At 32.4% G+C, this 144179-nt stretch overlaps 2 protein-coding genes across 3 annotated transcripts in view; one reads left to right on the top strand and one right to left on the bottom strand.

Annotated features, from left to right (window-relative positions):
* Positions 1-42995, top strand: part of LOC129219378 (vacuolar protein sorting-associated protein 51 homolog) — a 231071-nt gene extending 188076 nt beyond the window's left edge. For both annotated transcript variants that reach the window (XM_054853753.1, XM_054853754.1), the window contains exons 9-21: positions 253-365; positions 3184-3289; positions 7841-7941; positions 11278-11497; positions 14119-14241; positions 16424-16525; positions 18495-18587; positions 19795-19842; positions 21637-21863; positions 22278-22401; positions 36368-36480; positions 36657-36735; positions 42042-42995. In XM_054853753.1, the coding sequence (XP_054709728.1) occupies positions 253-365; positions 3184-3289; positions 7841-7941; positions 11278-11497; positions 14119-14241; positions 16424-16525; positions 18495-18587; positions 19795-19842; positions 21637-21863; positions 22278-22401; positions 36368-36480; positions 36657-36735; positions 42042-42071 (1479 nt within the window). In that variant the 3' untranslated portion in view covers positions 42072-42995. The remainder of the gene's footprint in view (positions 1-252; positions 366-3183; positions 3290-7840; positions 7942-11277; positions 11498-14118; positions 14242-16423; positions 16526-18494; positions 18588-19794; positions 19843-21636; positions 21864-22277; positions 22402-36367; positions 36481-36656; positions 36736-42041) is intronic.
* A 14966-nt stretch (positions 42996-57961) lies between these two features.
* LOC129219127 (1-phosphatidylinositol 4,5-bisphosphate phosphodiesterase epsilon-1-like) lies at positions 57962-137937 on the bottom strand. The gene is given in 27 exon segments (XM_054853447.1): positions 57962-58077; positions 72856-72916; positions 74922-75128; positions 79977-80168; positions 81868-81990; positions 85606-85787; positions 86927-87029; positions 88368-88526; positions 96440-96603; positions 100333-100457; positions 104575-104698; positions 104781-104890; positions 108500-108749; positions 112117-112251; positions 112324-112480; positions 116154-116270; positions 116361-116468; positions 123843-123947; positions 125731-125853; positions 127252-127463; positions 128415-128656; positions 130238-130410; positions 130518-130667; positions 132607-133312; positions 134632-134816; positions 137579-137831; positions 137900-137937. Coding segments are annotated over 27 exon segments (4605 nt in total). The 5' UTR covers positions 137923-137937.
* Positions 137938-144179: the final 6242 nt, after the last annotated feature.

The raw sequence follows: 144179 nt of genomic DNA, 5'->3' as shown, positions 1-144179 counted from the left end.
TATTAGTTTTGACCTTTAACAATAAATATATTTTTGATACTTTACATTTGAAATAGTGCAGTTATGATTGAAAGTTTTACTAATATTTGCTTAAACAATTTAGGGTATATGATTTATTTCAAAATACTTTTTTAGTTCTTTTATTTTCACTTTATTAACATTTTCTGAATCTTTGTATTGAGAAAAAATTTTAATTGCTCAATTAGCCACTACTTTGAAATTAAAAATGTATTCTTTTCCTTCTCTTTTTAGGATATTCTTGAATTTGTTGATTTTAGTTATAACACATTTCTCAATAATATTTCTTTAGTTATTGCATCCTACTGGGAACTATTTTTAAGGCAGCTTTCCGTTGAAGATGAAAGGTATTGAAGTACTAAATGTTTTGTTTGATTATCAACAATTTTTTTTTACTGGTTTCATGTTTTTCATAGCTTTTAAGTAATTAAAATAAATATTGACATTAGTGTGGCACAGAGATTTAAGCTGTGTCCAAACATTAACATGGAGCATTGCATTGAAAATGCAATTTATAACATTTATGATGTCTTAAAACTCAATATTTTCTTAATAATGCCTTCAAAAGCAGAGATCACAAAATTATATTCCAATGGCAAGAAATGGCACCAATGTTGATCTGAAATCTACTTTCATATCCTTGGCTTAATTTACACCATTCAGAAAACTCTAAGACTCCTCCACTTCTTTTGTGTGGAATTAAGCCCTGCTCATATCCCGCATGTCTGCCCACATTTTTTCAATTTTTTACTGTGGATATGAAAAATGGACTGAGCTGTTTCAAAATAAAATAAAAAAAGGATCGTTAGTGCTCTTATATTCTCTTCAAGGTAAGAAGCAAAGAATTCAGAATATTTTTAAAAATGCAGAAGGATGTTCTAAAATATGAAAAAAAGTGTAAGTGAACCTTGCTTTTACTATTGATCAGATACTCCTTTAATTAAAAGGAAAAAAATGTTAAACATGTTTAAATAACTACTGAAGAAGTTTTAAGCAAATGAATAAAATTAATCAAGTATAATTTATTCTTGAAGAAAGATTCTATAATATAAATACTATTGATTTCATATTGCTCTAATTGGCTGTCAGCTCCTCTACTTTTCTCCTCCACATTCAAAATTAGAGTGGTCTAATATTGAATATGATTTCTGGAATTGGTTAAAATGCACTACATGTGGTCTACTGGTTGTGGACAGTCTCTTGCATTGCTTGAGTATGGCAGAAAGTAATTTCTAGACTGTGGTACCAGCTAGCAAAATACAGTAGTTGTTTTCCTGGATATTCCAGTGTCAAATATATTCCTATTTTAATACCAGTGTTACTTGATGTCATATCCAAACACATACAGGTTCAAGTTCAGTAGGTGCCCATTTATCTAACTGTTCAGCAATGTCATTTGCCATAGCATTTCCTCTCCCTGACTAATTTAAAAGCAACCAAGAGCTGTTCATCAATATTCAGTCTTAATATGCGATTCTCCTTTGTTTTTCTTGATATATTTTGCATTAGTTTGCCATACCAGTGCACTATGAAAAGGACTACAGTAAAAGAATGAAAACAAAAAAATTAAAAAAAAGTATTTTTAGCACCTTAGTGTATATGATATATGTATGTAAAGCAATTTCATCCAATCACTCTTAATCTAAAAAATAAATAAATAAATAAAAAACCTTTTTTACGTTTTATTTTTCCCTTTTTCTTTCTTTGAAACGAACTGATAAGTATTTGAACTGTAAACACTTAAATAAGATCGACATACTTTTTCAAAACATAAGTTCATTTTTATGAAATTATTTCCTTTTCAAATTGAAATAAGGGTTAGTTAAAAACACTAACACATTTAAAAAAAGTATTTAAAAAAAAATGATAATTTGAAAATTCATTAATTTTGCAAGGATTGAAGAAATATTTTTTTAAGGTCCAAGAGAGATTGAAGGAGGAAACTCCTAAACTTTATATTGTTTCTTTTTAACTTGTGATTCTTTTCTTGAACTGTTAACAATCGGTTTCATTTGCATTTTCAATTTTAATAGTGTCTGGCTTTTTATTATTATTATCTTGTCTTTTAAATCTTTTAAATACTCATCATCCTCGTATTACCTCACAAATTTATCACCCTCTTGAGGTTCCAAATCGTCTCCAGGTTGGGATCCACTGCATTAAAGGATATTGTACTTTTCCAATTGAACTACCCCCCCCCCCCCGAAAAAAGTAAACAAACCAATTTCAATGATCTCAATCAAAGAATTTCTATAAAAATTGCACAAAAATAGAATTTTGATAATTACTTTTTGCTAAAATATAGTGCCAATATAAAGTTTTCACAAAAATAAACATTATTGTAAAAATCCTGAATTAGTCCTTTAAAATTTTTTTTCATGTTTTCAAAAATTGTAATGTTGTTAGAACTTGAACTTCTGTTTTTTTGTGATTTTACCCCTAAAAAAGTTGGTTTAACAGCACAAAACTGTAGTCCTGTAAGCCGATTCCTTTTGCTTCCCTCTTCATCCTAAAAGTCTTAAATGGAAGAACAACCTCATAAAAGGATTAATGAAATTATGGTCATTTGATTTTAATTACCGTAAACCGGGGTTACTTTGATACAGGTTTCGCATATTTTGTGTTGTAGCACCCTCATTTTTGAAGATATTTCAACAATTCTTGAACCAAACGATAGCTTAACATCTCAGCTTTAAATTGCCGTTTGAAATTCTTTGATATATTGAACAGAGAGGGGGGGGGGGGTCATTTTTTTTATTAATGTTACCCCATCATCCGGGGTTACTTGGTAACAACGTGTTTTCTCCATCTAAAACGACTGTTTCGGTGGTTTGTAATAAAGTTACCCCATCCCCACATAAATCAGTGTCGCCAAAACCATTTTAGTGTTTCAATCAATTGGCGGTGTCAGCGCACTCTGAAAAGTGATTCTTGAAACCCTGAGACCACCAGGGGTCGCCAATTGTAAAATTAAGCCCGCCAGAACGGTTCAAAAATAAAAAACAGGTTTTTATAAAGTTACCCCGTTAGTCTAAAGTAACCGCGGTTTACGGTATTGTTTCATTTATATATTGCTGTAAACAACTGATTGTTTCGTAAACAGCTTTTCACTTTATTATGAAATAGATTTCTTCAAACAATTATTTTCTTTTTTTTTTTTTCAAGGTATAAAAACATCACCTCTAATGTCCCATTAAAAAAGCTGGAAGATTTTGTAGATGAATCCATGAAGTTCTATTTTAAAATTATTGAAGCAAGAATTGCACTGGAAGTAAGTTTCTGTTAGTTTACATAATTTTTTGATGTTCACTAAAATTTAAGAGTTCAAAAGTTTCATGTACTGATGTTTAAGAACCATGCAAGTTATATTTCTAAACATTCTTTACCGTTTTTACAAGTTGTAAACGAGATTATAAAAAAAGCTTTTGCTTTGTAACATTCATTAATGCACCTATGATACAAATATTCAACCATTAATTTAAAGAGATCAACTCTTCAGCAGGAGATAAATCTAGTAATTGAAAAGAACCCTATGCATATGCTTAGAGTTTTCAATATCTGCTAATGATTGTTACTTGCTGTTTCCCTTTTAATAATTTTTTCTTAGCTGCATATTAAATTCGAAAAATTATGCTAAAAAAATGAACAAAGCATTCAAAATTGTCAACCGTATTAAAAGTAGATCCACAACTGGAGGTAGTGAGAAACAAAGGGATGCATACAAGGGACAAAATAAAAGTTTTGAGTAAAATGCAAGCCAAGTTCAACCTTTAAGTTTACTTTTATTGAAAAGTTTTTCTAAACCATTCTTTACTGCAGCATATACTCAGGCTGCTACAACCATCTCATGCACAAAACAAAAAAAAAGTTGCTCCTGCCATTATTTGTGTTAGCTATCTCCCAGTTTTTATTTTTAGTGCATGCACTTCTTTGCTTCTTATTGCTTCATCTGTTATTCTAAAATCACCAAATAAGATGTTAACCACATGTATTCAAATTTTTTTAAATGGATGTTTGAGAAAAAAAAAATGTTTCATTGAAAAGTATCAACTAAATTATTGCGATTTTGCAAAATCTTCACTGAAGGGGGAAGTATTTATCCATAATAACGAGAACATTATTATTCAAAAGCAGGAGAGTACAAATTTCAGTAGTGAAAGTAATTCTAATGCTATAAATTCTTTATTACTTCTGGTAGCCTAAGAGTCGATTATGCCAGCTAAAACTTTCTTTACTGAGGCAAGAACCCCAGTTTTGCAAGTGCTTAGTCAAAAATTCAGTCCATGTCCTTTATTAAAAGAATATAATTCAAAATAGTGGTGCAATTCAGACCAGTTAGAGGTTTAACATGTAGAAAATTAACACAAAGAATGTACAAGACTACAATGGTTGTGTGTCTATAATTAATTCTTGTACATTTTTGAGCATTATATCGAAAATGATCCTCGGTTTTTTTATCACATGAGGAATATGCTGAAATCCCAATTATCAGAATTTGTAGATAATTGAAAAGTTGTGACTGCAAAAGTTTGAAAATGCTTTTTTGTGTAATCAGTGACTGTATCACTTTATTCTCAGGACCAAGTCCTGCCGTGTGAAAATATCCTACACAATTAATGAGCTAACACTAACTTGAAAAGTATCTTGGTAATAGTTTTTGCCCATGACTTCATGGTTTCTACTGCCATAACAAAGCCCTATCATCAGCTTTTATTGACTAGAATTGTAACTCATCAGACAAAGCAATGCATTTTCAATCATCCTAACTGATATGTTTAGAAGTCTACCAGACAGTGAGACATTACAGGCAGTGAGACAGGCTGTGACTATTACAGGCAGTGAGATATATTAGTCAAAGCATTGCTGCCATACCCATTATTAACGTAAGATTTACTACATCATAGTCATACACACATATGTTGTATTTTCCACATTGGTTATTCTTATCTGATGTAGTATTGGCTTATCTTTTTTTCTGGTTATACGCTATGCGAATTATCTCTGGTCTTGAACATGAAGTGGACTTGGTTGTCCACTGCTTCATCCACGGAAGAAAGTAATACAAAAAAATATTCTGTGTATGCACTTGATACTTGATTGAAAAATGTTGAATTCTTTGACAATTTCAGAAAACTTCATGTGAAGAGCTCTGTCTAGAATTGACAGGTATTTTCTATTGTTCAGCAATAATCAACTCAGAATATTTTCTCTGGAATTACTGGAGTACAACAAAGTTTGATTTGTCCCTTTATGCATGCCTTATGTGATGCTTCTGCCATCAGCATATTTGCATAGCCCATACTTTTTACGCTGTTGTGTATTGTTTGCTTAAATTTAAAATGAAATCTTGTTCTATATTATACTTTACATAATTAAATAAACCAGCTTTTAATCAAGCTTACTTGATTAAAAGCTGGTAAAGAATGAAGATACTAGAGTATCACATTGATTGAATATTTACTGTATTGTATGAAATAGAGCATAAAATATACAAGTTGTGATTCAGAAGTTTTAAGACTGATTTTTTTTTCGAGAAGGGGATTGCTAGTGGACTGGTGCGGTGGGCTGGGGAAGCAGTGAGGAGTGTGTGGGAATGAACAGAAGCTGCGGCAGTTGGTTTCCGAACACTGGAGAGTGCTCATCGCTTGTTGCGTGAGTGCGTGTCATTGACCTTGGTCGAAAAGTGGGAGATGTGCAAAAAGATTTTCACGCTGGAGTGCTTCGCCGCTTGAGGGATTGACTCAGCCACGTCCACCTGGCGATCAAGGGCGATTGGATTCTCCTCCACAAGAACGCGCCTGCTCACGTGTCGCTCGCCAATGATGCAGTTTTGGCCAAGTTTAACGTGAGAACACTGGCGCCCTAAAGCAGAATACTTTACGATGTTCTGCAACGTAAAATCATTTGACCAAAATTGTTCTGCAAGTATTTCAAGCATTGTACGCGAAAAAACGTGACATTTTCCACAAATTGGGTGGCAAAAATCAAAATCGTTTCATATAAAAGTTGTTTATTTTTTTTTTTAACTGGACTGTTGTTATTTATTTCTGAGGAAATGAAATATTTTCGGAAACATCACAGCTTTCAACCAAATGACTAATTAAAGAGCACAGAATTTGGAAAATTTGTTGATCACGAAAAACTATAAAATCAAAAAAACTTTAACAAGGTGTCAAACCTAAACCGATTGAGATTTTCCAAAAATAGTTTATATGCTTTCCAAAATGCATAGAAAGAGCAAAGATACAAAATTTTATAAAAATCCGAACCTAGGTGCCAAACCAGATTTTTTTTTTGGTTAATTTTACATGGCATGAAGGAGCAATTAAAATAATGTTACTAAATAAAGAAATTACTGAAATAATAAATAGAATGAGTCGAGGTTGGGTTGCATATAATAAAACACTTCAAAACAATTGAAATATTTTTGGATGCAAAAGGATTGAAATCTCAAACAAGACATGCAATTTCCGGCGGCGGACGTGTTTCAATGTTGGCATGTTTCCAAAACATACGTGTATGGCGGAAATTCTAATGATGAAGATCGATTGGGAAAGTCCTCAAAGGATTAATCAAATTCAACATAGCGAGCTTTCCGCCAAATTATCGTAATTTGAGATAGTTTTAGATTTTCTTTTAATTTTAAGAAGTTCAGTTTCTACAGATTCTCTGCACCACAATTTTTGCAGATTTTCGGCACTGCTGTTTCCGTAGATTTTCGGCACTGCGGTTTCTACAGATTTTTGGCACCGCGGTTTCTGCAGATTTTCAATGAAATTTGCAGAATTTCTGCAGAAAATTTGTCAATTTTCCTCTCACATTTGAACAGAATTGTTCTGCTTCTCAGGCATATGTTCTGCGACGTACGTCGCAAATTTAGCAGTATTCTGCTTTGGGGCACTGGCGCATCTACCCTACAGCCAGGCATGATTCTAAGTGACTTTTTCATCTTCTCCTAATCAAGACAGATCTAAAAAGGAAGCGATTAGACTCCATCAACAGAAAACATACAGTCCAGCAGGCTTCGATGAAGCCCTTGACAGCGTGCTGCCAGAGGATTTCCAGAAGGGCTACAAACCATGGAAGTCCCGCTGGCAGCGCTGTGTTCATGCTGAAGGATCATGTTGTGAAGAATTTTAGTGCACTGTACTTAAATATCTGATAAATATCTAGTTCTGAGATCAGTCTTGAAACTTCTGAATCATACTTTGTATGCATAACACTTTCATCTTTCTTTTTGTCCACATATTTGATTTAAGTAATGACGGGAAATTGCTGTTTACTGCATAGAGTTTTGTGTATTTCTAAACATAAGCAAATCTATGCATAAGCTGAAAGCAGGTTTTTTTCTTCAGAAAGCCTTCAATTTGTTAATTTGTGCTAGTTTTATTTTTAAATATTTTGTTTGAATTATGAGCAGGGTAAAATCTTACCTGGAAAATTTTAAGTTGAAAGTGAATATGTTTTCAAAAATCTCTAACAACAACATGGCTGCTCCCCATTTGTTTTGGCTGTGATCCGACAAACAAGCAAAATTATATATAAAAAATCAAAACTAAATCATTTTTCTTCATTTCAAGTCAATTTCTTTTTAAAATAAGTATAAGCTACGTAAATAAGAAGTGCTGCATTTTGCAGTATTTACACACACACACATCAGCAGATCCATATTATAAGATGACACTTTCTAAATAAACCGCTAAAAGCATTCAAAAAATTTTCAGCTCATACACAAAAACATATGTTAGTTTCAGTTTCAGTTCAGTCTTGAAAGCCGGAATAAAAATTTTTTATGCGTTTAAATATATGTTTTGTTTTTCAGACTATGAGCAATGATGCAGCAATTCTTGTAAGAGCCTTAGATAGATTTTACAGACGTATTCAAGCCATCAATCGTCTCCTTCCACGTATTGATTTTAGTTTGTAAGTACAAGTTTATGCATAGTTGAAACATTATCTATATATTAATATTAGAGAACGAAAATCCAACTACATTTGGTTAAATGTTCTTAAAACCTAATAGTTTGTTATTGCGATGAATTTAACATGATTTGTAAATTATATCATACTGTAATGAAACTTTTGCAGAATTTTAAAACTTGTGTTTGAAATGGGTAAAAAGCGATTGTCATTTTAATTTTCATCAGAACTCAGTTTCATTTTTTCAAAAAAAAAAAAAAAAAAGAAAAAAGAGGACTTTTTCATTTCAGTTTTAAATAATGAATAAGCTAATAATACCTGCTAGAAAAATAGAAAAGTGTTAATACTCTATATATGTTTAGAAGAATAAATGTATCGAAATACTATACCTTACTTTTTTTTGAGGAGCTTAAAAATAACTCTTTTTTGAAAATTTCATCCTCCAATAAAAATATGGAATTTTATGAAACATAATTTTCATTTTAAGATTTTAATTTTTTACCTGTTAAAAAAATTACAGGATTGACAGGATTAAAATAAAATATTCAAACAAGAAATTCTTCTATAAAACCAGGTTTTTCAGATTCTTTCTCATTTTCCTCTAATTTCTGTTATCTTTCCAATTTCCAACTGATTTCTGTTTTTTTTTTTTGAACTTATTGATTTAATTGTGCTGTTACTTGACCCTATTGCCTTTGTGATTGCTGATTAGCAAGTCATGTGATCTGTTGCTTTAAGTCAGAGTTCCCATTAGAGGAAAAAAATGGGTCGGAACATTTCAACCTCTGTTGAAATTAGAGTGAGATTTTTAAAAATTTAGATGAATTTTTATACACTTATTCCACAGAGAATTTTGATGTTTTATACTAAAGTATTACTACCTCCTGTTTTTGCATTGATGAAGTTTGCTACCAGATTCATACTCAAAAGATGACAGAAAATTTTCTGAGTTTCCACACCTACTTCATGTTATTCACACATTTTCACTACATTAAAAGTTTTTTGCTTATTCAGCTAAGAAATACTTTTTAATGAAAGTTGAATCAAAGTTAATCAGCTCTTAAAATACAAACACTGTTTTTGTTCTTGTTAAATGTCATATAAATCAATTATACTGCATTGCAAGTTTTAATCTACTTGTTTACTGCTAATTTTTCTTTGTTTGAACGTTTTTGTCTAAGGTTTTAAATTCAGAATATTCTTCATTGTATAAAACACAGCGATTTGGAAAGAGATTTAGCGTGATTTTGAAATGACACTTTTTTTATGCATGAGATTTCCCCTAAAAATGCACAATTCTTGCAATCTGTCACTCTATCCAAAAACCCTGTATGTGATGAGTGAAAGTTCAGCTGCTGCTGTGTGGTCATTGGTAGATAGAGAGTCAAGTGGATCTATTTTACAGATGAACAATGTTATTCTTTTTAATAATCCGTTCATCAGAGAATCGTTCATTCTTTTAACCCTTACACTGAACTTGTTCATTTAAAAATGTTGCAGATGATCTTTCTGTAAGACATACTCACGTACATTCAAAATGTTTCATTAGATCAGTAATATTCCCTAAGGGAAAAACAACTAAAATTACATAAAAGTAAGTAAATATGCCTATTAAAATTAATTGAAAAATATTTTATTTAAGTTCAGATGAATATGTCATATGCAGATATATATAACAAAAAATAAAAAAAATTTTAGTAACTCAGCTGGAGTACTGCATAATTTAATTTCAAAAGCAGGACTCACCTGAATATTAGTCAGCTTCAAAATTATCTTAAATGGGATTACAAACAAACTTTAAAAAAAAAGCAGCAAAGAAAAGTAAGGAAAAAATTAGACAGTAATAATGCCTATCAAAATTCTCATGAATACTGAATGTAAAATTGAAACTGAGGAGTCGCCATGGTAGTTAAAAAGAAAACCAAAGATGACAGTTAATAGGGATGTTATAGATAGTAGACAAAAGGATCGCCAGAAAATAGATAAAAGTAATTTTGAAAAATTGTTTACGGAAAGCTGTTAAGAAGGATTTCAACAGGTGCTTGGGATAGGAAGCGAAAAGTCCAAACATTTTGTTAGTAACCTAAACAAGTTACACAAAATATTACTAATGGATTTATTGAAAAAATGCAAATGAACTGCTACAGTAAATAAAAATAATGAAAAAAGCAGAAATAAAAAATGTTATGAAGTAAATATATATTATATTGTATTGGAAAAAAGGAAATTTGTGATTGATTGAGAGTTAAAAAATTGAAGATGATTCTTATTGTAATTAAAATTCCCCCCCCCCCCCCCAATTAACAAGTACAAACAATACACACATCAATACTTTGTTCCAAATTGTTTACTGTTCAAAAGAATGGTCGATCATTTTTTAGGAAATTTTTCTGACCCATTCATTTTAAGGATTTGCTATTTTAGACCCATTCGTTCATGAGCGATGCATCCCTAATCTGTTGCTTTATGTATTTGTTTACATATTTATTAATTTTTGCTGAAATTTGTCTGACTATGATGTGAAATGTATTAAATTTTGGAACATTTCTAGGTTTTTTTTTGGATTAAAAAATTATGCAGACATATGAAGTATATTCAGTAAACACGTAGTTTTTCATGTATATGAAGTATGTTGTGTAATGCTCTAAATGCCTTCTTCAGTTGGATATAAAAGTAGAAAATCCTTTTCTTCCACAAAACTAGGTCAAAAATGCTTTCAGCAATTAAATTTTCTCAAACAATCCAAATTTCTACATGCTTTACTGTCTCAAATGAATTTGGTAAATATGTTTGAAGAATGGCTTAAAAGTAGGAGAGGATTGATAATTACAGAAAACTATCCCTTTTTTTTCATCAGAGAAAGCAGTATCTTGTTATTGCCCTTAAGCATAATATTTTTTTTGAAAATATTCAGAAATCTAGGGATGATTTATTCCATTATGACATTATCAAGTTGATTTCAAATTGAGTTTTTTTACTTTTCTTCAATTTATTTTGTTTATTATGAAAAAAAATCATTACTTTTTCTTAAATAATTACATTTTAAGAGAAGAAGCACTGTACTAAATTGCTAACTCCAAGTTTCAAACTGAATTCTTGAAACTGTTTATAGATGTGTGCTGATTTGACTAAATGAATGATTTATGAGTGTATTTAGTTTTGACCTATTCTGGAAGGCTTCAAAACCTAACTGAAGAAGGATTGACTGGAAATATGTAAAAAATTGCCTATCTAAAATTATTTCTGTCACAATTAATCCTTTTTCCGTGCCTAACTAAAATGAAAAGAAAGACTATGAAAGTCATTTTGTGTAACATTAGTTTCTCTTTTTCCATTTAGGAGAGGTATTGAAATTGTTTCAAAAGCTGCTCAGGACAAGTGTAATCATAGTTTAAGAAGACTCAAGGATTGTTTTTCTGCGTCTATGATTAATATTCGACAGAGTATTGCTGCACCAAAAACTGTTAGTCAAGAGGGATCAAATAGATTGGCAGATTTATTGTCTGAGTTCGAGAAACAGATTTCAAATAATGTAAAATCTGTACAATCTGAATTACAGGTTAGGAAACTATCTTTTTGAGTTATTCAAAATTGTTTATTTTAGTGGGTCTTTTAAAGTTTGGAAATGGTTCTAACAATGGAAATATAATTAAAACTCATTAACTTTTTATTGTTGTGTACATTGATGGTACTAGCACAATATAATGCAAATATTCAGTGAAAAATGTATACGCTTGTTTCAGAATTGCATGGAAGGACTTAATTTTTTGCAAGAAAATAGAGTTAAGAGCTGTCCATAAATAATGGCACACTTCTTTTTCTACATATTTGAACTCCTTTCCTCCTTTGTGCCAAAGTGTCACACTTCACCTTACTGCCTCCTCTCCTCGCTTGTATTTCAAACATATGTACCTTGCTGTGTTACACAAACATGTACTTACAGTTCAGAAACAAAGCATTAAATTATAGATAGTATTTTGAATTTTATTTTAAAACTTATCTTTTAGTGATACACATCGCATACAAATTTATGTGCATTGCTATAATGATTAAATTTGTATTTATTTTGTATGAAATAAGAATAAGGTTTGCAAAAAACGTATGCAATAGTAATTATACATTAATATAAAATAGCAACTACAGCTGTAATATTCTAAAATTTGAGATAGAATTAGCTAATTTTGTTACTTAATGAATACAAAAAAAGACACACATAAAAAGATTTATTATAAGCCTTTTAAATTTGAACTTTTAATTAGGATTTCATCTAAACCTTTATCTGCACCTAAGGTTTTTTTTTTTTTTTTGAAAATAAAAATTTATGAGAGTACAAAATAAAATCTTCAGAAGAAAATTGCATTTTTGTCTTTTAAAAATAAACTTTAAGTAGGGAAAAGATCTGCTTTTAAATAATTTTCTTTTAAGCAAACTGTATAACGTTTCACTTCTTCTTACCCATCTCTTTCCCTTTCACACAAACACACAACTTCAGGAGTCCCCCTTTCTCGGAGTTTGACACCATTTCTGGACAACCTCTTATCTAAGAAAAATGCAGCTTTTGAGATGTATTTCTTGCACTGAAGGAGCTGTCCTTTTAACAATTAGTAGATGTATGTTAGTTTCATTGCAAAGCTTTATATTCTCATGCCGAAAATTGTACACCTGCTGTTTTTTTTTTTACATTTCATTTGCTAAGCAGAATGGGAATGAAAGGTTTCTGTGAAGGACTCTTGCACGTTTGCACACAAGTGAAAAATATGTATGTGTTTTCATTATTTTGCCCTTGGGTGGCAACATTTTTCTTGTAATCGCACTGCATTTTTACACAAGAAAAATTACATTACTAGTATGTGGAAGGAAAAATAAAGTTATTTCATTATATCAATGAAATTGATTGAGCTACATCTATTTGTTAGTATCAGATCTCTAGTATTTTTAGCTTGCTAACATAGACAAAAGCATGTTTTTTCAAAGCAAAATTGGGGTACACTGTCATGATAGAAGTGCTATTAAAAGGGTGAATTATTCGTGAATTGTAATTTTATTTATTTGGTTTTTGGCCATGACATAAAAGACGAACATTAAAAGCAACATCATATTATGGCATAGTTAAATATAAATTCACAAATGCAGAATTTTGTGCGGTAATCCTAGTTTCAATGTACGGAATCTGCTGGCGCCTGATATCCCCCAAAATAATAGCTAAATCTACATCTAAAAAAACATTTTGAAACACAACCAAATTGAAGGAAGATGCAAAGGTTTAAAGGAAAGAGGTTTATTTCCTACAAGACATGTACAGAGCAAATCATGAGTTATAAGAGTTTCAGAATTCAAGCATCAAACATTAAAATACATATGATGGGGTAAACATTGTCACAAGTACATCACCTTTAAGTTTAACACCAGGAAAAAAGTTATTAATGGATAGGATTTAGGATAGCAAAGAAAAGTTGGAAAAATGAAAGGGGAACGGGTACTCACGAATTACTGGTCCGTTGTTGGACCAGGACGCCGAAAGGCGTCCTACAAGTTCGAAAAAAACTCCAAGAGAAGACACAAACACAACTTTTTCCTGTTCAACGAGACAGGTCACCATAATTAGACATCTCGCCAAGCGTGAGTCAAAACAGGAATTGGAATGGAAGAAAAACCACTAACACCATAAGCATATCGCCAAGTTAGCCTTTTTAGAGCAAAACACAAAACTCGCAATTTAGGTGATACCGAAAATACATGTAGTGTGGGAAAGATGGGTTCCTTACTTGTGAAATTGCTAGAAGGGCCAGCTCCCCACAGATTCTTAGAAAACAGACAATAACCTTGTAAAGACGAAAAAGATAGAAAACGCATGTGCATTTTCGACTAACCGAAGTACATCTCAATGGCAGAGTGAAAAATTGGAAAAGAATGAGAAGGAAAAAAAGACGACGATCTACACATAATTATGAAAAGAAATCATTTAATTCCAAAAACCCAAATCTAATTGCAGTGCATATATAAATTTAACAATGTCATTTGTGAAATAGAATATTCACATGACATACACACTATAGAAAATAGCAATCAATAGTTGAGAAAACTTTTTTTCTAGTAATTTGTTTCTAGTTTTAGTATTATGTGCTTGTTTATCTTCCGTTAACTGTATTTTTGTAATGTAATAGATTTTCCTTTTTACAGTTGTTTATTCAGCCTGATATTACATTTGCTGTGAAAGTACAGTTCAGAGAAAAATTCTGCAGTAAGTTTGTTCGTGAAGAAGTTGTGATAGCATTTTTGAAACACATAAACAAATGCTGTGAGGTAATTGTTTAATTCTTTACTATATTTAATAACTTCTCCTTTTGATTGTTAGTGAGAAAGATTGTAAATGTAACTCTGCTTCTCAATTTTATCTTGCTAATAGCTTTACAGTTCATCTTAACAAGAACAAATGCGTGCAATAAGAAACTTAGAATGCATATTATATTCTATTGAATACTCTCTGTGTTATCGTTTCTTTTCTACAGGGTGATCTAAGAGTCGGTAGTCTTTTCAAAACCTTATAAATATTGAACTTCTTAAAATAAAACGATGCAGTTTGCTTAAAAATTCTCAGGAATATGAAGGAATCTTTTGGCAAAAAAAAAAGCTATTTTTGAGCAATAGGTAGCATTATAGTTGAATGAATGGCCCTTTTTTCTCTGAGGAGCTGCATGATGCATGCATTTCAAGTCTTTTCTATGATAAGCGAATGATATGAAACAATATTACAAAATAAAATCATCACTATTTTTAAGAGAGGCAACCATTTCATTCAGTGTGCATGATGCAGTGCCTCGACAAGTAGATTCTCCTTTTATGACACTTCTGAAGTCAACATTTGGAAACAGCCATGTCCTTTGTTAATGTTTTCTGGATGAATGGCCTTCATGGTCTCTGGATCTTACACTTGTGACTTGTGGTTGCGATGCTATTTAAATTCTCATGTGCATAGAGAATTGCAACTTATCCGACTCAGTTAAAAGAAATGAAATGCTATCATGTGTCAGGTATACCCTCTGAAATGCTTTTTAACACAGTGCTGTGTGTGTCCATTGTCTGACTACAGTAACTCTCAATAATGGGAAGTACATTGATCAGTTGTTATATTGAAACACTTATATTGATCAAAATGAGCTGAGCTAAAATATTATTCCATTAGTTAATCTTTAGTGTCACAGTTTAGTCAAAAATGTAACTAATGCAAAATTTGTATATTTTTTTCATTCTAAACAAAAATATCTTTTGTTTCTGAGAGTTTATGAGCGAACTGTATCGATTTATTGTAAAAAGTTCAATAATTATTAAGTTTTAAAAAGTCTACTTACTTTTGGATCATCCTGTATGTTCTAAATTGTAACAATTAATATATTTTCATGTTTTTAAAACATGAGCATGTTCTTAAAATAATTCTTGTCGTGATCTTTTTTTTTTAGAGCTTTTGAAAGTATCTTAGACATAAAACAGTGAAACACCTAACTGAAAATAATTAGTTTGAAGCAGTAGTCCCCAAAATGTGCACATGTGTACATCTATATATCATGTGTCCATGTGTCAAACACTTTTTAACACCAGTGCTGAATCCCTGCATACAGTGTTGCCATCTGTGTTATTTAGGATACATGCATGATAATTTAACTATCAGCTGATATGCTACTAAAACCTCAGTGTATTTTTTTCTCTACAATGATAAACTGAATGCTCCTTATGAGAGTATTTTTTTTTCCATCTTGATGGTCTTATGACAAAACATAGAGCTGGTGAGTATTATTTAAATTTTTTGAAGCCCAGCATTAGTTTGAAGTTCGCTTCTGCTTCATTTAGCCTGCTTACCCTGTTTTTTTGCTGATAGGAATTGATCACTTTAGAGTTCAAAGGCCTCTACTTTGCTCAACACCTGATCCTCCATCCGTAAAACCTCCTTACTGTGTTTTGGAGTAGAAATTCAGAGCAGTGTTCTCTTATGTTCAAATATTTTCTCTTTTGTAACAGCTCAATCTTTCATAGCATTCTGAACATATTCAGAGTTCAAAAGTTTTTCTGTTTTTTTTTTTACGATGTGCTTCAAGACTTACCACTAGATGCCTCTTTTCTTACATTGGTCAACACATGCACCAAAGCAAAGTCATAGGAGTAGGTACTTGCATCTGTTTCAAAGCTTTGCTTTGCTACCTCTCTTCCTTGCTCTTTTAGAACATTTCATCTAGAATATGAAGATGAAAACAGTTGATGTTTATTGCATAAGCACCCAGTCACGAAAGGTACAATGATTCTTTGCAAAAATTTCTACCTATTAGATAATCTACCCTATTCATCTTGTAAGTTTCTGTTTGTTTCCAAAACTTTGATGAGATTAATTATTTAATTTTATGTGTTCACTTAGTCTTTAAAATTATTTGACATTGTGAGTACATATGTTTGTGTTGAGAAAAAGAGTTTGATGTTTTTGTAAATGTTTCTTTAGGAATTTTGTTCTAGCAATGAAAAGAGCTCCACCCCTCCTCAGTTAATTCTACTACTGTCAAGATTTTGTCTAAATTTAGAGCAATCATCTATTTGTGTTTTGGTAAGTAAAACATGTATAGTCAGATCTCGATAACTAGAAGTTTATAACTCGAATATTCCTTTATCTCGAAGTTTTTATTGGGTCCCAAACTCTTTAGACTGTTGTGGAAACTGCCCATAACTCGAACTACCAATAATGCGAATATTTTATCCAGTCCCTTGGGACTTCAAGTTAGCAAGAGTTAACTGTACTTCCTTTACTTGAAAAAAATCAATACTTTACCAACTCTTTTAAAGCAGGATTTTTCAAATTGTATGTATTTTTTATTAAAAGTAAAAAAAAAAAGAAGAAAGAAAGGGCTGCCATATCGGAAAATTAATTCTTTTGTTGATAGGTTTATCTTAAGTTTTACAGGTCTTCAAAGTTCTTGTTATTTTATTTAAAGCATGAATTAATGCTTTCAAGTTAAGATTAATGGTTTTTAAATTATTTTTTTAAATTGCAAAAACACTTGATTTTACATCATGGGCTTTCATATATCGCATATACATGAGATTGGAACAAAAAATTGAATTAAAGAAACTTTGATAACAAATTTTAAAATGTATAAAACAGTAAAATTATCAACAACAAAACAATAAGGAAATGTACAATGATTCAAAATAGAAAATATAAGTATAAATACATGAAATACAAAATAATTTAGTCACTAAATGTCAACATCATCATCTCCCTGGCATGCCAATATCGGTCACAAAGGTTTTCTTCATTCAAAGAAGAGCAATTGACTAGATGTTCTTTATCTTCATTGCATAAAGTGCAGTTGGGACTCTTATATATGCCAATGGAATGCAGGGTGTTTAGCAAGGCAATTGTGACCAGTTTCCAAATGAAATGTTGCAACTGCAACAGATCTGGGAGAATCTGGAATATCGAAAATAGCCTCCCTCCATTTCTTTCTTTTAATTTCTTCATGAAGTTTGGTGTTGTAATTTTTCTTTGCAGTATTTTTAATTCTACTTGTCATTGATGTGAAGGATACTTCATGGTTATTTGATTGTAAAATTTTTGTTCCCTTTTTTGCTAATTTATTAGTACATTCTTTTCCAAAGATTCCAACATGGGATGGAATCCATTGTAAGATGACATTCATTCCCTTTAAACTTAAGAGTTGAGCATTTTGTCTGATTTCTCAATACTTTTTGATCTGCTATATTATGGGCTGCAATTTCTTGAATGGCCAAAAGGGAGTCAGAAAAAATAATATCTTCAATTTTAATCTATCAACTAAGTATTTGTTCAGTCATAATTCTGATTGCCTCTCCATCAAAATTGGTTTGGAATTTACCAAGGGAGGTATAGAATGAAAATAATTTTGAATGCATACCAACACACACCAACTCCATCGGTCTTCTGCAATCCATCTGTGTATTAATGGAGCCATTTGTTTTCGGAATATTTACAGTATATTGTCTCTAATACAGCTGCTTTCATTTTATCATCCACAGATAATGACTTTGTAATCTTATGCATCAAATTCTGTTCAATTCTGATTGATTCAAGTTGCATGGGGTTGGAAAGTTAAGATTAATGTAAGATAAAGCTAGTGATTTTTTTAAATTGAAATATTTCCTTATATAAAAATTCATTGCATTTTCTTGTATGTTGCTCTTGTAAGCTCTACTTTTTCGCTCCAGCCCCTTTCTTTTTTCTTTGTTTATATTAAGAGATATATTGGTTCAAATTTTCATTTTATCTTGTTTTGTGGCAGTAGTATCATTTGAACTAAATATTTTGTTTTCATCAACAATAAAAATTATGTGAATGACAAGTCTATTATTGTGTGTTAGCTGTTAAACTATGTTATTTCATTTAACATTCATGGTAATTTGGTATGCTTCATAATACTATGCTAATTAATAAATCAATATCCACCTGCACTTTTATTTAGATGAAAACTAAGTTATATTATGACACTGGTTCTATAGTTTAACTTAATAACTGAAAATTCAACTTTTTAAATGTTTAGGTGTCTCTTGTGGATGAAAACTTTGCTGTTGATGGTAAAGAACCATTAACATCAGTTTCTGAATTATGTTTGAGGACAAAAAAGTCTGCACAGGTTAGTATTTCTGCTTAAAATTCTCATAAATTTAATTTAGATGCAGATATTTTTCCCTTCCTTGCATGCATTATTTTTTGAAAAGATTAAAAAAATGTGCACTTGAATAAATCACTCTTATGATTAAAGTGAAAAACCCATGCAGATAAAGTACAGAATCTCAAAAAAAAAAAAAAAAAAAGTTCGTTTCTTTAGAATTTGTGCTTTATCACTGTTAGATTTTCACTTTAATTACAGTTTAGTACAAAGCTTATGTGATCATTTTTCATTGAAATCGCTCTTAGTAAGTTCTTCCTTATTGTTGTATCATTTCAGTTGTTTTGGTTCCAAATACTTGTTCTATGTTGGTTAAATCATATGATAAATTCAATTTCCATGTTGCATTTATAATTCATGTATTTCAATATCTTTGAAGCATTTAAATTTTTTTCAGTTAATGGTGTGGAAAAATGAATATTTCTTGATTGCATGAAATATATCCATAGAATAAATCTTATATTTTAACCCCAAAATGCATTAGAAACGTGCATGCCATATGTCTCACATTTCCAACTCATTTATAGGAGATATTTAAATAGTTTGGAGTCAAAGTATGTTGATTTGCACTCAGGTACTGAGTGATATAAAATTATTTAGAAGGTTGAACATGATTTTAAAGAAGAAAGATGTATTTTAAAAGCTAAGGAGTCGAAAACTTCATATTAAAATACTAACTATGTGATGTTCAGCACTTACTTCTCTGATGTTGAATTACTGATTTCACTTTAAGTCTTATAGTAGCATCTTATATACTTATCTTATAAGATTATATACATCTTATACACTTATCTTCTGATTGACTGTTAGGATAAAAAAAATCCAACTGTAGTTTTTATTCCTTTTGTTTTTTGTGTTCTGTATAGCATTTTCTTGCTTAATTCCAATTTCTAGAGTATTTTTAGAAGACGCATCTGCAAAATTTCGTTTGAAAAAGAAGTGGAACCTCTAAAAATCTTCATTAATATCATGTTATTGTATTTATTAGTCACTCAAATCAATAATTATCAATAATTAGAATATTTTCTAAAAATTTGCTAAAAATCATAATAGTGTGTCTTAGTTCTTGTGCCTAATTAATTTGCTGCTGGCCAAAAGAGCCTTTTGCAGTTTTTCTTGTAATAATTAAAACTGTTAATACAATTAAATAGTTTTGTTTTCTGCATTTTAGAAACTATTGGACCATTTTGTTCGAGTTCAAGGACTGAATATATCACAAGTAAGATTTTTAACGAAATTTTAAAAATGTTAGAAAAATTTAAAAAAAATATTTATTTAGTTTAAACCAGGTGACTGGCATCCACAACTTTTTTGGTTGTGGATCAAAGTCAGCCAAAGTATCTGCCTTAAGATGTTTCAGGTGAGAAAAAAAAGTGTTTAGAATGTTTATCTGTTGGTTTGTCTGCTCTCCTATGCAGTAAATGTTACTAAATGTGATCATATGATGTGATGGTATAAGTTTAAAGATAAGTTTTTTTTATATTCCTTTGTGCTTTGAAACAATATTACTTGCACATATTTTCTACTCATTTTAATCTCCATCAGTAATTCCACTCATTGCTGGTCATTTAAAACTTTGATCCAGCACTTTAAATTTGTTTTTAATTAATTCATTTTATTTTAAGACCTCACAACAAATGGAAATTCCAACAATTTACTCATGTACAGGCGCCCCTTATATAACACCGTTGTTGTACAACATGGTTTTGATACTACACAATACCAAATTTGCGATTACTATAACACGGTTTCAATATTACACATTACAAAACTTGAATTTATTACTTCGTGGTTTGTTATAACACAAAAGTTATGTTTAAAAAAGATAGAATTTCATTTTTGTTTATCACTTTGAGGTCTATGACCGAGTGTCACTCGGGTTGCTGTTTTTGGCGAACTTAACTAAGCCTGAGATTCTCTCTGGATCCAATATTTACTCTCTTAGCTATAAAGGTGCAAGTTATACACGTTTCTAGACTTTTTAGATATTATCTATGAACCTTATTCTTTCAGAAAAGAATATAGATGGCATCACCAGGTAGAGATAACTACATGAAACGTGATAAAATTGGGGTTTAAATTCGAGTTTGTGCTTTGAAATGTAGCATACAAATGCAAATTTTATCAAATAATGTTTGTTTATAATTTAAACCTATTTTCAGATATTTGTTTAAGATTTAGGTTAGTTTTTAATTCAGTCTGTGTAAACTTTCATAGTTAAAAATGATGTTTTCATTTGCAATACTTTTTTTTTTAGTTTCAAACATGCTTTTTTTGATAATTTCTTACTAAAAATTGATTTTTATTTCAGTCAAATAGTTCCTTCTTTAAGAAAGAAAGACATCTTGAAGTATGTTATACAAAAAAATTATCAAAATACACATCATCCAAGTATTTTAAAAAACATCATGCAAAGTGCTAAAAGTCCCCAGTCTAGAGGGAGATATGCGGTGGAAATAGCTTAGACCTGAAAGTGTTAATACATTTTGTTAATGTTTGATAATAACAACTCTAATAAGTTTTTACTTTGTTTTTATGAAACTTTGTTTCGATATAACACGGTACAAATCCCATGATTTACATTATTTCTAAGTCTCGTATAACGAGGTTTCGATGTAATACGAAACACGGTTTCGATACAACAGGTTACATAGTGACATGATTTTTACTATGTACATCATTAGTTAGTGTAAAAAATAAGTTAAAAAGTTATTTTTAAAAAAGTCTTGTCTAACACATTTTGAATGCTACATGGAACGAATTAACTGTGTTATACGAGGGACGCCCCTCTATACTTTACTACTTTAAAGAATACAATATTCTAGGCATGTAAGAAGTTATACCTAATAAATGTGAAAATATTTTAATATTTTCTGCAAGTATTTATTTGCCATTTATTTCATTCACAAAGAAAAAGATTCTGTGATTTTCCTTGCATTACTTAGTCAAATTTGTTATCATAAAACAGATTTTAACAATACATTTATGTTTCTGTGTTTCCAATTTTTTTCAGATGCTTCGAAAAAGCGTTGAAACTCGTGACTGGTTGAATGCTATAGAGCCTCGAAATGTTAGAGCTGTAATGAAACGGGTGGTTGAAGATGTGACTTCTGTAGATTCAGAGGTAGGGCAATTGTATGAAGAAGGTGTTAGGAAAGAAAGAAGTAGTGACTCCAGTCGTCGAACATATCCTAGTACTGGAAGAACTCAAAGAGCAAAATATAATGCCTATGCACCCAGGTTAGCATCCAGTTTTATTTGGATAGGAACTGAATTCATTAGTAATGAGACTAGAAATATTTCATTTTCTCAGTCATTCCAACATATATTTGTGCAAGATTGCCTAAGACTTCTTTTCTCCTTTTCACATTGCTAACTAAGACAGTGTTGATTTTTTTTTTTAATTTTTGCCAAAATCTTCTTTAACTTTATATATTATTTAAAACAGTTTCTAAAGTATAGAGCTGTATGTTTTATAAAGATACTTTTTTGTCCTTTTTCAGATAAAAAATATTTTCCAATTTCTTTGCTTGAAATTTCAAGGATTTAAAAAAAAAATATGTATAAGAAATGATTTAAAATTATTTGCTTGCTCTTATTAATTTTTCTAAGGAATTTAAATTTCATTTCGGTTATATATTCTCTTCTTTTTAGCACAATTGATAACAGCTTGATGAGCAACATTCAGAAGTTATTCTCTGAGAAGATTGAAATTTTTAGCACTGTTGAATTTTCCAAAGTTTCAGTCATGACTGGAATAATTAAAATTAGTTTAAAAGTAAGTAGCTCATAATAATGGTTTCAAATGTCAGCTGTTTAATATTATGACACTTAATATGCTAATACTAACTTTTCAATGCTTTTTATTGATTGCAATTTTTATGTATAATAATCAAGTTTTCCACAAATGACTGGAACTGAAATGCCTGTTATACGCATGCAAAAATTATATACAGTAGAACCCCACTCTAATGTTTTTTGCGGGACTGGTGAGAAAAAAAGCCGGACAAAATTTAACTAAATGGTATTAAATAATTAAAATGAAAATACATTCAAACAGTAAAAAATATTTACACCATATTTGTTATTCAGAAGTTAATTTCATGTACAGTAAAATTTGACTATAACAATACTGTCAAGACCTTAGGAAACGATTGTTATGGACAGACTATTGTTATATGCAGTGTGATGCCGACATTCCCCTCCTCCCTACATATTGTGTGCACATAAAAAATCAAGTTTTCTTGAAGAAAAATATTAACTTGATCCAAGTAATTAAAAATTCACAATATATAAAAGTAAACAGTTGTTTTTTAACCTGTTCAGGACAAACAACGCCAATATGCCTCAGTGCAAGATGCTCTTTAAATCCGAACGACGCTTACTTGCGTTAGGTCGAATGCTACTCAGCGGGCCGACTGACGCTCATTTGAGTTGTCCTTTTGGAATGAAATATTGACTATCAGATGGCGATACTTATACATGTTCCATTCAAAACATTACTCTTGCATATTAGTATTTCTTTCTCAGACCTCAGAATGGGATCTGTCAAGTATCTGTGATTTATTGGATTTTTGTGAATGTAAATATAAACAGTTCTAGCAGTTGAAAAGGGAAAATATGTACTTATTTTGAAGTGGTTATTTATTGTTTTGATTTTGTTTTAGGGTGGGATTTTATGAGATAGTCTAGCATGGGTTTTACTCTTAGATCCATTTGTGTAGCTATGATTAAAGATCACATTATCTTTCTGAGGAGGAAATATTTAAAGTTATGAACGGTCCATCTATGGATCTTTTGACAATGACAGTGAAGCTACTATAAATTATTGGAGTTACTTTCTATAACTGTGCACTGAAAAAGGTGGTAAAAAACTTTGAAATAGATGTGTAGTTTGCTCAAAGCACTATAAAAGGCATTTCACTGCCTATGGATGCAAAATGTACAATGTCAGTCTCTGCATTGATCAGTGCTTTAAAATTTTTTATACGCCTTTGAAATATTAATTATTAGAACATTCTTCAAGTATTTAATACTGTTAAATGGAAATATTTTATATATTTTTTCCAATTTTGTATCAATATTTAGTTTTTAATTTAAGTATGCTTTTAGCAAAAGTAAAATACAATACATTTATATTTTTATTGATAAATATCAATTATTTAATTTTTTTTGGTTATGATTGAAATTATGATATCTTTAATCACATAATTAGAAATGGTTTCATTTCTGCGTAAAGTGTACATTTTATCCATTATTATGTAATCTATACTTTCCGAAATTGTGTATTAGGCTTAGCGGGAGAAATTGCCCCAGCCTGTATGCACAGTCCACGTGTAACTTCTGCCCTCTATAGGGAGCATTACCTTCCACAGGCTGCCCTCTCGAACGGGTTAATAGGTATTAATTTGGTAGTTTTTAGTTTTTCTAATTAGCATAAAAATTAAAAACATACATCATGCTTCCATCTTCTAATTTTTCATATTCAGGGCATAGTTTTTAAGATAGAAAATGTTGCATACTGAAACCAGTGTTTGTTTTTTGGGGGAAAAATATCGTTATAGACAGGTGCATCTGAATTGAATCGATTATTTCATAAAGGGCATAAGTCCCACTAATGCAACTTTTCAGGAATCAATAAAAAATGATTATTTCATTCAAAACAGAACTAAATTCTACAAAACTTTTAATGACTAATCTAGTCACAATTAGGATAATTACCTCAACTTAAATTAGGTTTCATTCCGCCACTGAAATTAATTAAAATTTTTAAAAAAAAATTTGGACTAATGTCCTTTTTGCAACAAATATCCTAAAAGTCTAGTTTAGAGTGATGAAAATGTAAATCAAGTGAAACAGATTTTTTTTGAAACTGATTTATGATGCTAAAAAATAATGTAACAAAGTGACAAAAATAATTAGTTAAGTTCGTATGCACAAATTCATTATCTTAAGAAAATACATCTTGTATTTTCCTCTTTCTGTCATCTTGTTTTTGTGAAATAATCAAGTCGGTTGTAAAAAAATTTTAAAAAGTAAAAACTAACAAACTGAGAAAAAAAAGCAATAGTCTTACATGTGTATAAAACTATATTCACATTCATCAAATACCTGGCCCAACGAGCGGCCATGTCAGCCTAGTCAGAAACTAGGGGCCTGGGCTCTGGGGGGCCTGGCGACACTGACACAAGAAAAGAAAAGAAGGAAATAAAAAAGGAAAAAAAGGGGGGGGGGGGAGGGGGAGGTCTGAATAAGAGAAAACGTAAAGATTAAATAAAATCTACTATTTTGGTATTTCTTGTTGTGGCTCTCAAACTACAGTTAACTGTTTTCTAGTTAGCCCTTTTAATTTTTTTCTCCCCCCCCCTGTTTTTTTTTCTTTTTTCCCTTTTCCTTTCTTGCCCCACTTTTTTTCCTCTATTCCTCCTTTTCTTTTCTGTTATCCCATTTTTTCTTCTTTACCCCCTTTTCTTTTTCTTTTTTTAGGGGGGGGGGCCTGGTGACATAACTGATAAGGGGGCCTGCCTTGGCTCTCTGTCGCCCTGTCAAATGCATCCTCCATGGAAATCTTTTTTATCCTTCTCTTGTCTAGTTTTGTGTACCAAGTTTGATGTTCATATTAGTGTGATTATGTTCAAAATTGCCCTGAATAATCATCTTTATATCTGTTATTTCTTCCTATAATATGAAAATTTTCTCTCTGTACTCAATATTGGCAAAATTAGTTCAGCTGACAAGAGTTACTTTGTAATATGCTCTTGAAAACCATTCATGAAATAGCTAGTCTAAAACCGTTCCTTTGATGTTCTATCGAATATATAAACATAATAAATGTTGATAATTGGAAGCATTTGTCGCCCAGTAGAATCTTTTTCCAAAATCTCAATTCGAGAGATAAGTCCTCTTAAAAAATGAACTGCACCTGTTTTAGCAGTTACAGATTTCATTGTTTTCATCAGATTTGACGGTGAAACTTGATGTAATTTCAGAATTTCACTTATAAGAGATTGGATTTGGAATAGTAATAATCTGTCATATCTGTTTGACATTCGTTTTACTGTCCCAAAATCCTGGTCGCAAAGCACAAACAAATGTCATCTCAGTGGAAAGTCATCAGCAGTCTTGTGAAATTTCTTCAGTGTTATTTCTAGAAAAAGTCTCCTGTAGTGTTGTTCTTATTCTGAACAGTGTATATCTCACTGAAAGCGAACAGTTTTTTTGCAGTTCCTACTGAGATGTTAATAAAATCCCTGAGAAATTAGCAAATTTCATTTCAAAACTTTTCTGCCTTGTCTCTACCCAGGTCATGATTTTGAATCCCCCCTAACTGACGAACCTACCATTACCGTAATAATGCTAGATCAAAAGAATTATTTATTTTTTTCACTATGCCAAAAAATCTAGTTCTATGATATTGCGATTGATTCGCATTGCGTCTTACTATTCCTCCATTTGTGTTTAGTGCAGAAAGGGCATAAGTCTCTTTCTGCACTAAACAAAAAATGTGACCCCTAAATAAAGTGCTTTGTTGTACAAGGATCGACTTCCCTGCTACAATAATCAATTTCTCTACATACAAATACAAATGTGACGACCAGCAACAGGCTCTTGGCCCAGCTAGGCTGGTCATAGTCAATTTATTAGTCCTCATTGAAGATCAATGGCCCTCTTAAAGCTATCCACCCCCTTGCTCATTACCACCTCTTCGGGTAAGCTGTTCCAAGTGCCCACAACCCTACTAAAGTAGTAGTGTTTTCTTATTTCCAGGTTAGCCTGATATTTGAATAGCTTAAAACAATGACCCCTCGTCCTGCTTTTGGTGTAAAAATTTAATCTATTAACATCATTCATTTTGATGAATTTAAACAACATAATCATGTCCCCTCTGATCCTCCTTTGCTCCAGGCTATACATTAACCGTTTAACCGCCGAACTATTGACGGATGATCAAATTTGAGTAATTTTTTGAAATTATGTCTATTTATGTCTAGTAAATACAGAAATAAAATAAAATTTCCAGAAAAAATTTTTTTACTATGATTTTCAGTGTGTTCCATTTTTGGAACATTGGCGCTTTGCATGAAGTTTTTTTTTTTTTCAGAGAATTTTTTTAAACTAAGAGGTTTTGAATGCGGTTTTTATCTTAGCATACTTTATTGTGGTAAAAATAATATTTTAAATTGCATTTGTGTACATATCAGAATTCAGAAAATCCAATACAGAAATATCTAATGCCCATGATAAGAAAGGAAGCATTGCTGGTGAAGTCGTTTGTCGCAATGGAAACATTTCTTAGTCGTATTTTTTTGCACACCGCGCAACGTCCTTGAGATGCAGATACAATATAATGTCCGTCAGACATTCTTGATCATTTATGTAAATGACAACGAGGCCCTGGATGACTTTCTACCCGTACTTTTCTTCTTAGGAGGTCAGTTGTTATTTCTCTTCGGAACTCTAAATGCTTCATCTTGACTTCGTGTAACTCACAATGAAGTAACCAACTAGCTACAACTGAAATATTCAGAGCATTACTAAAAAGATTCCACCACCATTTTTTACTCCTCAAATGAGGTCTGTAGCTCCCTAAAAGTTTATCCAAGACGTCCACACCCCCCATTCCTTCATTGTATGTCTTGATAAGATGAGGTTGTGGCACATCTATCATGCATTTCTGGGCATTTGAGTAACATTTTACAGATGCAAGTGGCTCATGTGTATAACAATTAGATACTACTGTAACCACTGCATTATCCTTCCAGCTGCACATTTACACTGATCCTTCAGATCGATAGTTAAAATTTCCGCGATCTTCTTTAGAAAGGGCTTTTTTGGATTTCCGTGGACAATGGCCAGTTCGGTTTTCACGAATTGTTCCTGTTGCTCGTACACTTTTTTTTGATAGCTGAGAAATTAAGTCATATGATGTAAAAAAGTTATCAAAGTATACTTCATGCTTAGACGTGTCAGTCAAAACTGATAATAGATCATTTACAACTCTGGATCCTAATTGCACATGAGGGGATCCTTCTTTTTTGCCTGAATAAATCTCCATGGAATATGGGTATCCACTTGAAGAGCACAGCATCCAAATTTTGAAGCCGAATCTTATTGGTTTTCATCTAATAAACATTTTACATGAATGCCGACCGTAGTAGGGAACCATAGATTCGTCTATGCTCAATTTTTCATGAAATACACCAAATTGTTGAGGGTTTTTACACAATTCTTCGTAAATAGGGAAAACTTTTCTTAGTTTGTCATTTTGTTTTGATTCATGGTTGTCCATCAAATGAAAGTTGTTTTATATTTTTCGAAAACGATTTTGAGGCATAACTGTTGGTACAATTGGCACAGATGTATCTTCTGCACTGCTCCAATACATATCTTCAGAAGGAACAGAATGGTACCCACTCAATAGCAACAAACCAAAAAATTGTAGGATTTCATCTCTGTCAACATCTATTCTTCCTCAGTGATATTGCCTAGTTTATCAGGGGGTAATTGGCATATACCTACATCTGACAAATCCGAATCTGACAATGTCTCTAAATAAGCCACAGCTTGTTCTACAGTAAGAAATCTTGTAGACATTTTTTAACATTTATGAACAGTTGGTATACGTCAAACAAAATTTCGTTTCGCCCGAAAACAAAGCTAGCGAATTAATGAACTGCATTTAAAATATGAAGAATAAAACGCTCACTAATATTATTTTTTATTATCGCGTGACAATGCAGCTGTCCGAGCAGGTGTGGATTCGGAGCCATATAGTCCGTCAAACAAAAGACTTATTATTTTCTTTGCTAACGAAACGTCATATCCTTTCAAAATATAAACTTGGTTTTGCCAACATCTACATCAGAGTACATTCAAAATGAAAAAAAAAGAAACATATATTACGAAAAATGAAATTTCCCCTTGGAAGTCGAATGATTTACTTCTTGGAAATTTGACTCCCTAAAAGCGCCAATGTTCCAAAATTGGAACATGCTATTTTGAAGGGGCACACCTTTCGGAAATATCAATGTACATTTCTACAAGCATTTTAAAATCGTACATTGAAGTATTTTTCTCAACTATAATAAATATCATCACATTTTCTGAAAAAGTCAATTTTTGGTAAATTTTATAAGAAAAAGTTGCAAAAAGCTAAAAAAACACTCATCTTTGAAAAATCGCAATAAATAATTGAAAACATATAAACAATCAAGCAGGAAATCAAAAAATACTTTGAAATAAGACTAAACTGTGTTAAAAAAAACTTGTTTATTTTAACGTTATTTCTTGGGAAAATTTTCACTTTAATATGATGTTCCAAACTACAGCTAATTCAATTTTGAAAAAAAAAAAGGTGACTTATGTCCTTTTTGAAATAATCGATTGAAATGTGATTATTGCTATAAGCAGGTTTAAAATACATTGTGTAAGTGAAAATTTTGTGGGGACCAAAAAAAAAAATCATTTTAGGTAGGTTTATTTTTATAGAATCATTCCATGTCAAGTGACCAAGTGGTTCTTACCAAACCATCTCCAATTTGGATAAAGTTTTATAAAGTTGAGGACATGTTTTTCAACCTAACATATGCAAAATTCTCAACTTCCAAGATCCAAATCCTGCAGAACTAGGATCCTTCAAATAAAGAGCTCCAATATGGTGGATCAGCGTTATGAAACAAATTGCCATGTTTAGGTCAAGCTTGCAGAACATTTAATAATTCTGGAGGCCTCAAATTTCGGGAGTTTAAAGTACTTCTGGTTGTTAATATATTTTTATTATTTTTGTGAGTTTAATCTCATTAGCTTTTGTGTAGTGCTCATGTAAACTCTTGACAAAACATGGCGAGGAAATGTTTTCCTGGATTTTAGGTTGTCATAAATTGTGAGCCAAAATAACTGAAGTACTTATCTTGAATAAAGACTCGGATAATTTCATCCCACTGACCATGAAATGTACTTATAGGTCTGAACAAATTGTGTCTTAAACATAGAAGCTTTGTCTCTATTAGCCCTTTTTAAAAACAATCTGAGAGTCTAGCTATGGGCAACCCCTAGAGCTCATCCCTCAGCTAGATTTACATGAACTATTTTAAACAAAAACTCTTTAAATCAATCAGATTTCCACTTTGAATCATATATGATGATGCCTTTATGCTCTTCAACCGTATCTTAGACTTTGTCCCTAATGTCATTGATATGAATAATTCCATTGATTCTAATATCCAGTCCACAGCTGAAATTGAAAACAATAATTCTTTGCTGTTTTTGGCTCTAAAAACAATGTTTTTCCACTTGTGTTTATCGAAAATCATTTGCATTCCTCCCTCCCCACTCGCACTAGTGCCATCCCATAAAACAAAAAGTTGCAACCTTTATATATTTGTCAACCGTGTGATCATTATTAGTTTAACTCCTGCTCTTCTTGAGGATAAACTCAATTTTTCATGAAATGTGACTATTGACGGACCAAAAGGATGAAATCATTTAGATTTAGCCATTCAGTGATTTTACCATGACTCGATTTTCATGTTAAATATTTTGCTTCTACAAGTAAATAACTTCACAAGCTGTGTAACTGTATGGCAGTGAGATATCTTGTTTTGTCTAAAATACTTGTTTCATTATCAGAGAAAAATACTGTGAAATATTTCGTCTAAGGTGTAAGGAAATAAACTGAATGCATAAAAAGTTCCAAATCTGTGTAAAGCAGTATGTTTGTTCTATGAGTGCAAGTGCTTGAAGAATGAGCATTTAGCATTTCTATAATACTTAATAAGAGAGTCTTCCCCCTTGTTAATAATAAGTGTAATGTATATACAGGGTGCGTCAGGGAAACTTGCTGATTTAAAAAGTCAATAATCTTTTTATAAGATATTGTATACATTCTGAATTTTTATTTTAACTAGATTTAAAGGTTATATCAGGCAAATGGTGGCCCCCATTAATGATGCACTGATCTACACTAGATTTGAAGTTTTGTTCCACTCTTTCGAGCATATCAACAGGAATGTTGGCGATGGCTGGCCGGATGTGATCCTTCAGGTTTTGCAGGGTCCGGGGAAGTGATGTAGCTAGGGAGGGGAGGAGGGTAAAGTTGGCCCCGGGTGGCACTTTTTTGGGGGCGGCATTTTTACACTTTTGATCCAAAAAAATTAATGTATTTTCCCAATGAGGAAATCATGCTTTTGATATTACTGGAGGCGAAAAGAAGTTTTTTGAATTGTAAGGTTTTGGTAAGACTATGATAATAAAATTACACTAATACAAAGCATGTGTTTTTCTAGTAGACATCTCAGCACTATTGTTTGTGTTTTCTCTTCGTTCGTCTGAAGCTACAAGCTGAGGGAGAGGGTAGTGTAAAGTTCAGGGACCTAGTTTTTTTTATTGTTAAGGTTAACTATTGCGGTGGAAACAATACATTTCACATCTATTCGAGATCATGAAGCTACCACTTCATTTTAAGAAAGTTCCTTGGAAACCACCTTATTATAAAAGGAAAAATAAAACGTTATTTTTTTAATGGAAAGTGAGAACAAGAATAAGAGGAGAGAGGTCTGAAATGGTGGGCGATTTCTTGTACATTTTCAGGATGGCATTATCTGTATCAACAGTTTGTTTTGTTTGGTCATTGATTACAAAAGTTTTCATTAAGATAGAATCAATTTTATGCTCATTTTATTAAGGCACTTATTCACAACTCAAATAATAATTGCTTGTATTACTGTTTTATATCAACAAATTCCTTTAAACAATGAGTTTCACATTTAGTCATTTATTTTAATGAAAGGTTTTTAATCAGTAAAATGATGTCTAGGCAAAGCCTTTCACATTTACATCCAAAGTAATGATTTTTGATGCACAACTTTTTCTTCTCGTGAATCACAGTATGGTTAATAGAATGTAAAGGGCCTCTTGATCTTACTGTCCTCTATCAGTGAAACAGAGAATCATCCAAATTTGGTAATATAGCAGTACTGGATCAAGGGAAGGGAAGAGGGGTAAGTCTTGCTCATACCCTGGGTGGCATCAACTTCTGAGTTTGCCAACATTAAGCTCAAGCACATATCCAAAAGGGAGTTATAACTTCCTTTGAGAAATCAAAGAGACCCTAAAGTTGCATTTCTAAAACTTCAAACTAGTTAAACTTCCTCGATCTTTACTCTCCTTCCTAATGTCACAAAGCTTAAAATGCATTTTCAGGGCTTTAATTTTGAAAAAATTTCAGAGCAGGGTCACTTACCATCCCTTCCTCCCTAAACTTGTCCAAACATATCCTAAAACAGTGTTTTGGAGGCTCCATTTTCAACCCTCCCTTTCCCCCTTTGCTGTCTAAAGTTGCCAAAAAAAGCTTTAAAATGTGTTTTTAGGCCTGAGAATTCTGACCTAATGAAGTTAAACCCTCAACAAATGTCACATTTTTCAGGAAGAATAACCGAACCTTCCGATCCCTTAACGTCAGCAAACAGCCCAAAAGTACAGTTTTAGGTCTTCAGTCTCAAAACATTTCCAAGGGATAACGCTCACACCATCCCTTCACATCTTGTCTTTTAGCCTAATATTGAGTATTTAAAACTTCAATGCCAACAAATTCCTGAGGGCAGTCAAACCCTGACCCTTCCTGTAACGTGATAAAGATAGTCTAAAATGTGTATTTTGGACATCAACTTCTTACTTTAAAATACCCATCTATCATCTAATGTCTCCAAAAATAGTTTAAAGTTGAGTTTTTTAAACTTCAATTTCAAGAAAATTTCTAAGGAAGCGATCCAAAATGTCCACGCAATCACCTAACGTCATCACAGCTGGCTCCAAATTTCGTTTTTAGAAATTTGTGAGGGAAGCCCGCAAAACCGTTTTTTCTCAATGATGATGAGCTTAAAATGAGCAACAGTTTCAAAAAAGATTTCGGGTGAGAAAACCCTCCAATCTCTTTCTCATAACGTTGTCCGTCAAACAAAGGCTATAGTCGCATTTTTAGGACTTCATTTTCAAAAACTTTAAAGGGGAGGCAGGAGAGCCATCTGACTTCCCAACATTTTTGGAAATATTTGGCTACCCCTTTGTGCCACCAAAGATAGCTTACAATTGCGTTTCTGAAACTTCAACATCGAAAAATTTCCATAGAGCTCCGGAACATTCCCTATTCTCTTTAATGTCATCAAAGATAGCCGAAAACTGATTTCAAGTTTAAAGGTATTTGATGAAAATCCAGTCTTTGTTGGGGTTAGGGGAAGGCATTACACCACTAGATACAGCCTACATATGCATGTTTTCAGTTTAATTGAAAAACTTTCCTCACAGCACCCCCTAACCTTCCCCAATCTCCTCACGTATCCAAAGATAGCCTAAAATTGCTTTTTTAACACTTCAATTTCCGAAAATTGCTTTGAGAAGTCCATACTCCCTAACGTCACCAAAGAAAGGATAAAACCAACTTAAAGAAAAGGAAAAAAAAAATCTGCCACTGTCGAAAAAATCCTGAAATTTTATGTTATAAGTTACTGCATCCATGTTGCCAGTAACTTTTACCATAAAATCTTATTTTACTGTAAAATTTTATGGTAGTATAAACAAGCATTAAAAAACGCAAAATGCAAACAGCAGGTTCAATCTTGAGACCTTCATATTGGTAGGCGACTTCACCATCCACCATACCAGTTGGAACACAATGAGGAAGAGTAAATGTGATATTATCTGCTTTGCATTGTAAGTCATGTGGTGTATCAATTGGCGCTGCAATCGTTTATTTTTTTCAGTACAATTTACTATAAATTTTCTCTGTACTGTAAACACTCCACTTTACAGTAGGGTGGTGCAAAATTATGAAGGTGAAAATTTTCTGAGGCTGACCTTCCCATTTGGTTCCAATGCATAAGTAAATAAGTGGGACAAAATCTTATAACATTTGAATAATATTTAAAGGTAGTTTAAAGCAGATGAAGTTTGCATCATTGCCGAATAAAAGTGTATTGACTAACTAATAACAAATATGATTGCAATTTCCACTAATAGAAATTAATTACATTGTAAAATTGCTATTTTATGTACACTGTTTCATCATTAGCCATGAAATATATTCTGCAAATATACAAATGTTTTTTTGTAAAAAATTGCAGTTTATGCAATTCTGTACAATATTTTGTAAGTTGACAAGTGTTGTGCTTAGACCGAAGAAGCATCAATAGTGGCAAAAGCAAAGCATCTGTTTTACTGGTAAAAAAGAATTAAGAAATAATTAATTATAGAATGTTAACACCACATAATGGAAATGATTATTGGGGCCTATTTAAATGAATGCACAGGGTTCTCTTCTACACCAAAAGTACTTTTCTGTAACCAATTCCAGACCTGCTGAAAGTGCATTGATAACAATAAATGCATTACAAAACTCAATAATAAGGAAAAGAGGCTGATGTAAAGGACCATAGAACACAATCTGTTCAAAAATTGCTGTCTTGACTCCTACTCAAGAGATGAGTATCGAGAATTTCTTGAACCAATATTTTAGTAGTTCAGCATAAAACCCCTTCTCCTCAAATCAGATTTATTGTACCTAGAGCTATGCACCATATTCAACGAACGTTAAAAATCTTGCACTGGTTTAAAATATAAATGTTCAACCACTAGTTCACCATCACTTTAGTAGAAGATATTGGATTGCAAAGATAAGGTAGATTTGCAGAACGTGTTTATTTAAAACCTTGAATGGACAACTTCTATACTTTAGAATGCACTTTGTAATAATTTCAATTTAATGAAATCTAAATTTCATGATTGCAATATAAAAATAATGATGAAGAAGTAAGTAAAATTGCATGGCTCTTTTGACAATCAAGTGACACACTTGAATAGAAGACAATTGGTAAAACCTTTCAAGAAATGAATGAAAAAATAATGCTGCAAAGTAAGTACCGGAGATTATGCCGAAAAATATCATGAAATTTGAAGACTTTCTAACTTATGATCAGCTTGATTAACTCAAAAAATGAATTTGCCGGACACATTTAACCATGCAAAACTTGGGAGATCAAACAAATCTGCGGGTCTTAGGAGAATTATCACAAAGCACTAAAATTTATTGAAGGAAGTCGGTCATTATATGATCTTGCTGAAAGGAATTAATATAAATTATAAAACAGTTGAATGAAAAAATAATAACCATCAAGATTAATTTCACATCTTGTTGCAGGTTGTCGAAAACATTTCTGCGTTTATATCGATAGCAAAAAATAGTTTGGTAGGTATTAGCACAATCACATCCATAGTGAGTTAAATATAATTGTGGTATTATAATTTTAAACTTATAAAATGCTAAAGATTTAAATGAAATTAAATTGTATTGCTTTCCAAACCTTTTTTTTTTTCATTTTGTGTTTATTGCTTAAAATTAATATTACCAAACTTTGGGGCTGTTGAGCCATCTCTAAAAGTTAAAATTATGAGTTCAAACTTCACAATAATTATTTTTTACATAAAGGAACTAAATAGGAGGGTAAGACCAGTGAAAATCAGAATTTTAAAAAAAAGGTCCTTTTTTGCACCACCCTATTTTACAGTCATATTTTCCAAAAAGGTTTCCTGAATTTTTAACAGTACGGAGAGATCTCCAAGCCTCTTTCCGATTTAAGTTACTAAAAGTTGCCTAAAATTCAGAATTTTGACTTAACTTGTGGAAGTTTTTGCTGGGGCTTTGAATTCCTTTTTTTTTTTTCTGAAAGAAAAATATGCAGAAAAAAAAAGGTTCTTTTCTTCTTAATTAAAGCCTTGTTATTATTTTAAATACTTTTGAATATTTAATGTATTAACTGTTTCCCATCAAAAGGGCGGTAAATTGGGGAACCGCCCTGGGCAGCAGAAATTGTAGGTACGCCACTGGTCCAGGGCTTGTCGTTGTAGACGATCAATTTGAGATTGATTGTTTACAACGACAAGATATATGAAGTACTTTTTCTTTTATTGACTTTTCAAATCAGCAAATTTCCTTGCTGCACTCTGTAGTTGTTAAAATAGAAAATAATGTAGATGACATATACTTTCTGAATTAGGACTGTGAAACAATTTTCTGTGAAATATATAACTTTCGAATGTTTTAACTGTTAAAAGGTTTTCATTAATTGTCTGTAATATTTGATGCAAGTTTAATTGAAACTTTTTAGTGCACAAACATATGCTTTCTAATTCTCTTCATTTTAGAAGCTGAAAACACCTCACAATTTCATAATTTATTGAGATTTTGCACTTTAAAGACTCATATAGTATTCTGCCGTGGGCAGGTAAAGGGCAGTAACTGCAAAATCTTCATTTTTCAATTTTTTTTTTTGCATTTTTGTTATCTGTTGTACGTTAGCTTTATTGTACTAGCTTGCTTAGTTAGTTTCTGCTGAAAAATAAGCAGGGAGAAAAAAATGTCTAATTCCAGCATTTTTCTATTGTTAGTATTTTTGAGTTCAAAACACTTTTCTTCAAATATTTTTAAATCTTATTTCTGCATATACTGCCGTTTACCTGCCCACACAGTATTATTTCACATATTTGGAGATATTGTACTTTTAAATTTTTTCTACTCTCTTCAGGACTACACAGCTTGGTGTGATTTTCATTCAATTACTTTCAATCTCCAGAAAATTACTTATGCTTTAGATTTGCTTTCTTAATAGCATATTTGTTGCAAACATGATTGTCTTGAAGTAACCTTTATGACTTATCAAGTAATAGTAAATATTTTTTTTCTATCAATTGTATAGACATTTCTTGAATGTGTTCGACTGCGAACATTCAGCAAGTTTGGTTTGCAGCAAGCTCAAGTAGATATACATTATTTACAACTATACTTATGGCATTTTGTTGCAGATGAAAAGTAAGAAACATTGAAAATAGTTTGGAAATATTTTATTGGCTTATAATATGTTAATTTATCTGCTTTTCTGTTTTCTTAAAGCTTGATTTTTTCTATATCTTTGGTTTTAGCATAGTTTTCTTATCATTTTTGTAAAAATTGCCATTATAAGTAAACTTTAATTTTTGCTTTTTCAGTTTGGTGCATGTATTACTTGATGAAATTATGAGTAGTACAATAAATAGATGTTTGGACCCAGTATTGATGGAGCCTAGTGTAAGTGCCACTCATTTTATTTAAATTTAATTTTTTACTGATGAATTTTTTTGATGTGATTATTTTATGTTACTTTTAAAAACTTAACAACAAAGCACTCACCATTAATATGTGTCTCATTCATGCATCATTCACATTTATATGCCATTCCGTCACAGTCTCAATTCATTGGTAGCAATTGTAATGGTAATATGTGTTGTTTATGCAACAAAGTTTTGGTCATACATTATTTTCTCTCATAAGATTCCTACAACCATTTTTCTGCCGCAGCGATCGCTTCTGAGTACCTTTCTTCCCTATTATGACAGAGCTAAAAGCCGATTAAAAAAATCATCAGATTATTTTTATGAATAAGTACTCATACTCACAATGCATGTCCTCCTTCATTAATGTTTTTCTATGCTGCTGTTTTATCTGTTTTTTAGAGACCGAAAATTTCTCGGGAAGGTACATAAGTGAAAAATGAAATTGTAGTTATGAATCATTTGAATTAAGTACAGAGTAAAACTGGCAAGACGTTTGAACATTTTTGTTTCCACTTTAAAAAATCATTGTCATTGACAATGAAGAAGAAACGTCTAGGGTTAGTCAGCATGCAGAAATATTGCTGAAACTTTTACTCTTGTTTTATTAAAAATTAGCCACATTAGGCTGCTAGATGGTTGGCTTTTTTGCACAATTTACTTTTTATGCCATTTAAATCTTTAAAATTATGGGTCACTTTCAATGGCTGCTTTGATAAATTTAGCAGTGGTATTATCTTAATCTACACCAGTGATATTCAACCTTTTATGGTTTGGGGAACCCTGTGAGTTTACTTTTTTTTTTACAGAAACCTCTCATGATCAAAGAGCAAAGAAAAATAGGATATAGGCTTTATCCTACTCAAATTTACATATATATTATTACTTTGTTCTATCACAATGTAAACATCTTAATGAGATAAATAATGGTGAGGCAGGCTTTTCTTCGAAAACATATTTTATAAATAAGAAAAAAAAATATTTTTTAAATGTATGACAAATTAATAAAAAAAAAGCTTGCCTGCTTCCTTGTTGCTATGCATAGCAAAAAGTATTTTGATTTAATAAATACTTGGTTTTATTTTTCTAGATTTTTTTTAATTTAAATAATAAGTTGTTTATAAATAAAACTATTTTTTTTTCAAGAAAATACTTCAAAACTTTTTTTAAAAAAAATTAACAAACCTTATGCAACCAAATATTTTTCATTTGGGTATAACCAATGAAAACTGAGCAAGGGACTAACATACAAAAGGTAAAATAAGCATATACAGTCGGACCTCCATATGTCGAAGTAGCAAATTGCCGGAAAAAAATTCGATATATAGAAATTTCGATATATGGAAACGATCTTATTTTATCATAAAAGTATCCTAAAACATTAAAATAAAAGCTAATTTTTGTGTATGAAATCCAATTTATAATTTATACGAGAATCGGATTAAATGAAGGTTGATGATTAAAAATTTAACAGAAATTACATTTTTACGCCAACCATACATCTTCATATTCTTCGGCAATTCAACTTGATCGCAACATTAGGGGATTTTTGTTTTAACATTGTGATCGAGAGAAAAGTAAAAAAATAATCTACTTAACTTGAATAATTTTTACTGAAGCTAAGAAGAATAGAAATGACAATCAACAAAAAAAAAGGGATAATTTGAAACTGATTTTACAGTGTTACAGCTAAGATTTGAAATAAAGTTGAGGGAATTTAAGAACTTCAGAATGGAACAACGACTTAACTACACACCCTTCAACCCTTCAACCCCAGATTTCTTATGAGTTCCGTAGCAACATTTAGTGAACGTAATTTTCTCCTCTAACCTTCATTTTTCATGAGACAAACAGTCTAAAGTGGAAAAAAAATATACGAATGTCTCGAAAAAAAAATCGATATATAGAGATTTTTTCGATATATAGAAACAATTTTTCTATGTAATGAACATAGAAATGTGCTGGGATTTCGATGTATAGAAAATTTCGATATGTGGAAGTTCGATCTATGGAGGTTCGACTGTAAATTGATACTTCTTCTATTTTTAAAATTCAATATTGTACCATTAAAAAAAAGAAAAAAAAACTTATGAGCAAGCAATAGAGTGAAAACTTTTGTATTTATAAATTATTTTAGAGTTTGTGGTTTGTTTCAACTTCTGATGTAAAGGATCTTAAACAGTTTCAAAGCAGCTGCATTCATAATAACTTATGATGCCAGTCTGCATAATGTGCATTGTTTTCCCTCCATTTTATTATTATTGTTTTTTATCAATGACCTTTGAGCCTCACATTGCTTCCAGAACTTTTTAAAAATTAAAAAAAAAAAATGCCAAGCACCATGGTCTGTAACTTAGTGTGGCAAGAGCATAATCAGCCCAACATGAATGGGGAGGGGGGGGGGTCAATTGCCCCCTCTCAGATTTTGTAAATAATCTAATTTTGCATTCGTGGTGTATTTTCTTGTTTTACCCTATGAAATGCATTTAGTGTTTTTGCTTTCGCCCCCCCCCTCTCTTACCCTTGAAAATTCTTATATAAGGGCCTGAAGGGAGACACTTTTCTAAATTTATACTTATTTACAATTTTTGGGAAGGGGAGGAGGGCGATCGCATGTAGTAACACACTTTTGCAAAGATAGAATACTTTTATGCGGAGAGTTTGTAGAAAAGTGCTTTTGGTGCTTAAAGCCTTGTGTTAATTTCACAGCGCATGCCTGCCAACTCTACAGGTTTTTCCGGATTCTCCTGGATTTTGGTCATTTCTCTTGATAGTGTATTTGATGTAAGAAACATTTGGTTGTACTGAGAAGGATAATAAAAAAATCCCTATTCTTCCCTAAATAACAATGAAAAATCTGTCGGAATCATCTATTGGATTTTTTCCCAGTAGATGTTGGCAGGTATGATAATGGTATTAACCAAGCTAAACACAATAGCTTTCCCTTTTCAATTAGCTATGAAAGAAGAAATATTCACTTTCAAAATTAGCCAAAGTTACTGGAACCGAACTCACCGATAAGTTAAGAGAATTGTAGCAACTGCATATCAGTTTTTTTTAATTTTTTAATTTCTCGTTTATTGGCTTTATATTAATTACAGTCAAATCTCAAAAACTTGAAGCTTATAACTCAAATATTCCTTTAGCTCTAAGTTTTCATCTGGTTCCAAACTCTTGAGGCTGTTACAGAATCTTTCCATAGCTCGAACTACAGATAACACGGACATTTTAGCCAATCCCTTGGGACTTCAAGTTATTGAGAGTCGACTATATTTCCGAATTGGAAGGCGGGGGGGGGGGGGGGGCAGCTGCCCACCCTTGCCCCCTCCAGATACGCCCATGTAGTGTGGTTTTATTTGATTCAGGTGCCTTAACTCTTTTACTGCTCTAGCTGCCCATAGAGAGTCAGTGGTTGTTGTTTGTCTTGCTATGGCCACTCTGGGACAGCAAAATCCAAGTGCAATATATTTTTCTCAGTGGGAATAAGATAGGGGGATTCTGCTTCCTTTATCTTGTCACATAATAGATTCTGGTCCCTTTATCTTGTCTCATAATAATATTTTGCATTTATTAAATTTGATTCTTAAAGCCTCGAAATAATAACAACAGTATTCAATAACAGTATCTTAGCAGTGAAAAGGTTAATATTACAATTTTTAGTTCAACCATTTTGACATATATTTTATCAATTTATAAAATGTATGTAAAAATAAAAGTGAAGTGCCCAGTTGAAAAAAAAAATGTACTAAAATTGCAAAAGTTTCTGGTTGCTTCAGGTAAGTAAAGATTAGTTGGAAATTTAAATATTTACTCCCTAAATATTAATGATATGTAAACAAAATTTTTCTAAGCAACGAAAGCTATAATCTGAATGAGTGTGTCAAGTTTAAAGAAAATGCTACCAGTGTTTGATCTTTATTTAATCTAAAACCATATAGCATTTCATTCACATTAGCAACAAATATTAAGTTGGCAGCAGCACTTACTCCTTTAACATTTTCTTGATAGCACTTCAGCTCGTTAATCTCAGCTTATAATGTATAGAAGTATAAAATTTTAAACCTGTACTATGTTAGCATTTATGTGTAGTTCCTTTTTGCTTGTGTTTATACTTGCCTGTGTTAAAAAATTCCTTATTTTTTTATATGCACAGCAATTCATCCAAGGAATTTTATCAATATATCACATTACAAAACTTTAAATTCTTGGAAACAAATTCATTACAATTATCTTAATTCCCCAACTACATTTAAAAGAGGTTTAGTTCTGAAACCAGCAGAAGATTTAATTGTAAATATGTTTGATATGTATTTAGCATTTTTTTGGCTGGGCCCCTGCTTATTGTTTCAAATAAGTGGTCATTAGTTGTATTTTGAACCCAAACGTTTAGTTTGGCGAGTATGATTTGATACCCCGTTGTCAGTTTTGATGCAAAACTTTGCATGAGAAAATTAACTTGCAAATCTTTATTTCACACCCAGTCAATATGCTGCTGACTTTATACATTATGCAGAAATTTTTTTCAAGTTACATGAATTAAATGGCTCCTACACAGAACATTTTGGAAACTAAAAAAAAAAAAAACCTAGGTGCCAATGAAGGCTAACTTTTATATCATAATTTCAAACCATGACACTGCTGCTATATTAGTACGTGCTGCTCCCTTTTTAACTCTATAGAAGTTGACCATTTTTGGATTCAAACATCTTGCCTTGTGTTTTATCTCTAGGAGAGAGATTTTTTTAAAAAAAATTTCCCCTTTCCTCATTTAAGCAATTTTTTAAAAATATTTTCATATAATTAACATGAAATCAATACCTTCAATAAAGCTTCTTGTAAATTAAAAGAAAGAAATAGAGTATTTTCTAACCTTTTTCGTGCATTTAAGCAGGGGTCGTAGTGGTTAATAAAATTGAATGCAAGGAGTGCACTCCTTGAAATGATTTCTTCATCAACTCTTCCATTTCCTAGATTTTTGAGGTTTTATTTAAATACTCTAGTTATCCCCCCTCCCCAGTAATATGTTTCAAGTTATTTTTCTTGGATAGCATTCTATATACAAACAGCCTTGTTGGAATGATTATGTTTACATAGATATTACCTTTTTTTTTTGCCACCGAAAATGGGTTCCTGCTTTCTTTTGTTTGTGGACAGCAAAAGAATGTATCACAACTCTTATATTTGTCTTTGTTAAACTATGATATGTATTCCTTTTTGCATGAAACATAACTTTTAAAGTTCCTAGTATTATTTTTCTAATTTTTATTATTTTCTCTAATTTAGGTTGTTGAAGTTATTTGTGAAAGAGGATGAAAAAATGAATGAAATAGGTTTCAACATTGAACATATTAATTTATTTATATATTTGTTTTTTCATTGTTAACCTCTTGGTTGGATTCTCCCCCCCCCCAAATTTCCATGCTATAACAGCAGTGTTTTTTCATTGCTGATCCTAAATTTGAAAATATAAAATATTTTTGGCTGTTAGCAGTTTTTACCTGGATCTAAAAATGGTCAAACATGTGATATTGCATCCACTGATCTTCAGTTTTCCCTGCAATGCACACAAGTTTTATAGTTAAATTTATACAACCTGATACTATATTTATTAACTGTATTGCTTTGAAGTGTTTAAGACAAACATCTACATTAATTAATTATTAAAATTATTCAGAAAATGTTTTGATAAACAATTTTTCAACTTTTGAAAGCATAAAAACTACATTTATCAAAAATCTAAAGTAATTTATTGAAATTATATTTTTTGTTTGCTTTGTCAAAAAAGGCAATAAATATCATATTAATACAATGTATTACATAAAAAATATAATCCATTATAAAAGTTATTTTTGCCTTAAAAATAGCACTAATGAAAGAGAAAGAAAAAACAGAAAACACAAAATGATTTTGATTTTTAGTTCTAGCATCTCTTAGAAATATATCCAAAGATACTCAAGGAATTTCTTTCCAAAAATACTCGAGGAAGAGTCCTGTATGTAGCAAAAAGTTCAAAGAGAAAATTTTCTTTTTTTAGCATTGCTTGCATCATTGATCATATGGATTCAAAAATGCGGAATGTGTGCATGTGAATCCAACCAGGATGGCGTAAATGATGAATAATTTATTCCAATACTCATTAAATTGTTTCAGTTAATTTCATGTCAAAAACTTCAGGTATATGTTTTTAAAAATGTTTCTGTGTATAGTAAGTTGTCAATTAAAGTATTTTTATGTCTGTTTTTGAGAATTGAATTCTTTATTCTTCGTAACAGAAGTGCATGTTCTATGAAAGTGCGATATTGTGCCAACATTTACAGTTAATATGCTTGCTACGTAATGAATGAGGACTCTGGAAAAAGAAAAGCAAAAATTGAATATATAGTTATTAGTTAGATATTTTTTTCATTTTGTGTATGTAATACTTGAAATGAGCCGAATTGGAATTTCATCTTCTCGAAACTTCAAATAAGTTGAAAAGTTTCTTTTTGGGCCTAAGCTATATAATACAACCTAAATTCAAAATAATAAAAACCTTTTATCTTTTCTTGAAAAAGTTTAACCCAAGAGAAAAGTAAACAAAAGATAGGCATCAAAATAAACATGTGATCTTTCATCGGCTTTCAGGTGCACAAATAGCATTTCATGCATACTTAATTCAAATACATCTTAAATAAAATAATATGAAAGTTTATAGTGATGGCAGTTTATATAAAGTCAAAAAATTAGAATAGTTTAGTTATAAACGCAACAAAGTTTTTTTTTGCTTGAAGAAAAAAAACTTTGTTGGGTCACTTTTTACTAGAATCACAGCTCTTATTCTTTTATGCATGGGTTCCACCAGCTGATTACATTCATCGCTAGTGATGCTGTTCTATTTACTCCTCAATGCAGCAATGAGTTCTATTTTGTTGATAAGAGCTAGGTACTGAACCTTTCCTTTTGGACCCAGTCACTAACTCTCGATCGGATTGACATCAGGAGAGTTACTTATTCAGTCTAACACCAAATACGCTCTTTCTCTTAGCCATGCAAGAGTCGATTTTGAAGTTTAACATGAAGCGGTTGCTTGCTGAATGATAAACTTATCTCTGCATAAATCTTCCAAGGAGGATATTATGCATTATTCTAGTGTAACTGTAAAGAAAAACTGGAATTGTATGTGGTACGGCAAAATTTACCCATTGATTTAAGATAAGCTGTCCTGAATTTTTTTGAAACTCAAAGCTGAAATTTGACAAACTTCAGACAAGTGTCACTCTTTTCAATCTGCAATCTGTTTTAGAATAATGTTTAGGTTCTTATGACAATCATGGCATCTCTATATAGTTTCTTAGAAAATTGAAGTTAGCTTAAGTAATTCCCAATTCAGTTGTACCGTTTTTAAACCTAATTATTTTAGAATTCCGAAAATATGCCAAAATGTATTATAATTCATATGTAATGACATTTCATTGCATGTTCATTGGCACTTGTCTCAATTGCTTTTTAAAAAGACTAGTTGCTATAAAATTTTTCAAAAACAGTTCATTGTGTGCTGCCTTTTAAAATACTTGTATTGCAGTTTAATGTATTATATACTAACAGTTTATTATTTCAGAATGTAATTTACCCTTATACATATTTTAATACATGATTAAATCAAAAATAAAAAAGCATCATTGTGTCAAACTTTTAGATCTTAAACATTTCAGTTTTACATCCTTTTGAAGAAATAAAAATGCCCCAAATTTTTTAAATAAGTATTTCTTTGAAATTTAGTTCTAAGAAGCATTCCATTATGTTTTGCAATATTTGGAGTAATAAGTATGAAGCCATTGGTTATTGACTGTTATAAGATGAAAGGTCAACTCATAAGATTAGCTTAAGAGGTATACATGTGTATCTCTCTAAAAATCTTCAGATTGACCAGGGTATATGAGTCATTCTCCAGAAAACGTAACTTTTGAACACAGATATTTTTCAATTTCGAAACTTTTTGTTTTCTTTTTTTTCCATTCTTACACGAAAGTGTTACCAATTAGAAGTAACCATAAACAATGGCCCAGCTAAATTCCAATTATTCTACTCAAAAATTAAAATATGCTTTGTAAATGGAAATTTAAAAAAAAAAGAAAAAAATCTTTTAATATTTAAAATCGAGGCCAATTTAATACCAAAGTAGTGTGCAAACAATCAGCTATGTTAATGATTAGTGGGAATATAATATTAAGCTCTCTTAATTAGTAGTTTCAAATATATGTTAAAAAGTAGTATTTAGTAAATTTGAGGATATACTGGCAATTTATAATTTTGGTAGAATGCCTTTTAATGATGTATTTCTCCTTCATCATTTATTTTCACCTGAGAAATAATAACACTGATAATGTCTGTCAGGGAGGTGAGATTCATGGAGGTAAAGAATTTTCCATTAATATAGGATCTTAGTATATACATTTTCAGGGATTTTATTTTCTTCGTTGCTACAAACTGCGCATGTTAAGCAAATGAAAAAATGTTCGCTTCTTTTTTTACATTAATTTACATCCTTGAAACTCAAGTTCACGAAGGTGAGAACTAAGAATAACCACACTAAGTTTTTAAAGCAAACTCTATCTTCTTGTTCTTCCACAAAAATCTCACATATTCAACTATGGCTGAAAATAAACAAGGGGACTCCCTTGTATCACGGAAAATAAAATTTGATGTCATTACTGCCACGTGTTAATGAGGAATGGCATTTTGTGTTTAGGTAATGGATGTTAGAATTTGTTGTGTGACATGACTCCGTGTCCTATTAAAACGAACTAAAACACAATATTAAAAACAGGGTGTCCCCGCATATGGAAAGTCATGGATTTCGAACATGATCGAAATTGGTCATGGAAAGTCATGGATTTCAGTGTAAAATATCCAAAAGTCATGGAAACTGACTGTTGGTCATGGATTTCGCGCTCAGGACTATGGTATGTTTTCAATATCGTATGTTTTCCCATTCCGGAGACTGGGGATTTTTTTTTCGTATCATAACTTTTCTACAATGTTTGAAAAAACACATAAACAGTAGAAATAGCAGTTTGAAGTATCTATATTTAATGGTAAGCTTGCTTTTGTACATTACAATTGAATAATTATACCGATCGTATTCAGATTTGTTACTAACTTATCTTTTGCCATTATGACTCTGGAATTGAGTATTTTGAAGTTTTTTTTCTGTTTAATGTATGAATGCATTTACTAAATTTGTATTTTTCAATTTCACACTGCGCTTTGGGGAGATAATATGTTATTTTAGATTTTAAATGTTCTTAAATTCTCGTACTTATTTTTTGTCTCAATAAATTGTTCCATCATTTATTTTTCATATACATATTTAGTTGAATATTTTTTGCTGCATTTGTTTAAATTTATTTACATAGCTGAGATAAAAAGGATATTTTCCTAAAGCAAAGTTATACTGCTTTACAGTCTCTATTTATATTTATAGGCAATTTTGATGTCATTGTCAAATGAAGTAACTTTCGTAAGTCATGGAAAGTCATGGATTTGAAGAACGTGAGTCATGGAAAGCTACGGGCAGAAGTCATGGAAATTTAGGGAAAGTCATGGATTTCAAAACTCAAAAAGTAGCTGATACCCTGTAAAAAATTATATACTTACTTTTAAATAAACAAGTTATTAAACTACATAAACAGTCACACAAGGTGGTGTGATATGCCATGGAGGTGAGAATTCACATGTTGTGAACCAAAAATATACTAAAATAAAAATTATTATTAAAAAATTGTTGGCAAATTTAAATAGATATATTTTTGATAAAATTAAAAATCATTGTTAAATGAATTGTTCCTTAACGTTTTTACAGTAAAAGGCATGTGACAGAGAAGTTACACTTTCTGAAGAATGACCCATATATTACTGGAAACATCATAACATTGACCCGAGAAAACTAAGAATCATTGGAGTTGACAACATCTTTTAATTCATTTCCTACGAATTTTTCCACATAAGCCCGTCAAAAATAGGCAATCACAAGCACAAGTTATCTGTGTAAACTCGGTCCAGATAGGGTTTACGGGGATTATGAGCCCCCTTTAAGCAACTAAATATATCCCATAGTTGCTTTATGGGGATTTCAAAAAAATTGCCCCAAATTCGTATTTATTCCCCAATATCATACTTATGACGCCTTTTCTCTCAACAAAACACTCCAAAACCAGTAACTGAATCTGCCCTTTGTACTTTATTCTGTTTAGAAATAAAATGTACATTATAATTCAAGACAGCTGAAGAATTTCAATTTCATTTTTGCTGGACAGCATACCAATGGTGAAGATTCTAGGACAGTGGTTCCCAACCTTTTTCACGTCGTGACCCCCTTTTCACCAACTAAAACACCCTTGACCCCCTGTGTGTCCCTGTATATATATATATATATATATATATATATATATATATATATATATATATATATATATATTCAAGGTGCTTGAAATATTTCATTTAAGCTTCATGGGTAATTTTTTTTTTATTATTTCTGTAATAAGTGCAGAAATTAAAAAAAAAAAAAAGATAGTAGAAAGGACGTGTAATGCTTATCCTTTAAATATATATTTATTGTTGTAAAAGAAACTACATGAACATTAAAACGAGCAAAAGGCTACTAAAAGATTAAAACTTTAAAAGGTAAAAAGGAACATTGGAAAAAGATTGCTGTCGAGCGAACCAAGCTGCACGCAAGCTCTCAAGGAACTACCTCACTTCGACGGAGCACATGTGTGTTCTCTCTCCCGAGCTGAGTTGAGTAGCGCGTGTTTGCTGCTGATTGCCGATGACTATCTGGAGCTGTAAACGGTTGAAGAGGAGTTCCGGAGTCCACTGACCTGGAGTCCCCACAGTAGCGATAATGCTAAACATACATTCCGCCGCTTTCAAAATTCTTGCGTCTTAGCAATGGCGAATGCAGGATTTAGTTTTCTCCAACTTTCAATGAAGTGAAAGAAGGCATTTTCTTTTAACAAGGCCGTCGCGAGGTCAAAAAATTGGGAGGGGGGCTTTTGGAAGATCTTCAATTTTTTTCAAATGTATATATAGCGAGATAGAGAGAAAGAGTCCTGATTTATGTTTGGAATTTTTTTTGATATTTAAGCCCTAAAAGCGAAAATTTATTGGATCTTTGATTATGTGAAGGGGTGAGCAGGCACTTCCCTGGATTTTTTTTCGAAATTAAGATCTTAAAACCCCATTTTTTGGCTATTTTTGATGAAGTTCGAGGAGAAAAAGAAGTTTGGGGCTCTTTCCCCCGAATATTTCCAAAATTAAATCTTAGAAACGCAACTGCAGGACTCCTTTCAGGATAAGAGTTGGGGGTTTAGAGAATCTCACAGAAAGTATTCGAAATTGAAGTTCCAAAAACTAAATTTTAGACGATTTTGGATAATGATAGAGAGAGTGAATTCGGGAATGTTTCGCGGAAATTTGTAGAGATTGAAGTCCCTAAACCAAAGCTTTAGATAATCTTAGAGGATGTTCTGAGATCCGATACTCTGGCATGAGAGGGGGGAGAATTTGCTGTAGCCCCATAGCCCTTCTTCTGGATTCACCAAGTATTGATGCTACTCTAAAATTATGCTATCTCCCCCCCCCCAAGTATTTTAACTTTTCAACTATACAATGATACATTTTTAAGTGTAGATATTATGTCGCGACCCCAATAGGGTTTTATAGAAAATTTGCTAAACTGAAGTGGACATTTCTTGTTTAAATTTTAAAAACTTTTTTTGCATATATTCTAGGTACCAATTGAGTTTCTCTTCAAAGGCATTTCACTCTTGAAAAATGTTTAATAAAAGTATTTAGTGTAGTTAAGGGGAATTTTGTTTCACAACGATGAATTAAGAAATCTTTGTTGCAAACTTTTGAAATTGAAATACTTTTTTCCCCAACATTTAAGCTTGAAAATATAGAAGTAACGAGTCACCTGGGGTAATTCTTGGTCACAGTCTTTGTTATGTTTTAAGAACATTTACTAAAATGAAAAAAAAAAAAAAAAAACATAATGGTACTCTGAACAATCCTCATTGGAATTTATTACTTTTCAGTTTATTGTTTATTTATTGAAAAAATCTTTTTGAAAAGGCTTGTTAGTTTCTTTTGTAATACAACGTATGCTTTAATTATGATACATTTTTACAAACATTTGGGTCACATCAAAAGTTTGAAATTTTCTTTTTTTGTTTGAATTGTGAACTACTTCAGTTATTGAAAAATGGTTTGTGGTTTACCATTACTATTTTAAATAATTTACAGGAGTGCACCAAACACTACCCGTATTCCTGGGGTAATTCCTGGCAAATACTGTACTTATAATTTATGCATTATTATTTTATCTATTATTGCCATGTATTTCATTGATTTTAATTATCTGAAACTCTTTAAGCTTTAACTGCAAAGAACAAAGGGATACAAAATAGGAAAAAAAAAAAACATAGATCAGGATCTTGACAAACCACCAGATATGTCAACCATGATTGAGCAGTTAAATAAAAATACAGCATTATTGCAAAAATTGCAATTGAACACGAAAAGAATTACATAGAAGAGCATAGATACTATGCTGAATATTATGATAAAGATCTGTTCTATGTTTGAAAAGTCAGAAAAGTGAAGGCCAATGAAGTGTATGCAAAGTTCCTGGAAAAGAGGGTCAGGAAACTTATGCTGACCGAAGCGAGATTAGAATAGAAAAAACTGACACTTGCTATAGTATTAACGAACCAATTGATTTGAAAGGTGTAAAACCGGTCACAGCAGATCTAGAGGCTATTAATATGGGGTAGTTAAAATTAAACTGACAGTGCTTAAAGCCTTATAACTCCGGTTCTACTCTATGAATCCAAATAAAACTTTAAATGCATGTGTTGTAGATCATGCGGATGAGATTTTTACAAAAAAATGTAATTTGAAATTTCGTCACCATGTATCATTTTAATAACGTAAAAAGTCAATATAAAACTAAACAAATAAAAAAAATTAAATATTTTATTTATTTACGAACTTATGCACCCTATGAGCACACCTTTCTGATCAACACAGTGCCGAAAACGTACCACTGCATTGCCGAAAGCCTTATGTACCGTTTCAGTAGGGAGGAAAAAAAGCATGGTATATCATGAGTAGCTAATGTTATTGCTTTATGAAGGGGATACCTATAGCTGAAAAAAATCGATTCAAGGTACGCACATTAATCTTAAAACTTACTTCCTGGAATATGGTGCAATGCTTTGGGAGCACTCTGTTATAAATTAACTGTTTAACCACCACCATGAGACTGAGCACCTGATCATACTGCTAAACAAGTAAAAGCTGTGAATCAAGTCAACATTCCTAACTAACGCTTCATCTCGTGTACTTTCCCAACTGCCTGTCCAGCGAAGTGACCAGCTATAATGCTTGTGACTTTTGCTTTGTTTTGGGTTTTCTCAAACCTCAGCTTTACCAAAGAGATGTGACAGTGAAGTAGACTTGTGAAAGCTAAGCATCGTACACCAGGTTTGTTCTCAGCAGTCTACAGCGTGACATTGTTGACAATGTGGTAATATGCTTTCAGCATATCGTTCAGCGGCAAGGTGTGCAGATAGAGATCATAAGTGTGTAAAGAAATAGCAGTTAAAAATCAAAGAATTTCGATTCCGAATCACAACTGACTACAACTGTATTTATGTCGAGGACTGCATACTAAGTGCCTTGCCTCCATTATTTTTTCTACCGATAGATGACAGCACCATCACCGGATCGAACAGTTAATGAGAATTTAGAACTAGACCAGGAGCTAATAGCTACCTGGTGCTAGCACCCCCAGATGTATCATTTCACTTGGAGGACATTGAGACCACGAGCATATTTAACGTCGCCCAGTCCCCTTTAATGACGACGGTGGATCTTCGACCATCGAGGTTCGAACTCAGGACCCACCGGCCCCGAATCAGACACTATACCAATCGGGCTACCACGGCCCCAATCAAAATATAATGAAAGATTTTATATTTTCTTTTTATGTCGCCAAGCACAACCTTGCGGCTAAATTTCAAATTAAATTTTGGTGGAAAAAATCTCGTCCACATGATTTTTATAACATACATAGAAGTTTCTTTGAGATCGATCCAGTAGAACCAGAGTTATAAGTCTCTGAGAACTGTCAGTTTAATTTTAACCACCCTGTATTTCATACAAATCGTTATATATATATATATATATATATATATATAGGCTAAAGATGTGTCCAATGTATGTATTTTTCATGTTGAATAAATTTGTATTGAATCCTGAAATAACTAAGTACAGTGTTTAATTAGCTATAGATAATAAATTAACAGTCTAATTAGTTTAATAAATTGTATTCATAGCATGCATAAAAAATGTATGTACTTGTACCAAACATTTGAATGACCAATAATTTACCCTATAAGTGGCAAGGAATTACCTCATCTTTGGGTCAAATCCTGTTCACTAATTAACTATAATCATTAAAAATTACTTGTTCATTGTTGTTACAATACATATTTTATTAGATGGGTATCGCAATGTGCTTACTTCATGCAAAAAGATTTTGTCATAATTGAATGTTGATGCTTTTGAGCAGGAACTACCCCAGGTGACTAACTTAATTACTATCAATTGGATAAACATGGAAACTGACTCAAAGAGCTGGGAAACAGGTCTTAGAATTTCAGTTAATGTGCTATCTAGGTTTTTGAGTACCAGAAAAGTGGCTGATTGAATAATGGGAAATAGAAATGAAGGGTCTATAGAAAAATCCTAGAAGTGAAATGACACTGGAAAATTGTTGGTTATTTCTAGCCAACAGCCTTCAATTATATCATTTGAATTGTCTAACCAACACACATACTTGAGACTACTACTGCTTCTTGAAGAAGTTTGTATAACTAACTTTCTAATGCTTAGTCCCCTGCTTCAAGTCCAAAGTGAAGCATCTCTCTAAACTTTTGGGTACATTTCTAGATTTTAGGATGGGGAGGTTCATCCAGTCCCCCCCCCCCCCCACGTGGATCTGTGCGTGCTGGATAGGCCACTTTTCTGGTTAGTCAAGCTTATGAAAATTAAAGCTTGTTTTAAAATATTAAGTGTGATAACGCTACAAAAAATTTAGAAGAAAAATTTCATGTCTTGGTTCATAATCACAATCTTAAAAATGAATCGTTCTCATACAGGAGTGCAAAACTCATACAATTTGAATATAAATTCATTCTTAACATTTTATTTTACTTCAATTAAGCTACGTATTCATCAGTCAACCTTTTTTTTTTGTTGAATGCATGGCAAATGAAATAGTTGGCAGAAATTCTGTTTACTCCATCATTCTGATCACTTGACTTCCTTATAGATGAGCTTTTATTGTAGTAAAAAAAACTCTGTAATAAACATTCTATTTGAAGGAAAGTAAATTTACTCCTGCTAAATTTTTGTGGCAGAAATCCAATGTGTTTTCCTTGAAAAGTGTAGTGTAGAATGTTTCTCAATGATATGTATATTATATACATTGATATATAGATTTCTCAATGATGCAATATTTTTTCTGGTATAGAATCAAAAAAATTGTCAACAAGTATTCTTCACTGTAAGATTTAATACAAAATGCATTTAGAATCCATGTAAACATTGATTCACAATGAAGCATTTCAAAACATTGAATTAAAAATTTGGTATTAACAATCACAACAAAATAAGCAGTATAATCACACTTGCTTTTCATGTTTAGACATCATGTAACTCACTCTGAAATTCAATGCAAAAATATTACATCCACAAATACACAATGCTTCACAGTTAAAAAGCAACTTTATCATAGAAATATTCCAGTGTGAACAATAATAATATAAAGTATTAAATACTCAATATTTCAATATATACTTACCAGTTCACCAACATTTATAATTTACCAAAATGTTACTGATGATAATGCATTTTCATTCAATTTCTTGCACACGTGAATAAACTGACTCCAGGATTTTTTTTTACAAAATATTGTTTGGAGAGTAAAAAAAAATCTAATGTACTAAATGACTATGTTATTGTCTATTTATTATTTTAATTCTAATTCACAAAAACTTTATGGAGACAGATGAAAATGTATACTCATTAATATAAAACACTTGTGGATTTTGGGCTTTAAAAACAATTTTACAGCTAAAACCAACTCCTTAAATAGTCAAAATAAAAATAAACAAAAACATTGGTTTGTTTTTTCTGTATCAAAATGTTCATCCAATTCGAATGTAAAAGTGACTCATGATAGTTTGGCAATTTATATACTTTGTCATGAATATTTATTTGTAGAAAAATTAAGGTTTTATGATATGGTATGAGAATTTACATTCTCTTATTCTTTCAATGTTCTGTTATTTAAGATCAGTATAAATACTTCATGTAGAATAATCAATAATGGTTAGTGCTTTCTTCATGTTAGAAAAATTGTGCTTTCACATCATATAATATATAGATATATAAACATTACTGTACAATACTTTATACAAGTAAATATTCTTCTTTGGATACATATACATTATAAATACCCAGTGCTTTGTGCTACAAACGTTTATTTATGCATGACATAAAAATAAAACGGTGCATTGCTCAAATTTATTTCTTTTACAAAGTGCATCAGCAAGAGGTTCTCTCATTATTTTAATGCTAAGCACTGTTTCTATAGAGGGAAAGGTGACTAAATTCACAACTTGCAATGCAGATACTGGGTTTTTCATCAAAGCTTAAAAAGATTTATGCCAAACAAGTGAATAACTTTCACTTGCAACATGACTGAAGTATCAAATGAAAGTTAGTTAAAACGTTAACCTAAATACATCACTTTATCTCAAAGTACTTGTGGCTTCCAGTAAACAGTGGTCTTATTCAGAATTATGTATCACAACTTTCACATTTAATTTTTTCTCTCCAGTATAGTTAAGGCAAGTTTGTGATTATATTTTTAAATATAACTAATGTATTTATATTAGCGTTTTTTTTTTGTAGATATTGTATATGCTATCGGGCAATGCTGTGGAGTAAAAATTTTCTTTTGAAATGTTCCTCAATTTTTTTCTGATGTTAATGATATTTGAGACAGAGCAAAAGGGGTTTGAATCAATGAAACAAGATTTTGAGTAATTGAATGGATCAATAAGCCCTTTTGCACAAAATACTACTGCTGTTCCATTTTATGATCACTGTTCATCAGTAAATCGATGAACCTAGACTTACACCACTTTCACATGAAGTAGAATGAGATTAAAACTAATTTATATTTCTGAAGTGTAAGCACAATATTTTAAAAAAGAAGTGCTTACATCACTTATGCTCACAGCAGTTAATATAAATCAATTGAATAATTAAAACTGCAGAGTTTTCAACTCAAAGGAAAGAAAAAGGTTGAATCATGAATTCTGAGTGATCTCTGAATAAATTCAAGGAATGTAATCCTGTCAATATCTGGAAATAATTGGCTAATTTAGGTTTGATATCTTGCAGCTTGTGCAAAGATGGTACAGACTAATGCGATATTTTTCACTTTTGAGTGTCCTTATTTACTGTCGCCATACTTTATGCAGGATAAATACTCTTTAGATTAATTTTATGAAGTAGCTTATGCTATCTTAATCAAAATACACAAAATCAAAAAGCTCTTACAACAAACTGAAATGTAGGATTCTGAAGATGCTACACTCAAATGAAATTGCATGATCCTGAACTGCACGATTTTAACATTTTTTAAGGAAGAAAAAACTAGTTGAATATTTCTGGTTGGCTGATAAAAATTCTGTGATTTCTTCAAGTATTTAGGGTATAGTTCAACATCTATTTGGAATTCAGTCCACGATGAAGTTGGTTTAAGCTAATAAATAAGTTAACTTAAATGTCTGTTCAAAGGTTTCAAGGTCACTAAAGGATTCCAGATCACTAAGAACTAAAATTAACGAACAATAAAATGCAACGAGTAATTACATATTTCTCATGATCTTGTGTGAAAAATCACTAAGTAATCATTTTGTGAATATTAAAAAATGGTGTGATTTTGTATGCTTATAATATCCCAATTTAAATTTTAAAAGTTTTCAAGTACACAGTATATTTTAAGTTTTTTTTCTTTGTCTAAAATGTTGCAAAAAGCTGAACATTTTAGGCAGAAAAACAATCGAGGAAGTCGAAACATGTAGTTAGACAAAGTGTGATACATATTTGAATTAGAAATTACTGTTTAACTTACTCAGAGATAAATTCTTAGTTACAGAAATCCCTTTTTTCGTTATTGAAAGACATATTTACATAAATGCAAATAAATAAATAAATTGCACCATTCACAGAAAACTTTCATTCGAGTCCTAGACGAAAGTAACTGTTATTTATCATTAGTTCATGAAGTTCACGTGTTTAAAAGTAAATAAAACTAATGTTGAAAGTCACATGCACCACTCCACAAAGTTCATCATCACTTTAACACACTTCAACATCACACTGATGAAAATGAAACTGCATCTTCTTACACAATTGCTGTGAAGATTTTCTTAAATGAGAACATTCAACAGAGAATACGCAAATTATTTTTTTTTCTGATAAAGTCATGAAAATAGTTCATCCTTCTTTCCTGTGACATCAGATACTTTGTTTCAACCTTTAGTAACGTTTTATTAGTAGGAATATCAATTAGATATTACTAGAGGACTATATTATCTGAAAATATTCTTTAATCTTGGGATATATATTAAATATCAGAAAGATGGGTCACTACATAGGTAGTAGAAAAATACACCATCAAAATTAGATGAACGTATTTTCAAGCGTTTAGATTTCAATCACATTCTTTTCTAATCATTTAAAAATATAGCTTTTCTCAATGTACATCAGAACGGTTTGGGCAAGTAACATATTGTATAGAAATAATATTTGACCTGCTTAATTTGACGACAAAACCCTTGTGTAAGGCGTTTTAAGGTTAGTAGTGTTTCCTTGAATTAGAGAGATTTTAAGGATTGTTCTTTCTTTGTTAATCCTTGGACTTAAAATTTATCATTATGTTAAGTGAAAAAATTATGTGGGATTTTCTACAAATTTAAATCTGAATTTATAGGCACGAAGCTTAGTGTGAAAGTACCCATAAAGGATTTATGAGGGTTCTCAGTAGATAGGAAGAAAAACTTAAGTGAACTGAAGAAAAGAAGCATAATCGCAATAGTGAACAAAAATGATTTTTTCCTTCCTCAAAAAAAGTCTGCAAATTAAGAAATAACAACGTCAAAAAGCACAAATTGCAGCTTATTGCAAACGCGTGTTTCGTGTTACAAGGATCACATTTTGCAATGCAAATGAAATGAGCTTATGGATGAAAAGACATCCTTAAGCTCATTTCTTTTGCATTGAGAAAGGCGTTCCTTGTAACGCCAAAACACGTGTCTGCAGTAATTTGCAATTTGTGCTTTTTGAAGTTGTTATTTCTTATTTTATTTTTTTAGCACAAAAGTATTTATTTATCTTAATATTGTCTGCATTCTTTATTTATGATACTTTCTATTTCTGAGGGTCGTGTTTAATTTATTATGTATTAGGGTAAGGCTATGTTTATATCTTGGTAGAAAAATACACAATCAAACTAGGCATTTGTTCTCATGCATTAGTATGTTTCTGGATTCTTAGAGCAACCACCAACGAAGTGTCTTTTTTATGGATGCTAACGTTTTGTAGCTAATGAAGAGTAATTCAAAATATCAGTTTGTGTGACATCAGTATCAATAAGCACGCATATCTTGGATGTACGAGCGCTCCAGAAACAGGCTCCATATAGTTATTTTTGTAGTAAGATGTTCACATAGTTCCACAGAATACTAGTTGTAACATACAGCTTTGTGTTTAATATTACATGATGCGTGCAGTTTGAAATTTAAAAAAGGATTCACAACAGTATACTTCATTAGCAGTCATTAACCACACTTGGATATTTATGTCAACATTAAAGAAAAATATTTTTAATTATTTAAAATTAAACATATAATTTAAGGAAAGATTGATGCAGTAAAGAACTGTTTTAAGCCCACCATCTTTTATAAGCATAGGGCTTAGTTTCTAACAAAAGAAGTGTGGGAGCCCCATAGTCTTCGGAATTTATTTTAATAGGCCCGAATTTCACCTAGTATGTCAAAATTCTCATGAGCTTCAAAAGCAGAGTAGGAGCTCATCTCCCGTAACTTCCCATGCAAAGAATCCCTTACAAAAGCAAACTATGGGTCTACAGTGACAAGGGGAGAGGGGGAGTACAAAACGGAGGATAAATTGAAAAATCTAAATGCAAGAAAAGCAGGGGGACAGGAGCAATTACTCCTTCGCGATCTCAATGCTTCACGCTTATGTCAAATTGAATAGCCTTCATACAAAAAGTTGCAGTTTGAAATAAAAAATATTTGTTTAAATTTTCAATTAATGAAGCAGTTTTACACCCTAACGGCCACTGATTTATTTCAGTCCCAGCGGTCATCATAAGGGTTGGCTATAGTGATACTTATAATCCAGCTAGAGTGAGCATGACATGTTTCTTCCATTAGTATTTCTGGACGGAACACAGAATCAAATCTTTTACAGGATCTCTCCTTTGGATTAAAGGATTTTCCACATTATTTGTTGGAAAGCAATACTTCGAAAAGAAACGAACCGTCATTTTTCACAGCACAACTAATTTACGGAAGTATACAGTCTGAGAATTGGGGGGGGGGAGGGGGAGCGAAAATAAGTACGTTTTTCTTAGATCTCTGAAAGCATGACTACTTAATGAAAAGAAAAGGAGTCCCCTTATTTTATACGTAAATTTCTTCGCGCTTAAGTGCCGGAAATTTCTTAGAATTCCTACCCCCCCCCTTTTTTTTGTTTTTCTTAACCATGTTGTTTATTCTCACTCTAACTTTATACGCTTGATTGTAGCACTAATATAACTGATCAATATTGTCTCACAAATCCTCAATATAGTTTTCACTCGGCGTAAAAATTTGTAATCCTGTGAGAACCTTTTATATTTTAATCCATGAATTAAGTTTACTAGTCACCAATGTATGTCATGGCTTTTATGACAAAAAGTATAAATAAATTATTAGCAACCTCAGAGTTAATGGAAAGTAAAAATAAGTTAAAGTTCCCAGGGATCATGTTCATGTCCCTGGTTTCGGTAACTGTCATCTCCAGGTCTTTAGTTTCTTTAGGGATAGTCTCTTGAATCTCAATACAGCATTTTCTCTTGTTTCATCTTCACCTTCACTATGAGCTTGCCTCAATTGTCCATCTTCTTCTCCTGCAAAGAGAAAATAACATGGTTAAAAAATATTTTTTTTTGAGCTAGATTTTTTATGGAAGCAAAACATTTCTCGCGCATCTCAACATTTTATATCATTCAAAAGAGCTTGTTTTCAAACAAGATGAATTTTGTGCCAAATTTATAAGCTAATCAGAACGAGTGTTATAAGCGTTTCTAATTTACAGAAAATTCTTTACTTTACTCTGGATTGGAAGAATTTTATGTCATTTCGCATGCTTTTTTCAAGTTTTAAAATTACCTATTTTTAATTAAATAAAATTATTTATAATATTTTGAGGGACAATCATTGTTTTTCTAATAGGATTTTTTTTTATTACTACGCGGAATACGCTTGATGCTCAAATTATGTTACATATTTGTGCACATTTTATCAGAAGATTTTTTTTTTCGGGACTGGGGCGCATGAGTATTTTTAGGAACTGGTAATTTTTTTTTAGTGTAACTGGGATTTTTTCTCTTTTGTGCGTATTTAATTTAATTCTTTGTTCTTCAGGTATGTGAATTTCGGTTTTTTGTAATGCATACTTTAGATTAATTCTTTTTTTCTTTATTTTTAAATCTTCTGTGCTGTGATTATTGGTTATTTCTTCGGGAAGAGGAATTTCAATTTCGTTCGAATTTTAATGCGCATTTTAATTAATATTTTTTCTTTGGGAAGGGGGAGTGGAGATGATTTTTACTTTGTTCTAATTTTAACAAGTATTTTAATTAGATTATTTTTTCTTCGAGGGGTGGGGAGGGGGATTTCCATTTTGATCTAATATGAATGTGTAGTTTAATTAAACAATTTTTTTTTGCGGGCGAAGGGATTTTCATTTTTTTCTCTCGCTGTAATACCTATTTTAATTAAATTATTTTCTTTTCTGGGGGAAAGGCATGATTTGTATTTCGCTCTATTTATAATGCGTATTTTAATTCATCTCCTTCTATTTTTTGGGGTAGGGAGAGGTTAAGCTATATTCTAATTGAAATGTGTATTTTATTCAAGTTCCCTTTTTATCTCAGACGGAGAAGGAGTTATCACTTTGTCATAATGGTGATGCGTATTTTAATCAAATCCTCTTCTTTGACGGGGGAAGGTTTTTTTTTTTTCATTTTATTCTAGTTGTAATGTCTATTTTGATAAGAATATTTTCTTTTCTGGAGGGGGGGGGGAAGGATCTGTATTTTTTTTCTAATTGCAATGCAGAATTAAATTAATTTCTTTTTTTTCGGCGGAAGGTGGATTTTCATTTTGTTCTAGCCGTAAAGTTATTTTAATAATTTTTTTTTTTCTTGAGGGGAGGGGGTGGGATTTTTAAAAAGTTTGCTAGCTGTAAAGTGTATTATAAGTATTCTTTTTTTCGGGTGAGGAGATTAGTTTTTTATTTTGTTCTGCATATTTAATGTCTTCATCAATGGCGCCGCAGATGACACTCTTAGTAAGGGGACCACCGTGAGCGTATCGCTAGTGCGTTATAAATACATACAGATCACTTGCAGCTCGTTTCAATTACTTAACTGTGCAGTCAAGTTGTATCGGTTATAATAATTCAGCTAGTTAAGACGTTACCCTCTTGATTTGCTCAGTTTTTTTTGAGAAAAGAAAGCACTAAATTGTACTGTGTGGCTCCGAATTTAAACTTTTTGTCTGTTTCTTAAAGCATCTGAAATGTTTTTATATACTTATGACGCGCTAAATCCGAATTTTCAATCCGTTAACTTTTATTACGTCAGGTTTTCTTGCAAAATCATTTTACACGTATTGAATAATTACAAGATTTTTCTTCACAAAGTATTCAGAATCCATTTTTAAATAAGTTTCTTAAAAGAAAAACGATATTTAAAGTACACAACTTGCTGAATTTAGGTATATAATTATTCTTTGGACATATGGAACTTAAGCTGTGAGCAAAATAAAGTAAATTTAAGGCGGAGTAAAGTTAGTTTGATACAGAAGACTAAATTAATTTGATACAGAATATTATTAAAATGCTTATAGAAATAAATATACATTAACTTTCACGTCAAAAAAATCAAAAATATACGTTTTTGTATCGAATTAACCTCACTCCTCCCTTTTAAAAAATAAATGGTACGCAGTGGGAACTTTCTGGCTTCAAATTGGCTCCAAAAAACCTTCACACTTCGGAGACAACAATTTCATCGCGGGCCATTGTTATTTGTGTTCATTGATTACTCATGGCTAGAAAAAGACTGTCATCTGGAGTTCTGATCTAACTTCGAAAATCCGTTGAGATTTAGTGGACTTCGGACTGCTAAAGGAATTTTTCCAGAAAGAAAGAAGTCTATACACTGTTTAAAAATATCCTGAAATTCTACGGTAAAAGTTACTGGCATCCATGTTGCCAGTAACTTTTACCGGAAAATCATATTTTACTGTAAAATTTTACCGTAGAATAAACGAGAGTTAAAAAACGCAACATGCGAGCAGCAGGTTCGATCTCGGGACCTTCGTATTGGCAGGCGGCTTTGCGGACTAACATACCAGTTTGACACATCGAGTGAGGAGAAGTACAGTGTTATCTGCTTGTCACTGTAAGTCACGTAGAGTATGAATTGGTGCTGCAATCGTTTACTTTTTTCGGCACAGTTTACGGTAAATTTTTTCTGCACTGTAAACACTCCATTTTACAGTAATATTTACTGTAAAAGTTTCCTGAATTTTTAAGTGTAGAAGTTTTATGACTTACAAAAATATCGCTCTTTATATCCGGAGTTTGCTCGTTAAAAGCGATTTATACTCCAATAGACCGAACATTGTACAGCATTTATGTACCACCGAACATTGTACAGCTAAGCATTTTTGATTTCCTCGTTAAATCGGAGCTCGTTATAACTGAAATAAAAACATAATAAGTTTACTATGATAATGAGTACTTCTTTCGCTATCAAGTCCCAGATCCAGATTTCCAGCACACGCCGTTTCGATTAACTATTCTTTTTCTTATTTCTTCCCAATTTTGAAATCTTTACAAAATCTTTTCTGTGTACCATTAGTGCATTTCTCTATGACAAACAACCATTTACTTTTATAATCTTAACATTCTAGTTTATCTTCTTTTATAAGTACTGGGAGTAAATTAAGAGTTGTCGATTTTTTTTAAGGACCAAAATGGTGGATGCATTGACTCCCTAGTTATTCGGGTTCAAATTCAGTCGAATCCAGAAAATTCGGCCATAGCATGGAGAAACTGAAGAAAAAAGAAAACGACATCACGCAGTGTTATAACTGTCAAGGATTCGCCCACTCGGCACATGGATGTAGGAAAACACCTGTCTGCAGATTCTGCGCTGCTGCACACGATTCAAGAGAGTGCACCCAAAAAGAAAACCTCAGATGCATAAACTGCGATGGGGAACACTCAGCCTCTGACTGGAACTGCCCCCGAAGACCAAAGATCCGGACTCCTGCGCCCCACCCCTCAAGGTTCCCGATTACCAACAGCAGACAAAGGACCTCCGCTCCCGAAACCTACAAGAAGGACTACCATACTAGGATGAAGGACCTTATTGAGGGATTCATCTCCAGCCTCCCGCCACCTTAGCTTCACCGCCTGGTGCTGCTTTTCCGGCTTTTTCACCTCCTGTTCCCTTCCTCTTTTTCCCAGCTTTCCTCCTTGCCCCTTTTTTTCTTTTTTTTTTTCATTTCAGATCACCACTTCATGTCGTTTCAACGTTATCATCCCTCACACGGAGTAAAAGGGCTCTGCTCTGACTCATAAAATCTACGATCTGTATCTGTAAATTCGGCCATACGCCGGCAGAACAAAAACACCCGATGTGAAAAACCTGCACACATTCCGATAACCTAGCATTTTCACAATTTTTTCGAGACTCTAGTGTAATAACTGCTCTCTTACCAAAATAGTACTGAATTAACTAAGAGCTTGCTAATTTTAAGAAGCAGTAAACCATGGATGTGTGTATGAATCGCTTAAAAAGTCATTTTACTGTTCAAAACAAAGTTGTTGCTATAAAACACGAGTTTCCAACCTATGCATCGTGCCCCTAAATGGAATAGCAATAACATTATTCCTACTTTTCCAATATACAATATTACAAAGTTTTAAAACTATTACGGAGAAAAAGAAATAGCATCATTTTAATTTTACTTTGTATACATTGCAATTGCAGTTAATTTTATCTGTAAGAGTCTTATTTCACTTTTGTTTGAAAATTTGTCAAATTTGTTGTTTCTACATATTTCACTAATAGTTAAATCTGTTACTTTTTGTAAATTGATAAAATTTGATTTTTTATACGATTTGTATTCACCAGAAGTGCATGGTGAATCGAAAAATCAATAATAGAGTGCATTAGTTTTAGTGTATAAATGTATGTTTAAAATTACAGTATCTCTATTTTTCCATTTTCTACAACTATTGTGTGTTACAAGCATTATTATACATAAGTAAAAGGTTTCAAGCACCTTCAGCCATCACATAAAACTTGCGCAAATGTATGTAGAGGAATGTGGAGCAAAGTGAAATAGTTCAGGTAACTTACCTTTTTCAAAGTGATATTTGGATATTTGTTTCGAAAATTGCAGTACATAGAGGTGAAATAATGTACTTTTATAAAACTTTCATTACAACTGTTTTTTAGGCAGTAAATTTATACATTCATAAAAAGAGGATAATTTTTCACCTTCTTTTTCGATGAGGCAAAGTTAAAAATAAAACATTTTTCTAATGAAATATTTTCTATCTGTTTATTAAAAATATTTTTCAACAAATAAATGATTAACTAAAATAATGAATGAGTGAATAGATTGTGACACAATAAACGAATAAATAAGTACAATAATTGATTAATACATGAGAATTACCTATTACTATAAAGTATGCTTATTGATTAAGGCAACTGAATTTTCAAACGGCACAGTGGGAACTAATGAATGCTGTATTTCCAATTTTAAAATAAAACTACCGATTCAAATTTTAGTAAAACTTCATGGAAATTAAAAAAGTCATTTGAATATTCTAGGTGAAAAATATATAATCTACCGTTATGAATAATAAGCATGGCTAAAAGGGATTTTTTTTAAACGTAAAAATACAATTAGCTCATTATGCTAAAATATATTTATTAAAAAATAATTAGAAGATGAATTACGAGTGTAAATCATCGTCTTACCGCAATTTTTAAAAACAATTCTTTGTGTCAAACAAAACAAAATATTCATAAGCCATCCTTTTTCAGCATAATGTCCTTCCTCTGATACACATTTACTTTATCAGATTGTTAAGTTTTCGATGCCGTCGTGATAGAAAGAAAGGGACATGTGCAACGGCAATTGCCCATGAACTCCTCTGTACTTGCATTATCATCATATTGATGTCCTCCCAGATCTTTTTAGAGTGGTCCAAACAAATGGTAGCCACTGAGCGATAAATCTGGACTGTTCGGAGAGATCTCTAGATATGTTCAATGAAAGTTCTCTAAGTTTGCCCTCTTTAAAGTGTCAGTATGTGGCCTTGCAGTTTCGCAGAGAATGACGTTACGCATCGCTTGCCGGCTCTGCTTTTGTGATATGCAACTTGCGCTTAATCCAAAAGGTGACGGTAATAGTTTGCATTATTCTTCTTCATTAACGTCGCAAATGGCAGCAATGTTGTCTACATGGATGATTGTACGCGGTCTCCTTTCACCAGGTTCATTTCCTACAGCTTCTTTCTCTGCCATAATTTTTTTAGTCCACTAGTACATTAGAGGGTGTAAAGTGTTTCTTCCACAAACTGTGCGGGAAGTTGCCTCGCAGTTTCAGAAGGTTCGGTCCCGTCTTTTTCAAGAAATTCAATAATGATACGTTGCGCAACAGACGTGTGCACCTCTTGCTCATTCATGGCGTAATGAAGCAGCCCAAATCTCCAATGTGTGTGCGAACATAAAAGCCCTTCTTCAAATACCCCCATCAACACATTGATCACCTCAGATTAATTACTAGCAGCCGTGTAATGTGATGCGAGACACCAAGAAACAAAGAGGTGCACGTGGGAAAAATGGAAGTTTGAGATAATTAGCTGAAATGGTAGAAAAAACACAATCTTGCCTGTTTTGTGGCAAGAAAAGAATAGAAAAGGACTCGAGAACGTACACTAACGTCTTTCATATGAGCCATTTATTGAGACTATTTTGTATATCTTCTTCGTTTTGTTTGATCTAATTTGTGTTTTTAATTTAAGACAGGTCGTTAATTCAATACAGATTGAATAACGTCACAGTATTTTTCTTAACAATAGTTGTATAAATCATTAATAATAATTCATGTGCTGCATGTAATGAACGACCTAACATGGTTGAGTGAGAGAAATCACCCGACTTCTTGCTCAAAAATCACATATCAACATATTTATGTACTCGTAATTGAGACAATTTATGCTAACTATAAATTACTTAAAAAACTCAAGGTTCTCAATTTATAGCTTTAACTTAAGATTTCAAGATACCAAAAAGATTGAGAGGGAGGGAATGCAACGAGATCTGAGTTGCGAATTAGCGTTTGCATTTTCTGAAATCACACGACCAAGAAAACAAAGGCTATTTTCTACTGCTGTAAGGCATGCAGCACCACGATGCTGAAACCATATTTCTTTAAGGCCCACATTGCCCAGGTATGAAAAATTAGGGTTGTGAACATAAGAAAAGAAAAAATGATGCAGAAAAAATTAATTTCGTCGCATTCGATAAGTAATATTTTACATTTAAAATTGGATATCATAATTTATTTCTCTCTCTCTCTTTCTTTCTTTTTTTCACATGAAACTTTACTCATTTAATGGTCTCATATTTTGATTTATTTTTGTATCTCTGATTTATGCTTGCTTTATAAAAATGAATGTTATTTTTCAATATAAGTCTGTACCTCGGAGAGATACAACACTATGCCCATTTTTTCCCCAAATGAACATAGTGTTGCATCCCTCCGAGGTACAGAAGTATTATTTAAAAGAAAATATGATTAAGAAATTCAGAGTTACCGTAAAAAAGAAAAAAAAATCATTCAAACAAAACACGGCAAACCATTTTATTGAAAAGATCGTGTTATACAAATTTCACGAAAATTCTAAACATATGTTTCCAGGTAGCAACCAAACATTTTCTTAGTACGGGATTCTACACTTTAGCACTATCTTTAAAGTATAAAGAAGCATGTTATAAAAAAAAACCCTTTTACTAAGGCCTTCTGTATTCAATGAGTCAAAAGCGTATTGCATAGTTCTTATCGTATCAGATTTAATAAGGGTCGTGACCATAAAACCATTCTGTATATTAGTTTCTTATCCGTTTTTATTACAAATGTTCTTACTTTGTCTCACTTTTTATAGAAGTTTTATGTAGCAAAGGAGGAATTATAAATGTCAGGTGGACTTTCTGAGAGAGAAGTTCTAGCAAATTTTTTCTCTAACTTTACTTTATTATATGAAGCGTGGAAATTAGTTTCTATTCTACAAAGTCAGAAAAGTTTAGTTTGGATCTTAGCAATAATTGATTATGGTGAAAACAGAAAATTATTTGAAATTGTATTTTTTACTTAATTTTTGCCTTAAAATTAATTACGTAGTTCACGCTTAAAAGGTAAACTCGCTGAATCAAAAGTAATTAACTAAAAGTCATATTAAATTTTTAAGATACCCGCTTTATGAAGCCGTTGAGCTCTTTTTCTTTGCATGATGATGGTTACTGAAGGAAAAATGATGATAAATGTCCAAGTTAATCACTTTAAAAGAATCAATTGAAATTTTTTTTCTCAATTCCTCAGAATTAAATTACGTATTTTTTTCTCTACTATACGCATATTTTACAGGAGTGCCCATTCTCCAAAGGATGATGGAGTACTTCCCTAATGCTACGAAACATCGCACGAAATTGAGAGCCTACCCAGATCGAAAATCCTCTCAAACTATGTATATATTTAAAAATATAATTTTAACAACAAATAGCTTTTAATTTTTATTAAACATATTTTCAAAAACACAATTTTTCACAAAAAAAACATGTTTTTTCTGTGCACCCATGTCAAACCGTCGCTGTTTCAAGACATTTACCAAGACCTCGAAGACCGAAATATTGACTTCCAAGTTTTATGTTTTTACTGTAAGTTTTCAGTTGAAATACTTCCCCAAAGTCAACATGCATTACTATATGCATAGCAATATACTGCCATATACTGCCATGTACAGGTAAACGGCAGTATCTTTCTTCAGAAATGAGTTTTCGAGATATTTGATGTGTATCGGTTTCAATATTAACTATTGGAAAATCTTGGAATTAGACTTTCTTTTCGAGCCTATTTTTTTCAGCGGATACCAAATAAGCAAGCTTGTACAATAAAGCTAACGTACAATAGATGACAAAAAAAATGCAAAAAAATGAAAAATTTGCAGTTACTGCCCTTTACCTGCACACGGCAGCATAATCTTGCACCTTTAGTTGTAATACATTCTGATGTTGAAGAAAATTTTCTTTATTAACACCATGAGTTTTTCCCCACACATTGCTGAACATGCATTAAGAGCACCGAGGCTGACGGTTCAAAATTGTGCAAGTTTTGCAAAGGTGATACAAAATATTTTATGCCGACACTTTTTTTTCCTCAGCTGCTTTTTTTCTTTTTTTCCAATACTTTGACTTCAACAAAATGAAAAAACATTTCTCAAATATTTTTTGAGCGATACCTAAGTTTATCCAGTGGAGTCATGTGATTTTTTACAATTCTTTGAGGGCAAACCTTTTTCAAAATTCTAGAAACGTCTCATCAATCTGTCGTTTCCAATAGAATGTGATGAAAAAATGCCACTGAACTTGCATTTCGAAAACTCGCTCTTGGTGACACTCATTTATGAAAAGGTTTTGGTGCTTATATTGGGCAGCTGACCCATAGGAAAAAGAATTGTGTTTTCACATTCACATTTGAATGAAAAGATAACAAAAACTCAAAAATTTTATACTAAAATAAAAGCCTGCAATAATAGAGCTCCAACAAAACTAAGGTAAACAGACCAGTAGTGACCAGTGCTTCAGTAGCGGCCCCTTCAAGGTTTATATTTGAAAAAATAGGATTCCAGTCTCCCAATGGATTCAAAAGTGCCTCAAACGTGCAGGAGGAATTACCAAATGCAAGTTTGAATCCATTGGGAAACTTGGAATCCTATTTTATTATCTAAAAAATCTTACTTGCATTTTCAATTTTCAAAGGCTTATATCTTTTCTACGCCTCGGAATAACAAGACAGTTTTTGTTTTGTTTCAAAGGGCAACGTAACATTTAATACCCTAATAATTTTAAAACTAGAAAATCACCCGTAAAGGTATGCCGAGGGAAAATTGCTTCTTCATTCGAGTAAAGCAACAACCTGTTTGGGGATAGATCGTTGAAATTTCAGAACGCATAACTTTGGGCAATTGTTCCTTTCTGGCAAAATAAGCGAGGTTGAAGTTCATTAACTCTTTTTGGTGCCAAAAAAGTCAGCAGTTAAAAAAAAAAAAAATCAAGAATCTCTCAGCTATTTTCTCGTAAAAATATATATACCAACTTCAATAAACATTCTCAATTGTAAAGTAATTCATTTTAAAAATAACTTCATTGCTGGTGACGTCAGAACGCTACTCGATCAGTGATTTTGGATATTAAATATATGAAGATACATATCATCTAACCCACAGGCCGCTTTTGGAAAGTGAAAAGGTCGATTTTCCATCTTTTCTGAAACTATCAGTATCAGCTGATATTTTTCTGTGCTTCAAGTATCTAAGTGCGACAAGGAAAAAAAAATCGCCTTTTACTTTAAGCTCCTCATCGACGTTTTTATGCTTGAAATGACGAAAACGGCATTTTTTGAACCACGATTTGAATCGTTGAAATTTCTAGTTAGGCTTAAATCATTTCTTTTTATGATCTGTAGAAATAGAGAAAGAGTGGAGGTAAGACCCAAGATGGCGGATGATTGAGCGTGTCGCTTAAGCTCCGTATGCAGGGCTTTAGATACAGCAGCTGCTCTACCTTATTTCTCAAATTTTTCAAAGAATTTCTGCATCAAATCGGTATTTTTGGAACTAGTATGAACACAATTTTAACAAAGGAAGATCATGGGAAAATTCACAAGCAAAAGTTAGTGCAGATCCAAACATTCTAACTACAGAAATGTTCTGTTGCAAGCAAAAATGTGTTTCTTGAATAGTTTCTCTTTTTGATGTTCACTCTGTCATTATCATTGGGTCTCTTTATATTTTTCAAAGATATTAGTGTCAAAGCTTTTTTTTTGATCATATCCAGTCATAAAAATAGTAAATAATCCGAAGAACTCGGATCAAGATAGTAGGTAGGATAAGCAATATGCATGGGTGCTGTTTTTAGACGTAATAGAAAAATCCAGTGAAATATGGAAAGAACTCGACGCTATGGTAATTTGTAGTCGCCCGGGAAATCAGGAGCCGATATTTTTCGGACACTGATTATGCGGAAAAAAAAAAATTTTGCACAGCAACGAAAATTATAGTGCATTTTCAAGAGCAAAATAAAATATACAATTTTAAAGTAATCAAAAGGTTCAGGTCTCTGACTTCAAAACTGTAATAGCCGAGGCATAGAAATAATCAAAGAAAACTGAAGTCAGCTGAAATTTAAAAAAAAAAAAAATGAAGGGCATTTTTAGGTTATAAAGCAAGAAAAACTCAAACATATCTTTCTTTTTCAAAGAAAAAATAACAACTTGGAATAAATTTCTAATAATATTTGAAATTTTAATTAAAAATTCTGATTTCTTGAACAAGTACGAGTTTTTTTTAGCAGTTGCATAAGCTTCAAAGAACAAAAAATTAAAAATATACTGAGTTTTTCCTTACTGCATATAATTAGAATAAATCAAAAATTTTCCTGTTTGAACTTGATTCAAATGTTAAATACTAAAAAAAATAGTTACTAAAATAATGACAATCTTATTTCGCAGTCAAGAGCTTTGTTAAATCACTGGTTTTATTAAGTTATAGCAGAGTAGCTAAATGAAATTTAGAAATTATCCGGAAACAATACACTCGTTTCCAAAAGTTAAGCCATTTCTCTTGTTTATGTGAACTTTTTAGACATGCACGTTTCATTAGATACGATTATTTCATTTTAAGGAAACGTACAATGCGGGTATAAAGAGAAAACAACACAACAAAGAAAATAATGACTTTTTTTCCCCATGAGAAGTGTCACAGTATGATTTTCAACCGGAGTAAAACAGAATGAGTGAAACAACTAGTACCTGAAAAGACAACAAAGCTTGGGAACTTCGGCCAGCCATGCACAACAAATTTACCATATTTACGAGGAGAAGCTCAACAGCGAGCAGTTTTCAATTTCGGAAGGAAGCTTGATGGGTGGCAGTGGCTGTAAGGTGCTTCTACATCACTTACGTCCACACTTATTCAGCTTATGAAAATTCCAGGAAACGAAAGTCAGAACCGAGAATGACATTTTGGAACGAAAGTATCCAAAACAGTTGAATGATAAACTTGTGGCCTCTGCCCTGGATTCTTAGCAGAGTATCCGAACACGTGTCAAGGATGTGTGAGTTCTTCCTTGAGATGCTTTCCGAAACAACTTTTCCGGGGACGAAAAGCAAAAAAAAAAAAAAAAATACCATTAAGTTTTCCCTAGTAAAAACGAGTTGAAATTGTTTCTTTCGATCGTGGTACAATGATAACAAATTGTAAAACTAAGTCTGAGTGAGCTCATTTCTGACATGACAGTGACCCAACTAATTCCATTTACTTTTCCCCAACTATCTAGACTCCTCTAACAACAGATGTCAGCAGGACAGAAACTAATATAGGCGCCAACAAAGCATTGATATATTGCCTTCCAGTATTCAGACATGAAACTTGTAGACAGTTTTTTTTTTTTCAGAACTTCTCATCTGATATCACTCGGTTTTTAATAAAAATGAATATTTCTAGGTAGTTGTTACTCACAAAAGCAGCCAACCGAAAAACTGGCTTTAACAGCTGTAATTGGTTTTCGGATGATATCTCCAGAGGTAGGATTTCAGCCGTGGTCTGGAGGTTGTACGCTGAGGCAGATTTAGAAATTTGACATAATTTAGCATAGGGTCAATCAAATATCCCTTACATCTAAGACAATTCGTTACTTAAAAGCATTCTATTGCCACAGTGACATCTTCCAATAGTTGTTCGCCTTTCTTGGTATAAAAGCAATTATGAACCACTGCTTTAATTAAATCGAAGATGTTTTATTCAAGTTTTGGTTTCCACCGGTGTCTTCGAATACGAAATGTTAACTAAACATGCACAGCCATTTTCCTTTATCCTAATGATTCTCAGAGAATTATTGTTTCTAAATTAAGTCGAAAATTTTCAACTTTTGCGAATAATGTTTAACTTTTGGACACGAGTGCATACTTTTTTACATACTTATTATCTTACGTGGGTTTTGTTACATCCTATTAATTTATATAATTATGCAGTTATTATGTTTGGCACTAGCTTTAGAAAAGTGCACTAACCGATTAAAAGATGGCAAGCATTAGCAGCAGCAACAGCAAGATATCTTGTTAGTATTGCTGATTCTTGGGCTTTCTCTTACACTATCACCTGTAATAGTAATGATTGATGCAACCAAAAATATTACAGTGTTAGAACCATTAAAATCAGCAATATGAGATGTTAAACAGAAAAGAATTGAAATAAATAAGTTTTACTGCTCAAAATGTTTTAGTTTCAAGTTAAAGTTGTTTTGTTAGATATAAAGTAGAGTGAGACAGGAAGAGGGAGAGAGAGAGAGAGAGAGTAAACTATATTTTCAATTTGCTAAAACTGTTTGTTTTGCATAATATCGTTAAAGATATTAAGAATTTTGACTTAGGGTAAGCAGATTAGCAAGTTATGAGTTCAGTTGAAATTATCAATAAGCATACGTTGCTTTTTTAGACGAATCAGTTTCGTTTGCCTTTACGTACAAAAAGTTTAATAACTTTGAGCTGACCTAGAATACAAACGCGATGGATTGCATTGCTCAGTGCGGTACTGTTACAGCCCTTGTTAAACCAAATCATACAACACAACTGATAATCGTTTAGCAAATAAACTTGATAAATAATATTTTTGAAGAAATGAAAATTTTTGTGGGGATGAACATGTCATTAGTTCTTTCAAACATAACGTTTTCATCTTTTTCTTAAACTCCTCAAACAAATTTATTTTCGGTGCTTAAGCGTTTAAAGATTTCAAAATGTTTGTTATCGCAACATTGACAACAACTTCACAACATCGCACATTTATAACATCTTACAAGAAAAACTCTGATTGTAGGATGATCAGAAAAAAAAAGGGCTAAAAACCTTAACGCTGATTGCCTTGAACTTACTTTAGAAAACCAATTTTATTCACAAAGGTCCTCATTTGCAAACTTATGAAGCTGGTCATAATTCTTGCTGAAAATATCCCCAAGTTGATAATTAATTTCAATCATTCAACTATGTATTTGCAGTAACATGTGCTACATTATAATCAAAAAATTATATTTATTATTTTTGTTGGGTCACATCAATGTTGTTGACTACGTGAAGAAGCAGTGTTTTCTCACTATAGGGAGTGATAAATCTATTTTGCATTAAAACAAGTCATTTGAAAATCAGTAACAAAGAGCATATTCATCTTCAAGTTAATGTAGAATTCCGTACAGCTTGTTGTACTATTTATTACCAAAAAATAACTTATTGGAATCTACTTCATCAATCCATCTACCAATCTATCTATCGTACATTATGCAGAGGATCATATTTTAGTTCTTGATTAATCCGGGACATATCATCACTTTCACCGTAGCACTGACACAGCTGAAGGCTGTTCCAGATTGGAACGCGCACGTTGGGAGAGATATTAGAATCATGAGCGAGGCACAGTCTGAGCGTGCGTTATACGAGCAAGGCACAGTCTAGACATGCATTATACGAACAAGACACTATCCGGACATGCATTATACGAGCTAGGCACAGTCTGGACATGCATTATACGTGCAAGGCACAATCCGGACATTCATTATACGAGCTAGGCACAGTCTGGACATTCGTTAAAATGACGTCCAGACTGTTTCTCGCTCGTAATTCCGATCTCCCTCCATGAGTTTGCACTCAGATTTGGAAGGGCCTTAATGAGTTAGTAAAATACGCAGTTTATATATACGGAGGCGATTTCAAAAGCTGTAAACAGCGAGTATCATCACCGCTGAGGTTTAATTACTTGTTACTCAATAACATCTCATTAATATGAGTTGCATTTTTAAGGTCAGCCGTTAAATTATTCGTTGTTTTTAACTGCGACAATATATTTAACATAAAAACTGAGCATGTGAAACTTACATGCTCAGTGCTTACATCATTACATTTTTTTCATTTACAAAAAATTGAACGTATTACGTTACATTTAAACAGATACTTACTTCGTGGAGAAAATAGAGAAAAAGCCAATTTTAAGATTTAAAAAATAAATAAATAAAATTGTAAAGAGATTTATTTATTCCAAGATAATTAGAATGATGATTCCAAAAATTTAAGTGCAGTGCAGAAAACTCAGTGCTATTGAAATATGCAAAGAAAACCACCCAAAATAAAGCAATAATTAGTAAGTAATACAACACGTGTTAAACTATTAATTTTTTATGCAACTTTTAATAAAAAAAGGAAGCAAAAATATACCAACACACAATAAAACAAGTATTCACAAATATATAGAAAAATAAGTCAATTACCTTTTGACGACTGTCGGAATTTTCTTAAGGCAGATGCTTTAGATTTCCTATCTGGTTTTTCCTGAAACATAGTTAAATATAATGTTACAAATATTATTAAAACACATAAACATTATATGGATATTTGCAATAAATTCTTCTATAGCAGATAAGATGTAGCCGCATGTGTTGCAATACCAGGTTCGGGAAGTTTAAAATAAAAAAAAACCTCTCAAACATTTAACATCAGTCTTTCTCTTCCCATATTATTTGCTGTTATCTGTGTAATTTTACGTTTCGTAACATAAAACTAAATATACTGTTAATCAAAACCATGCAAATGTATTTCGCATGAGAACTAACAAAATGTGACGCATAGCAAATACAGTACTAGGAAAAACAACAAAACACTCCTAATTTAAATGAGAGAAAGAGGGCTCGATAAGCACTGCCACTGGTGGTCTATTGCACTAAATCCCAAACAAAAGTTTCTAAAAGAAACCAGTAGATGAAGAATCGACCAGCAAGTACCAAATAAGAATGTCATGAATCTCTCAAGGTGCAATGAGGTCGTTTCAAGAATTTTAAATGCGTTTTTTCTGAAAGAGCATGCTTAAAAACATAGGATATGATCATTTTTTTTAAAATAATTTGACTAAGTTTAATATTAAAAAACATTATTTTAATCGGTGCGATTTCATTGTTTACGCTTCTGCCGACGACATCAGAATTGATGAAATGCCATTCAGTGATGCCATTCGCAGGCAATAATATTTAATTCGCTTCCTTACAAACATGTGTTGGCAACGATATGGTTGATAGCAAGCGTAGAGCGCAATATTTAATTAGCTTCTTGATTATCATAACGTGGAAATGCGGTAGACAGATGCGCCAAAGTACATCATTTATGACGTCATATAGGCCGCTCCTTATTTTGAAAATTGGACATTTTAAAAAAGAAATTTACAACTAAGCGTTGGGAAAATGAAAGTTTTTTCTCGCTCCATGTTATTATTATTATTATTATTATTATTATTATTTTGCTTATTCTATCAATATCAGTGATTAAAAGTAGTACTTTTGACTAAAGGAAACAACCCCATTTAATGCCGACCACGGTGTTCCAACCAACAGGGAGAAAATACTTCGGATTAACATAAGATGTCAGTAACAGTCTCCTCATTAATTCGTTTAGGACACTCATAAAGAGCAAGATACCATTTTGAGGTACATTGACCAGTTTAAACACCCATAGGTTATTTTATTTTAAGTTCGTTTTAAATTTTAAACTCTTTCTACCCTCGATTAACCTGCTTAAAACACTCTCAACTGCTCAATCATCATGCGTATAACGAAAAGAAGGCAGATGTCAATCGACATTCGATTAAGGCTTTGTTTAGAATCATTAAAATAATTTTTTTGCAAAATTCACAGAAAACTTATCTCAAATTTCAAAGTTCTCATAATTATGCTTTTGCTTTAACGATATAAAATACTTAAGGTAGCAAAATTCAGTATACACAGCCTGCAATACTGCAAAGTATGTAACTTGATTTGACTTTCTGACTTGAATGAAAGGAACAAAATAATCTTTAAAACATCGAAGAGTGGAAAGTACCACTGAAAGCGATTAAGCTAACTGCGCTTTGGCGCTTTTTTCGCCCTTTTTTCGGGATTGCCAATCTGGAGTAGACACGACAGAACTGAAGGAAAATTTTTTCATAAAGAAGATAAGTATATCTTCACACTGATAGCTGTAGATATTTTAGCAATCCAATCAGAAGTCCCGTAATCATGATAGGGTACCACCACAACGAATGAAGATAGGGTAGTAAGAGCAATGAATTCACGTATCGTAATTTGTTTTCAAAATCAAGGTTTTAAAAAGTTTTTTCCTTGGATGAAACAAAAATAATATTCCAGGAAGAATAAATTAATAAAACCTAAGGTCAATAACGCGCAGAAGCGGCAAATTACTGCATACACGTGTTTCGGGTTAACAAGTAAAACCTTTTCAATGCAGAAGATGTGGGCATATAGATAAATGAAGATCTGACAAGGGCTTTTTTCTTCAGGAAGAGTATTACCTCTTTCTCCTTCGTTTCAAGCCAGCCTTTCCTTTTCCATTTTTGTTGCGCATTATACAGCGTTTCATCATCATCTAAGCATCTCCTCTGTCTTTGTAAGCCCGTCTTGCTTCTTGCACCAGTAGATGCACCTGAGGCCGCCATGGGGGCCTGTTCCCCTATGTTAAATTTACTCTGCTCTTGTGCTCGTTTAGGGTTTAGCACAGCCTAAAACAAATTAATTTCAAATTAAATTTTTAAGCTTAAAAAGCATAGTATCTTGAAACAAGAAAAACGATCTTCTCTGAAAACGTTTTCTTCTCAAACTTATTGAACTTGTTTCTGAGAAAAAGAAGACTTGGAAAATGCATTAAGTGCAACAAAAAAAAAAAAAAAAAAAAAAAAAAAAAAAATTGTTTTTGTTTTTTTTCGTCAAAACAAAGTCCCAGTGTGCTAAACGATTTATGTGCCTATGTCCCCTAAAAGTAGTTAAGATAACATTGTTAGGGTACGCCAGTGGAGCAAGTGTTAGCGCCTGTGCGGTGGAGAACGCAGTAAATGCCGTTGAAGGTTTTTGAAGGTATTCCTGGTTGGTCCAAGTCCTAATGCAAAAAAAAAAAAAAAAAAAAAAGGAATACGCAGTAAGGGCCACAATCCGCCTGGAATCTTATTTTTGATGCCCTGTAAAATTTGTTATTTGGCACTTACTGCGTTTTCCGTTTTTAGTCTTCAATTATTAAGATTAACTAGTAATAAAGTTACAAGTTTAACAAGCATAAAAGAGTGAAAAAGCAAATACATCCAGCTCACAACATCTAGCTTCTAGCTCCTTGCATTAATTTGAATTTTGACACTTTGAATTAAAATTATGTTTTTCGCAATCACGAACTGCGATAGAACTCCTACTCGTTGGGTGTCTTATTTCTGCATATGGCTTCTACCGCAACTTGTGATTGCAAAACACACAGTTTGAATTCAGAATGTCAGAATTCAAATTAATGGCCGAGGCTGGGTGCTAAATGTTGTGCGTTGAATGCTGTTTTTCTCTAAAGCGGATTGTATAGAGATTTCAATCATAAAAAAGGCGATTTCAGGGGACAAGGACGAGGAGCCGGCATAGTTTTGTCGCCCCCCCCCCTTCACTTAGGAGGAGCACCCGAGGAGAAGCCGCTGGATTCTAAAAACGGTATAACATCAAGAACAGTTAAAAAAAAATAAATAAATAAAAAAAGAAAAAAGAACTAATTTCGTATTTAACGTTTTCCAAAAGCTTTATGAATGATCGAACTCTGTTTTTTTTTTTCTTAAAACCTAGCTCAATTAATCGTATTTTCTTCAGAAAAAAAGGAAAATTTTAAAACACGGAAATTCTGTGAAGTGTACCGACAGCCCGGTTATGACATTCAGGGACTGCAGTTTTGGCTTTGTTAGACTCATCAGTCTGAAATTGTCAATAACCAAGCTGAAGCCGGGCTGTCGGTATATTGCATGTAGCTCTGCCTTTGCCCTGGCTTAAGGGCAGTAACTTACTGCTTGTTACAGAAACTATGCTCTAAAAATAAAACTAAGGCAAAAAACAAAATAATGAATATTTATTCAGATTTTTGACATAACTTCTTGAGAATGTAACTTTTCTAAGCGGACTTATAACGATGATTAATGGTCAATACGTGGAAATAAGAATTTATTACCTGATTTTTAGACTCAGTTGATCCCTTTTTTTTGTTTTCTGCAAGTTAATTTAAAAAACTGCTAAATTTGTTTTACACCAATAAGCTTAATTAGTATATTCTTTCAAGAAAAAAGCGCAATTTTTTAAGATTAAAAAAACATCGCAGTAAACTAAACAATACAACAATAAATATTTATTTACCGGTTTTTTAACCACATTATGAATCCCCAGCACTTATTGCCTCAGACTTGTGGCAATGATTAATAGTCAATATGTTCGTGGATAAAAGAATTTATTACTCCCGATTTTCATAGTAGATAAATAATATTTGCTCATTAATGCAGCCAAATAAATACCGAAAAATATATATAATTAACTAAATTCTTATTCTGTATTCAACATTATTATTTATAGATACAAAGAGGTTTGTTGCAAATATAGTTTAAGTCACATAAATAGCAAAAAAAAAAAAAATCACCTTACATGATGTATTAATCATTAAACTTTTTTATATTGCCTCAGTGATAACGAATTTACATTGCAACAGTTCCAGAAACAACTACTGGGAGTGTTTCTCGTGATAAATCTTAACAATTAGGAAAATGCAAGTTGACAAAAGAATAACATAAATATAAAGTCAGAACTTAATTTTAAAAAATTAAATATGTTTGTCGGTGTTTTTCCTCCTTACATATGCTGAAACGAATAAGTTTTACTACAGTTTAAACGAAATAGTTTGTTTGTGTTAAGGTATTTATTAAAAATAAAAATGATTTTTAGAGTATAAAAATTATCTACGGTTTGATACTCGTTAGTTAAATTCTACATCTTTTCTCAAAACCGGAAAAAACTTTGATTGTTAACGGCTCAAATAAACTGGTTCGTCGTTTGTTTTTAGAGCTTCTCTGATTGTAAAAAAAAAAGGAGTTATTTATTAGTTTTGCAGTTTTACAATGAAAAGTTGCAGAAAGACTAAGATATAAAGCAATAGCTTTGTGCTGAAAACAAACCTTGCAAACTATTACAGACTTGTTAAAAAAAAAAAAAAGGAAAAGTTTTTTTTTGTAACCCCTGAAATTTGCTCTTCCAATCATATGCGCTTTATAAACGTTGCCTTTATAATTTTATTTCGCATAAGGATTGCTTTACAGTGCTGCTAGGATGTTGAATTCAGTCGTCTTAGAACCAAATGTCTGGGAAATTTGATCTCGGCTGATAATTATATTTTGTTATAAACCCAAAATTTTTAAATATCAAAATGGCTACTAAAAATCATTTGAAACCATTTAAAAAATAAAAGTTCAATGCGCAATTTTACCGCTTGAAATTTATAAAACACATCTCATCGAAATATGCTAATAAAAAGGCTTAAAATTGTTAAAGTATTTAAAAAAGAAACCTTCAAGTATTTCAGGTAAATTGTGCCAACTAAATTAATCCCATTGGAGTACGTCAAAATACATTATTGATTGACTCTTACTTATAAATTAAAACAAGTACGAAAAGTTGCAATTGATTGCTAAAAGGCTTGATGAAACTTCATTCATAATTATGACTCAAAGAAAACCTGGATTCTTTCTTTGCTTCAAGGCCTAGCTTTAATTATGAGCGTAGTGAAAGAAATGTAACAACGCTTCGATACATCTCTATCCGTTTTTTTTTCGGGCAGACAAGAATCAGCAGAAAATGATGCTTTAAAAGAATTAATGTAGAGCTCATTTAGCATATATTAATTCTTGGGAACTAAATTTCCCATCGCAATTTTTACAGGAAAACAAACAGAAAACTCTTCTGCTGTATACTACGTAAAAAATATTTAAAATGATGCGATTTAAAATCAAAATATGTTTTTCAGTTAACTAACAATTTTGATAATAAAAAGAAGCATTTTACGTATATAGAAATGTAACAATGTTCTGATACATGTCTTACTTTTTACATGTAGTTAAGAATCAACAGAAAATGAAGATTTAAGAATATGGATGCAAGCACATTTTTCATCAATTACTTCTTTCGAACTAAATTTTTCATTGAATTTTACAAGATGAAAACAGGAAAACGCTTCTAGTTGCACAATGACAAAGTAAACAACTGCTGATGATTGCAGTGATAGAATTTAATAGGAAAATAAACTTAATAACATAATAAGTAACATGAGACTTGAATAAGTAAAGGGCATTAAGAAAATCCTTTTAATTGAAGGTAAAGTTCGATACCTCAGCGAATTTCTGCCTCATTGTATGATTTTCTTCATTTGTTTGTCAGACCTGTAAGCCTTGAGACAGGGCAGTTCGTAACATGAATCATTCTATAAAACGTTTCTATAACAAAATAGTTCTTTTCGGAAGAAAGCGTAGATATTATTACAAATCAGAAAACAGAGTAGAAAGCAAAGCAATTTACTTAAAATTAACTGTGATCAAGTTTTCAGTGTGCGATTTTCTCGATAGATGGCAAATACGACATACTTTTACTTCACTCAGAAACCTAAAGACTAAACATTAAAAAAAGTAAGCTTTTTATAAACTGTTAAAAAATTACGCAATTTCTCAGCAAGCACATTTCAAAATCACGGCAAGCAAAATTAACTGCAGCAGTATTGCAGAATCCTTAATACCAGCGAAAATATTGTGAATTGAACTATTCTTTAAAGAAGGGAGTCAGTATCAATGTTCGAACACTGTTCAACTTTTTAAGTTTATACATTTTTAACAATTTTTATTTTGGATGAAGTTTTAGTAGGGATGAGAGTGTCACTTCAAGCATTGTCTTTTTTTTGTTTAGTTTATAGTTTTTTCAGACGATGGCATTTTTTTCAATAAAGTATAAATCAGAAAATTACTGGAAATTAGTTTAACGGTTCGATAAACGTAGTTAAGTAAAAGCGCTATGATGAAAAACAACATAAATTAATCAATAAAATACTTGGAACATTTTTAATGCAGAATTACAAAGTTATTAATCAAAAATTTTCTTAATTTTGGACACAATATGACCCAAACACGAAACAATTCAGTGGTAAAATATTTACTAACACGCTGTTTAGTAAATGCTTTGAGTTAAACCCTTTACAAGCAGTTACTTCTCCAAAACATCACACAGTCTCTCATGGCACAAGAAATGATTGAAGTCTCGGAGACATTAAAGGCTACAATGGTAGATGAAATAAATGAAGTCTCAGAGACATCCAAGTCTGCAATGGAAGGTAAAATGAATAATATCTCCCAGACGTCTCCATATGTCAAGGAATTATACTTCCTGTAAAAATTATCGTAACTGAGGCGATTTTATTAATTTATAGATGGATTAAGTTTCTAATTTCATCCATTTCTTAAAAAAGTGAAGATCGTTTTTCAAACATATTTTCTTTGAAAAATGAAAAGCCATCATACCTTAAAACTTACCTCGGAACGTTTCTTTAGAATGAATTTTCCTTCACCAACCCATTTTCCTTGTGCTTCCAAAGGTCTTTCATCTCGATCTAGAAACCGTCGGCTGGCACATTTATCAGAGACTTTTTTGTCCCATCCTTGCCGTACTTCTTCAATCAAAACATAATCACTCACTGAATCGGGACTATTTCGCTTGTTTAAGGCCTATTGTAAAAAAAAAAAAATCTAAGATTGAATGCAACAATAAGTTATACACATATACAAAGAAACACAAGCGGGAAGAGTGAAGTAACACATTCAGTTGTAATATTGTTGTCGCCAGAGTTTTCCAACTTTTTCTTCATCGCCTTGTTAAACCTATTATCTAGCTTTTTAAATATACCTTTCAAGAAAACGTTTTCTATGTCTACTTTTATTTCTATCAATATATTTATCTCAATCTCACTATATTTATTAACCTTCTCTCTAATAGCCTTAAAAACAAGAAAAGAAAAATGGAGGGGGGGGGGGATGCGATTGAAAAATTCTCCATATTTCAAAGCGAAATCGTGTTACATCACAGCAAGTGATGTCATCGGAAAGGTAGAAAAAGTCAAAAGCTGTCTTTTGACGGTGTCGCGGATATTGTATCTTTCTAGAAAAGATTTGAAATGACGGATTTTTTTTTATACAGATTCATTCTGAGAAAGACAAGCCTATAGTACAGTGAACAGATTTCGCAAGATGAAGTAGACAATTATACAATCAAAATGATAAAATATTCATTTTAAATAATGAAGAGGAACCATAATACAGCACGAGGGAATGAATACTGAAACGTATTGATACGATATACTTTAAAGCTAATGATTTAAGTGCCGGAGAAAGATTTTTGTCAATATCTAAAAATGGATGTATGCCATAAGTGTATTTAAGCTGTTATTAAAGAATATGAATGTTGAAAATAAGAGAAGTGTCCTTAAATTAAATTAGACATTTTTCACAACCCATTAAGGCATTGAACATATTTTGGATTGCCTCACGAAAGCAGTTCAACATTTTTTACACACAATATCACATAATACAATATACTAGCTTTAGTTGAAAATCAAGTCGCTGTTTTAAACATGTAAAACAACCCTGCGTATTTATGATCATAAATTGTAACTGAAAATATAAATTTTTGTTGAAAAACAGAAGTTAGTACAGTCCTGGGAATTTTAACTGACGAAAAAATGGCTCTCAAGTGATAAGAAAAGGTGTGAATTAGTCCATAATATTTATGTTTTTGAAATGAATGTCGTGCAATCTACAATATGTACTTGTCAACGAAATCGCAAGTTTGTGTTCACGTTTTTTTGGGAGCCAAATTTTTGTACCTGTATCAAAAGCAGACAGGGAATTTTTCAGTAGTGTTTTGTGTTTCAAAGTTTTAGTGAGTGAAAACACCAACAATGATATAAGTGGTATGAAACTAACTAATTTTGAGAGCATGCGCGCTTTTGGAGTAAAGTTAAAGTATTTTTGAAAATATCGAGCCGTTGTTGGTGAATAGTTAGTTACACAGTAAAATGAACCTTGCTTGAAGTGAACGACCACTTTTAATATGTAAATTAATTTAAAAATTACCCCCCAAAAAGGAGCATAACTTCAATTTATCTCGAAATCATAGATGAATACACAACGAATTTGTGGTTTCTTTTTAGATAAAGAAATAAACGAACAACTATTTAAACAGAATACGTTATATTATACAGTTGTAAAACCATTGCTCTTAAAAAATGAAGTTTTTTCCGTGATTGGAAACAATAGAAGATTATTTCGTTCATATGGTATGAAGTAAAATACACAGCTCATGACACATTTCAGCCTTAAAACGGTTTAAAAATTATCTTTTAGAGCTATATGATGTAAGATTTCTTACCTGAGCTATTACTTCTGTAGTTGTACTTTCCTGAGTAATTTTAAGGATAGTACTTGATTCATCTGGAAGTACTCCATATACGACTAGGAAGAACATCTTTCGCTTAACAGGAACTGGCTTTGGCTAGAATTAGCAACAAAAGCTACATTAATCTTACTGTTGATAATGCATTTTATGAAATGATTGGTAAATAATTACAAATGTGTGTATATATTCGTAGGTTCTCTTAAACTGCTTTCATTTCTTTTCAAAAAATACATGTGATAAAGAGAAAAAAATCAATAAACTTCGTACAAATTGCGAAACAAAAAGTGAGTCTTGATTCTTTATCGTAGTGAGTTCGTAGTCGATTCTATGTCTTGCATTTATTAACTTCTAGTTGCTACCCCCTTTAACTTTATTATACTATTATTATTATCAGCTGCAAAAACGACGGAAAGGGTTTGCTGCATATTTGTTATTGCTGGAAAATTCCTCTTAAAATGCAAATATTGTGAAAGTTGCAACTCCAAGAAGGAATTACACAAATGAACCGAAATTCAGAGGTAATGTATATTTTATTTTTATTTTAAACCAATGATACCTTCGTACCTGCCATTTCTAGCTTAACCGGTGAAGGGTACCATGGTGGTTGAGGGGGAGGGAAAGAAACTGAAGGGAAAACTTGAAATACATATACATCGCATATACGCACATATATATACCATATATATATATATACATACATATACATATACACATATACATACATACATACACACATATATATATATATATATATATATATATATATATATATATATATATATATATATATATATATATATATATATATATACATACATATACATACACACATACATATACATACATACATATACATACATACACACATACACACACATACATACATACATATACATACATACATACACACATACACATATACATACATATATATACACATATATATATAAAAAAAACATATATATATATAAGGGGGAAAAGGCTTGAAAAAGTTAATAGGTTCAAAGTGCTATATTGGGGCCAAGTAACTAGGAATTAATGAGAGAGAATACTGTTACATATATATCCTCGTATAAAATAAAAATATTAACAGAAAAGTAAATATACAAAAATACTTATAGTAAAAAGACTCTTGGTTAAAAGGTTGCATATATCCAAGTTGAAATGCCTGATGGTAACGGCCCACTGTAAACATGCCTAATAACAACATTTTCAAAAAAGAGGAAGAAACGGCTTAGTGAAACCTAATACGCGTATTTGTTTCTTCCACCGATGTTTACAGAAGAGGATGAGAAGAAAGGCCAAAAATTGGCTTTCATTTTGGAAATTAAGTATGTCAGAGTTAATGTATAGCAGGATAGGATATGCAATTGATTTATGATATAAAGACGTTGTGCATGTGTGCACCGAAAAACGTCCTCTGAACTGCGGTGTAGACTTTGTATATAAAGGACTGTTAAAGTTCTTCAAAATCAGTCTATGATCTTTTCATGATGGAAGGTGTTTCTCTAGTACTCAATATGCCTCGCCCAAAACGCTGAGCGTCATGCGAACAAGTAACGGAGTTCGAACGGGGTCGCATGATCGGCATGCATGAAGGTACTCCATGCTTACGTGTAGAGAAATCAGTGCCCGCACAGGGCATAATGACCCAACTGAAATACGTATTTGGAAAAGATGGACGAAGGACAAGGAAATTAGCCGAAGGTTTGACGCCGTCCCACGCAACCGAACGACGTGACGCCACGGGCCGATCGACACCTCATCCGACTAGCTGTGATGGATCGTACAGCGTCCTGTCGTACGCTAGCACAACATTGGAGTGCGGCTACAGGTGTCACATTTGCTGCATCCACGGTTCGTCGACGTCTGCTGCGCTAGAACCCCTGCATGACAGGATTCCTTCAACCTTCAAACATCGTCTCCTCTGGCTTCAATGGGCCCATCAGCACACCCCGTGGCGTGCGGACTGGCAACAGGTCATCTTCTGGGATGAGTCCAGATTTAATCTGTACTATAACGATGGACGTGTACCTCCTAGAGTGCAAAATTCGCCGTCATACCGACCTAACGCTAGGCATCATGGTCTGGGGGCGACATTGGATCTCAAGCACTATCCCATCTTCTCTGAATTATGGGTAACTTCAATAGCGAGGGCTACATCAGGTATCTCGTGACGCTGGATGTGCTACCCTTCCTTCAGAGCATTCCTGGTGCAGTGTTTCAGCAGGACAACGCACGTCCACATGTTGTATGTAACGTGCAAGTGTTCTCCAGTGCACGACAGGTTACGCTATCTCCCTGGTCTGCCTGTTAAGCATTGGTTTCCTAAGAGGGAATCGCCGACCTTCGGCGTCGTTTCTCAACGAGAGGAAAACTTGATTCTTCTGCGCATGCGCGCCCGACCAAAACGACGTTGTGAGTGGCACGCCTGAATCACTTGACTTTGATTTCAGCGTCACGCCGAGCAGCGACGTCAAAGCTCGGTGATTTCGCTTCTAGGAAACCAGGGCTTTATCCGGATATGTCGCCCATCGATCATGTCTGGACTTGCGTTGATCGGAGACTAGCCCATGTGTCTCGTCCGGCAGTGGGTACGGATGAACTTTGGCATCCGATTGAAGCCATATGAAATGTCATTCCCCAGCGTGACACTCAGCATCTCCATGATTCGACGCCAAAACGTGCAAAGGCTCTCATAAATGCACGGGGTAGCTACACTTGATATTCATTTATGCCTGTTCTTTTCATTTCAATGAACTGTAATTTTGATCGTTTATTTGTAGCGCTAAGAGTTATATGTGCAATACGTTATATATTCCATTCCAGTGAGTCCTTCACGTTGCTGCAATTTTCACGTGTATGAGTGTATATAAAGAGTGATTATAAAATAACTTGAGATGTGAAGAACACCTTAGCGAGTGAAGTACTGGAAGAAACATTGCCAAATTTATTGGGTATACTACATAGTAGACAGTGGGATTTCAATTTCTGAACAAGCAAACAAAAAACACTAAGAATCACCGCCAAGAGAAATTTTGGCGCTGAAAAATGTATTATTGTGAATATTGAAGTATTAAGTGCCAACTGACAAAATATGTATCGGTTTTATAACAACAGATAATTTTATTTACAAATGGGGTTGAGTAATACCACTATAGTGTTATCCTAAGAACTGCAAGCAATGCACAATATTTTACACATATCCGAATCAATTTGTCTTACCTTACTATCAATTTGTCTCTTATTTGTCTTAAGTAATGTTTTTCGAGTTTTCAAAATTGCGATATCGGCTCTTTCATACCAACACCTGTAGAAATCTCTTGCAACTATGAGGAATTTTCTTTATTGAAGAATTTATTTGTGTACAATAAATACTGCTTTTCCACTATAAAATTAAACCTTTTGCTCCGTTTCTTGTTTTTTAAACAAATTTGTGCATTATAATTGCTGTCTTTCTACGATAAAATTAAACTTTTCGCTTGAAGATATTGTTTCTTGATAGTGCGCAAATGAGTTTGTGCAAAAGCATTCACGCCCTTCGGAATATTTTTAGTGACCCCTAGAAAACATACCAGTTGACACTCAATAAACAAACACAAACTTGGATTCAATAAACAATTTTGTGATGATAATATTAGAAGTGGACTGAAACTGAAAACTGTTTCAGAAAGACAGTATATTTTGCTGTTTAAAAGCCGTAGCACTTACAATAGCAGCCTCTGCTTTAGCCTGGTCTTTCGATTTGCCTTTCTTAGGACCAGGAGTAGAAGATTCAGAGGCACAAGCTTGTGCCATCTCCAAACATTCTTCTTCGCACATAGAATAAATGAACAGTGTAGACAAAGGAAGTGGTTGGTTCAGGAGATTACGAAGTCTTACGTGCCTATAACCTGTAAGAAATAATTGAGTCATTTTATAAATGTGCTTAAAACGCATTATTATAGAAATATTTCTAAGCCATGCACGTTAAAGGATTATTTTATGAGGAATTTTCATTAGTAAATATAACAGTAGTTGTAAATTGGGAAGAGGGATGTATTCAAGCATGACTTTTCATTGAAAACTTTAGTTAGTTAAGGGTTGCGAAGCATGAATGGAAAGTTGCTACTTGTATTCATTTCCCTTCCAGGCATTGAAATTTGAAACATTCGTATACCATATCCATTGTAAAATTTGTCCACGGTTACGCTATTTTTGTCTTCTGCATAAAATCAGCATATAGAGATAATCATTTACAATAATATATTCTGTTTTATTTTCTCTAGTGGTTAAAACACTGACGTTAAAAAAAAGGTATTAGACACTGTCATTTTAATCGTTCACTTCATTTTAATACTAGCTGAATGTAGTTCAGGCGTTATGAATTTTACATTATACTTTGCATCTCCTAGCACAAAGTTGCACTGAACATTACATTTCTCAGTTTCCTTCTTCACGACTGGAAAGGATAACTGCGCAGATAAAACCGTGTGCGTTTGCCAAAAATTCAAAGTTAAATTTAGAAAAAAAAAAAAAAGGACCGTTCGGTGGTATTTTAAATGACATATTTAGGTTATTCTAACAAACATCATCAAAAGAAAAATGCTACATGAACATATCAATCGTTTTTCCTTAAAATGCAAACGATGTTAATAGTTCGATTTTTTTTTTAAACAGCGTATACGCTAACTTTGATTTATATTTAGGGTTTCTGTCATAAGACCGAGGAATAACAATTCCGCGTACACCAAATTTTGCACCTGTTTCAAAGCACAGCAAGTCACTAAAACACGTTTGATCGTTCAACAGCTGAAACTTTTAATTGAAATATTTTATGTACGAAGAGAGCAAACTGCGGCCTCTATAACTGAAGTAAAAGTTATTTAATTAAACTAACATGATGAAACTTTCATCAAACTTTTATGTTAATTAACTGGTGAAGAGGTTTCTAGTAGTCATAGAGGAAAAAATAATACTTAAATAGCACACATGTGTATTTTTGTCTCACTATGAATAGCTTTTATCATTTTCTGTGAATTATAAAAATTACCTTGCTTTAGGTTTCCCAATGGAATAATTCTTTGAGCTGTCAAATGGTTGGACCCGATGTCAGTAACAGTGAAGCGGATAAATGTAAGGTCCCTAAAAGTTATCTGTAAGATATTAAAGGACTGATTACTTATAGTAATAGAATGTGAAATGAAAGAGAAAGAAAGAAACAACACTTATTAGCAGTGATACGCTTTTTAATGGTAGGGGAATGTGGGGCAAAGTGAAATGGTTAAAATGTCTGAGTTTTTTTCAAAATGAACAAATCGGAAATTTGTTTTGAAAATTACAGTACATAAAAAATAACATTGTATTTTTTACAAAACTTGCGTTGAAACACTATTTTCATTTTTTGGCAGTAAATTCGAGTCTTCAAAAAAAGAAAAAAAAAAAAAAAGTGGAAAAATTTCACTTTTTTGCTTTATGGGGCAAAGTGAAAAATGAAATATTTTTCTAATGAAATATTTTCTGTTCGATTATAAAACATATTTTTGATTAAAATAATAAGCAAATATAAGGTTGAATGAATAAATGAAACGATAATGAAACAATAAACGAATAATTAAAAGAATGAATCAATTAATGTATGCAGAAAAAATGATCGATTAAAAGAGTGAATGAATAATAAAAAAAGTTAATGAATGAATAAAGAAGTAAATTACTAAATGAAGGAATGTAAATTAATTATTAAATGAAAACGTAAGTGATTTACATTAAATGATTGAGCTTATTAACTTAGGCAATGCATTAAAAAAAAAAAAAAATCTCCTATTGCACTGGCGCAGTCAAAATGTTTTCTTAGGGTTGATCATAAAGGGCCAGATTTTGTTTCCTGGGATAGGGAGGTTTCTCATAACAATCCCGACATGAGCATTGAGTTTCCGAAAAAGATAATTCAACACTTCATTAAATTACAATAGCATCAAATCACGCCAAATTATGATCGCATTGGGTCTTAACATAATAGTGTAGATACATGACTTCAAAAGATATTCAAATAGGCAAGCTCTAAATTACGTATGACAGAAAACAAAACATTTAATATTATACAAAGCAAAGCTTTTTAATTATTGCAGGATAAAAAAAAAAAACAATTGTCTGAGGGAATATTTAAAGTCCACGATAAACATAGCGTTTTATTAGAATACAAAAATAAAATAATTTTATTTTTATGAACAAATTTTTGAAATTCACAATTAGTTTGAAGTAAATTTCTCAGCAGTTACGCAAAAATAAAAATTACTGCTTTAGTCGGTTATAGACTGAAAGAAGCAGTGACAAAAATTTCCATCACGCTGTTACGCTAGCATGCTGTTTTAAATTTTTCATCTTAGCAAACAGTTCGCAAAGGCAAAACTTGAACAATGGGTTTTTGGTTGTTGTTGCACGATGACTGAAGCCAGAATTGTAAGTTATGATTTTAATAACCTTTATTGACGTACCCGAAACTGATAACTTTCATTCCATATAGGATTCAATGAGTTTCTTTGAACTACTTTTGTCTTCCATCGGTTGCTATCAGCAGGTATTCCAACAACTTCCACTTCCACTTGCGGACTTCCATTGAATGCGTTGGGGCATACATACTGTCCAGAGATGATCTAAAAAGATGTTAATGACAAAAAGCATTATTTTCTGCATAATAAAATAAATATTCGTGAATTATTTTCAATATGCAAAATAACAACTTTATTTTTGAATCCGTCGGTAAGATTTTGTGATAAAACTTGCATTATTTTCATGCAAACAAAACTTATACTATAGCAAAGTAAAGACGATTTACGTTACATCTGAAATATTTTTTTACAGACTTATTCATAGGGATAGAAGCAATATTGCGTTATTGTAGGTACCTAATGTAGAATAGGTTTTGAATAAATAAATAAATAAAATTGAACAAGTTGCTAGATATGTTTAAAACGTTGGGAACAATTTATTGTTGATGTATAAAAGTAAATAATAATGTGTTTGCTCTTAAATTGATATTTTGAGTTTAATTTTTAAAATGCTTCGGTGACCTTATAATTTTCTCCAGGATTATAATATAATGCATTTTTTACATAAAAATGTTTATAATACTGGAGCGTTATGTACAGCTAAGATATCCACGTCTCTTTTAAAAAATATTAAATCTAAATAAAATTCATAGATAAGACATATTAGTTTGCTCTTAAAAAATAATCGATTTTCGTCATTTCACTGTCCGTTTATCAAGCCTTAAATTCTGAGATATACCTATGTAACTTAAATGAAATTGAATACAGTGAAAAACGTTTAGCACGAAACTGAAAAAATCTAAGTATAATTTCGGGTCAACAGATTTGCATTAAATTTCACAGTACAGGGTAAACCGGAGCACGTTTACGCAGTGCCCTGTTTTCAAAATGGATTGTAACTGGAGAGCTACTCTCTAGCAAATATTCTCACAAGTTTTTGAGCATTAATCGAGCTTCGGTCCAGAATGCAGAAAGAATAATCTGTTTTCTACCAAGCTGAGTAAATTTTGGGTTGAACGTTTTGAAGCTTATTGTGAATAAATAATAGTTAGTCAAGAAAAATAAATATAAAAAAACTAGCAGATTTTTACCTTTTTTTGAGAACTGTGTTTGCATGAACTGAAATATTAAATTCTTTTACACGTTAAAAAAAATCCAAACGTGGCAACGGGGCAAATTTACGCGTTGAACGTCGGTGCACCTTTACGATCGTTCTTACTGTGTCGTACTTAAACGTGCCTTACTTAACACTAACAGACCCAAGTTAGGTGTCAAAATAAATATGCCTAAACGTGCCCCGTGTCCGGGGCAAGTTTACGTAACCGACTTGGACTCCAAGATAATTTTTTTAACGATTAAAAACAGAAGCTGATCAACAACTGAATATACCAATTTTGACTCTATTAACTGCTTCATAAAACCGCAATGTCTAAAATTTCCTATGTTAAAACATAAAAATTAGTAAATTCATTGAAAAAAATCCGCGTGAACGTGACCCGGTCTATCCTACTGTGGGCCGATATGAAATTTCTTGCAAAGATTTTTCATGTGAAACGTATTTTACTGCATTAAAATTCTATCACAAAAAACATGTTTGAAGAGAATCTTCCTACGTTTTATACATAAATACATAAAAATGAAACATGTAAACGGAGATTGTACAGAGATTTGTAGCTCAGAAAAGAATAATTTATTCAGAAAAATAAAGGTTGGAACACTAAGTTTAAGGCCGTGAAAGAAGAGAAAAGAAAAGATTTGCACACACCGAAACGTTCAATAAGTAAGGCAATCTAACTTGTTTCTCTTCTGGTTGGTTTTGAATTATAAATTACCCTACAAATAGGTTAACTTAGTTTCGTTAGTTTTCCTTACGAATCTAACGTAATGTGATTGTTTGTTGTTTATTAGCGTGGGAGTGTACGCTAAATCACGAGAATTAGAGAGACTCTTTAACTATTAAGCAGGAGCGCCTAGATCATTAAAACAAGAACTTAGTAATCAGTACTCAAATGATAAAATAATGAATTCGGTATGCTTTCAGTTTACGAATTTGGTAAATTGCTGTAATTCAAGACATTGTAATTGATAGGGTCTGGTGATGGAAAGTTGTCAATGGGGTAAAGTGGTCATAAATAAAATACAAAGCTATATGTTAGAAATAAATGAAAGAATGAGATAAAATTTTTCATTTTAGATTTTAACAATTAGGAATTAAAATTTGAACTGCAAATTTTAATACTGGCAATATTTTGTTTCGTAAAAAAAAATTGTTTGCTTACTTATGAAGCATTTGAAAATTTGAACACCTCTTTTAACTTCATTGTAAAATTTTGTTTATGAATATTTTTAGCAAATTGGTTGCGCAGGCTGCTTCCCGGATGTCTCAAGAACACGTCTGCATAAACAGCTAAGTTGGATTGAGCTTAAATTTGGTATAGCATATCGATTGAATTCAAGTAATCGTAATATTTGAAAAAATTGCAGCATTTTTTCTGCATAAGCTTTCAATTTATTCTAGTAGAATAATTTCTGCTATGCCCCTCCACTCTCCAAAAAATCAGCTGTCAAATATTGGTAAAAAGTGGAAACTTAGAACTAGAAGTATTTCGCATTCATTGCACGCTTGATCATTTATTTCCCTTTTGTTTCTTTATTAAGTAACATTTTTTCAAAACTCTATTAGGAAGCAATATTTTCTTACTATGTAATTCAGGTAATGTAGCCATTATTCAGACGCTATCTTTAATACATTCCTAAAGAAATAAAACATTGCAAATTATCACACCTTCCCTGATGATATTGATGAAACCCTGGCGTGAAATATGGTTAAATTCTTGGTAAACTAACTTTTGATCATAGTTGACCATCACAAATTTGTAATTTATTTAAATAAAGTTAATTTCTTCAAAATAACTTGGGGTGTTGAGCAATAAAAAAAAATTAGCCATTTGTAAAGTTTTTTTTTTAAATGTGACCACTTTACCCCACCCCAGGTCATTAACACATGTGAAAAAGAAAATGCCATTAAGCTATTTTTCACTTCCAAAAATTCAGTGCAGCTTGTTCATTATTAATGTAATGTAAAATTATGACAAAAGAATTTGAAGTTTTAAAATAAATTCTTGTATTTATTAATTAAATAAATTGAAAAACCTGCATTTTATGACCACTTTACTCCACCAGACCCTAAATATTGATTTGTAGAAGTAAAAATATAACTTTTATTGAAAACAAATTCAAGATCAAGAAGATTTCAACCGAAAACTATATCATTAATGGGTTATCAGATTGCCGGTGACGACAACTTTGCGACCGTCGCTGTTATTTCAAAAACAAACTTTTGGTATGGTTTCACACGACTGTTGCTTAATCAATTATTGCTATGATCCTCGATGACCAATGCCCTATTACATATTGAGGGTCTGTCCACAGTGATTGACGTTACAATTTGACTCTATTTTTAACTTATAAATTCAGCACTGTCTTGAAATTAAATTTTGTTTCTTCTGAAATTGATCTAAAATATCATGATATGGTATACATAACTGCCCCCACTTGTTTTCAGACTTAAGTGAAATTTTTTTGTATGAAATTAAAGGGAATAAAAAAAAAAACGTGGCTGATGCTACGCAGAAGAGACATAGAGAAAAGTGAATTATATATAATTTGAAATTCTCTTCAAACTAATAACGTAAAATCTAAACAGATTTCTTCCCCTTAAAATAGAGATTTTAGAATTGATGAAAACACTTTGTTACATTGAAATAACTTAAAAGCTAAAAGTATAAAAATTATTTAGCACCCATGACTGATGATACAAAGATTTTGTGACTGATGTTACATTTACAATAAATTGCTGTAATTATAAATTATTTCTCTTTGAAAGTATAATTAGCATTTAAAACTACCAGATTCTATTTAAAATGCTAGAAAAGTTTATTTATAAAGTATTAAAAGTTATATTTTTGACGAATTTCCTAAAATAAAAAGTCCTCTTGCCTTTACTACAAACAGTGCGCTAAATATTTTATTCCTTTCTTATGTGAATAATAAATTTCCTCCACATTCACAGGCTATTTCTAATGTTTCACTGCTTGAATCTTGACAATTACTAAATACTCCTAGTTTTCAATTTTAATGCATCTAACTTCTCGTGATAGAATTGCTTGTCATATTCTTCAAGAACCCGTTCTCCAGTTGCAGTCAACAATTTTTGAACATGTTCTGCTGGAAGTGATTCCCTCCTTTACTATAAAAAAAGGGATGTTGCTAAACCCCTGCTACAGCTTCTGAATTTAGATTTTTTTTTTAAAATTCTTATTTGCAAGTCGGATGTTGATAGCTCTGAAATTTGCATGAAGCTGTGACATTTAGAAATATTTCTGTACTGATGATGTAGCACTTTTATTCAAATGTAATACATGAAGAACTAGGAGTTATCTTTTTGCAAATTTCATGCCAGAAATTTTTTTACAGCAGCAGTTTTCTTTTGTGAAGATATAATAAAGTGCGCTTTGAATGACTAATATATTTTACCAAGGTTTCATTATTTTAAAGAGAGGCAATGTAGCTGCTAATTTAAACCTGGGACTTTAATACTTTTAATTTGTTCTATACTTGTTCTATTTCTTCACCCAATTTATCTTTCTAATTTTATTCTAAACTAACTTTGGTAATTATGCTAGGTTTTATAATTTTTTTATATTTTCCTCTCATTTTAGCTTCTACTTTGTTTTACTTTTGTAGTTTTCATGTTTTCCTTTATTTCTTAATTTATATCGCCTTCATTTTTGCTTTTCTGCAGCAGTCTATGCTATTTGTGCAATTTGTTGGAGGTTTACTAAGGAAAACAGAAATGTGACTGATGTTACTGTGATGGTACATATTTTAAATAAGTTTTAACTAATTAAATTCAACTATTTCTAAATATTTAAAGAATTAATATTAAAGATATCATCGTAAATGAAGAGGATATGACTTTTTCTAAACTTGGGTTTGTTTTTGTTTAAGCAATGCAAACTTTTATGCAATTTTGTGACTGATATTACATTAGTATGAGGCCTAGTTTAAAAACAACAACCTAGCTATAAGACAACTATAACAGTTTAAAGTTTCGTTGTTGGTCTACTATCTTCCTAGATAAACCACATTTCAATAAAAAATAAGATTGTAGACACAGCAGTTAATTTCCGAGTGAAAAAAAAAGATTAACTTTTAGAATCGCTAATGCAACGACACATGGGCACAGAATAGTATTATCAAAATTCGCCTATAAAACTTACAAAAAACGTGCTTATAACTTTTTTCGCATAGTTTTACAAAAATACAGTCTTTTTTACCTCATATGAAAGAAAAAAGTTACTGATACAATGACTTTTTTTTTTTTTACCGTGATGTCCCTAGTTTTATGGACATGCCCTTGAGCATTGTTCATTATCCACTGTCTGTCAGCAAATCATTTTCCACTGGAATGTAAATACATGAAATCTACTTTCTTTCATCGAATAATGTATAACCCATCAACAGGTGGCATAAAACGTGAGAACAAATTATTAAGTTTAAGTTAAACAAATTTAGGCTTAGAACTACACTCATTTGCTTATATATTTGTACACCAGAAACATTATTCAAGTTATATAGAGTGTTTGAAGAGGGGTTTCGAAATAATAAAGTTTTAGTTGTATATATGAAGGTGAAAAATATTTACTGCTCGAGCACCAATGAGAAAAAAAAAACGCAAACATACGGTTTATAGGAGGAAGCAGAAATATCTATTAGTTGGCAGGAAAGCTAGTTTTTCAAACTCGAAACGGTCACATTGAAATGAACGAAACACACACATCGAAAGTTCCTTTACTGTGCTATTATTTGCTGTCTTTCACGCATGCACAGAAAAAATTAACTATTTTAACTCTTCATATTTTGTCCAATTTTCAGTATTGTAATGTCCTACGGTATTTTGATTATTTTGTATGCTGTCAAGTTTTTTGAACTTTTTCTTCTCCAGCTGGACACGAAATTCTGTCTGTAATGAGCCAAACATTTGCGATGGAAATTCATATTGCTAAAAGAAATGCTTATATCTTTGTGAATATAAGTGATACTTTAATGCAAAGTCCATTGAATAATTGTACGTAGCAAGCAAACTAAGTTGCGAAAATTAAAGCTTAATTCCCAGTTGTTTACGAAGCAGGACGATCAAAAAACATTCTTTGTTCCCCTCATGCTATACAGCAGCACATACTAAGGCTACTAGTACTATCTCCTGCCCCAAGACAGAGGAAAGGTCAACCTACCATTTGTACTGGTTATCTCTAAATTCTGAATTTTGTCACTTACATCCCTTTCCTTCACACTGCCTCATATGTGATCGAAAGTTCAAATGTTTGTCTTGATAGTGTCAAAAGAAAGATATCGTCGCCTCAGAACAACAGTAGGATAGCTTACTATTGTTTCTGGGATTAGATGTCTTATGGTTGCTCTGAGGCGACGATATCAGTGTTGCCAGATGGTCAAATCCAGATTTCCTCAATTCCCTTCCAACTTTTCCCCAAAAAGCGATGTTTTCTATCAAAATTCCCCAAATTCAAAAATTATTTTTCCACTAATATTTTCATAAAACGAATCGACTTCCTCTTGAAATTTTTTTTTTTTTCCCAAATAGAAAAATTTTCTTATAAAATTCTTAACTTTTTTTCTTCCCATTTTCGATTTTTTTTTGTTTTCTTTATCTTTTTTTATCTTTACTAATAATAAAATTGAAAGTCTCTCTGTCTGGATATCTGGATCTCTGCCTGTCTAGATGTCTTTGACGCGCATAGCGCCTAGACCGTTTGGCCAATTTTCATAAAATTTGGTAAAGTTAGTTTGCAGCTTGGGGGGTGTGCCCCTCCTAGCGATTTTTCGAAAATTCGATTTTGTTCTTTTTCTATTCCAATTTTAAGAACATTTTCCCGAGCAAAATTATCATACGATGGACGACTAAATTACCAAGTTATCATAATGTGAAATCGTAACGATGGCAAGCGAATTTCCGAGAAATTCATCATGCATTATTTGTAAATATACAATGGTCTAGTCATACTAGTCACATAATACAAGCGCCTGATCGAGAGATAAGAAATAGCCAAATATTTTTTTTTCTACTCGCATTTACTACTCTGCTTCTGTATGTACATTTAAACTATGAGTTTTGTATACATTTATCCAAGAACATTTTTCATCAGACTTGTTTTTGCCTGTTTCACGTATCAACTAGTTACTCATGCAGAACTATTAATACGAATTCCGTAGCATAATATTCCACATAATGCGAAATGCGAATTCCATAAAGTTGAGCAAAGCTAAACCAACGCTGTTTCATACAATGTAACCACCAGATGTCAAAACGTGAATTTAAATACAAAAATTTTTTTTCCCTGAGGTTCCCCCCCCCCGGGTTTTCCCCAAGAGAAAAATTTTTCCCCAAAGAATTCCCCTCAAAACCCATTTCCCCAAAATTTCCCCAGAGAGCACCAGATTTCCCCAAAATGGGGAAAATTCCCCCAATCTGGCAACACTGGACGATATGCAGTTTGACCTCTCTGTCTTCGTTTCATATTTTGGTATAGTTCAGTGGCTATAATTGGGTAAAACAAGAGTCGAAACAATGATCAAAGCAGCTCACTAAGGCTATCTTTTCAGCTGAATAGTATGTTTTGCTGAAATATTTGATCGTCGAGTTTCCTTGACTTCAGAACTTAGTTAGTCTTGACTAGACGTAACTCACTAATGGGAATTTCAATAAATTTGACGATCCAAGTATTAATTCTATAAAAGAACTTGATATAAAGAATGAAGTACTTCAATCAAGAGCATCGATACTTACTCAATATAGGTACCATCGTTCGAACCATAATCGTGGATGAATACATTGCATACTACTTCACTAAATATAAGCAACAGCATATTCATATTGATGTAAACCTTTTAAACATAATTAATAAAGAAAAGAAAAGAAAGAAAAAAAAAAACCTTACTGTTATTGAGAATGTTAAGTAATGAAAACCATCAAAGGACTTTTCCCATGGATTGAATCGACCATACATCATATGTGTTCTATCCCACATCACTCGAGGCTTGCGAACATAACCACAGGAACCATTTTGTTCAAACATTGCAGTATTCAAATGAAGAGACGGATCTAAAAACAATTAGGAAAAATATTTAGAAATTAGAAAAACTGGACGGCTTCTAAGATTATGTTAACATACACCTAGAGTCTCATCTTGTACTTCATTCCTAAGAAACCTCTTTATAACCTTCATAGTATTTACTTCATCAAAACAGTAACTACTGCAGTTTCCAAGTATGCTTTTAGTAGTAAATTGACGTCTCTCTCGCAGAGTCATTTAACGATTGAGGACAGCAAAACACTGCAAATACACTAAACTCTGGAAACTCAAATGAGGAATTTATTGTTTGCCATTGTTTTCTGATCTTAGCTGACCCTTTCTCAAGAATCATTGTTTGTAAAGCAACATGAATTTAAAATTAGTATTCAATTGAAATTGCACAATATTATATCAAATTTAGTTTTAATGTTAAAAATAGATATTTTGTTGTTTGACAAAAAAAAAGGATTTATTATTCTTCAGACTGATGATTCATAGTTATTGACAAGATTTAAAGCTCTGGCATTTTTTTCCAAGCATGTAATAATCAATCTGAAGTTATGATGGTCGAAACCTGTAATAGTCGCCAGGATAATTATTTTCGTGAGTTTTTAACTGCACCTTAAAAATTTGAAAATGTCTCATTCGGTCAAATTTTAAATTCATGAACGTTTTTTTTACATGTGATCTTTATTTAATCGCAATTTTAGCATTTTGAACGAAATATTATACACATATCTAGTGTACAAATAAGTTTTAACGGATTTAAAGAGATGGCGTCACAAGCATTAAATCGAAACGGACAATGTTGCAACTAACTTCATTTTATAACCTCATCGTTAGGCTTTCATTTTTAGTATGTGACATTTCGCTGAAGTGGTAACAATATAGTTTTTGTGTGCTCTGAATGTGTCAACTTTTGTGCTAACAAAACATAATTTACGGGAAAGTTTACTTTTCTGCTTTCTTTTGTAGAAAAGTGCAGCTGAAGTCCACCGAATGTTCCAAGAAGCTTACGAGAACAGAACATCGATTTCCACATGCGAGTTTTGGCATAGACGTTTTAGAATTGGTGATTTTAATACAAATAACAAAAAGCGCGATGGAAGACCACAAAAGTTTGAGGATGCCGAATTGGAGGCTATATTGGACAAAGATTAGTACAAAGCAACTTAACCGAACTCAATTAATGCGTTTGACTTGAGCACTGCTGGAAAAACAGCCACAATATAAGGAGAGACACGACAAGGTAATTTTAAAACATGATAACGCTCGGCTGCATGTTGCGTAGCCGGTCAAAACATACCTTGATACGCTGAAATGGGATGTCCTACCCCACCCGCCATATAGCCTAGACATTGCCCCTTCCGACTACTATTTGTTTTCGTCGATGACGCCCATGCTCTTGAGGATCAGCACTTCCTCTCTTCTGAAGAAGTCCAAATTTGGATCGATTTGTGGATCGCATTAAAAGAAAACTCATCGCTTTTTCGAGATGGCCTCCAAAATTTGCCAGAAAGATGGGAAAAGGTAGGGACCAATGATAGACAATGTTTCGAAAAATGAACATGAAACTATTTTTTCACAATGAAGCGTCAAACTTGAAAAACAAATCATTTAAAACTTATTTGTATACCAGATAATTTTTTGTGAAACTTTTAGTGATTTTAAGCAACTTGGAAACTTACACGTAATTTACAATTTTGAGCACCTGTAAATAAGTGAAACTTAACTTTTAGATTGGAAAATTTTTAACCTCGAAAATGATTTTCATGATTTTGCTAAATGTTTCCTTTTGTGTTATTATTTATTCATTATTGAAATTTCAACTTCAGCTAAATTTTCTTTGAAAATTAATAAATTAGAAAATAATTACAACCTTCATGAAAATAGGCTTTCATTCTGCTGGGAAATTCTTCGTTTTTTTGTACGGACAGAACTCATATTTCGGTTCGTCAATATTTTGAAGTATCGATTTTTTTAAAACCATTACTTTTAAGCAATAGAGGAATCATCAGGGTATAATAAAGTTGGGGATTCACCATTTACACAAAGTTTTCAAAGATGCAACTCAGCAAAAGAAAAAAAAGCAATTAAGAACTGAAACATGAGTAATGATTGAGAATTTCCACATTCCTAAAGGATTCCAAGTCGTTTTCCAATCTTATTGGCATCTATGAAAATTTCAAGTCTCCCTTTTGTCACATGAACCTTCAAAGATAAATTACAATACAAGTGGGGACTAGGGGAAAAGAAAGAAAAAAAAAAACCGTAAAAAAGCGAAGGAAAAAAAAGTAGCTCAAACTAAGATTACTAAGAATCTAATTTTCTTCAAAATATGTGCAGCAAAGCCCACAATTTTTGATAAACAGTTATATACCATGAGATTAGCGTAACTTCATTCGAAATCTCGCAAAGGAAAAAAACCATCCGCGTTTCGGTAAAGGTCTTTCTAGAAAATAAAGTGAATAAACTGGACCTCAATTTGATAATTTATACATCACTATGCATTCAATTCCTTTCAAAGAAAGTTCAAGCACATTCAAGTTAAAAAAAATTAAATAGAGCTTTAAACTGAAACCATTAAATTCATTCTCATATTTATTCTCACTACTCAATGCCTGAAAACCAGTAAAAACTTGAAGATAGTACAAAAACTATTTTTTTTAGGGTGAATTTAGATTTGTTGTGTGTGCGTGTGTGTGGGGAGGGAGGGGGGCTCATTTCAAGTTTTTTTAAAACCTACCTTTCACTTAAATGCTGTTTAGCTGCGTTTAAAAACGTGACCAATATTCAGGAAATTTAGAGCCTTTAGATTTATAACCTATTTTTTTTGAACAGAAAAAAAATGATAGTAATAGGTTTAGAATAAAACCGAAATTTTTCAGGGTTCAAATGCTTAAAAATGACAAATTGTCAGTTTTCAGTGTAAAAATAATAGGTTATTAACGCATTATAACAATCAAGCAAAAAATAACACCACTTGCTAAATTTGAAACTTTTCTAAGAACCTTGAGAATTTCTAAAGCATCCAAGATTGACTGAAATTATACACATGTTATGCATGAAAGAAAATTGAATAAATAAAAAATCATTTCCAACAAGCTAAGCTGTCGTGGGCAGTAACTGCAAATATTTTATTTATCTTTTTCTTAAATGCATTTTTGTAATTTGTTGTACGTCTGCTTTATTGGACAAGCTTGCTTACTTGGTTCCCATTGAAAAAAAATGCGAAAAAAACGCCCAATTCCAACATTTCCCTACTGTTTGTATTGAATCCAAAACGCGTTTTTTCAAATATCTTGAAAACTCATTTCTGCAGATATTGCCGTTTACCTGCTCACTGCAGTAAATCTGCATGCAATACACAAACCGGTTGTGTCATCCCGAGACTGCAGCTTCGTACTTGTTACAGACTCATCAGTCTGAAATAGATAATAACCGAGCTGGAGGTGGATATCATCTCACTGAGAGATGAGAGTGTTAGCTAAAATAAATTTAGCCCACCAACGAGATTCAGCAGCAGTGATACAGTTAAATTCATCAATTGAAGACAAAACTTGAGTATAAAGCATCAATACTTCAGCTTCAGTGAGAGGACATCTGCCTCCAGCTCGGGGGTAACTCATTGCTTAAAGCTAAATCTGGTTCCGTTTATGCGTAAGGAACAAACTAATTTCACCAACTATTTTTATAATTCCATTTAAGTGTTGGTGTACAATTAAGATTTCTTAGAAGCATTGGTAAATGAAACTCACCGTCAGTCTGGTAATTGAGAGCCACCATCTGCATTCCGAAAGACCAAAAAGTGGTAGGATTGAAGTTGGAAGAGTCGATCCGCATTCCAGCTGGGTAAGTGCGCATCAGCTGAGTTTGACAATGAGTAAGACAAATTAAGGAATACAACAAAAAAGCAAGCAGGCATACCTAAAAACAATGTTGCTCTTTTCCTTCGACATTAATCTTAGCCACTAACAAGGTAAAGGGGAATAAGAGCGATCGCAAAGCATTCGGTATCCGTCTTTTGGTATTAATGAAAGATATTTATCTGCTGTAAGAAAATGCTTTTCGGATTTTCGTTAATGGTATGAGTGAAGGAGAGGTTCGAGAAAAATATTTTAAGTCATTATTTGAAAATAATTTAAATTTTTTGTACCTTAATCGTGGTAAACGTTTATTGTCCATTGTTGCTGGTGTGACATTTTCGGAATTCATTTGCACTTTGTTCCTGTTACTTTAAACTTTGACTTTTATTTATTTGAATATAGTAAACTTTTATGTATCCTAATATAAAGTTTGAGCTTCGTAAAAAAAGCATTTAAAAAATTATGACTTGTACGTGTTGCGTGTGTGACATCAAAGACACACCCGCAACACGTACAAATAATTTTTCAAAAATACAAAATTTGTTTTTATAAAGTTGATACTTTATATTGAGATACGAAATAGTTTCTCATATTAAAATACATAAAAATTAAATACCAAAGTTTAAGATTGATGGAGTATGTTGCAAATATATGCGTATTTTAAGTTTGAGCTCATAAAATTCCCAAGATATAGGCAAGAAAACCCCATATCATATTGCAAAAATTCTTAAAAATTTATTCTCTTTTTTAAAATTGTTACTACTGTAGTTCAGATAATTAGAAATTGTAGTTAGTCTATTATTAATCTATAAAATAATAAAGTAAAAAAAACATAAATGCCAAAATTAGTCTCTCAATAATAATAATAATAATTATTTTTTTTTTGAAGACTTTCTTAACAATTGGTGTAAAAAAAGTTTTATTAAGGAGGTCCGGAACACAAAAATCGTCAAACTTAGTAGTTATTTTTTTATCATTTAAAAAACTCAGTTTTTTTTCCGCTTAAAAGGAAGTTTTGAGTCTTGTTTCTATCTTAATTAGAACGAAATATATAATTATTTTTGTTGCATGAATTTAACTATTACTATACTTAACCTTAAAACTTTAAACGTGTTTTTCTCCATGATGGAATTTTTCCCGATTTTTTTTGCATTCAAACTCTTATAAGTCAAGAACTGATGAAGATAAAGTAATGAAACTTGAAGCGTATCTTTTTCAAACAGTTTACTTTAATTTTTATTCGGCAAATTTGAAAAAAAAAAAAAAAAAAAAAAAAACATTTTCTGCAAAAAATATGATTTTTTAAAAAAAAGTATGTTTGAATTTTTCGAAATTTTTCTTCAAATATTTTCTATTTTTTATTGAGTTAATATTTTTAACTAGCTGAATAAAAATAAAAGCTTAGATATTTGTGCACAATTTTTTGAAAAACATTTCAAAATTGACCAAGTTATAGCTTTGAGTTATAGCGATATAAAGCAACCCCGCATAAAAAAATATAAAAAAAAATAAAAAAATAAATAAGTTTAAATAAATTCTCTTAATTTTTTTTCTTGACTTTGTTTATTAAATAGATGGTGAATCAGTGCAAGCAAATTCGAAATTCTAAACTGTTTAAAATTTTTTTTTTCAAATGTGTCCCGGACCCCCTTAATGTGTTTATACAACTGTACAGATAGACTGGAGAGATTTACGACAGAATGACAGAAATTAAATACATTGCTGGAAAGGGGGATATATTTTTTCTTTTAAATGCAATATTTCAGAATAGCAACAGCAAGTGCTTGAAAGTAACCTCTAGTTTAGATTGCTCAGCCAAAAAATTATATTTAATTGAAAATATGTTTATTACTAAAATATGTAATAAATGTATCTTTTTCCTGAATAAAGCTTAAAACTCAAGCACACTTCAAACAAAATCTCCATAATCCAAGATTTCTATTGAAAACCAAAGAATTTCGGGAGAGCCCAAGCTTTATCTGCCCTGGCCAGTCGTAGTTACATGCACCTGATGTACGTATGAACATCGTAAGATCCGAACACGTACTGATAATACGGTCTCAGGATTTAGAAACGCTGAACGAAGGATTCATGTGAAAATATCAGACAAACTGTGCTAAAGACAGTGATAAGGCGTTGAATGAAAAACAAAAAAGTTTAAATATGAATTACTTCAGCAAACAAAAATCTTAACCTAATAACTCACAGCATGAAAGTTATCTTTTAACGCATTTGAACTCTGTAAATTTATTAATAAGTGTTATGCACATTTATTTTGATACATACTACAGAACACAGACTGGTATGAAGAAGATGAAAAACAAAGGAGGAATTATATTTCAGCTCCACTAAAGGCTTTTAAGAGCATCATTTATTCTTCATTAGCGTAGTACAATAATTGAAAATACTCATCTATATGTGTGTAAATCTAATGGTTTGAACTCCTAATTGTAGCAACTTAATAATCCAATAACAAAAGATTTTTATGTTACAAATGTCAATTTAATTGTTCCAACTAGTGATTATATTTTGAATACAAAACGCGTTTAAAATGTTTTAATTAAACAAGCTCCAAACGATTTAATTAAATATTTAAAATACTTGCTTTGCGATTGTCTTAAAAGGTATTTTAAGCATAGAATCACTTTAAATATCACCCTCATAGACACTTGAAAATGATTGTTTACACTTCCAATTTAGAAAGAAACCAGAAATGTGAACTACCTATTGTGATTAAATTAGGTCCTGAGCAGTAAATGAAGTATTCCCGATAACGCAAGTAGTTTATTTCAAAGCGAGAATCTAATTTAAATTTGGAATGTTTTGAGTGATTTTATCGTCACTATCATCCATGGTCTTTTACTTTAGTTTATTATTTTGAATAGATCATATGATAGCACACACAAACACATGGAAGGCTCAAATAAGAGCTTGAAGTAGAATTTTTGTACATAGTTTGTTCACGAAATATGGCGTTAATCTATCAGTACATTTTGGATGCTTAAAGCTACTTTCGTTATTTCGAAATTTTCGTTAATTTATTTTGCCTAATGAACTCTAGCCAACTCAAATGAGGTGCTATGACGGTAATTGGTCTTTAGCACCCTCATGGGAAAATTTAAATACCTCGGATTTTTTGCAGCTCACCTTAACTTATCATTGATTGTGACCGACGGTATAACGAAATACTTGTTTAGGATAGGCACATGATCATTTCCGCTAAATAGAGCAATCTGCATGAATATATACTGGAGTCAGCTACGGAATGCATAAAAGTCAAATATTGCTTACATTAAAAAACAGATAAAATTAGATAATATTTATATCGGAGAAAGAAACTTCCCCTGTACAAAAGTATATTAAAAAAATAATTGCTTAAAAAAATAAAAACTTCATGCTTTCTGGCAGGAAACACTTCTGCAGAAGTACAAAAATTTGGTTTTCCTTGGACTAAATTTGAAGCTTCCTTGATTTTATCCCGAAAACTCAATACTTTTATAAAATTAAGTCAAATGTACGTATCGTAACAGATTCATTGTGCTTGAGAAGAAAAATACACTCACAAAATCAAAAGAGACAAAAACAAAAGTTTCCAAGAGATGTGCTTAAAATCCTTTTACCGCAAAATCAGCATGTGGAATGTGCCAGCAAATGCTCTTTTCATTGATTATTTTGTTTACTATTAGGAATTGAACTCATGGTTTTATGCCTCTGAGTAAAATATAGAAAGTTGAGTAAAAAGGTGCTTAAATCCCGATATTGAAAAAAAAGGACACAGTGCCCTTTACCTCCTGTTTAAGATAACTATATATAAAATTAGTATAAAGAGGGAATTCACGTACAAAAGAAATGGGGCGTATGCTATATACTATAAAAAGAAACGATTATAGAAATGAAATTTAAGTTGTTTGCTTCAAGTCTGACATGGTCTTTCGCTTCTAATTTCTTCTTTTTGAGGAGAATATGACATACTGGGGCGAAATTTTTTTTTAATACTTTCAGCTGTTGGTCATCTAATAGTTAAGAAATGCTAATGCTTGGTTATATTTAATGCGACCATCAAAAAAGTTACTTTAAACGAAATAATTTACAATAACACGGACATCTTTTCGCTCTCATCTTTTAAAAGGATATGCCATAAGAGTTAATGGATGTCTTTTACACAGTTTTTTGGCTGTACTTTCATTAACAGATGACACTTGGTAACATGGAGCAGCAGATGAAGCACGTTTTGGAATTGGTTGATCCATTTTCATGTCTAAAGAATAAACACGTTTGTTTACTTTTGAAGGCTTTTCAATGCAGAATGACGTACGAAATGAACAAGTTTTTACTCTTACCGTATGATAACGGTGGGGTGCCAGGTAATGAGGATCCACCAGATGATGCGAGGAGATTTCGACGACTACTTATTTTCTTAACTTTTACAGAATTTGTTGGACTAGAATTGCTTTGAACAAACCCTGCAACAAACATTATATCGTATCAAAACTTCATGAACAGTTCATATTTTGTTAGCAGCTAATTATTAAAAAAAGAAAACAGACAAGCAATCAAGCAAAACATGACCCATTCTGTACACTATTAAAACATTAGAAAGAAAGGTAACTATACTAATATAAGAGCCAGTCTGATTTGAATATCTTGAACTTTTCTTTCGAGATTTGTGCCTTATCTTAAGGAATTTAAACTTTGCTTTTATTATTAAAAATAAGTGTATGAAGACAAACGCTGATCTAAATACCGTCCCCTCTTAATAGTATTGAGAAAATTGTTTCAAAACATGTTATCCAGGACAGTAATTTCGAGATAATGTTTTCCATAAAATTTATAAAAGGAAGCATAGACACTAATAACATAAATTATCTTGTGCACGTTTTGCACTACCATCTGTAAAAAAACATCTTCAAGCATAATCGCTTTGTTTCGGTTTTCAAGCATATTTTTATTTAAGTGTTTTTAATATATTAAAGCTTCCTTTAAGTAACCACTTTCCAGGACAATTTTCGGGGCATTTCCGACTTAATATTTCGTATTCTCATTCATCTTTTTCCTTTTTATTTTATTAAAATGCAAAATAGATAGTTCTAGAACATACAACCCAAATTCAAAATAATAGAATATCAGGACTGTTTGAACAAAACTTGTCCCTGAGTCGGGCAAAATGAACGCATGAAAACTAAGAAGAGTAAAACATGTTATTCAGGAATAGGTGAATCAATTTCAACCACTTTACAGATATTATTTTAAAACTTATAGATCATTAACACATTGGAAAATTATATTGATTTTTAATAAGGGTCAGAAAATAGAATAATCAATTCAATGTGAATTTAAAAAAGTAGCGAAAATATTTGCATACCTGTTGACAGAAAGTTTGTCACAGGTATGAAGCTTCATGCACGGATAATTTTACGCCATTTTAAAAGCCCTAGCCCCTTACTGCTCAAAATGGGTAGTCAAGGTGATAAATAGGGGAAAAAAAAACGAAGTTACGCACTGTATCATTGCTTAAAGTTAGAAAAAAAAAACAATCCAACTCAATTCAAATGAACGTTTTACAATCTAAGGTATAGAAGATTTTAAAGTAGTATAGAAGGACGGACCAACTAAAAAGTAACCGAAGTACATGAAATAGAAAAGTTGTAGCAACTGGTAGAGATGAACCCAGATTAAAATGAATCTTCCGAAACAACAGTTGAAATGTGCTTCTTACGTCCATAAGTAAATAGTTTTAATGTTCACGCCATCTGCACTTGGACGGTTGCATAAACTGCAGTTTCAATTGTGGATCTACGAAGTAAGACCAAAGATAAACACAAATTAGAAACGTGCACGTCTCTCCTGGAGGAAAGAGAAGCTCATACAGGGGCAACAAGGTTGGTTAAGTATTACGTTTAGTGATGAATCTTTTTTTTTGAAATATCGTGAACAAACGAGCTGATGTGTGCATCACATGACTTCCTTTTACTCCAATTTAATGTCATTTCCCCATTATTCGCTATTTTAATGTGATTCAATATTTATTCTCTAAATATCACCAACAATGGCCAAATTGAAACCAAAAAAAAAAAAAAACTCCGCCAAATTTGTCGCCAAGTTGGCGACAAAACTTGGCGACCAAAAGACTGGCGATATATCGCCAAGTGTCCGACAAATTATAACGCCACTTGAGTTTACATCGAAATTAACAATGATTTCCCCCCAAAAAGGTGCAAAAGACCCCCTTAGGAACATCCGAAAGCAACCAAAAGGGGAGGTGCACAACTAGACCCCACTACGAGTCTATGTACCAAATTTCAACTTTCTAGGACATACCATTTTTGAGTTATGCGAGATACATACGCACATACGCACATACATACAGACGTCACGAGAAAAGTCGTTGTAATTACCTCGGTGATGGTCAAAATGGATATTTCGCGTGTCTATACATTCTTAGGCACTTTTCCGCATGTGGTCGAATCGAAAAAAAAACTCAACATTCATTTGGGGGTGAGCAAAATGGAAATTAAGGGCGATTTTTGAGTGAAAATTTTTTCGCGAATACAATACTTCCTTTTTTGTAAAAGGAAGTAAAAAGGTGTTAGGGTTTGGCGTTCAAAAAGTAAAGCGTATGAGAAATCTCGTGTAAGACGTGCTCTCAAATTTGAGACATCCTTTATGGTATGTGGGTGCATGAGGGCTGCTGGAATTGGGTGATTGTATGTATCTTAAAATAAAACAATGAGCGACTTCCGCTGTTTTTTAAGAATCCTGCATGATACTTCACTTGAGGCACAGCCAGGCTTTAGTAGTTCTTCCGCCCTAGGCAATATTGAGAAGTGCCACCCCTCCCATTGAATAATAATAATAATAATATAAAATAATAATATATAAAGATAATAAAAATAATTGTAAAGTGCTTAAAATTAAAGTGAGTTTCTAGTTAAATTCCAAACTAGGTTTTGCGTATCGAAGCACTGGTACACACTTTAAATTATCTTTTTTAACATTAAATTAGTACAGCTTATAGCAATGAAACAGATATTAATATTTTTAAAATACTTTTATGTCACGCAGTTTGCCGCCTCTAAAATGAAATTAAATTTCTTGTTAAATTTCGAACTATATGTATTGCATATCCAAGCACTGGTACACACTCTAAATTATTATTATTTTTTTTAGCATTGAATCAGTGAATTTTATGACGCTGAAACATGTATTTATATTTTTAAAAAATATGTTTCAATTTCGAAATTTGCCTCCCATAAAATCTGCCGCCGTAGGCGTCCGTCTAGGTCGCCTTTCCCAAGAGCCGAGCCTGGGCACAGCAGTGACACATTTATCCTTCTCAGTAAGATTCTACTCCGTGTTACATATCTAAATCGACTCGTAGATTTTAAACAGGAAAAGGGATTTCGGTATTAAACTGATGAAGCAACTCTACCGATCTAAATACGATCCAAAATTTGCGCCACCGTCAAATTTAAAGAACGCGGTTCAAGACCTAGTGTCCGCCAACAAAAATGAGCTCGTTGCCGCATTGAAGAGGGTATGGAAACAGTGTCAGAAGCGATGAATGTAAATAGGTGGTAAAATCCGTATGTGAAAGGATTAAAGCAGATTACAGCAAAAAATGACGCATTCAAGTATTGATATTTTTACTTTTGAAAATATTTTTCCCATTTTAATTTGAATATTCTAATTTTTTGACTCAATGTAAACCCTCATCACTATAAACTTTTGTATTATTCTGTCTAAGATTATTTTTAATAAAGTATATTTGAAATGAAATGTACAGTTTAAGGTCTAAGAAAAGTGGCACGTTCATTTAAATACCTAATTTTTACTTATATTTGAATAGAATAATCTTTTTTCCAGAAAGTGAAAAGTATTCTATTATTTTGAATTTGGGTTGTATAACAAACGAGCATGCAAGCAAGATAATAAACATGCAATCGTCAGGTTCAAGGGAAGTGAAATGAAGCGAGAAAAACGCTCGACAATAATTAGGCAGTTAAAATGAGTAATATTCATTTTCGACTTGGAGTATGAAGAAAGAAAAATTGTGGAGTACATGCCTCGGAATTTAATTGCTTGGCAGTAGACAACTAAATCCGAAAGCTCAGGGGCGATTTGACTGCTGGATTTTTTACTTTTCTCTTCTTCAATAGGGGCTTCCGCTTCAACAGGTACTGAATGATGTTTGGCAGCAAAAGCAGCGGTCTTATCGCGATATGATTCTTCTTGGCTGGATAAAGATTCAGTTCGGGCAGTCAGAGAAACGCTCTTGCTGACAGTCCCTGAGCTCTGACGGTCTTCTTGTTCTGTGGGGTGAAAATTCTCTGAAAAAATTACCAATGATAGTATAAATACATGGTTTGACATAAACTGCTGTAGCTTTAAGGATCAATATTCTCTGTAAAAATTACAAATGAAAGAATAAAAACGTAGTTTTGCATAAACTGCTGTAGTGTTTGAGGATCAAAATTATCTGTAAAAATTTCAGATAAAAATATGCAAATTTAGTTTTTTATAAACTGCTGTAGCTTCTAAGGATTAGCACTTTTCCTGGCAAATTTACACCCGTTTAATGTTTATTCTCACAGTTGAAACTCAAATGCAGTCGGTTTTTCCCGCCAGAGGGATTAAAAGTAACTCATATGCACCAAGAATAAAGACAATACCAACTTAAATGTTATAAGATAACTAGAGAATATAGCTATAGCTGAAATGCGGTTAAAAGATGAGGAATAGAAAAACTATATTTTTTGACGTGTCTAGTTTCGTGATGGAAAAATTTCCTAATAGTTTCAAGAAACAATTGCGTCAATTATGAAAGGGCATAAAATATATTTCCAATTGAGTATCAAATGCAACATACACATCGACACACATGGGGTAGAGGGAAGGCAGTCCCAATTTTAACATTTAGTATCACCATACCAAAGCAAAATACTTTAGGTGTACGTAGATAACAATTAGAAAATATGAAAAGGAAATTTTAAATTAGTCCCTAATAAATACTTCAATTATAAGTCAGTATCCAGAATAATATTTTTCAAATGTATACTACTGTGTTTTAAAACATTTTTTGGTACTAATATTTGAAAGCAGTAAATTTCACCGACTTATTTACGCATTTTTACCCTTTAAAAAAAAAACATCCAACATAAAGTAGATAGAGTTTTGATTTTGTTTGCTATTGCTAGAAGAAGTAGTTTAATGCTTATTTCGAGTTTTTTTCTCAGTTGCTTACTTAGAATTGTTTCCTCAATCAACATTATGCTTGACTTACTTAATTTTTATTTCCTACAATGAAAGAAAGGCATTCATTTATCGATACAGAATACTCCAGTTTGAACAGTATCTAGCAAGATCAAAAGTTTTTTTTCTTCTGAGTTCTGATGCCACCGAAGATGTGACAGATGGCCTACTTATTTTTTCTTTTTAGATGAAAGAATTATGCAATTGTAGCGAAATTGTGATATTATCAATAAATATTTGTTCAAAAAATATGCATTCATCTAAGCGGGAAATTTGCTATGGCTATGTCAAACTTATTATTGATTTGCTTTACAAAAAATGCTCACGGTATTAAACATACTATAACGTAAAAGTAGTAGTAAATGACAATTACTTATACGTTTTAAATAACATGAGAAAAGTAAATAACCTACACGGTATTTTTGGTTTGTTTTTCTCTTAAGGATGTTTTTAAAAATGTATGATACAAATCACCAAACATGATAATATGATCGGAGATAGAGAACAAGATCTAGTAATCATCAAATGCATTCAAATATTTACCAGGGGGTCAATAGGGGATGTTGTATCAAGATACCCCTACTTAACATCAAGTAACTGCTTTGTAATAGTATCAAAGACCCGGTTTCTTTTATTTTAGTTGAACTGTCATGAAGTCCTTATGAAGCCTCATGTACGGATTGACCGCCTAAATGATTGTAATTTGATTCTGAATTATGAATTTTTTAAAATTTATTATTTTTTAAATCCTTGACATCTCATTGGGGGAGACCTTACTGTTTCTCGATATTAATAATTGCTATCAAAGAATATTTGAGATGAGCAGGTGGCCTTAAAGGATAATTTCGATGGGCTTCCCTCTACTAAATTGATGTGAAGACAACTCAACATGACGTGCTCACACAAGAATGCATTTCAAAATCTCTATTATAAGAATTAGTTATACAGGGTGTCTGAAAAGTATTTGAAACATTGTCGTATAAGTATGCGGTTTGCGCCATAAGAATTTACAGGTTTTGGAATGTTTTATGACATCACGAGAAAAAAAAAATAAAGAAAGAAAATGAAAAAGGGGGAAAAAAAAGAAAGGGTAACTGACGTAAGTGCTGTATCGTCACAGTAAGAAAATCGTCATGTGAGGTTAAAGCAATATTGCTGTGGGCAGGTAAACGACAGTATCTGCAGAAAGGAGTTGTCTATATATTTGACGAAAAGTTTTTTGGATTCAATACTAAAAATAGAGTTGGAATTAGACGCATTTTTCGCGCTTTTTTCTCTGGCGGAAATCAAATAAGCAAGCTTGTACGATAAAGCTAACGTACGATATATGGAAAAAATTCAAAACAATTAAAAAAAGACCTGTGAACCACTTCCCCCAATCAGCTCTAATTTGAATTCTGAAACTTTAAATTCAAATTATGTTTTTCGCAATCACGAGTTGCGACAAGACCCTACTCATTGGATATTGTTTCTAGAAACGCCCCCCCTTCCCCCAAGCATATCCCTCCTCCTGGGTGGTTACGTGTGTATAGTTGAGTGTGTGTGTGTTGGCTTACGTGTGTGCACGTAGGTGTGTGTGTGTATGTGTGGGGTCCGCGCGTGTGAGTGAATGTGTATGAGAATGCGTGTGTTGGACATGGACGCCATCGTCCAGCAGAAGTGGATTCTGGGGGACAGTGTTCAGGACCAGAGAAGCCGCGCCGGTGGTGCTGCAGAGGCTCCTGGTCGAAGCTGAAAAAGGAACCACAACATCAAGGACGGTCAAGTGAGAACAATAAGCAACCGTGATTACTCAATAACATTCGAAAATTAAAAATTTGCAGTTACTGCCCTTTATCTGCCAACGGCAGAATATATTTCAATACTAGCGTTCAATGTGCGTACCGTTTGGGGACATGGGAAGAACTGGAGTACCGTTAGATGCGGTTTGAGCAAAATACGATGCACACATTGAACTCTGGTAATGAAAGAAATGTTGCTCGAATCGCATCTAAGCGGTACTCAAGTTCTTCAGATGTCCATAAATAGTAACGGAACTCTAGTAACGGAAACTATTGCTTTCTGTTTCAAAAAATAACTAAACATATCACAAGAGTTTTTCTTACTGTGACGATAAAGCAACTACGCATAGTTACACTGTTTTCTTCTTTCTTTTGTTTTCTTTTTAATTTTTTTTTACGATTTCATAAAAAAGTACTTGAACCTGTGAAGTATTATAGCACAAACGGTAAATTCATACAACAATTTGTACCTTCTCTATGAATTTTTAAAGTGTGTCAAGGACTTTTTGGACACCCTGTATATTTTACAATAAGCGTTTGCTACCTTTTCCAATATTATAATAACACTTATTATCAAATAATTGATATGTTATGTATCATTCAAATGCCAAAGGAATATTTTATGCAGAGGAAAAAGTTATCTAACCATCTATGATGTATTCTTCGTCTTCATCGTCTTCATAATCGTCATCATCTTCATCATTAAAAGAGCCTGTGCTGGCTGTAGAAATAATACTGTTGGTTCTTCCACCTCCTAATTTTCCCTGCTAAAAGAAAGTCTCTCTCAGAAATAGCATTTGAAAATAACTTTACTTAAGTACTTATTATCAAAAAAGGTATAAGTATCTTACACGCAACTTCATTGGAAGAGCAGGAGTAATAGCTGCACGCATCTTCTTGTTTTTAATTAATACTCGATATTTCAGCTGGTTTGGACTTGGCAGTTGAGGTTCATCCCCATAATCGCATTCGAAGAGAAAGTGTGTGACTAGACGGTCTCCAAATGCGTTCTGAGAAAAAAAGTAAAACATTATATATATATGTATATATATATATATATATATAATAAAAGTGAAAAATATTGAAAAGACCACACCAAAAGCCCATAGATGCGCAAAGCAGCAAAACTAAAAAGCCAAGTAAATATAAAATAAGCAAACAAAATTTCAAATATTAAACACTTATATAAAAATAACGCTCAAAAAGACTAGTTTTAATCAAAATAGCTTTTATTTCCTGGATATCAACATACAAATTGATTCAAAATTGTTACACTACTATCTATGATAAAAGACGCGAGTTTAATTTCACAGTTAACAGCTTACAAAAGATTTTTCCTCCTGCTTAAGTAAAAAAGTTTTTATTGGCATCATTGTTTCGCAAGCTATCAGAATAAAAAGAATTTGCAATACCATTTCTGCATTTAATCAAGAAATTTCAGTACTCAAAAACATACTTTTTAATAATAACTTCCCTAAAAATCTGGTTGAAAACATTTGCTTAAGTATAGCCCTCGATGAGCATTTCGCTTCTTTTGAAACCGTTTAACTGTGTAAATGTATGATACAACCGTGACAAACCATTTTTTTGCGGATCACCGGGGTGGATGATTTTTACACATGGGAAACGGACGACTTGGCATGGTTCTGGAGTAATCTTTTGGATATGATTTTATTTTTTATTTTTACGTTGACAACTGGAAGGAATTTCTATCATGTTGAACATCGGAATTGGCTCTTTTTATATGGATTTCAAGGTAAGATAATTTTGTTATTGGCAGGTACTGTCCCGTGGATGGCTAATTATCGGAACTTGTTTTCCTAATTAGTCTAGGCGAAACCCCCTGCTTTTAGTTTTAGGTTTGAGCTCTTGTTTATTGTTTATAGTTTAGCAAATGGTGCATTTGCCCAATGTTATTCTATATTGCATGTACTGGAGCTTAAACATTCTCTTTTAGTTCATAGTTAAATTTTTGGTCTTTTGACCATAACTAATGAATCCTCCACGGCTGATGGCTGATGAGCTCTGGATTCATACTTTATCTTTTCCTATTTAATGCTATTCGCAATTTTCCTTTTTATCATGATTATTTTTATATAAATGTTTAATATTTGAAATTTTGTTTGCTTATATATATATATATATATATGAATTTATTAAATATGTTACAAAGAAAACTAAGAAAATATTTCCAATGCATTCTTTTAAAGTGCTGTCTAGTTTTAATTGCATGAGCCTAAATCTGGCTTATGGGAAAAAGTAATTATTTTGTATCCGATGCAACATACTACTTGCAATGTAGTTTTAAAAATAAAAGTAGATGGAAGAATCAATAAAGACTACTTGATTTCGTGTTTTCATTAATTCCTAACTCTGATTTAAAAACTGACTTCATGGGTGCTAAACGTAAACACGAAACTTACGTTGCACGTTTTAATAACTTATCGAAAAATTTCTCGAAATTTGCAATAAATATTTCATCAGTGATTAGTTTTGACGAAACAAAATGGCTGTTTAACCAATACATAAATAAAAATAGAAACAAATACTAGTAAACCAAAGAGGTCCCTAAGAATATATCACTTTTTTTTTGTACTTCGTATTGCAATGAGTCGCTTTATCCAGTAGCATAAGTCATTAAAGTGAGTATTGCTCTCTTTTAACTCATCAGTATTAACTTGATCTTTTGCAAACTGATCTAACAAGTCATTTCCCAAACTTTCTGCAGCTAATTGATAAAATGGACCAATCCACGAGCCCCCCAATTAATACAAAAAAAAAAAAAAAACTAACAAAACTTTTTTAAAAAGTTAATTTTTTTTTACTGAACCGTTTGACTGAATCAGAACGATGTAAATCATAGCGTTTATGTTTTTGAAATTTTTTTTCAAATAGAACTAAAAGGAATGTAGTATTGAGTACACTGGACAACCATGTTACAGTTGAAATAATCAACAAGGCAAGAGACAATGGTGTTTTTACGTTAACGTTTCCGCCTCATTGCAGTCATAGGCTTCAATCACTAGATATATCGGTATATTCCTCATTTAAAAGCCGGTATAATGCAGCTTGCAATGATTGGTTGATAAACAATCCGAGAAAAACTATTAACATCTACCACACAGCAAAGCTTGTTGGAATTTCCTACCATGCATCATTCACACCAAAAAAATATTACTTCCGGGTTTAAAAAACCTGGAATATATCCATTTAACAGCGAGCCGTTTGGAGATGAGTTTTTGACATCGTATGTTACAGACCATCCCTTGCCGGTAAATATTGATAATAACAGTCGTTGTCTTCCTTCACCATCTAACCCACCTGACAATCCTGTTAATATCGTTGTTAGCATGCCATCCTCATCTCATATTTTATCGCTTAGTCCTGCAGACATACGGCCATTTCCCAAAGCAGAACCCAAGAATCCCCTGAAGAAAAATAAAGGAAAGAAGAAAGGACGCGAACAAAGATATTGACAGATACCCCAGAGAAGATAGAAATTGAAGAAACAGAAGCTGAAAGACTAGAAAAAAAAAGCATCAACAAAAACCTGTATGCAAAAAAAAACAAAACAAAAAAACTAAAAGTTAAAAAAAACATTTGAGTTTAAAGATGAATCCAGTGATAGTGAAGGGTCAATTTCTTTACACGACACTTCAGATGAAGAAATATTTTATCCTCATATGCATGATGACGTGGAAATAGCACAAGAGATTGACTGGATGGAGGACAAACCAAACATAGGAGAACATGAATTTGTGCTTGTCAAATTCCTTACCAAACGGTCAATTGTTTACTATGTTGCAAGGGTGGAGAGCATTTATGATACTGAAAGCTACAATGCAAAATTTATGAGAAAGGACATGAAAGGAAATTTTAATTTTCCTCAACAGGATGACTGTAGCATTATAGATAAAACAGATATTATTATGAAATTACCGCCACCACAATTTGTTGGTGGGACCAGTAGAGCAGTCTTGTTTTTCTTTTAATGTGGACCTTTCTAATTATGACATTCGCTAATTTTTCTGTAATTTTCAAATTTGTCCCACTCCTCCTATACTCATGTCCCACTCCTCCCACTCAAGAGGGAGGAATGGGACAAAATTCTTGAAATTTGTAATTAGTCAAGTGTGAAAATAATAAAATGTTTAAACATTGTGTATATTTTTAAAATGTTGTTATAATATGCAAGTTTATTGTGTGAGCTTTTGTATTTATGAATAAGTAAAGGATTATGAATAAGAATCATTTATGTGAAAAGTGTCCCAATCCTCCCTCCTCCCCCCTACATATTTATAATAATTGTCAGCGAGAAAGATTAAAAACACTACCTTCACGTTCGCATCGGACTTACAGATCTTTTAGCTACTCCCCCCCCCCCTTTTTTTTGGCATTTGGAAAATGTGGAACATCTGATCGAATTTCTGTCAAACGAGCTTTTACTACAATAAAACTCAACACTAGTATTGCAGAGTCTCCAAAACTTGATTTAAAGTATACCGAAAAGTGGTCGAGTTTGAAAATGTCGTATTATCAGGAATGCGCGAACAACAGGTTTCTTGCTCGGAAGTTTCTTCTCTTGCTAGGGTATGGCCGAGTTTGCTGTGTTCTGCCAGGCTATCGAGTGCCGAGTTTTTGGAACTTTACTGTATCATACAACATCAGTAAAAAGTAGCTTACCGTAAAAATCTGAGCCATTTTAGCTTGTTGTGCCACAGAACAATGATTCTCAATTGATAAAATTACAGGATACGGTGATGTCTTGAAAGCACTTTTACTTATAGCATTAACGACACTCTGAAAATAAATTTCATTGACATTAATACATTGCCATTGAACATTGTCCATTATTTTACATAAATTATTTTCATTAAATGTTAATTTTACTTTAAATGGTATTTTTGTAGTTAACGTATGACCATGATAAATGACTGGATTGCCATCATCACCATCCCAACAATCAAGCTCCACACAGCGGCAACCAGTTAGGAGAACCTATAAAAAATATAATTAAGTTGTGACACGACAGCTCACTTTTTATCGAAAATGCAACATCTACTCGAATGAATGGATAATTAAAATAAAAATTAGGTGTAATGTCTTTTGCGATCACTAATTCATGTACTACTGACTATATGTACTGATGCTACCATTGGAGTTTTAGTACAAATCAACCTAGGCGGATTTAAGGGGCTGCCAGGGGGTGCGCCGCACCCCCAAAATTTTTGGTTGGGTTTTGAAAAAAATTAGTTTAGTATATTTCACTCAGAAACGCAGTTGGGGGAAAATTCATAGCTGCTCTACCAGTAAATTTACTTGAATCCAGTGTATCACCACACATCGCTAGTGCAAGAAACACATAACTGTGCTCATATTAAGAATGAAAGCAATTTTATCCATTTGAAAAAAAAAAAAATAAATACTTTCATGCAAATAAAGAAACTTCTCAAACAATTTATTGTTCAGAGCTGTGTTATTGTATAGAATAATTGCATGTTCTGTAATTGGGTATTTATTCGTATATCAATACCAATTCTTCTATTTTGAAACAACAATGGCTAATAAAGTAAAAAAAAACATGGCTATTACAAGAAACTTTATGAATAAAATCTACACCGAAATCAACCGAAAATCAACATTTTTAAGGTACATTTTCAAAATTTTTTGAAGGAGTACTCCCGGACATTTTGCTGCAGTGGTGCATCCAGGGGAGAGGGGGCACAAGACTGGTGACTCTCCTCACAAAATGCTGAGTAGATGTTTTAAAAAAAATATTCTTTATTGTTGAAGAGAAGAAAAGATCTTATTTTGGGAAAACGAAGTTATTTTACGAAAAAAAAAAGAATGCTCGGAAAAAGTCTTAATTTCCTTCAAAAGGAAATATTGACCTTTAAATTTTCCAACAGCTTCAGATTATTGGCGGCGAATTGTGTGCCTCCTCGCACAATCTTCTTTGTTTCATATCTCCCCCCTCCATTGTTTTCATTTTTTCTATTTCGTTTTTTCTATTAGTCCTCAAAATTTTTCTTCTCCAAAGCCCTTTCTCCAGCCAAAGTTATTACAGAGTACCTCGAATTTCGTTTCTTGGGCTTCACTTTCGCAAAATTTCCAAGGAAGATCTTCAAATCACCTAAATACATCGAAAATCGTTTAAAATTGCGGTTTTGAAGCTTCAGTTTTGAAAAACTGCAGGGTCCCTAACGTTACCAAATATGATCTTAAGCTCATGTGTTTAAGACCTTAATTTTGGAAAATATTCGAACAAGGGCCTCCGACCCCCTTTCTCTAATATAATTAAAGAGTTAATATTTTGGTTTTGAAAACTACTATTTCGAAATATTTAAGTGGGAGAATCCTTTTTTTTAATACCATGGAGTATTGCAGAAGAACTTCATTTTTAGGACTTCAATTTCGAAAATTTTCCAGGGGAGAGCTCCAGAACACCCCGTCCGGTAACAGCATCAAAAATTGTCCTCCGTAGTATTTTTGGAACTTCAATTATGAAAATTTAAAGAGGCAGCGTGGGGGAGGGGGGTACGTATTTCTATCTGCTTTTCAAAAAATCGATTGGAGACAGTCTATGAGTCTCATTCCTAACCCAAACTATAAATATGGACTATAATCATTTATAAGACTAAAATGTCTGAAAATAGCCTTGAAGCCACACGTACCTTTCTTGCCCCTAAAATATCACCAAGAACTGTAAAACTGCGTTTTCAAAACTACTATTTCAAACTTTTTCTGGGGCGTGAATCCCATCCCAAACCAGTAGCTGGATTCACCCATTGCTTCTAATATCGACTTTCGTTTAAGGCTTTTTCTGCAGTTTGAAATGTTAAAAATTGCACATCCCCAAATCTTACTAAATATGGTTTACATCGCGTTTTTAAGACTTAAAAGTGTGTCCCGTCCTAAAATTATTTTCTGATTTCGCCACTGCCTTGTTATTCCGGGAATACCACCCCCCTCCCCAGATCCCTGTTACTATTGCATCCTCAATCCGCCTAATGCAAATCCGCCTATGCAAATCAATTTCAATTTTTAGTTTGATATACACTAAACGTAACTACGAATTTTTCATAAACGAAAGTTTCGGTTTTGAAAAATAAATAGCGTATTTTAATATTAGTTGCGCACAGTTATACTCTCTTTGCAAAAGCTACAATTTGATAAAGCAGCCTCTAATATTCCTGTCAAAGCAAAATATCTATTATTAACCTATGTGTGTTCTCCAGTTTTATAAGTCTTCTTTAACGAGAACGATGATTATTTTAAATTTTAGTATGACAAAAAAATATTCTGTATGAAGTGGATACATAAAGAGTTTCGCCTTTATGATTGGCAAAAGCACAAATAAAAGGGAAAAAGCCGCAAAATTTTAGCAAAAAGATCATATTTTATTCAAAATAGGTTGCTTTTAATTTATAGATTTAACAAAATGGACAGCAAAGAAAAGGGCCCCGATGAAGAAATATAAAATACACCAACCTGGGTAGATACCATCACCGAATCAGATTAAAAAATCTTTAACTATTATCAAAACCTGTGACTAGAAAGTCAATGTTAAATTTTAACTTAAAGTGCCAAATCCCTTCAGCAAATCTCGAAATTATTAATGTAAAACTGAAATTCCATCTTGAACCACACAAAATTGGGAATCATGCTTCCACGCTTTTTAATTACTCCCAGCCCATTTAAAAATATTTTCCCACCTTTCGTTTATGATTACATAAATTTATATTTTCAAGTAATTTTTGCTTAGGACCGAAGAGCGAAAACGGTGGTTAATTGAATGCAATGTTACGCACGTGAATTGAAATTCTTATGATTAATATTATGTTGTACTACTTCATACGACCGGTCTGTGCGTACAACAAATGCATTAATTCTTATTTGTACGATGAAGTAATGAATTTTTATTTAATTAAAACACTATTTTTAATTGCTCAGTGTTTTAGCGTGTGGATACCAAATATAGTTATGATTCAAGTTTTTTTTTGAAGCCCTGTTCATTATTATGTCTTGGTGTTGAATGATATCGCCATGCCACTTTGAGCACCTCCCCCCCTTTCGCAATTTAACTGATTATCTCTTCATTTGTAAATTTTCCTTCATTTTTATTTCTATCTCTAAGGAACTTTCTTCATGAAGAGTGTCTTTACTCCATCAGCATGCAAGAGAGATTGTTTAAACGGAATATGCATTTAATTATAACACATACTAAAGACTACCCATACACGGAAAATAATGTAAATACTATATGAACCTCTATTTGAATAACAGCTACACTTCAAATACAATTCACGAGCTCGCAGCAGCTTTTGTTATTATGTCCCAAATCTCAAGTTTAGGCAATTTTCTCCATCCCACACCGAATCTCTTTCAAACTGAACAAAACAGCATTCACATTAAGCACTATTGTATACTGCTCAAAGCCACGCAATTTGCATGTGCGTACCAAAAACCGTTGTTGCTAAACCCCAAAGATTTAAATTAATTTCATATATTTCAAACAATATTGAAAATACATTAAAAAAAATAATATTTCAAAATTTAGTACCCCCGTTACACATTAGCAAACCAAACCTTGATAACAACTCCCAAACATTAGGAATAACACCGATATTTATTAAAGTCAGAACAAACAACGTAAGTAGAAGCACAAATTTGGTGCTTCTACTTACGTTGTTTGTTCTGACTTTACTATTCAACACAAAGGTATTTATTTATCTTACCGATATTTATTGTTTCGGAGGCAACTAATTAATTCGCATTAGTCGCATTTCTGCTTCACTAATGTTCAGCATGACCAGATTTTAAAGAATAAACATGACTACAGAAAAAGCAGTACTCAAAATGCTACTAATAAATTGACTGAGCAATGAATCCGTCAACTTTTCCCCTCCCTTTCTGATTCATACGCAAGCCGTTCAAATGAAGTCACATTCACTAAATCACCAACTAGCACCAAGTGCCAGACAATCATTTATCACTTGTGACAAAATCTTCATTAAATAAAACGAGTTGTCTATGATATTTAGCTTTGTACTCAATTTTCCTTCTTTCCCATTTTTGTCATAGAATCCCGGATCTCTTATTTTTATTAGGGCGTGGGAGTCCAAGCACCGTAATTGAAAGTATGCTATACCACCAGCTGGGAAGAGTGGATGAAATTTGGAGAGAAAATATTATTTAATCGATAATCTTCTGCCATTGCATAGAATAGTCAAGTGTTAACGCCCGTCATCTAATTTTAGGATTTATTGTTTTTTGATTGTGGTTTTATTATGTTTTGGGCTTTATTATTCATGCGTTAGATATGCGCGTTTTGTGGCAGTGTTTTTGAACTAACGCATCAATACAAAACGGTGTTTGAGGTCACAGAAAACAAGTTTATGTCATATAAACCATTATTTATTGCACTTAATGTTAACTCAGTGCACGAAAACTGAAAAGGAAAGACAAGGACGCAATATTGGAGGTTAAAACATTTTTTAAAGTCGTTATTCAAAAAATGATAACTACTTTTGCTCGTCTCCAAATGTGCCACTTAGTAATATGAATCGGTGAAGTCGTAAACTTGACAACAGCTCATAAATCAAACGCATGTTCTGTTTTAGTTCAAACACAGCATTATTGAATAAGAAATCAATAAATACCTGTATGCAGAAGTAAATGGACATCAACAACGTTTTAATGCACAAAATTAGCAGATTACTGCATACACGTGCTTCGGGGTTTCAAAGAACCCTTTTTTCAATGCAAAATAGTGAGCATTTGGATGTAAAGACATCCAGTACAAGCGAGTTGGATGTTTGCTTTTACCAAATATCTTTACATCCAAAAGTTAATTATTTCGCATTGAAAAAGGGGTTTCCAGCAACTCCGAAAAACGGGTATGTAGTAATCTGATAATTTTGTGCTTTAAAACGTTTTTGATTCTCATTTACTTAAGGGGAGTCAGTATCCCCTATACCGTCAGTGTTAATTTGCACAGGTTCAAGTACCTTTTTCTGAAAATCTATTAAAGATACCATTATGAAATTTTTATGTACTTTAAATAGACTCTTTTCTCTATACTGAAGTCAAATTTTACAAAAAGAAAGCTTAGGTTTTTTTTTATTTTTAATTCTAATGTGTATGTCACTGTATTTTTTTTTTTGTCAAAAAATGCCATTTTGCAACACGAATATAAAAAAAAATATTTTTCGATTATGAGAAAAAATTTACTTTAGCATATGCAATTAGATGTACGGAATAGGTGGTAGAAATTTCAAAGCCTAACACGATTTAGTTTCTGAGAAAAAGAAACATTTAGTTTTAAAAATATCATTTCGAGATATTGCAATTTAAAGGGGAAAATCATACCTTATCAAAATAGGTTTAAATTTTTTAAAGCTTATTTTAACTTATTTGTAATATGAACACGATCAAGATGTTTGTATCATTACAAAGGTGTTTAAATGGAGTTTCAAAACATATATAAAAATCAAAAAATCGAATTTTTGAAAGTATTTCGGATACTGACTCCCCTTAACATTATTTAATGCCTTAAAAAATCTGCGCTGGACATTTAGAGTACCTTAAACGTTTTTTTACCTACGCTCTTTTTTCGCATGGAAAACTAAATAAGCTCAGAAAATTCGCTTGCAAAAAGGTGATAACTACGCTAATACAGAGAAACTTTTGATAAGCTTGAAATAAAATTGAGAGAGAAATTCATTAAGAGTCAATTTAACATGTCATGACTAAAATTGTTAATCTAAACGTTAAAAACCAACACTATTAGAAACAAGTGTTTCATTGAGGCAATATTTTAATATGAAATAAATAAATACTTTTGTGCGGGAAAGAAAATGGCAATCAACAACGTTTTGAAGCACAAAATTAGCAGATTACTGCAGACACATGTGTTTGCAGTAATCTTCTTTTATTTATTTACTAGCAGCACTGCCCGGCTTTGCACGGTCTGCTTCGAAAATAAAAGTTATGTCGAGTGACGCATGATGAACAATCAGGCTTTAATTAGAGAAAAAAAAAGTACTGTAACAGTGGCGTAGCTAGACCCGACTTTCGGGGGGGGGGGTTACTTCTTTTATATATATATATATATATATATATATATATATATATATATATATATATATATATAATCGCTTGGAAAATTTTTCCTTTTCTTTTTTTTTCTTTCTCTTCTCTCTTCTTTTCTCATTTTTTTTTGAGACTAACGTTTCAGGGGGGGGTTTTGTCCCCAAAACCCCCCCCCCTTAGCTACGCCCCTGTACTGTAAAATTTCCCGTCAAAATAATCATTCTTAAAGAAATAAAACAGCAAATAAAAAAATCCCGAAAAAATTAAACACAACCCTCCATAAATACAACTAAAATCTTTGATTTTCTTCTGCTGGCAGAACAAAAAATAAATAAAAAAATAAATAAAGACGATAAATCGCCAAATCATAATCAAAGGGGGTTGCTCTTTTGATTATGATTTGCCTCCTACGACAACCCCCCTACGTTCCTTCTCGGGTGCCCAAGTACCTTCCTGCCAAGTTTGGTCCAGATCCGACGAAAACTGGATTTGTATGGGGAACATACAAATACACACACATATACTGCCGTGTGCAGGAAAACGGCAGTATCTGCAGAAATAAGTTTTCGAGATATTTGAAGAAATATGTGGTGTATTCAATATAAACAATAGGAAAACGGTCGAATAAAACTTTTTTTTTCGTCCCTTTTTTTCATAGGAAACCAAATAAGCGAGCTGCTACAATAAAGATAATGTACAATAGATGACAAAAACGCAAAAAAAAAAAAAAAAAAAGGAAAAATGAAAAATTTGCAGTTACCTCCTTTTACCTACACACGGCAGTATACGTATACACATATATATTCTCTGTTTTATTTACATAGATTTTTTCATAGTTTAGTTATTGTGTTCTACATTTGAACTGAATCCCAATTGTTTGGAAAAAAAATATTCCAATGAAAAAAAATCTCCCTTATATTTGATTGAATCTATTCAAAGAATTTCTGTTGTAATGAACTAATAAGTGAAAGTAGCTTTCTTGGTTAATTTGTCAACAGAATTTTCTGCTCTCTAATTTTTTTGAATACAGGAATTATTCTCATCGGAATCATTAATGCATCTTTTCTTCTACAGCAAAGCTAGATTCAAAAAACAGTAATCTTTAAACTTACACCAACTAAGTTATGAGTTTTAATTTAGCTTCAGCCAATAACATTGATTTTCATTTTTAAAAGGTAAGCACGTAAGTAAATTGAGTATTTGATTTTACTTCTGTGCACAAATTTGTTTTAGAAGTAAGTGGTTAAGGTAAAGAGAAAAAAAAATCGTTTTACAAACCTGACTGTACAGTTCAACAGAAGATTCTCCTTTTAACTGATGACCAGTAAGATAGGTGTTGTGAGATGATGCGATGTAGTAATAGGACATAGGATGATCCATCTCCTTCAAAATTATATTAAAATCAAATTAGATACACTGTTAAAAAGTCAGGAATATTTTACGGTAAATATTACAGTAAAATGGAGTGTTTACAGTACAGAATTTTTTTTTAAATAAATTTAATTAGAAAAAGATAGCGATTGCAGGGCTAATCGTACAACATGTGACTTATGCAACGAAGCATATAATTCTCCATTTTTACTCTTCCGCTAGCCCCTATTGGTATAAGTGTTATAGAACTGGTTTGCGAATAAAAGAACCCCGGTTTAGTTCTTTTTTCAGCGCAACAAGCCACGGCGTTCTGTTATTTAAACAAAAACAAAACAAAAAAGAAAAAAAAAATTAATTTGAATTTTGACATCTTGAACTCAAATTATGTTTTTCGCAATCACGAGTGTGTGTATGTAGGCATGTGTATTTGTGTGTGTGTGGGGGGGGGTTGTGTGTACGGGGTATGTGTGTTTGTGTGTGTGCTGGCATAAGTGTGGGGGGGTATATGTGTGTGTGGGGGGTATGTGCATGTGTGTGTCGGCGTATGTGTTTGTGTCTGTGTGCAGGCAGGAATGTGTGGGTAGTTGTGTGTATGTGTGTGTATGTATGCGTATGTGTATGTCAGCATATGTGTTTGTGTCTGTGTGCAGGCATGAATGTGTGGGTAGTTGTGTGCATGTGTGTGTATGTATGCATGTGTGTTTGTGTATGTATGTGTTTGTGTGTGTATGTGTTTGTGTGTGTAGGTGTACGTGTGTGTAGGTGTATGTGTGTGTATGTATGCATGTGTGTTTGTGTATGTATGTGTTTGTGTGTGTATGTGTTTGTGTGTGTAGGTGTACGTGTGTGTAGGTGTATGTGTGTGTAGTTGTATGTGTGTAGGTGTATGTGTTTGTGTGTGTGTGTATGTGTGTGTAGTTGTGTATGTATGCGCGTGTGTGTGGGACATGGATGCAACCTGGAGACGGCTTTCGCTATAGGAGCAGCATCGCGAGGAGCCCGCCTGTCCACGGTGATGGTGCAGAGGGTGGTGGTGGGAAAAATGATAGGACATCAAAAACAGTCAAATGAAAGCAATAAGCAATCGTGATTGCTCAAAAAAGCGTTTTATTTATTTATTTTTTTGTTTTTTAACAGGGTGAAATGATTTTACTATTAAGTAGTTAAATTTTAGAAAAGAGGCCTTTATACTTTCTGCGGGATGAGTTTAGAAAAAATTAAACCGAAGAAAAAATGCGAAATAAAGTTTATTTTTTTTCAAAAATTCATAAAAAATACAAAAATTGCTGTATTCTATACGCAAAAACTATTTTTTCATCCGACTTAAAATTAAATTTCTTACATTTTAATACGCAAGATATTTTTGTGGTGCAATTGGTTCAGGGTCTGTGGGGTAGAAAGTAACAAAAACTGCTAAAAATCATATAAAACATTGAATAAATTTTTTTCTAATTAAAATATCAATGCAAATTATAGCCTATAGCTTTCCTCAATAAATGGACTATTTAACCGAGAAATACTTTTTCAATTTGAAAAAGTAATTCTTGAGATTATCGCGTTCAACCAAACAAACTCTTCAGCCTTATATTATTAGTATAGATAGCATAAAAATTTATACTTTGCTTCCGCGTTTTCTTTGAAAATTTCCCTTAGAGGAGAACGGAATTGTTTTATCTTCTGCTAGTAATATAAAAACCTAGAACCCCGAATGGTGCCCTCAATTTCCAAAGCTCCGCTTACGCTGGTGATTTTACTAGTTTTTGTGAAAATATACAATAAATTATAATAATCTTACTTCTGTCTTTGGCTTAACGGTCTCTGGAACAAAAGCATAATTTTCTTTATCCATTAAGAATCTTGCAAAACCCTCGAAAGACAAGCTACACTTATTCCGAAGCTCCGAGTCCGGCTCGTGACGCTAAAAGAAAAAGTAAATCATTAACAAATATTGGGAACAAAGTAATTGAAGGACTAATATTACATCTTGTATTGATACAACAGCGTCGAGTCACACAAACTCAAATTTCGTTATTATGATAAAGAAACCAAAAACGTTACGGAATTAGAAAAAAAAAAAGAGGTATTAACCTACCGTCACTCTCTTTGGTCGAAAAGCGGGGGAAAATTACATTTTAATTCAATTTTCTCGGGGAATAGTGCTATCCATATTGACCGTACATCTTATCTTTAAATTTAATGGCAGAGGTATTGCTTCCGTTATATAAGTTAACTCAAATGGTTCAGATGCACGACGAACTCAAATGGTCAACCTTATCTGAAAAATCGAATATATAAACTGTTTTAAAAATAGAGATCTTACATGAGTAGTTAAAACATGAAGGGACTTTGAGAGATCATATATAGTCTGTTCGACGCAATAAAACCTTAAATTAAAGCCCATTTGAGAATCTGAGAGAGTGGAATGACTACTTTTTGCATCTTCTAGTGGTAGTGAGATGCATTTTAGTCAGCATAATTTTAGGGATTGTTTTCAGAAATGTGTTTTAGATACCATTATAAAGTGTGCATCACAATTTGGAAGGCTTTTAAAACAGACATAATACTAATACAATAACAACGTAGACTTTGCTTGAGGAAGAAACATTAGAATTTTCGTTCACAAATGCTCGATATGTGGAGTTTTCAAGATACGGCAGATATCAAGTCTAAATCTTGTTTCACTAGCTGTAATATGTCACGATCAATGGTCGTTCATTTTCCAAGAAAAAAAATGGCAATCCCCCCCTTTATCTGACAGGAGCTCAGCATTTTCTTAATAACGAGCTTCTTCGAAGTTGAATTGGATGAGGTTTGGACGACTTATCGTCTTTTTCCGTGACCACCGCGTTCTCCGGACCTTACTCTATGGTAGTTTCTTTATGGTGTTGCACCGAAGATCGTATGTTCATGCCTCCGCAGATATTTAATTTATAGGATTCACACCGAAAGATCACAACCGCATTTGCTACCATTGATTGTGCCATGTTACAGCGAATGTAAGAAGAATTAGGTTTTAGACGTGGTATCTGCCGCATCACAGAAGGTGCACATATTGAACATTTGAGAAACAGAACTCGTAATGTTTCTTTCTCTAGCAAAGTCAACGCTATTGCTGTATTTGTAATATGTTTGTTTCAATTAGCCATCCAAACCCCGGAGGGTATTGTGACACACCCTGTATATGACACATGTGGTGACAGCTTACGTTATTAGTAACCGATTACATTTACTGTGACTTGATGCATTATGCAGTCAAGTCACAGTAAATGTAGATATGAGTCTACATCTATGTTCATTTAAAAATAGCATTTCTTACCAAAACAAGTGCAGCTATTTCATCATACGTTTTATGTTCACCCTGGTGCTCAAGCAGAAAACGTTGAAAATCTTCTTTCCCCAAAACTAAAGTTTTGGAAGTATCAACTCCTGCACAGTTAGATACAATACTGGCAGTTGCTATTGCATCACATATTCGCTTGTGTTGAGTGCCCTCTTGAAAGTCGAGGGGAGTGTTCCGCGTCAACAGACCTGTAGAAGGATTCAAGTTTAACAGAATGAAGGTCTATGGTTCCACAAATACTTTTTATAGAAATTTAAAATAATGGAGAAGGGAAATTGAGTTAGTGAATGCATGAATTTTATGCTTAATCGTAATTTAGATTATGAGGTGACATCATTATTAATCTATACTGACGGTATCACTAAATGAATTTCCGTTTAAACTGTAACATCTGACTCAATACTTGAATGCAATGCTGTAGTTGGAGGGGAACACCATTTTCTAAAAAATCTGGCTTATTGTTCAAAAATAAAATGCGACTTGAATGTAAAATGGTTTCAAATCACCTTCTCCTTAAAAAATAAATGTCTGCTTTTTTGATTGAAAGCTGGCAGAAGTAATCTAGGGGGACTTTTCTTGACCTAATAAAAATTCGTCAACCATGACCCCTATTAAAAAAATATGTGTTTTTCCGAATATTTCTTGACCGCTACAGCACTGCTTGAATGATTCGATTAAAAGCAAAAACCACATTCAAATAGATTCCTGTAATTCAATTATGGTACCGTCATTAAATGATACAACTTACACTTCTCCAAACTGTTTTAATGCATTACATTTACATAACTTTATATAAGCGAAGCAGGGCTCCATGAAACTTGTGAACCTTTGTTACAATGTTAAAATTTCTCCGCGAAAATGCAGGAGATTCCTGGGATACACTTATTGGGACACTGGTGTAAAATTACCTATACTAACAAACACCTATATAGTCATTTTGGGATTCAAGCAAGAGAAAATCAATTGCATTTCAGCGCTCTATCAGTTCTCTGAACTAAATTGAATTTGCTGCTGTCTACGAGCAATTTTTTTCCGTTGCAAGGTAGCAGAGCTAATTTTTGCTTTTAATAAACTATTTTTTTTGCAAGTTGGGCAGATTGATCAGAGAGCGTGTAAAAAGATAAACAAGATATTCTTACCTAACATTTTCTTGGAAGAAGACAGAGACTGATACGAAGAGGATTCATGGTCTACAGAATGACTATCACTGTACGCTTTAGTTGATACTGCAACCTGTTCAAACAGGGAGCGAATATCTTTTCTAGTGCGAACTATAAAAGATCGGAAAAGCTCTGTAAATTGGATGAAATCCAGTTGGCTAGAATGAGTAATGGCAGGGCAGAAAACTAATGGCGGGGAATCTCCAGCGTGGCTTTTTTCTCTGAAAGATACCAAAACATATGGACCAAATTAGTTGAATATGGTTACATGAAATATCGAACACCTTTTACTTACAAGAAGTAATAAAAAACGGTAAACAAAATAAATTTTAAAATTTAAATAAAATTTTTAACATTGAATTGAAATAAACATACTTGAAAAAGACAAATGAGGTTGTGAGAAGCAAAGGGATGTAAGTGTCAAAATTAGAAAAAAAAATAAGCTAACCAGTACAAATGGTAGGTGAACCTCTCATCTAGTTAGGGCAAGGGATAGTACTAGTGGCCCTGGTAGATGCTGTTATACAGCGTGATTTAGAAAAACGTTTCAATGAAAGCCTACCTAGGACCGCAACTTTAAACGCGTTTCACTCAAAACTTGAAAATATCCACTTACATCCTTTGCTTCTCACTGCCTCAAACAGTCTTTAACGAAAGAAAGTATATATTTTCGCTTGACTTTGTTCTTAAAAAAAAAAACCTTCACGTTGCTCCTAAACGAGTGTGGGCTACGGAAAATAAAAATTTTCCCGATAATTTTTTATGATTTTTTTTACCAGCAAAATGACGACTTCTAGCTAGATCAAGTCCACGAGACAGTTGCAAAAAGCAAACGTAATGAAAATTCTGTCATATGTTCAGAAGCTTCCCCGAGAAAAAACATGAAATGCACACACTTACTCAAGTATAGTGATGACGTATTTCTGATTACGATGATGAGATAAAACCTGAGTAACAAGCATACGTTTGTTTGGAAACAAAATACAAATCTCAAGAGGACCTCTCACTCGGTTACATTAAGTTGATATATCTTGAAAAAACCATCCTAGATACCCTTGCTGGAAAAATGAAGGATGCTTTAAAGCTTGACCACGGAGAGATGGGCGGATGATATTGTAGAGGAAACGTCATTTGTATCATTTGTAAAAGGTAGAATCAGCCAGAAAGCGCAGAGTAGTAAGAGGCGCTTTCTAGCTGATCCTACCTATTACAAAATTTAACAACCTATTACAAATGATGTTTCGACTGCAAGGTCATCAGCCATCTCTCCGTGGTCAAGCTTTAAAAGCTTTTTCATCTAAACGAAGAAAAAAAAAAAGTAACGTAAATTATACCAGTACTCGTAAGGCTTCTTCTCTGAGGTTTATGCCATGCTTAACTTATGACCTGCCTATATTAGAAAAAACCAGATGGTATATTTTTGCTGATAAAAATTGTTATCGAGTCTTGAATTGCTGTCAATTTGATTAGAAGTTTGAAATATTAGTTTTTGGATAAAAATGAATGGTTACTGTAAATTGAAAAAAAGTACTATTTTTATCACAACGTTTTTTAAATGGACTTCGAGTCCTTTCAAGACACGAGAGAGCAGTTTAAGTTAAAATATGAGCTTTAATATGCAGATATTTACGCATTCGAGGCTAAGTTGCTCATTTTAAATGCTAATTGCATTTACAGAAATTCGCCTAAAGATTGTTTTTGCACTTCAGTGACATTGATTTCTCTTAAATCTACAGCTATCCCTATTAACTCATGCATTAATTTCCAGAATGCCATAAACCATACTGCTTAAATTCATATACCTATGACTGGAACTGAAAGATGTGCTAGGAAGATTGGGGTGCGGTACATCTGAGTCATCTGACACATCACTTGCTTTCATATGAGCACGTTTTGACTTCACAGATGGACTCTGTTTGGAATATTCACAGATAATATCTGAAGTTAAGCTCGTTTGAGATTTTGGGCTACAATCCTGAAAAAGCAATTGCAAATATTAGCTTCGATATTCTTGAAAGGTCAGAGAAAAGAAAAGATTAACATTTTTATTTGGATAGAATGATGTGCAAGAATTTCTTTTACCCGAATTGCAGCTAGAGAAGTTTGAGATTTCTTTTTCCTTAGCTTCCCAGTGTTCACGCCTAAGCTAGCTACTCTTTTGAATCCTGAAACATCCACTGAGGACGATGAGCCACCTAGAGAACCAAGTGTCCATTTTCGTCCACCAAAAACCTAGTTTAAAAATGTAAAGCATTTTAAACTATAGAAAAACAGTCATCAGCGTCACTTAATAGAAATAATCATGCACTTCGTAGAAAACGAATTAAGAGAACAAGCAAGCTTTTAGATTTTCTTCATTTAGCTCAAGTAAATTAGAGTATCATAATATATATGTTTTATAGCAAGGGTGTTTTTTTAGAGGCAGAGAAATTGAAAGGAAAATAAAACACAAAAAATGTGTTGACTTTGTTTCATTTGAAAGATAACTTTATGGCATTAATATTTGAATATGATGTCAGACATGTGGCCATGGCGGCTGACGTGCGCACGGCGTAACTTGGAGGTCCAGTTTTCAAACTTTTTGCAGTAGGTCTGGCTGAATGTAGGCAATGTTGGTGCTGTGTTGTTTCTAGTTTATAAGAATAGGCAACGGACCGGAGGAAATATCCCCAGAGGAAAAAATAATCCAAAGGCATCAAATGGGAAAATGCGTCTTATCAGCTGGTGGAATAATTGGTCCAGATATCTTCAGAAATGATGAAGGTCAGAACGTTACATTCAATGGTGAGCGGTACCGAGATATGATTTCTAACTTTCTCGCGTCTGGATTGCAAGTAATAAATCTTGCAGACATGTGGTTTTAGTAGGACCGTGCCACATCCTACACAACACAAGAGACAATTAATTTACTGAAAGTAACATTTGACGAAGGATTACTATCCTGAATTAAATCTTTTAACTGGCTCAGCTTGTTCTTCCGATTTGAAATCTTTGGATTATTTCTTCAGAGGGCATGCGAGGTTCCTTGCCTGTCCTGAAAAACCTGGAACAATGCAGCACTTGGAAGCCTACATCCAGCACATCGTTGCCGACATTCAGCCAAATCAATTGCGAAAAGTATGCGAAAACTGAACCTCCAGGTTACGTATCGCGTTGGCCACATGCCCGACATCATATGCAAACTTTAATGCCATAAAGTTAATGTTTCATTTAAAGCATATTGCATGAATATTAAAGACATTTTCTTGTGTTTTATTTCCATTTCAAGCTCTCTGCCTGAGAAGAATACACCTTTTACTTCAATTGAATAATGAAAAAGTGGTACAAATGAAAGTTTGGCAGCAGTTAATAGGTTACCAAAGTTTACATTTTGCGATATAACTTTTTGAAACAGATTAGCTGTTTTCGGTACCACATACAGATGGGGCTGAAAAAATTGTCAAATAACGATTGTACACTAAAGATTATTTATAAAACTATTAATATTTTAGTTTTCATTGGAAATGTAACTCAAGGGAACATTTTACGTAAGGAAGAGCAAAAAATGGTGGAATAAATAAATAACAGTGTTAACTAACAATGAGTTCGCAATGCTTTAAAACGGATGGAAAGAGGCTAAACGAGTTAGATTTCTTTTTCGGAGATTTCAACAGCTGCTATCAATACTAAACTCATTTAAAATATAGTCTTACTTAGATGTTATTAAAATTATTTCTACAGGTATTAGACTATAACACTGGTTACATATAGTTAGTGCTATAAAATGTATCTTAAAGTAAAAATATTTGCCAAAAAACCCAATAATATTTCTTTTCACCAGAAAGTATAAACACTGTATATACAAAATAAATCCAATGATTTTATTAAAAAGTTTCCTAATAGCCAAGATAGGGGCAGCTTCATTAATAAACGTAGTTCGAATTTTTGTTGCAGTAAGATTCCTGTAAAACGATTATCCACCTTTCCCCAATAATTTTCGAAACTACATAATTCTACCACATTCTTCTTTTAGTTTTTTAAACCATTGATGTAACTCTTAAGCGTTTCACGTTTTATTTTTAAATTTAATAGTTATCATGCAATGAGTCAAGCATAAGAAGCGCACTAAGCATGCTGAAAAAGGAACTAAAAAGCACACAACTAATTTTTCGTTACTCTTTTTAAAACTTACTTTAATTGCATCAGCTGGTGTGGGACCAACACATATCAGCTCCTCGAAGTACAAATTCAGATATTTTTCTTTCAGCCAGCTGATTCTGCGATCACACAAAGCTTTTTGCTTCTTCAGAGATTCTACTACAAATTCCAATCCTTTGTACCAGTACTGGATTATTACGGAAGGACCAAAAAACTCTAAACTTCTGTTATCGGATAGACTGTTCCCGTATAAAAGCCGAAGGCAGCACCTTTCAATATCATCTGGCATTCCATGACGCCTAGCTGCAGTTATTGTATCACAGGAGGTTACGTTCACTTCTTTAGCACTAAATAATTCTAAGAATCCTTCTTCTAAGCCATTATGTGAAATGTCAGTATTTTCATATCTCAAAAGAAAGCCAGTAGATATGTATTCAAACACGCTAGTATTCAAATTAAAGTCTGGAGAACCTGCTCCTTTTAGTGTCGTCAGAGGCGGTTTGGACCAAGTCAACGTACCATTGTTTCTTTCCAGCTTCAAGTATACTAAAGCAGAACGTGATCCATCTTCGTCCATGTGAATGATAGACGATCCGTGGTGAAGAAATTGAAGAATTTGGAAACATTCACATTTTGGACTGATAGGGAAATAACTCACAAATGGATCGTTTGGTTCAATTTGGAATTCATACAGACATTCTTCTTCACCGTTATTTTCTTTGGATGACACACGCTTTTGCCTATTTAAAAGTTCAAGTGATTAGTGATTAATTTTTATATACGCATTAAAATGCACAAATTGTTTTCAAAAGAACCGAATTAACCAGAAGTAAAATAAGTGGTGACAGAAGACTACATTGATATATCATGTCTTAATGTCATTATCAGTTAAAATTGAAAATTTTTTTTATAAGGAAAGAAGAAAACTAAAATTGCGTTTAATTGAATATTTATGTAAAATAGCTAAGAGGGTATTGCTATCTACTTGACAGGTAAAAGTCATTAAACAAGTAGTCATATTGAAATTCAGTGTGTAGCAAGATATTAATAGTGTTACTTTCAATTTTAGAATGTAATAAGTTCATTTAATTCAGTTTCTAATCTTACATTTTCGAGCAGCTTCTTAATTTTTCCTCACTATCCTTGTGATGCGAGTACAAAATGTAAGTAACATTTTAAAGCATCACCTTTCCGTAAAAAATTCTTTTTTTTTTAATGGGAGGGCATAAGGATTGGCTTTATTTATCCAAGAGAGAATGGGCACCTCCGTTAATGAGTAGTATGTGTGTTGATCCACACAAATATAAACGTAAAAAACGATAGAGAAAAAAAACTTCAATTAAAAAGAATATTTGAAATTAATTAAATAAAAGATTGAACTCTGTAAAAGGACTGCCTAATGGCTAAGGTCGAAATTTAGCTACACAAGGTGATTCTATTTTTTTTTCTTTGCAAATTAAGAGGGGTAATAGTACATATCCATTCCGAGAGGCAGAGAAGAGGATAGTGGAAACAGAACCTGCGAAATGAAGGAATAGAAGTAATCGCCTCTGACGTCATTTTGTAACTGCCTACATAGCATACCTAATAAGACTATTAAGAATTTCTTGCATGAAAGTTTCCACTGAGAAGAAACTTGCTGCAAAATCAACAGGACACCGGGATTCGACGAGAAAGTGTGGCAGTCGTTCCTTCGCCAGTGTCACTCGTGCAACGACACGCTTGGTCGGCATTTTGAGCACTTTCTGTGAGTTTTTCAACAATAACTCTGATCGTGAAACTTTTGACATCATTCATCCGCTTTTCCAGCACTTTTGGTCATTTCAGATTGGAATTTTTATGTTCCTTTTTTCTACCTCTCAGAATACAAAGCGAGTCAGTGATACATTGTCGTCATTTATAGCCTGGTTATGACTCTTCTTAATTTTGAAAAATAATTTAGAATCACCCTATATGGAAAAATAGGTTAATTAACAGACAAACTGTGAAATAAATTCTGAGGCGTAATTAGTTGCTCAGTGCGTATTATATATATAAAACCAACTCGACTAGAACTCACCGGTCTTTTAACTCTGTTTCTGTGTCGCATCCATCCAATAATTGTTCCCGTACTTGAGCATGATTGTGGAAAGACTCGATGCCTTCCAGAACTCTGTGAGTTTTGCAAATCTTATCTATATTAATAAGCCCACCAACTCCAATTCTTGTAAAGAAATGATCTTCACCATGAAAATCAGAAATAAACTGCAAAGATAAAAATTGCACACCGTTATTGATTTGTTCAACTATTGATTTTATAGTTCTATTTTCATTTTCCGGTTTTAAGAACATATTGAAACTATTCCTTAAAATGAACTATATCGAATTTTTTCGAATTAATAATTCCGCATACGCATATTTAATTTCATTTTTTATTGATGTTGTTTTATCACAAGGAAAGTGAACTTTTATTATACAAGGGCAAAACAAAAAGTCTTTGCGCCTATATTTTTTATAGCCAAACTATGGCTGGGAATACAAAACGAACATATATATTCCCAGCAGTTAAACGTTCCTTGAACCGCACCAGCCGTTTCTGCTTTTTTCTCCGATGAGCCGCGCTGCTATTAGTCATCGAAGATGGTGGTTGCTCTTCAGATGTCCACAGCCTATGAGCAGCGAAGAGTTACTTGTTTTCCATGGAGCAAGGGACAAATGCCCATAGCAATTCACAGTGAAATGCATTCCACGTACGGGGAGAAGTGTCTCTCTTTGAGGTGGACAACGTGGTTATCCTCCACAACAATGCAAAGCCACATGTGGCAGTCCTGACAGTCGCAAAGCTCCAGTAATTTCACTGGGAGAATCTGGGACACCCACCTTACAGTCCAGATCTTGCCCCAAGTGATTTTCACGTTTTCGGTCCACTGAAGAAGTTTCTGGCAGGACAGATTCACATGTGACGAAGAAGCCAAGATCGCGGTCCACAGGCACCACGACGATGGTTCCACAGGCAGCCGGAAGAATTCTACCACAAGGCGAAATCTAATCTAGTGCTGTGATGGGACAAATGTCTGAACCGGTGTGGTGACTATATGGATAAATAATGTAAGGTACGTAGTACACTAAGTATATTTGTAAATACCTGTATGTAACTGTTTTTGGCGAACATTAAATAGGCGCAAAAACTTTTTGATTTGCCCTCGCACTTAATTTTAGTAGGATATTAATATTTTTAGATACAAACAAGACTAATTATTTAAAACCAACATTAATGTGAAAATTGGGACTGAATGCAACACAGTTAATGATATAACTTTCTTTTGCAAGTTTTGAAATATCACTGATTTTTTGTCAAAGTAAATACTAAAATTCTTATGATGAATAAGAAAAATATTGGTTGAAAAAAAAATTTTGAAAAAAAAATAGAACCGACTTCAAAATTGCTCTAAAAAGTGAAAAATAATTTTATTCTTTAAACACCATCGATAATACTTTTAAACATAATTTTTGAAGTTGGCGCAAAAACGATCGATAAAATCATTCACAGCCATAACTCAACTACAAGTATAAATTTAACCACGTCCAGTTTCTTCACTACCACATGCATTACGCATTGATGACAGCATATTTGAGTAACGATATAAATGTTTCGTTCCTAAGTTTGGATGATTTTTTGATAAAAATGTGAACAAAGCATGGTTACAATGGATTTTACTTTTTGCTTTTGCGCCAACTTCAAAAATTATGTTTAAAAGTATTATCGATGGTGTTTAAAGAATAAAATTATTTTTCACTTTTTAGAGCAATTTTGAAGTCGGTTCTATTTTTTTTTCAAAATTTTTTTTATTTCATTCTTTTTAGTGTAAATGTAGATATTTCAGTAAAAGTAAGAAGTTACCTAGTAAGAAGTTCGGCTCTATATCACTGTATTGCTTTAGAAAAGCCTTTATTCAAAATTATCATTACAATTACTATTAATGTTACTGTTATATGGCACCAAACATTTATAACAATGAGTTTCATACTGTCGCGTAGATGAAGATAGCGAAGACAATGTGAAAGCCAAATGAAGCGAATACTCGTTAGTCTCAACTCGAGATCTTTATTCAGAACCACGAATGAACGTTACATCTCCTTATATACAACTTGAAAAAGTGCTGGAACTTTCCAGACTTGAAAAGATACAAAAATTAATAGAACATTCGAGAAAATACGGGAAACAGTACAAACGAAATTTTAGTAAAATTCACTTCGTCCTAGTCGGGAATTGAACCCGGGTTGCTCGTGTGGGAGACGAGAATTCTACCACTGAGCCACCGTTATCCACGGATGAAAAGAGCGAACTTCGCTACAATATGATTTTAATCATTTAATAGGGAAATTTACTGTTTTTTGCCCATAACGTTTTATCTAAAGAACAAATATGGTCAAACAAAGTAATGGGACCTAAGTTAAGCCATCCTCTATCCATTAAAAAAAGAATCATCAAAATCGGTTCACTAGGTGAGACGCTATGAGTGGACAAACAAAAAAAAAAAACATACATACGGTATGAACTGATAACCGCCTCCTTTTTGAAGTCGGTTAAAAAGTAGTTAAATATGATGAAAAGGGGCAAGTTTTATTTATTCTCAAAAACAACTGCTAATTTGACTGTAGCATAGAATTGAATTTTAAAATCCAGCACCTCTATGATCTGGCTAAAAGTTCTCGTTTAATTAGCGGCGTTTTGTTTTAAGCAGCTTTTGCAGCATAACATGAAGCCTACTTTTCAAACGTTACAGTTTCAAAGGAAAGTAGCAATGAGAAATGTATAATTAGTGCGCTGCGTCTTATTTTCTGAAACAACTATTATAAGCGTGAATAGTACTCATATGTGCCAGTTCTTGAAAGCACATTTATATGACAGAAACAAATTATACAACAAAAGAAGTAGATTAATGATGGACGACACTGAATTTTTAGCTAATTGGGAAGAAAATTGAATGTTTGTGGTTTAAAAACAACAAAACGTGATAACTAACCTCCAATCGTGTTTCATCGTCATTTGCTAAAACGACAAGACTTGGTATTCCCTTCAGAATAGATCGCATTTCTCGAAGAAAGGAGCCAAAAAAGGGAATAACTCTATTATAAGGAGATGACAGTGCCTTGTTAATTGCAGCTTGGTATTCAGTAGACAACTCAAGCGTCAGCAGTGCTCTAGAAAGCGTTTCTAAGGAACTGATGCCTTCCTTTTCAGTCAATGAAAGCCAAAACGGCTTCAGTTTCTCAGACCTAAAACAAAAGAAATTGCTTTCATTCTGCATGATCTTTCTGCCGCAGATCACTGAAGAGGAACTTACTTTAGTCCAGCCAAAATTTCCATCGCTGTATTGAAGTTGGATATATTCCAGCACGTTGTAGCTATCCTTAAAATGAATGACAGCACTGCTTTGCGATCTTCGTGGGTTGGTTGCGATACGATGATATGGGTCACCCAAGAGCTTACCTGCGTTGAAAGATTCCAGTTTCACATCCACCAATAGTAGAATAAACTTAAAGTTTACAACATAAAGCAATTTTATACCTTCTTACCTCAAGACATATTCTTCTTTCTAGATAAATTGAGCCACAATTATTAATGCTTAGATCATGCACTAACAGGGTTTTATCAAATTTTATGGAAGGCCTTCCTTGTATATGCAAATTAAATGATTATTAATTTGGAAAAAAAAATTACCTGACTTCAGCATAGAATACTTTCGTCAAAGAAGAATTGAAGGATGACTATTGAAGACATACGTTTACCATCAAAAGTCGAACTTTATACAAAATAATATATCAAAGCTTCTATACAAACCGTGCGCGGCCATTGTTTAGTTCTTGTTTGACGAAGGCATCTATGTGAAGCAAGCTTTTGAAGAGCTGTGAGCTGGATAGCGCCTAAGTTCGCGTTGAGAAAAAGAAAACGAAGTTTATATCAAGGAATTATAATTTGATATTACATGCAATGAATGAATTATTAGATACAGTAGGGGATAGTATGTTTCTAGTTTTCTCAAACATTCATAAGTAAGATTATTCAATAAGGGACTTCCATAGAAAGAGATAAAACCCTTTATTAGGTTTCTTTTTTTAAACGCGCTTGGTAAAAAGGCTGAATCTGTGGCTTCAGCATTTAAATTGTATTAGCTTCAATTGATGTCATCTGCCCCCAGTTCGGTTATGGCTATTCCAGAGTAACTATCTCTACATAAGGATAAAACTGCAGCTTTAAAGTGTCGTAATATGACTATGCCTGCCTTTGAACAGGCTTGGAGCGATAACATGTAACTGATTTTAAAGATTATTGCTTTTGGATGACCGATTTGGCCATTTCTAAGGATGGCGGAAACTAGAACTATCTTGAGAGTGCAAGAAAACGCCAAGTTTGAATTACTTTTCACTTAATTCATAGTCTATCTGTGAAATTGTGATACGATATGATCATCAGTTGTGGGTACAGGGGAGGTAAAGAAATTGCAGGGGAAATTGCACCCTTTCTCCGAGTCAAAGCAGTCTTTTACAGCAGAGTATTAAAAAATACTCGAGATATGTTTAAATTATTGGAAAGAAATACCTTAAGAGAAAAACAAAACCAGATGAAATAAAAATAATAAATTAAAAAAAAAAGCCGTTAGGGGAGAAATAAAAAGCGACGGATAGCAGATTGACTTTTTTTTCATTCTCAAAATCAGTGCCATATAAAAAGAAAATGTAAACAAAGAGAAATTCTAAGTTAAAATTTCCGTAGTCAATCGAATAGTTGGGGAAGTAAAAAGTATTTATCTATGGAAAACATAAAGGCTATAATTTTGTTGAAAAAGGCCTTTGATGTTCCCAAGGTAATTGTAACTGAACCAAACAGCGTTACTGTTCTCAAAGCTCAACAAAACTTGGGGGAAAAAAAAAAGACAAAAATATTAGCCTGAAGCGGATACCGCGGAGAACTTGTATTAGCATTCTGCACAGGGAAAAGATAAAAGTGATTAAAAGTAGCTTTTTGAATTTTTTGTATGTTCGTATGAAAAAAAAAAAAACATTTGATTTTAATTCAAATCATGAAATGAAGAAATTTGACACATCAGGCATTCCACTAAGTTTTACATTTTAACACAACTGTATTTTTCGCTTATAGGATCTAATGATCATAATTTTATGCATTAGATTTCAAAAAAAAAAAAAAAAAAAACTTATAAAAATGACCTACATTTCTTCATGAAAATAAAATATGCAAAATACCTCCTGAAATCGCTTTACAAGTTTCTTCACAGTATTTTCAGCTTTAGCATCTGGAGTCAAATGTAAAGTAACCTGACGAACGTAATGAATGGGTTGCACATTGTAGAAGAGGTCATATTCAACTTCTGTCAGTTTAAGGGCTACAGCTTCAGGGTACTGGAGAAGATTTTGCAAAGACTCTAATTCATCTCTGTAAATTGTGGCTCGGTCCAGACCTTGCTTCTGCACCAGAGTTTTACGAATCTCTAACACACGAGGAAAAAAAGAACAACAGTTGTCAAGATCTTACTTTCAAAATATGCAACATGTCTCTGCAAGACCTGTATTTTTGCAACCATTAGTCCTATATACATATTTCCATTGCTAAAACGGTCAAAATAAGATTCAGAATTGAGATAGTACAAGTTTGAAATGAAAAAATGAAGTAATAACGTACGAACACTGATTATTTATACGGTCTCTAAATCCTATACAAAAGGAAAAACTATCCATTGAAAAAAATACAAGTGCAAAATTGAAATATTTCCGACCAAAATTCAAGGCGGTAACCTTATTTTGAACTCGAAGGCAGAATTATCCGTGAACGTAATTGCAATTTTAAAAGAATGACATGTCATTTATTTTTTTCATTGCTATTGAAAGATAAATATAAATGTAATGCTATGATACATAAAAGCACATAAAACTATCTCGTGCTATTAAAAAAAAACATACTTTATGCACACATATAATCTTACACCTTTGTTATCTGTTATATTCCCCCCAAAAGATGTAAACGAGCCTTAGTATGGTATGAGTCACAAAACGCAGCGTTTCAAGTCTCGGTAAATACTGGTTGCATTATTATAAAATTTCTTGTATTAGAATCGTTTTTTTTTCATGCTTGTGATTTCCCTAAGTATAACTTTAGGGACTTAGGGACCATAAAAAAGGTTAGAATTCGCATGTTTCACTAAACTTTTGTTTCGTTTCAAAATTTTAATTCAGGTATGTTAACTCAGCCATCTTATTTCGAACATCTTTGCATTTGAAGTACGTATTTAAGAATGACGGTTGCAAAAATAGAGGTCTTGCACGTTAAACAATGTTGGATATTTTAATAGGAATAAAACATTTAGTACTAATTTCTGCACGATAAAACAAAATCATAACGCTATTAAACATAAACGTTTAATCTAGGGAGAAGGCGCCCTTTAAAATGAAGTAGTAATCGTTGAGGATATTTTTAAAGCAAATCAATGTTTTCAAAGTTATTGGTCTTCCTAGAAAAAAATTAACATGAAGTCATTATCTTGAGAAAAAAAAAAAAAAAAAGGGAACGCGAATAAGGAATAAGTTTACCAGAACATAAGTTACCAAACGCAAGCTAGCGAATTACAAAAATGTGATCTTTAGGGAAACAAAATGAATTCTATGCTAGAAAATAAGGCTATTTTACAATGCTTTACGCGTCTGTTTTGCATTTTTGAAAACCAGTCTTAGCACAGAAGAAAAATTTGAAACTTAAAGCAGAACTATTTTTAAATAAGCTACATCCTAGTCATCCAAGTTTCTCGAAAAGAATTAATGTCATAAAATTAACAGTTTCGTTTTCCAATGTCACAAAGAAAAAACAGCCCATGAACTAACTGAACGAGTTTAAGGTGAAAGAAGGAGACATTGAGGAAGCAGATTTTGAGGTGAGCAAAATTTTTTTGCACAAGCAATATTTTGATCACAATGGAAAAATGAAATCTCATGTGCGAATGGTAACAGGAAAATAAACAACGTGCTATCTCAAGCAAAATGTTTGGAAACTTTTCGTTCAAACAAGTATTTTTTTATTGCTTTATAATGACAATATGGTGCTTAAAAGATTTTCCACTTTCTACTAAACAACTGCCCTACATGATGTCTCACTCAGTTAGAAGATCAAAATGATTTGTTGTGATGTCGTAGCACAGAACCATTTTTGCTGTCGTTTTGGTCAAACGATGGTTGGTTTAAAATAAAAAATTGCCTCGGAACTGAGCTAAAACGATAATATTTGTTTTTTAAATCCCCCCTCAAATAATCAATAAGATTAATTACTTTGGGCAGTAATCAAATATTATCAATATCTTAACTATCACTTAGAGTGAGCCAACAAAGTCAGGGAAAGCTTAACCAATTACTCTCGTTTCACATGCCTTTTACGAAGCTGTTCACAAGACTTTTTATTAATTTTTAAAAACCTTCCCAACATTCGAACATATTACATTTAGTGCATATTTTAGGAGTGAAAGTAAAGTTGAGGGTCACCTTGTCCCAACATATGCTGGGGAATTAACTTGAAATTCCCCAGCATTCTTAACATTCATCAAATATTTCGTCATGGAAAATTGGACATCAATAGAAAAATTAAGAGAAAAGTGAAAAAAAAAAAAAGGAAAAATGGACAACTAAACTATTGTACATTGCGTCAATATTGAAGCTATAGCACAACTTATTGTTACTAAATATTTTTTTTTTTTTCAGGATTTAAAATGAAAATGGCATAAATGTTGTCAAATGTCGTTAAACTTGGGGAAAACTGCCCCTAAGTGATGTTTAACGCATTTTAAACGTATGTATTAAGTTTGACATTCTTTTATCTAGTGCAACAAATGACGTAACATTATTTTAAGACTTAATGTCATGCATAAATTTTTAAAATACAGTCCACTATCGATAACTTGAAGCCTTATAACACGAATATTCCTTTACCTCGAAGTTGTAACTGTTTTTCATTGAGTTGAAAACTCTTGAGAAGGCTGTGGGAACTTCCCATAAGTTGAACTACCAATAAATCGAAGGTTTTAGCCAGTACCTAGGAGTTTCGAGATATCAAGAGTTGACTTTATGTACATTAAAAAAATCTGATATAAGTATATTACTAAAAATTATTTATGAGATAGGCTACTTGAATTTATAAGTAAATGCTTGTAAATGTGTACGTATTTTGCATGCGTTTCATTTGTAGGAAATAAAAATAAATTCACAATTTCATTTTTATTTATTCTCAACTTATATAAAGATGCTTTAGACATCTAATTTTAGTCTATAAAACTTCACTTCAATCTCAAAAGAACCTCCTAGAAATGGTGAACGGATTATTTCTCTCATAAAACCAATTTCATCGAACTGATTTCTAAATTTAGAAACTTCAATTTTTATCCAAAAATAGTTTTCATGTATACAAAGAGGGGGGTGGGGGGCAAATTTCTTTGAAGTTACAAAGTATGACCATTGTTTGATAAAAACTAAGGAAGCTAAAATTATATTTTCGATTCACTGAATATACTGTAGATACAGCGCTCGCCAGCCATGTCTCTACCAAAAATGATAAGGCTTCCGCAATAAATCGAGTCGGGATTGATCTACTTACTATACTGGCTCTTTGAAATATAAAATTAGAACTGTTAGTAGTTTTAATTTTGCCTTGCAATATCTATATTTTTTTTATTCCTTATGTTATTTCTTATTTTATCAGTTATGCATGTATATTTACGAAATGTTCTATCTGAAGGTCAATGAGTAGAGCTCTAGTAATTTTTGAAGTTTTGTTATCAAAATACTGCTTTCAAACTGCATCATGAGATACATCATTTTTTGTATTCTGTATCACTTAATATAGGTAAATAAAATGAGGGTAATATGGAATCCCATTTACATTTCTATAAATAACTTAACTGGTTTTTTGGATAGAAATCGCCAAATCACCATGAGCCTATACTATAAATATGATTGCTCAACTATCACTTTCAAAAATAAGTAGGGGAATGCGGGGAAAAGCAAGATAGAGAAGTAAAGTGAAATGGTGGAATATTTACTCTGCTTTTAGCGACACCTATCAAGTAATATGGGGCCGTGGTAGCCCGATCGGTAGAGTGTCGGATTCGGGGCCGGAGGGTCGTGAGTTCGAACCTCGATGGTCGAAGACCCGCCGTCGTCATTAAAGGGAACTGGGCGACGTTAAATATGCTCGTGGTCTCAATGTCCTCCAATTGAAACGATACCTCTGGGGGTGCTAGCACCATGTAGCTATTAGCTCCTGGTCTAGTTCTAAATTCTCATTAACTGTTCGATCCGGTGATGGTGCTGCCATCTATCGGTATAAAAAATAATGGAGGCAAGGCACTTAGTATGCAGTCCTCGACATAAATACAGTTGTAGTCAGTTGTGACTCGGAATCGAAATCAAGTAATATTTTAATTATGTAGCAACAACACGTGTAATCTATTCCAGTCAGGAAAAAATTACCTCTGAAAATCAAAGAATGTGATAATGCAAGCAATTTTCAAAAAATGACACTCATATAGTAATATTTCGTTGTACGTAAAAATTATTTTTGCCATTATTAAA

The sequence above is a fragment of the Uloborus diversus genome, chromosome 3 (assembly GCF_026930045.1).
Source record: "Uloborus diversus isolate 005 chromosome 3, Udiv.v.3.1, whole genome shotgun sequence".
NCBI classification, from domain to species: Eukaryota; Metazoa; Arthropoda; class Arachnida; order Araneae; family Uloboridae; genus Uloborus; species Uloborus diversus.
The sequence above is the reverse complement of the archived record's forward strand: the minus strand, read 5'-3'. Positions and strand labels throughout refer to the sequence as shown.